Source organism: Columba livia, chromosome Z (genome assembly GCF_036013475.1).
Source record: "Columba livia isolate bColLiv1 breed racing homer chromosome Z, bColLiv1.pat.W.v2, whole genome shotgun sequence".
NCBI classification, from domain to species: domain Eukaryota; kingdom Metazoa; phylum Chordata; class Aves; order Columbiformes; family Columbidae; genus Columba; species Columba livia.
Window position 1 is genome coordinate 11,498,058 of NC_088642.1, and position 141,477 is coordinate 11,639,534.

General features: G+C 52.3%; 2 protein-coding genes and 2 long non-coding RNA genes across 5 annotated transcripts; 1 reads left to right on the forward strand and 3 right to left on the reverse strand.

The window, feature by feature from the left end:
* Positions 1–16,130: 16,130 nt before the first annotated feature.
* PMAIP1 (phorbol-12-myristate-13-acetate-induced protein 1) lies at positions 16,131–19,378 on the forward strand. Its single transcript, XM_005508078.3, has 2 exons — positions 16,131–16,290; positions 16,581–19,378. The coding sequence occupies exons 1-2, from the start codon at positions 16,239–16,241 to the stop codon at positions 16,691–16,693; spliced, it is 165 nt and encodes a 54-aa protein (XP_005508135.1). The 5' UTR covers positions 16,131–16,238; the 3' UTR covers positions 16,694–19,378.
* A 10,547-nt stretch (positions 19,379–29,925) lies between these two features.
* Positions 29,926–36,207, reverse strand: LOC135577351 (uncharacterized). Its single transcript, XR_010469100.1, has 3 exons — positions 35,354–36,207; positions 34,087–34,355; positions 29,926–30,373 (listed from the first exon to the last, which is right to left on the reverse strand). It is a non-coding gene; the product is annotated as an uncharacterized LOC135577351 (long non-coding RNA).
* Positions 36,208–42,079: 5,872 nt separating this feature from the next.
* On the reverse strand, positions 42,080–78,248 carry LOC102084670 (uncharacterized). 2 transcript variants are annotated; one of them, XR_010469202.1, is made up of 5 exons: positions 76,996–78,248; positions 46,187–49,857; positions 45,678–45,810; positions 44,315–44,396; positions 42,080–42,662 (listed from the first exon to the last, which is right to left on the reverse strand). It is a non-coding gene; the product is annotated as an uncharacterized LOC102084670 (long non-coding RNA). The 2 variants fall into 2 exon arrangements; XR_010469203.1 differs by lacking the exon at positions 76,996–78,248 and adding an exon at positions 51,629–52,550.
* LOC135577352 (SUN domain-containing protein 3-like) lies at positions 64,362–67,262 on the reverse strand. Its single transcript, XM_065046631.1, has 4 exons — positions 66,252–67,262; positions 65,979–66,048; positions 65,339–65,439; positions 64,362–64,755 (listed from the first exon to the last, which is right to left on the reverse strand). The coding sequence occupies exons 1-4, from the start codon at positions 66,258–66,260 to the stop codon at positions 64,534–64,536; spliced, it is 402 nt and encodes a 133-aa protein (XP_064902703.1). The 5' UTR covers positions 66,261–67,262; the 3' UTR covers positions 64,362–64,533.
* Positions 78,249–141,477: the final 63,229 nt, after the last annotated feature.

Consider the following 141,477-nt stretch of genomic DNA (forward strand, 5'->3'; position numbering starts at 1 on the left):
TCAGTTTTTCAGCTCCAAATAATTAGAGGCTGTTGTTGCTTCTTTCTTCTCTTGCAGAGATACCTTGCAGAAATAACTTGCAGCTGTTTTCAAACAGCTGATACAAATCTTTGGTCGCCTGTCAAATAGCGTGGTATTGTGCATGCCTCTGAACTGAAGGAATTTATGCTACAAAGTGAATTTCAAACACGTAATATCAAATTATCTACCAGGAAATATTTCTGTGCATGGGTGAGCTGTGTCCAAAAGCCCCACACAGTCACACTGGAACTCATTTCCAGGGTGGGATCCAGCCCCTCAAGTTGTGTTGGCCAGGCTCCAAGAAATGTGCTAAGTTTCTGAAGGAACCTGCTGCTTTCTTGTAACTGCCTTGTAAGCCCTTTCTTCCAGAGCACTTAAATGCTGTTAAGTGCAGCATTGACCCTCAGGCAGGCAAAGAGAATCTCACCTCCAGATGATCATTGCTGGAGAAGGCTGAGGGGGGATCTCATAAATGTTTATAAATATCTCAAGGGTGGGTGTCAAGAGGATGGACCAGACTCTTTTCAGTGGTGCCGAATGACAGAATGAGGGGCAACAGGCACAGACTGAAGCACAGGAGGTTCCATCTGAATATGAGGAGAAAGTTCTCTACTTGGAGGGTGCCAGAGCCCTGGAACAGGCTGCCCAGAGAGACTGTGGAGTCTCCTTCTCTGGAGGCATTCAAACACACCTGGACACATTCCTGTGTGATCTGCTCTGGCAAACCTGTTTTAATAGGTGGGTTGGACTAGATGATCTCCAGAGGTCCCTTCCAACCCCAACCATTCTGTTATTGTGTGATTCTTCAACCAGCCAGCAACGCACTTAGAGAAATCCAGGTAAACGCAAGTGGTCCTTTTAAGCAGCTCATTCAGTCAGAATAACTCCTGTCAGCCACACAGATGAGGGTCTTCTTAATCAGACAATACTGGTCTTTGATGACATTGGATAACAATGATGGAACTGCTCAGCTCACTTTGCCCAAAGGGATGTAGCCTTCTCACCACAACTAGTCAGAGCTGAGCTACAAGGTAAAGAAAAAGCTCAGATATCAATAACCACATTTGAATCCAAAAGATACCTACAATGAGAAAACTTCAAGGTGAGGCCTAAGGTTTTTCACAAAAACATAAATAGAAAAGATTATTGTACTGAGCCTTGGGGAACTTCTAATGTACGTAGTTGCAGAACCGTGACAGAAACATGCTGATGGATTTCAGTGTGCTTTGAAGCAGGGACTTTTTCAGGATTAAGCCTATCATCCAGCAAGTAATGTCTGAAAGGTCTGTCACAGGGTTCAAGAATTTAGATATTTATTTTCTCCCAGACGTGAATGAGTGTTCTTTTTTTGCGGTTTTCAGATCAGTTACTTAGAGTATGGTCTGTAAAATGGAGGTGACTAGATAAATGACCTGTGCAAAGCTAGATAATGGACGGGAATTTGATTTGGCTGACGGCTGCTTCGGCAGATGACTCATTGCTCTGCTGGGTGACTTCTGGGTGGCGGCGACATGCCCGCTCATGCGGACCAATAAATCAACCCTCTGGTGAAATGATGCAATACCTATTTTATAGAAGGTTTCATAGCCTCCCCCTGAATTATCTTCTAAAACGCCTTAATTTTCACAGGATTTTCTGAATATTTGGGCTTTGGCTTCCATTAGTTTTCCTCTCTGCAGAGCAGGTCTGTGTTTCTACTCCAAGAGCACCAGAACAGCTGTTTTGCAGGAATTAGCCTAGGAAAAGCTTTGGAAATGGCTACCTGCGCTGAGCTATGTGCTTCCCCCTCAGGTTTTGCTTTATCAGCTGTAAGAAAATAAGAGATCAAGTTTTGAGGTTCCTGTTACAGCTTCCATGGCCACTTGTCACCAGCACATGGAAATGCCATACTTTCATCCTTCACCACATCCTGTGTTTTCCTCTTCACTCCTTGTCCTTTCCTCCTTCTTCCCAAAGCAGCTTCAATGGCTCTGGAAACTTCAAAACTTGCACTCCCCCCAACTGTCCCCTTCTTCCATTGCATCTTTTGCACCTAAGTCCCCAGCACATCTCCATGGGCAGCATAGAACTGGACATGCAACATGGCATGATCATGGGTTTCTTGGGACTGAACTGAAGAATATCCTCAGTGAGCAGCTGTTCTCCATTTCTTTTGAGAGCTGGAGGGTTGTTTGGGCAGACTATGGTCAAACACAAGAGACTTTGTCTCCCCTCTTCCATTTGGAGACTATATGAAGGTGTCTAGACAATGCCTGTGTTTAGAAACACCACATCTGTCTGTGTAAAGTCTGGGCATCTTCCTCTGCAAATCCACTTGTTTTCTGTCTTTTGTTCCTTCCCCCACCCTTTTTTTTTTTTAAATAAACTCTTTTATGTAAGCATGACTGATCATTATTCTAGCTTTGCTAATACTAGGAAGGAAATGGGTAAAATTAGTTTTACCATGCAGAAGACAAAATGGAGTATTTTAAAGCAGTTTTCAAAGAGCTCTATACTCTCGCAGCACCTTTGCTGCCATGGATCAAACCGTTGAACAGGGTGTGCAAAATCATGAAGGCATCTTCTTCAAACATAAGGTCAAAAATGAACCATGCGCCATTTCAGGTCGTCTTTGAGGAAACCTGAATATCAGGTTTTTCAGGCCACCTCAGTGAGCAATTAAATGAAATGCTGCCAAGAGCTGTCATCTACAGGTTCCGTCATCCCGGGGCACAGTACAAACATTTTTTGCAGCTGTCTGAACAGCTCTACTATGCAAAATGCTGAGGTTTAACAATGTGGTGTACAAATATGTCGTTTTCTTAAAAAAAAAAAAAAGAGAGAGAGAAGGGGGAAAAAGGGAAGAACAGAAGAAATCAAACCAGCCCTCTAGTGAGGTCTGTTGATTGAGACCTCACGTAACTGCAACACAGAGAGTCAGGCACCACTGAGAGTTCATTTTTCACTCTCCTGTGGGTCAGAAACTTTCACCAACACATAGCAGGCAGCAGAAGCCACCACAGAAGGGGCATCTGCTTCTCAGAGCAAGCGGCAGTGGTTGGTACCCCACTCCTCTGGGCGCACACCCACACAGACACAGAGCAGGGGTAGCACATCTTAGTGCATCTTCAGTCCAACACCCATCATCCCTAAAATCAGGATGGGGATTTGAGGGCTCTGCAAGCCAAACTAACGGCAGAGCAGGAGGAGGTGTTGCAAGACAGGCAGGTCCCATGACCATGCTGCTATGGTCATGTGGTGACTCAATGTTGCAGTTCTTCGAGGATACGCAGCAATATTTTAAGTGAAGAGGCTATTATTAAGGGAAGCTGTAGCAATTGATTGATGCAAGTGCTAAATTTGGGTTTGTTAATTTGAGGCAATGGACAGGAAGATGGAGTATCCCAGCCCCTGCTGACACATGCTTGTCCCAGTGACATAAGCCTGGCTCAGTCCCCAGCTCTGGGGGCCTTAGGAAAGAACTTAAGGAAGGGGTACAATTATTTATCTGATGATTAGCTCCTTCCCTAGGTGGTCTCTCCTTCAATCTGTGTCTTCTGCACCCATGGCTTGAAAACCAGCAACAACTTCCATATAGCTTTTGTGCAATAAATACCAAAGGAATAAAGTAAAGATAAAGTATTACCTATTGGGGATTTCCACTCTGCTGAGAGGCTGTGATTATGCTAAACCTCTATGACACGATGGAAAGCAGAAAGGATCAACATTAAACAAAGAGCAACCTTCCAGCACACTATCCAGCAATTTACTAATGAGCGGAGCATCTAACCCCACATAACGAGAACTAGCTACTTCTCCTATGTCTATAGAAGGGAGAGAGGCAATCATATTGATTCCCACAAGGAGTCTTTGGAGATTTTTTGGCTTTGCCCCTTTTTTCCCCCAGTTTTGGCATTTTCAGTCTCTTTGAAAACATTGTTTAATGGTCTTAGCTGAGTGTGGTTTCCCTCACAATCCTGTTAATCACTGCACCTCATCACCTGGAAATAAGTAAATATCTTCACCTCTCTAAAACTTCTAAATTTTATCCTGTTGAAAGGACTCCTTCTCCCTACCCTAACATTGTCAACATCTGCTGTACGCTGGGCTGGTCTACAGCTATAAGCAAGGATTCTTGATAATTCCCTGATAAATAATCAGAGAAGCACTATAAAATGGATTGAGAAGAGGACTCTTTTCCTCTCGTCTATTGCAGAGATTACTGAACTGTGGAAGCATCAATTAAGGCTAAAGCAAAGAGGTGTGAAGATATATATAATTCAATTGTGCTGGCTAGCAGCTGAAGCACATTTTAAACATACAGTTTAAAGTTGTTCCATTTCCTCTGCTTCAATGAATATAAGATCTGTATAGCCCATAATTACATAGACAAGTTTTGATCACTGCTCCCTCTTTGGCATGAAGGTTTTTCTCAGTTTTGTTCTTAAACAGCCTCTCCCATCGCACTGATTTTTCTATACCGATACACATAAAAAGGTAGTCAGACATCCGTGCAGACACAACAGACTTGCCCTGGGTTAATTTCTGTGAATGCGCCTCATCATTCCTGGATTCTTGAAGTTTACTGCTGTTATATAGGTCCCGTGTTTTGCAAATGATTCAAATAAAGAATGAGTCAGCTTGGCAGAGCTCACAGAAAAACAATTAGATGATGATTTACAGCTATGATAATGAGCCTGCAGGTTGGTAACTCCCATGCAGAATTTTGCCACACTGCCAAACAATACTGTCCAAGTCAAAAGAGTTCAGAAGAAAACTTATTCTTGTAGGATTAAATATTTTTAATTATATATTTTTCTATATTATATACAATATGCTTGTGTTATATTAATTCTATTTATTTTTAAATATAGGTAATTATATTTCATATGTTGCTTTCAAATATACCTTCTGAATGAGGGCATCCTCATTCCTGTAGATTGCCAGAAATTGGTAGAATAAAAAAAGAGGAGAATTATTTCATTCCCATCCTGTTTTCTGTAGTCCAACCATCTTCTTTTTCAGGTGTCCCATAACCACCATCACAGGTACGTGTCTGAGCTGACCCAGCCTGGCAGTGCTTAATGTGCTGTGCTGATTCTCCCTCATGCCCAGCGCTTGGGATCAAATACTTTTCAACCCAAGGAAAATGTACCGCTCCTACTGTTCCAGAGAACACAACGGCTTCCTTCCTTCACTCCAATAACTTTCTTGCTGAATACCCCTTGACTCACATTGAGAATTTCCCTCCATCGCATTTGCCCCTGGGTGCGGACATACTCCGACTGTTGGTGGGGATGGAAGAGCTGCCAGATGCATCCAGCTGAAATGACCTCAGCTATTCAGAGAACAAGATCAAGAAAATCTCTCTCTTTGTGGTCGAGCGCACAGCATCACTTCAGCAGCAGGCTGCCTGGAGTGCTCCCTCCAAAACCCTCTGTTCTGCACCATGCCTTAGCAGCCAACTCCTGAGTGGGTAGAGGAGAAGTAAATAGAGGAAAGAAAATGGTAGGTGGAAAATATCTGTATGTACTGCAGCTGCAAGCCTTACAAGTTCTGCTGTCTTATGAAACCTGCCCTTCTCTTTGCTCTATAAACACCACACCATGTCCTGCTCCTGGGAGAAGTCAGAAACTACCAAGGCCTCTGTTATCATGGGAGGTCATAGAACAAGTTCCATTTCCTGGCTGCCAACGGCTTGATTTCTCAATTTTCTTTTTTTTTTTTTTTTTTTTCTTTTTCCTTTTTTTCCCCCCATGCACATAGAAGTTGGGTTTACAGTTTGTTGGAATTTTAAGGTCCTGTTCTGTTGGGAGGCTATTATAAATAAGGGAATAAATGAAATAATCGCATTAGAATAAATAGAGAGAATTTGAGTTAAGGATATTTGCAATCTTTCTCTAGTCCTGGCCAATGAATCCTCCAAATAAACTAAAGAAACATAACTTCTCCTTCATACTGTTGCTTCAGTGTCAGAAGGAGGCTGTGACTTAGAGGTTTTCAGCTTACAGGTCACTTACCCTATATATCTGCGAAAGAATGTGATCTTCCTTTAACCTCTTGTAAACATCAAGTTAAATGTATTATTTTGATGAGTGTTCAAATTACATGTATACGTCATTTTTCCAACTATTTTATTATAAATGATCTATGCAAATGAACAAGTGTAATTTGATCACACATTAATAAAGTTAATAATGAAGCCAATCCAGTATCATGAACCAATAATCCTCATCTCAAGTATCTTACAAGCTAGGATAAATATACTACAACAACAAAATCAAAAAGAAAAACAGTATAGTTACTTTTCACCAAGTATGCTTAAATTCTAATTTTTTTCTTTAACTTAAGGTTGTGGTCAGTTGGTAAGACATAATTTAGAAGGAAGAGACAAACAGTTGTTCAAAACCCAGAAGCATTAAGATTTAAAAAAAAAAGTGAAAGAGGGGAAACCTGGAGACAGGGAAACAAAATTAGAAATAGGCATTGCAAAGAGTACCATTGATAGATACAATGATTACCAGAGTTGTCATTACTAGATTCAGTGCATTGCTTATTGTGTACGCTTTTTTGTTTGGGGGATAAATTCACAAATCAGGATTCTCCGGATTCTCCCTTGTTCAACAGATCATTGACTGACCACCTTATGACTCTGCTTTCCCACATACAGTACCAAGAACTATTTAACTGAGGTTTTTAAAAGCCTGACAAGGTATTCTACTTGTTGTTTTTGCGGGTGCCATCACTTTCCGCTTTTTGGCAATTGCTGAGATACCACCAAACAGAGGTGGTTTTCATAGCCCTGAGCCAAAACTGAAAGTTCACATACTTTATTTCGACTAAGCATCCAAACTTCTGTGGGCGTCCCTGGTTCAAGACTTTTCAGTTTTTAGACTTGACACAATCACTGCTGGATTTATTGCCTAAATGTCTAATTCTGTGAGTCTGTGAACTCCTGGGCTGGAGACCCAGATGCCACCATCGCTAGATATACTGTGACGTCTGCCTGATGTGGCTTCTGCTGGGCAGCAGAAGACTGAAGCTCAGGGGTGCAATGACTGTAGCAACATCCCTGAAGCCAACTGGTCCCACAACCTGCACCCCTGCTTGACTTCCCCGTCTGAGCCATGGGATGCAGGACCTTCATCACCAGCTTGGGGAAGAGGAGGTGGTGGTGGCAACACCTGGCCTCCAGAGAAACTGGAGAACCCCATGAGAGGCAGGCAAGGGAAGGCCTGGGTCTAAAAGAGAAGCAGTCCATGGTGCTCATCCCTTCTCAGCCCAGAGATGTCCAGCACCCACAGCCACCAGTGAGACTCCAGGGGGGAACCCTTCCCACAGGGTCACCAAGGTCGTCCCCATGGCTCATGTGCCATGGGGTGACCAGCATCACCTGAGGGGGTCATATGCCACAGGATCGTAAGAGACATCCCAAAGGGAGAGTCTCATCCCAGAGAGTCACCGTGGTCACCAGAGAAAGTCACATTCCATGGAGATCACAAAGTCAGCCCAATAGGATCACATCCTATGGAGTCACCAGGGACATCCCAGCAGCCACAGGGTCAGCAAGGATGGCTGGGGCAGCAGAGACAGCCATCCAGCCACTCTCCTCCTAGCAGGAGGTGAACCCCTCCAGTGAGGTGCAGACCATCAGCTCCCGAGCTGTCCCTGCATACTCCAGGTGCCACACAGAGGGGGCTGCTAGCTTCCTCCTCTTCCCTGTCATGCTTAGTGGGACCCTATAGTCCTCCTGGCATGGGACATCCTACCCTGCACCTGCTCCCTGGTGCACCTCCTAGGGCACCTGTTCCTCAGGACATCCTGCCAGTTCTGCTGAACACTCAGGAAACACCTTCAGAGCATCTCCCTCTGACACCCCTGCCAGAAGCACTGGGGTCCAGACAGGGAAAGCGCCCATAATACCCTATCAGCAAACTACTGCATAGGCTCTTGGATAATTTGTCAGGGTCCTGTTGATCCTGTGTTGCAAAACTGTCCCCAGCATCCCCCAGAGCCACAGGGAGTGGGCTCCACCACCACTTGTCCCTTCCCCAGCCTTTCCAGAGGTCCTCTGTCACCCTTTCATCACAGCACTCCTGTCAGCTCTTCCTGCCTGCCACCACACTCTGCTGTAACTGCAGACACAGCCTGGTCACACCAGCCAGGCTCCTGCCACCACCTGACAATAAAATTGCCTCGTGTAAAAAACAGCAGCAAAAAACCCAGCATCCTGCTTCTCAGCTTCCTGCATCTTTGCAGAATGAGAGCTCCTTACAGACTGACAGCCAGCTTGCCCCCCGCTCAGCTCCACCTCACCATCCACAGCAGGATGATGAAATAGGGAGGGAGGATGGCATCATGGCCACAAAGCATGATGCAACTCAAGATGCTGTCATGCAAATTTGAGTCTTACTCTTGCCTGTGGGAAGCAGCCCAAAGAGTTCCCCACCATGACCCCCCCTCTGCTTCTTCCATCCTGGGCATCCACACTGCTCTTTTCCTCTCCTGCACGTATGGAGAAGGTGGGGATGGTGACAACCGTGCCGAGGGGCAGGGGGCACACACAGAGCACACGGACCCACAAAGGAGACAGAGAGTGGCTGATACCAGCACATTCCCAGGGCACAGAGGGCCCAGAGAATAAATAGAAACAGGCTGTGAAGTGCAAAAACTGCTTTGTTGTTGTCAAGCACAAAACTCTTTTTCCTGTTTCCCCTATCTACTTCTCTTTTCTGCCCCTTGGAGTCAGCCAGTCATCTGCAGAGAGATCTCTGGTGAGGAAGAACACTGTGCCCTAACCCTCAAAGGGAGACTTCTTATTTCTGTTTGCACTCCTAATGCCAAAGGTCAGCCCAAAAGCTTTCCCTCTCCCACCAGTAACCAACAGCCCACAGTGGCACACCCATGGCTGAAACCGTATATGCTGGGGGAGCAATACCCAGCACATGGCTGTGGATGCATGGGAGAAGGTTGTCCTGATGTTCAGAGCCAACGTGGACATCAAACATGTCCAGCTCTGTGCTGGTTTTGCTTTCCTTGATGTCACCTGAAAACAAAGTGGGATCTCAAATGTGGTGTTTGTTTAGTGAAGTGGGGATTTACGAGCTGCAGTTGGTGGTGCTGTGTGGAGCTGCTCCCCATAGCGAGACACCCCTGAAGAGAAGAAATGGATGGATCCAGTCCTTAGGTTGCCATGGTTATAGACGGAAGCTGAGAGAGGACAGCACTCCTGCCTGCACCTGATCACCCTGTCCCACCACTTCCAGCATGTCCATGATGGAGCTCTGAGCAACCTGACCTAGCTGAAGATGTCCCTGCTCATTGCATTGGGCTAGATGACCTTTGAAGGCCTCTTCCAACCCAAACTGTTCAATGATTCAGTGATTCTCTTCTCTATGAGCTGCTCACACCTATAGAGAAAGCATTGAGAGCACAAAGGGAGCACTTTTTGGCAAGAATAGACAAGCCTCATTCCATTTCTGTGCAAGTTCATTGCCACCGACACATTTCTTCCTGCAGCCCTTCATGCCTAAAGCTCCTGCAGCATATCTGCAGAGCAGCTGTAGGGGACTTTTCATCTCCAGAGAGGCTTTTCGTTTTCTGTCCCATTTAGAACAAACAGCAAAAGTCATGCCCTCCTCCCTCCGTGTGTGTTTCTACGTATGAAAAACAAAACCAAAAATGAAATTATCTCATTTTGGTGAAATCAGGGGCAAAGAGTTAAAGTGAAACTACCTCACAACATGGGATGCTGTCAGCGCTCTCATACCAGCTCTGTTGTCAGTCTAGCGATGAGTCAAATGGTCCAACTGTCTTCACAGTCTGTGACCACCTTGACAGTGGTCATCAAAACACAACTTCAGTCTGCCCTGCTTCTCAGACAGCACAACCTATGTAGGAACCGTTCATACAGAGAGGAAGGGCATACAGCAGGTTTGACACTGCCATGATGCAGCATTGCAGATCCCGACGTGGAAATGGTTCAGCCTTCCCCAGCAATGTTCTGGTGGCTGGAGACTACTGGTATTCAGCAGAGCTCCCCAAAATGGGTCCATCTTGGCAGTGTGTGTGTGCATGTGTGGGGCAGGGGCACAGCCTGCTCCCACATTCCTGCCAGCTCCTGAGGTCTGGGCTGTGATGATCTACTCACATTAAAGTCTCATACTTCCATGCCTTTTTTTTCCTAAACAGGCATTTTGAAATGAAACACAAGTCTTTCTTTTTTTTCCCCTTGTCATGGCAAACACGTGGCCCCAAGATCCCCAATCAAACCCACTTAATTGCTTATTCGTACAAATAACTGGTGACTCAAATTGTAGACTTTCTGATTATGTTGAACATGCCACCTGCGTTTTCCAAATGTATAGTTCTAAACTTTACAGTGAATAAAACATTTAAGCCATAAAAATTCCAAAGGAGAAGATTTCACCAAAGATACTGCAATTCACCTTAGTTCGGTCCTATCTTTCTCTTGTTAATTATGTTTGCCTTTTGCCCTCAATTGCCCAGTTAAAACCTTTTCCACTTTAAATCTCCTTTGTAGGATTTAGTGTCACTGAGTGATTCTTTATCCAATTAGAGATTATTCAAATACGGCACTTCCAAAAGCCAGCTCAGAGAAAATATTGTTCAGAATAGCTTGAAAATCCCCGAAACATGCCAAATAGCTCCTGTCCCAAGTGAAGAGCATTGGAATGGTCCAGGGGAAACACAGCAGCGCTGAGGACTGACTCAGTGCCAGATCAGGAATCTCAGCTCACCATGCCCATGTCCAGCAAAGCCCCTTTGGATTCCTTAATTCTCCCATTAGAGTTCAGTGATTCTCAGCAAGTCACCGATAACGTGCCCTGCAGATTTCTGGCTCAGCTGTGAGGCACCAGCATGCAAGGAAAGCTACGAGTGCCTCACACACGGGATTTCCCTTTTTTTTTCCCTCAACCCAACATCTGCTGCATTGACAAAGTGCAGAGGAGGCACAGGGGAAGGAAAGGAAAAAGAAGGTAGTCAGAGCCTGAAAAAGATCCAGCGGACCAGCAAGCAATGACAAATTCCAGAAACAGGGCACGTTCAAATTCCCAACAAAGATAGCAAGACAGAAAATAACCATAGTGACCATCCCCAGAAGGACTTCTGCAAAAATCCAGCAGTGATGGTGCAGCTGTGCTAACAGTATGCTTGGCGTTTGCAATGACACCTACACACATGGAGGAAAGCTCTTCAGCAAATACTCCACCAGCCTGATAAACAGTGATCAATGCCAATATTTGTTTTACTAATGCCTAATTTTTATGGATAGCAGTTGCAAAGACTGGCCTTTATGAAAATATTGTCATCTTCACAAGTGCTAAAACCAACTTAACTAACTACCTAGCCAACTTTGCCATCTCTTACACCCTTTGTGACTCTGTAGGAAGATTTTTAGTGATTACCAACAGGCTGAATTGGGAAGAGCTTTACAAGAAGTCACCTGCAGTGCCTTTGCTTTCTGTTTTTGTAGAAATTCAGTTCATCTGATAATCTGCCCTGGCTGATTTAAAACTGACTTTATATTCCCTAACAACAACCCATGACCAGGAAAACTCAGTCAACCAAATTTCCTCACAGCTACTCCTTGACTAAAGAGCACGTAGTCGAGATAAACTCACACTTCCAGCTATACCAAGGAGGGGCTCTGCTATACAATCCCATCCTCACGTAAATGTTATTGCTCTTAATAGGAAAACTGCTTTGCCCACTCTGTCTTTGGTGGGCACCAGACCAGACACGTGTCACCTTTCAGAAGCATTTTCCAAGTAATTAATTAATTCCACCTTCTTGGCACACAGTTGATTGCAGAGGCAAAGATAAGTGTTCATCCCCTCCACCAGTGACAAAGCACTGTGATATATGAACAAGCCATGCAAGTTCAACTTTTGCTAAGAAAATCCTGTGTTTAAGCTTTCACTTAACACAAGGTAAGCAGGTGAGAGCGAACAGCATTAGGGAGAGTCTGAGAATTGGTGGTAGGGCTCTTAGGTAATATTTAAACAGCAGATAAGACCTGTGCAATCAGGGATACATCTGAGTAGCAGGCAGACAGGTCTCCTTGGTTTCTTCTCCTGTCTGGTGCTGGATCACACCAGTAACTCAAAGTCAAATTAGCTGGCGTATTTCACTTAACTATTTAAATCTGCATTAATCTCTTCCCTCACCATAGCAGAGATGCTGGCAGCGCAGCAGCAACAGCTGGAGGATGAATCTTTGCTGCAGTTGCCACCAGAAAACAACTAACACAGAACAAAGCTGTTTCCGTGAAAAGTGAGGTTAAGTTTGATGCTTACAAAGGCTTGAGGATTTATGAAGCTTTAGTTGTGATGGTGAGAGAAGTCCCTGGAGAAAATATGCCAGAGAAGAGCAAACAAGGGAGAATGTTTTAAGAAATGTAAAAAGAAAAAAAGAAGCTCGCCAAGGCCATCGTCACCGTCGCTCTGCGGGACCACACCCTGCCGCGCTTTCCCGAAATGACCTTTGGTTCATGCTCCTGACAATAGAGCCAAGTTTCCTGTTCGAGTGCTGGGACCCGCGAGGATCAACAGGAACTGCCGGCTCTGCGGTCTGCAGAAACGGGAAAGCGGGGAGAGAGAAACAGGCATCTGCTCAGTTAACACAGAGCTGTCGACACCAGGCAGCCTTAGGAAGATGAGAAAATGAATGCCAACAGCCAACAGATTTATTTAAGATCTTATAGGGAGGCAGAGAAACAGCTTGAAGCTGATTCAGCACAAATAACTGAGTTCAAAGGGGAAAAAATAAACAGCTAGTTTCCTTTCTCTCTTACTCTTGATTTCGTTTCTGCAACATTCGATTTCCTTTCAGCAAGTCCGCCTGCGGGTGTTACTCACACTGAGAGTCCATCATGTGCTGGCTTTCAATAACATGTTCCTGGTTAGACCACATCACCCAGACACTGGTGAAGCTTGGGACGTGCTATCTCAAGATGATTGCCTCTTCTCAGCTGTGTAATTGTACTAATTTAAAATTATGTTAAGCACAAATAAACTGGAAGAGTGCTCTGGGAGGCTTGTGCTCTTCGAGCTGTTGCTCCGCTTCCCAGCTGTGGCTGTGCCCACCTGGAGACCTGCGGTCCTGCTTGGTGGACTCATGGCAAGAAACAGCTTTTGTGGCTGCTCTGATAGAACAGCTTCCCAGAGGCCTGTGCTTCCCACAGCTACACCACTTTATTTAAGGGAACTGAAACAAAAAACGTCAGAGCTTACTAGGGGCTGGAAACCACAACGGACTTTTTTTTTTGCTCTGCCCATGTTGTGCAATCCTAAAATTGGCAGCGGTCCCACCATGTGCTGCTCCCCCCATAACGAACTGTGATTTGTCACACACCAGCAAGGCACACACACCAGTAAAACCTTGTGGGGAGGTGGGACAGATCCAGAGCTGGCACAAGTCAGCTCCCCTCTAAACAGTGGGGCTTCCTGACTTACACCACTGCACCTGAATACCTGGCTCTGACTGCAGAGATGGGGGAGATCAGTGTTTCAGATACTCGGCCTCACAGGTGGGTATATTAACCCATTTTGTACACTAGAGTCCCACCACCACTTTGAACTAAAACAAAGAAAATAAATGAATGCCTGCGACTCTACTATCACACTGGTTTGTGCACAGCTACCCTTGATAGGAAAGCATCTTCTCTCCCACATATGCCCAAAAGAAGGACCCATTTCTTCTTGTTGCTGCAGAGATACAGGGAGAAGTTGACTTTAAAGATCACCCCCCTTTTTGGTGAGGAGGTGTTGCTAAGCAGGACAGGATCGAGGTTCATTTGCTTCGGGCCTCACTGGAGGAACAGTTGCATAAATAATTTCCCCAAGTATTAGATCCATCTCCAAATTCACAAAGAACAAGCACCAGATCATCCCTGGATTTCTGAAATGAACAAAATAAATGAGCAAAATAACACACATGTACCCAGCAGTGCAAGGGACCCATGTGTCCTCTTCCCTGCACAAAAGTTTATGAGTACTTTCCCTGTAATTTGGGACTGCTGAGCACTGAGAGCACTGGGGGTGTGTGGGGGTCTCAGTAAGAGGCCCAGTCCCTGATGGTGGCATCACGGAATATCTACTGTGATTATGGAACTATCACCAGGCTATGGCGGTGAAATGCAGTCCCGAGCATCACACACTGCAGATCACAGCACCTCCACTGCGACAGGTGACACGTCATGCAGCCTGACACACTCCTCAGCTGTTTATCTGCCTTCCCACCATTGAAAACCCAACAAACTTGTTTTGAAGGAATAGTTTATATTCTAACAGGAATGATGGGGTCAAAGGGTAGCCCTTCCTGAGCAGGGCTGAATTACAAACAGGAGTGCTCAGCTGAAAAAAACCCAAAAACATCTCAAGTCAAGCAAATAAGCCTATGTGTCACACAGGTTGTATACCACAGGACAAGAGATTAAGGCAACACTTTCTCAAAAACATCAGAAGTTTCTCCGTGGCCAACCTAACCTGCTCTGTCACCAGGTCACAACCTGTCAGAGTACACTGTGGGATGTCACCAGAGCCAGTGCCCAGCCACCATCTCAGTGACAGCCAAAAGCTCCATCCAGCTATAGCCTTCACCCAAACATCTCACCCTGAGAAATGCCCTGTCCGTGAGCCAGCACGGCTGCCTCTCCCATATGCCAGCACTCTGCCACCACTCTGTCCACTGTCTTCTGTCAGGCACCAACGGGGCTGAGTTTTCCTACACAAGGTGTGCCATCATTTCCAGGAATATGCAAGGGAGAGGGTTTTTGAGCTGAGCTGGCCAACATTTTCTCTTCTAATAGACTTCCAAGCAATCAGTATTTCTAGACACTTGACTTCAGATGCTCCTGTTCCACGGAAAGGAGATTCTAGACAGCTCCCTGTGTTTCTGTATTACAACATGAGATCTTTTCCTTCTCGAAGCTGTGTTTTGGAGAGCATTTAATGGCTTTTAGCCACAAATCAGTTCTTTGTTATGTCTGGCTTATATGTGCTTGCTTTATGTGAAAATGTTTTCATTTCTGCCTGAAAACAAAATGTGCCACTACACATCAGGTCCGTGAGAGATGGAAGGCAGACAAGTGACCCACATATCACTGGCAGCTCTCCCAGTGCTGTGCAACAATCATGAAGTTACAAGAAGTGAATTTATAATTCCAAATCTTTTTTTTCTTGTGAAAAACATGGTCTAATATCACAGCAAGTACAGGTAAGCGTGTCCCAGCACATGTAAGCCAGTGACACACTGTGCGGGCACTGCGCTGCCACGGGGAGGATTCAGCAGTGGGAGGGAGCCCCAAGTTGTAAAAGGCACATGACACAGGCCAGCCGGGTGCTCTGTGGCTTGTCTGAGGCCAAGGTCAGCATCACCTTGAATACTAACAGCACTGTGTCAAGAGCATCTCTTGACTGACAGCAAGCAGACCCATCCCTCCACGTCTTCTTGCCCACCACAAGTACACCCCATACCTCGCTTTTGCTTGTCCAAGCACACCCCATCCTCCCACCTCCTCTTCCTCAGTACAAGCACAACCCCGCCCATCTCTCCTGGACCACTGCAAGCACAGCCCACCCTCCCATCTCTCCTTGTCTAGTGCAAGCACACCCCACCCTTCACAGAGTCACACAATGGCTGGGGTTGGAAGGGACCTCTGGAGATCATCTAGTCCAGTTCACCTGCTAAAGCAGGTTCACCAGAGCAGATCGCACAGTAGTGCGTACAGGTGGGTGTTTAATGTCTCCAGAGAAGGAGACTCCACAACCTCTCTGGGCAGCCTGTTCCAGTGCTCTGTCACCCTCAAAGTAAAGAAGTTCCTCCTCATATTCTGATGGAACCTCCTATGCTTTTGCTTCTTCTTGCCCAGAAGACACAGTCCCCATCCATCCACCTCTCCTGGCCCACCACACGCCCATCCCACACCCTATCCCTCCATCTCCTCCTATTCCAGCACACCCCATCCCGCCATTCCTTTCTTTCCCGCCGGTGAGGCGCTGTCCCCGGCGCCCACGGCCCTGGACGCGCTCCGGCACGCCGCCGCCTGCCCGCCCGGCTTGGGGGCGGGATTCCCGCCCGGTTTCTCACGTCACAGCGCGGGGAAAACCCCGCCGAGCTGCTGCTCTTAGGGCCTCGCTCCGCCCCGCCCGTTCGCATTTCGTTGCCGCCGCCGGCCCGCGCAGTGTCCCGCTGTACCGTCCACAGACGACGCGATGATGCCCGGGAGAAACCTGCGCAAGTCTGCGCCGCCCGCCGCTCCCGCAGGTACCGGAGGGTGAAGGGAGCGGGGTGAGGGGTCTGCGGGCGGACACGCTTCTCCAGCACCTAGAGCGGGGGCAGCGCCCGCGGCGCCGCGGGATGCGGCTGCGGCCGCCCGTGTGAACGCGGGGAGGGGTATCGCCGGGAGATCGTAGAGAGGGCATGAGTTTAATACTGAGAGGAAAGAAATTAATTGTCAGAAATTTACGATACTGCCAAGATCTCATGGTAATTAGATATAAATGTGGGTGAGTTGGTGGTGCGGGTGGCTGACGGCCGCGCTTGTGCCCTTACAGAGCGGGAGGTGGCGGTGGAGTGTGCCCTGCAGCTCCGCAGGATCGGCGACAAGTGGGACCTGCGGCAGAGGATCCTGAACCTCCTCGCCAAGCTGTTCTTCCCGGAAACGTGAGCTGTTCCTGGACACGGCTGGGCTGAGAAGCAGGGAAGGACCTTGGCTTTGTGGATTTGGAACAAGAGATTTCATTGAGACCACGAGATGAAGAAAGATCTTTGTGTTGTACTTGCTGTGTGTGGCTGCTGAAGAACAGCTGCTGCAACACCGTTTCTTTGAAGAATCTTACAGTAATACTGGCGTATGAATGCCAGGTGGAAAAAAAAGATAGCAATGGGCAGAGCACCTTGCCATGCGATGGGGAGATTTGGGGCAAGATGGAACTTGCCCTTCGGCCTGGTCTGGGAAGACTTCCAGCTGCCCTGTTTCCCCAGCCACCCTCTGGTCCTCATGTGCCACAGCTACACTTCACCGAGGAGCTGGGACCACCTTCCGGAAGAAGCCAAAAAAAGGCAATGTATTGGAACCTGGGATCGTCTATCTTGCCTGACTCCTCTAGTTTTCTAAAGCATGGATTTTGCTGGATATGGATTTGGTGGTGGGATTATTTAATTTGTTAATTAAAGCACTATCTTTATTGAATGGTTATTTGTTATAGGACTAAAACTTAAAATTTTATGAATTAACACAATGTTGCATAGTTCTAGTTTATATTATATATGTATATATTTGCATATACATATTAGATATATAAAAACATAAATGTGTGCACCCTATGTGTATGAAATGAGTACTTCACAGAACTATTAATTGAATGGTGCTTGCTAGACTAAAGTGAAAAAATGTTCAAAACATGACATAAAAATACATTATATTAACTAGAAGAAAGCATAATGTTTTCTGATAATGAAGGAAATCCTTCAGGCAGCACAGAGGGAAGCATACTTTAGTATGTCATTATATAAGACATATATATGAATATATATTAAACAAATACAGATATTGAGGTATGTGTGTTTGGTAGAAGGATTCTTTTGACATCATGAAGAATTTCTCAAGAACAGTACAATACTGCTGTGTCTTTATAATTAATAAAATAGCTCTTCAATAGAAGTAGATCTTAAAGTTGAATCTCAGGTTTTCTTGAGAATGTTATTTATTCAAAGAAAGCAACTACCTCTCTTTGAAGAAATAATATCAATAAAATTGAATGTTACAGTCCAGACAGAAAAGTAGCCTTGGATTTCTGAATGTTTACCAGTGCTTATAAATGAAGGTGCTTCTCTTGCACTTGATTTCTATTCATTTCATGGCACCTTTATTTCAGTTCTGCATGATGAAGCCGCTGTAGCACATCCAGTGGATGGTGATGCATTGTGCCTGTCTCACTGAGGGGTTATTGCCCTTGGCTGGTTTCAGAGGAGCTGAATTAAGCATGTTGACCGCCATGAAGGCAAACAGTAACTTTGCTGGTCAATTCATGTCAGATGCAGCCCTAAACAGTATTTTTTTCTTGAGTGTAAGCTAGCAAGGAAACTGCTGAAGCTGATCTTGTTTTGTAGCTACCTCTCAGGCTGACGGTCAGGGTTTCTTTTGTTAACTGACCTTATATTTAAGTTAATTCGCATTGTATAAGGTTGTATAGTTTCATTTTCTGAATTCTGCATCTGTTCAAATTATGGATACAGGCCAGATGTTTTTCCTGCCTTATTTTTATCTATAATTAATACTTTTGTTATCTCTTCTGCTTCTGGCTTTGCAAAATTGTCGTTACATAGCTCTGGTCACTCTGTCACAGCCAGCTGTGTATGACTGTTACTTGTTGTCACTGATTTCACTAAGCAGAAGCTGACTGACTTTGCCAAGGTTAAGACGTGGAGGTCTTAACCTTGTCACAGTGGCGTTACCGGGAGCTTTGCCGTTGACTTGAGCACAGTTCTCTTCTCCTCTAAGCCAACTAATAACTTTTCAGGGAGAACATGTTTCAAGAATTGTTGGTATTCGTCTTAGTACTACAAAGTAATGTGTTTTGCCAGCATGTACAGAGGTCAGTTTTTCAGGTATTAAAAAGTAAATGCAAAATGTTTCTGTCTGGCTACATACAAGCTCCCACGCTAGCGCCATAGCCAATTTGTCAAAGCTGTTCTTCAAAGACAACCCTCACTTCAACAGAAGGGCTCCCACTGTATGTCTTGGACTTGGTGGAGTCTTGGAGTCTTTATCAAGGACATTAAACAATGATTGTGCCTGTCTGTGACTCTCAGGAAAATTTGGCATTAGTATTCACATTAGTAGCTGAAATGTATTTGAATAAAAGTGTTCTGTTCCATATATGCTGCTATATGTAATAGGTAACAAGGTGTGGGCTTCATAGAGCCTGTCCAGTTCTTTACACTGTAGCACATATTAATGTTATGAAAAAAATGCATTGTTATGGGGATATCTGAGTTAAGTATTAGCATAGTATTTTTCTGTCTAGATCTGCAAAGACTATTTGCTTTCCATGAAATGTTTCTGTGTTTCTCTGAGCTTTGCCAGGAGCGCTAGTCTTCACTGTGATCTCAGGAAAAGGACCTGTATCCAAGCAATCAGTGCCCGTGTATGAGCAAGCACTTGCTGCCATCCTCCCTAAGAGCAGTTTTTGTTACTTCTGCAAAGGATCTGCTATATAGCTGTATCAACATGAGTTTGTTTTTCTCAAGGCTTATTCTGGATACAGGCCAGATGTTTGGCTGTATGCCCTTTGCATGTATGTCTTGAATTCGTGCTGAGATAATAAATACAAAACATTTGCAAGAAAAATGAGTCATTGTTGTTATAACTCAGGGTTTTTTTTTGTGGATACTGAATGTGTGATGGTATTATACAAATTCTTTCAATACTTCCAAGTCAGCAGGCACACACTAGGTCAACAGCAGAGTGCCCGTATGCATGCTTTTACTTTAGGCTTTTATTTTTGCCTTTATGAGGAACAAGACATAACTATACCCTTGAACTTCAAAATTGGAAACTGAGACACCTGTTCTAATATTTTCTAGCAACACAGATATTTTCTATATGTTTTCTATATATTTTCTAGCCACAGAATAGTTGAGGAATGTCAGGAGCTCCATTATCTCTACCAGAAATGTAGCAGCTTTGAGGAAGAGCATCCCTGGGGGTGAACAAAGGATAAACATCAGAATTAAGGGTTTTGTCTAAGATCCAGGCAGAAAGGAATGAATTTCACCGATATCAGATTTTGACTTTCTCCAAAGTTTGAAGCTGGAGTTTTGGAAAAGGGGGAAATTATACTGCTTACCACAAGGGACTAGCAAAGGAATAGCATAGAGCTTATTCTTCCTTCCTGAAGTTGGGATGCAAAGATGTTGTCTGTTTAGAGGAGAGTTGTAGACCCTTACCTGCCACTCCATGCACACCAGCAGGATCTCCCCTGACTCGTCCTGCTGCTTCTCCCCATCTTCATGGGCAGGGAGCACCATGCCTGGGGCACATGTTCCCAATGTAAGGAGAACTAAGAACTTCCTGACCAAATGCTTTGATTTCCAATAAACTGAAAAAAAAAAAGGGAAACCAGTCCCTGTCCTTTCCCAGTTAGCCATAGGCGGAGGCTTGAAACAGCTTTACTTCAAGGGACATCAGTGAAGCACTCCTAAGAAGGCACATCAACCTGGTGCCAAGCGCTACTGCAGGTTCTGCACAGTGCATCTTTGCACAGCCCCACCAGCAAAGAAATTACATTCGTAAGACTCGTCAGATGTGCAAAACCATCCAGACACCCTCACCCACTGCCAACTGGAGCCTGGTCCCTCTACAACCAGGTCACTGCCAGAGCATGATGCTCGTGACCTGTTTGTTCCTCCCTAAAAAGCAGGAAAAAAAAAAATCCAATCACTGGAGCATGGCATCAGTGTCTGAAGGCACCTGACTCACCCACAAGCACCTGATACTAAAAAAAACAACCAAACGCACCTGCTGAAGCAAACTTCTGGAGTTGCCACCCCCATGGCCCACAGGCACCTGCCAGAGCAACAAGTGCAGCCCTGGGTCACGTTTGCCCTGTGCTCACCCAGGCAAAAACCAACCCAGTGCCCTCGGCCAGCTCATGCTCAAAAATCCGAGACTGGATGCACAAGCGGTATTTCCTGAACAAATTGCTAGACAACAGACATCTCCCTCCTTCTCTTTCCCCATGGCAGGGTGTTTTTATTAAGTCATCTGAAAAACAATGTCTCATATGCTCCTCATTATTTTTAGCACGTGATGCTGGAAGGGACTAATTTTATCATTTTCCTCTTGTTGACATGAGAATGTGCAAAGGCGTGATGTGCACCCATAGAGGTGCAAGGAGGCTGGACAGGAAGGGCTGGGGATTTGATGTGTCTGGCAGGGTTTTCCGTGAAGCAGGTGACTGTCTGATGTCAGGGCTGTCAGTGAGCAGTTGTCCCAAAAGCTGTCACAGCTGTAAACAAGGGTCTTTACCCAAGCGCGTCATTTTATTGTCTGGTGTAAGGAACTGACCACACTGAGGCTGGCCTTCCTTCTCACGTATGGTCTCTTTGCAATGCAAATCTCACCTCCAAAAGCGTGGAGGCAGCCGTCATTCCTTTAGCAACAGGAAATATCCCATAAAATGTCAATGACCTCAAACAAAACTGTTCCAGTCGTTTCATCTTACAGGGGCTTTGGCATCATTCCTTCCTCCACAGGAAAGGACAGCGGGAGCACCACTTGGCTCAGCTCCTCCGTGCCACTGCCACCCCTTGAAGGGCTATGGCACCTTTCTGCAAGGGGCAATCCAGCTGCAAACCTCAAAATAAACCGGTGACCTTCAGCAACATTGCATAAGTCCTATGAAGAGGCCTTGAAGCTGCCATCAGGATGCCAGCACCCCTGTGTCACCACTGTGACACTGCTGCAGAGCCCGCCTGGGTGGCTCAGAGCAGGGGACAGCCCTGGGGTGGTGCCCATCACCAGACTTTTCTGCCCTTGGGGTTTTGCCTCCATTATCATGCTTTGCTTAGGTCAGGGTGACACGTTTGCACCTCCTCTCTCAGGGCCAGGATACTAGCCGGGATCACCGACACCTTTGCCACCTGCTTTGTGGCAATAATTAAGGGCAGATTTCTGCTTGCACCTTCCCCTTGGTGCTCCCAAAAAGATTTGACTGAGCTGTGACAACGGCACTAGGACACATCCAAGTTCCTCCCGCCCAGGATCAGGAATTAGGGAGGTAATTTTTGATGACAGGAGCTGGGCCTTCCCCAATGCCTCTGTGGCGTCAGCATCATGTCAAGGAAACTTTCCCTCGGTGGGGAAAAATCCAAGGAGCTACAGCTTCAGGTAATTTGTTTGCTCAGCACAGCACTATCAGACTGATTCAGCTGTATGGCGAGGTGAGGCCAGCACACACGGAACTATCAGTGGAGAAGCAAAAAGGTTCTGGTTTTAGCATTGGCTAACTTCAGAAAATACCATGACTGCTGGAAAACATCCTTCTAGCAACAGCTTTACACACTGTGGGATGAAAGGGGAACTCCTTGTTTTGGGAAAGGATGTCTACTTGCATGAAGTGTTCTTTCTGATGATCATTTGATGAAAGGGTTTCCTATACTTTTTAAGGGAATAAAAGCTTTGTAAAATATTACAATCATAACTAATTTTGAAGTTTTTTAGTTGAGTCAGGTACTTTGAAGAATACAACTACACAGAAAGAGCAAGTCATGGCTGGCTTTTTCCTTAAAGGCAGAGTCTGAAATGGGCTTTTGCCAAGGGCTGGTGGTGACAGTCTTGTTTCAGCAATACTCCTCGATGGGGAGAAATGACCCAACCTTTTACCAGGAGTGGGAATCAGCCCTAGATAACACAGCACCCCTTTCTCCTCAGGCACTTATTGATATGGGGGTGCTGGACACAGGGTGGAGGTGCTGCAAGAGCACTTATATTATACAACCCAAATATTGCATAGGAAAAAATTTCTGGACCAAAGTTTGTGCCTCCCAGCCCAGGACAAGGGAAGGGCGAGGGGCTGTCGGCACAGGAGCAGCGGGTGGCACTGACCACAGTGACAGCTGGCTCTGGGGCTGAGCCTGCGTGGCCCTGGGCACCAGGAAGTGCAGCTCAGGGCCATGGCCTGGGGAGGTTTTGTTTCCCCTTGTCATCGCCGTCACACACTGGCCCAACACGTCACTTCCCTTCATGCACGGGCATTGTGCCCAGACACCGAACACCCTGCTCCTGCCTGGCCGCCGGCTCTGGGGACGGCCCCAGGGGCTCTGCTGCACTCCGTCCCTCTGTGGGGACACAAACAGCAACCATCAGCCTTTGGTCAAATGTGACAAAGGGGCAGTTTTGACACTTTCTCTGAAATATAGGTGAGGGTTTGGAGCCATGAACAGCCACACCACAAACATGTGGACGTAAGTTGCAGTGAGTGATGCTAACAGGAGAGCAGCAAAAGTGTAAAAAACGAGGAATAGACCATAACTTTTCAGGTAGAACAATAAACCTCATTGCAAACAACAAAGTAGGCATCTCTGTCTCATTTAGATCTGAGCTCTGTATGTTAGTGACACAGGAATAAAAAAAGCCGTGCCTGAAGCTGCAAAATTCTCTTGCCTTTTGTGCGAAGTTGGCCATGCCCCAAGGCCTTCAGAAGACGCCAAATCCCTGAAATACGAAAGAGTTATGTAAAACCTAAGTGTAATTTTCTACCACTTCACATATCTTAGTGCATAAATTAAGTTACATGTACTAATATGGATTAAGTCCATTGTGTCTTCTCTCTCTTTTATTCCTCTTCACTTAGCTGCTGTCTGGGGCAATTAATATCTTATTTAAAGATGTTCGAGACTGATCTTACAAGCGCCAGGCTATTCTGAGGCTTGAGCCCTGTTGACCCAGCTGACCCCACGTGTCAGGAGAAGGACAGGAGGAGGATGGATACAGGGGAGTCACTGGAAGAGGGCAGAGGGGCTGCGCTGGCCCAGCACTGAGGACAGCAGGGGAGAGGGAAAAGCAGAGGAGATCTTCATGACTAAAAATGTCTTCTTCCTTTCCCCATATACCTGTGGGGTAGAAGATAGACTCCAAGCCAGGGACAGACACGCTGGAGTGAGCTTGAGGGGGCTGCAGGTACCACCCCACACCTCCCCATCCAGCCCCTTCCCACGCTACTGGTTTTACACCTCACACAATCTCATCTGTGCAATACAGGCTTCAAAACATCCCTCATCGTGGCTGTTTGCAAGGGAGAGGGACCTGGGTAAAAGGGTTCCCAATGCTAAAGCAGGACCAGGGGACCACAAAGTTCTTCCTTTTCCGCTCCAGCCCAGGAAAGGGCCGCAGCGCACGGGCCGGTCGGGAGCTGGCACACCGGCCTGTCCCACAGCGTGATTCAGCAGAACAGCTGGGGCTTTTCCCTCCTCACGTGACTCTCGCTCACTTGCACCCTCATGGTGCAGCACCCAGGGAAGGAAACCAAAAGCAAACACAGCGTCTTTTGGAGCACAACATCGGGGATGAGGGAAACGCCATCCACGCCATCCCCACGGGAGAGCCAACACCTTCCTCCTCTCACAGAAAAGCCCACCTGGCCCTTTTGGGCAGCACCATGCACCAGAGGAAGCCGTGAGGTTTGCAAGGCACAAACAAAGAGACGCAGGCAAGCACCATGCGTGCACAGAGCAGAGGGCAGGACGGCGCTGTGCCACCAGCCAGGAGGGAGTTTCCAGCTGCGGTGCTGCTGCAGGCGCCCAGCCCAGCACTCAAACACGGGCTCGCAGGGTGGATACAAACGCTTAACGCACAAGCTCCTTCCTCCAGCTCAGCCTGACCTGCAGTGACTACAAAGATGCTGAGGGGTCTGGAGCACCATTCCTATGAGGAGAGACTGAGAGAGCTGGGTCTGTTCAGCCTGGAGAAGCTGAGAGGGGATCTTTTCAATGCTTATAAATATCTGAAGGATGGGTGTTAAGAGGATGGGACCAGACTCTTCCCAGCGGTGCCCAGTGATAGGATGAGGGGCAATGGGCACAGACTGAAGAATAGGAAGTTTCACCTGAATATGAGGAGAAAGTTCTTTACTTTGAGGGTGCCAGAGCCCTGGAACAGGCTGCCCAGAGAGGTTGTGGAGTCTCTTTCTCTGGAGACATTCAAAACCCACCTGGACACATTCCTGTGCAATCTGCTCTGGTGAACTTGTTTTAGCAGGTGGGTTGGACTGGATGATCTCCAGAGGTCCCTTCCAACCCCAACCATTGTGTGACTCTGTGACCAGCTGACATGTCCGTGCACTGCCAGGCAGTACGAGATTTTATGATTCTAGGATTTTGGGCGCCTCTGGCATTCCCCATGTCAGAGCAGCTGAGGGTAGACTGGCCAGTCTGTGCTTTCTGGGCTGCCCCATCTTTCTGGGTGGCACAATTCCTCTGAGCTGCCGTGCAGCAGCGCTGAAGCCAGTTATGTCCTTAAAAAGGTGGACTACTTGATGGAAACTTTTCCAGTTTGGAGGTTATGGCATCTACCTCCCAGCCTGAGCTCCACTCTGCCCACAGATGGGTCACCTCCAGCCCAGCCCACACTGCTGGCTCACTGCGGTTTGGAAGGGGAGTTTATCCCCAGGGTAGGTGGACAATGGAAACAAATACCAGTCTAGTACTAGTTGTATATACATGTTACCTAGACACACAACCCGTTCCCTTATAGCCCAGGGGCTGGGCAGGAGGTACAGTTTATAGGCCACAAGCTGCAGTGACTGCTGCTCTTGATGAAAACTCTTTGCCATCCACATTTTGCTTGCAAAGGGACAGGAAAAAACAAAGTGCATCTTCTAAGATATTGAAGCAAGTCCTACAAAACACCTTCTAACACTTTCTAAATGCATTAACTCCCTTCACAGTAAATGACAGTTCTTAGAGGGTGGTATTTTACCAGATATTTAACAGCTCATATGCACATTTGGACAGCATTAACACTTCAGTCTTTGACTGTGCTCTCCAAGACAACCTTGTCCCTGCAATGTCAGTTCCAGCTGTGGACCAGGCAGATCTTGGCATAAGAGAAATAAATATCTAGATGAGTACCAAGGATACCATTTATTTTCAAAATCACTAAAAACCTAAACCAAAACAGTCTATGGCAGTAACAGAGACAGCAAATTGAAAAAATGTACAATCTATTTCATGTTATTGCATTCACCTTTTTTTTTTTTGTAATATACAAGGTATATTAAACAGTTTTCATTAAAAGAAGTTTTATTTACATAAATAAGAGTGTAAATATAAAATATCATATCATAAGTGTATCAGCCTAACATTCAAAATCTAAATACAGTGGGATCCCTCCTTCTCGTATAATCTAGTCTACTGCTTATCAATAGTTCCACATATATATTTATATCCCCTAAATGTAGAACCAGGTAAACATTCCCTTCTGTGAACAGTTCCTTCAGAATTTGACAAGAATTAATATTTGGCAGAATATTAAACAGAGTTAAGTGAGGATCATTACAAAATATGAATCACTCAGCTGTTTATTAATACTTACCTTCCCTCATATTTTCTTTTTTTGTTGCTCCCTCCCTAATTTAGGCTTAAAATCACAGTTTTTAATACAGATGCAAATCCCCAGAGAAGCTGAAAGGAGCTTCCAGATACTAAGAGCTGCAAAATATGCAATGGCAGTATTGCACCAGAGCCCACTCTCATATCCAGGATGCGCACCCTGAGCTGCCCCAGGACTTCAGGTCCCTGGGGAAGAGTTGTGGACCAAGTCTGTAATTTCATCCCGAGTTTTTGCTCTTCCAAGATGCAGCTGCCAGTCTCTGCAGAGTCACTGCTCTCCTAGAGCTTGGCCAACCCTCCAGCATGGCAAAGAATCACCATGGGGACCCTTATGCAAACAGCAAGGCCAAAAATGCTCGTGAACCTACTGAGTAATGATGAACTAATGCAATGCTCTCTGTCATTTTGGTGCAATCAGGCTCTTAGAAAAAGAACATTTACTTTGCCAGGTGCATAACCAAGGGTTCGCTACATCTGTTTGGTCTGTCCATCCTGTTTGCAATAAAGCAGACCCAGACTGCCCAAATCCTGGTGCTTTTGTGGGGAAAGTCACCCCAACAGAGACGTCAGGAAATGCAACTGTAATCGTATCAACACTGGTAGCATCAGTAAAGATGTTTCTTGTGCTTTCACACACACACACACACACACAAAAGAGTATTTTAAGGAACAGAAACAATCAGGGCTAAATATTATTCTTTTTCTTGCTGTAATGTTAGTAGAAAAGTCTATCATTCTATCCATAGTAACTGTCAGACTTAAAACATTAAACCTGCCTTTTAAATTATAGCCACTATTGAATCACACACAAAAATCCCCCCCTTTTTGATGTTATTCAGCCAACACATATCTACGTGCATGTAAAATAAAATACCAAACAGTATTCCATTACTGAAAAATGAAAGCCTTCTAAATCACTCACAATAAACAGCACCCGCAAATAAACATCCGAAAATATTTACCACCTATCATCTTAAAACACCTCAAATTAAGTTTAATTTACAAAATGAAGACTTTACCTTTGAGCTCACACCAGTTTAGAAGCAAGAGAGACATACACCTCCCTGCATTGGAACCTCAAAAATTTCAAACTGCAAGACTGAAAAAAAAGCCATTTCCTAAAACAGAACTGTGACTTAGCACATTAAAGTAGCAAAAACTCATTACTGCAATCATATGCATTATGTGTATACAGGTATGTATTTGCCACACTGCATTAAATTCCACATGCATTTTATGTGTCTGTTATACATGCTATTACAATAAAATTTCATCACTCCTGAAGAAAGTCTTGCCATTTAATTGTCATTGCCAAATGTCTTCTCCCTGTTTTTCAGCAACTATGCAGGGGCAACCTCTTGTATCTTGGCACAGGCTGACAATCTCATTGTGGCCCTGTGACACAAAAAGCTGCATCCTCCTGAAGCCTCTCCCACCATGGAGGTGACCGGAGGCAAGGACCAGTCCCGATGGAGTGGCTGAGCTTTGGGGTCACAGGAGACCCAGCTCCTCTCTCCTTTCACAGCACTGAACCGGAATCATTTTCCACAGGAATCCTGCAGGCAAAGCAGTTGTGGGACTATGTACAGTGTTGCCTTTCCTGTAGCCAAATGCAATGCCCTCTGTCATGCCCTCCCCAGATTCACATGCTAGTATGTCACTGAAAAATAATTAAATTTATTCATTTTCAGGGAAATATTGCACAGCTTTTCTCCTCGCCAGGTCTCGGGTTGCCTCGCAGAACCGAATTTTCCTTCGCACGTCATGAGTTGCAGTCTAATGAAGCTGTCACAGAAATGAACCAAAGCAAGTGCTCCACTAACCTGGAAGCAATCGCTCCAAGCACTGCTGAATAAATGTAAATAAACCGAACTCTAGTATGATCTTGGGGCGGGGCCAAGTGACAAACCCAGACCTTTATGCAACAGCTACTCATTGCCTTGGCTCACTAGAAACACAGGCAGCACTTTAGATCTGGACTGTCTCCAGGCTGAGAGCTCTTCACCCTGGGCATGCTGGCTGCAAGCAGTCTCCAGCCTAATGAGACAAACAACCTGAGCACTCTGGAACAAACAACTTGTTCTCAACTGATAAGGACACTGGCCCCTTTGCTCTTGTATCTCTTTTACGTTGTTTAGCTATCCCTAATGCAGGAAGAGAAGTAAAAGTCTAATCTCCTGCACCCATACACTCTCCTCCCAGTACAACAGACTATAAATAACACTTAGCAGCACGGTCCTCTGCTGATGCTTCTACCATGAGTAGAGGTGAGAAAATCAAAAAGAAACGCTCACGGCACTGCAACCTTGTCAGTTTTGCTATATCTAACACCATGGTTTCTCCCATCTACACAAACAGTTTTCACTTTCACCATCCAGAACGCTCAGCGTCAGCACCTTCCTGACACAGCCAGGTGTACTTGTATCTTACTGTCACGGAGGCCTGACTTTGGACAGTCCTTCCATTTTCATGTAGCTGATGATTTAGGGGCCTATATGATGTCATGCATAGAGTTCATTAGTGTTTGCAGTTGCAGGTTTCGCCTCCTGAATGGTTGGTTTCACCCTGGTGTGATCCTCATTCCAAAGACTGACTGTAACCACCACCCAGTCTCAGCTGGAGCTCTTTCCACCCCATCCATATGTCCCTCAGCAGGAGTGGTCTGGGTTGTCCTTCTTCCTTTTGTCCTGCAAGAGAACGCAAAGATGGGCCTCAGTTCCTTGGAACCGGGATTTTGGAGCTAGAAGTCCAGGACTATCCACCGGACACTAATGTGGTGGGTTTTCCCATTTTCGTCAAGCCCCCCCAAGCATATAAACCTCTAGGTTTTGCTAAAGTCATGGGCATAGTACCAATGGAAGGCAGTTTCAAAACGACAGTGTGGCCCACTTGCGTTTTTACTGGGGGTTCGCCTTTCCTTTGTTTGCTATAGAGTCACTGTCTGTTAGTGTCCTTACAGGTCAAAATGCCCTGATTTGGGGGCTTCCATAGCTCCTCAGTGGTTATTGACAATTTTGCTGCATTTGGCAGGGGATGTTTTTGGAGTGCAGGTTGTTTAAATTGCAGCAGCCCAGGAGTCACCCCGTAACTCTCAAATTAAAAAAAACATGTAAACTTACCTGTTTCGGCAGAGAAATATGTACATAACATAGGGCATTGGCAAGAATTCACCCAGCAGGTTGGGGTGGTCCGAGGTCCCAATCTGCGGCTTTTTCTAGGTTTTTTGACTCATTTCATTCCCCTCACAGGTTGCGAAAGGGTTAATCTTCCGTTTCAACTCGGGGCCGGAAGGGGGTGGGGGGGCAGTTGCCGTCATTCTGTTTGTGTTCTGGGTTTTCCCCTCTAACAGTTCCACCAGCTCTCATATATGATCAGTAGAAACTTGTGCAGCAGCGCTCAGGACACCCCCAAGGCAGCAAGTGCCTGGTGACACAGGCTGCCCTGCTCCCATCCCGCTGAGGTTCCCAGGGTTGGGGGCCTGTCCAGGGAGAGGCTCTTGGCTTGTTTTCTGGACCCTCCTGCTCCCGTCTGTGCTGCTGCACGGGTCCACCCGTCACATTCAGACCCTGATTTTTATCGCTCCAATTTTAATCATAATTAACAACTCAGTCTACACCTTGGTGGGCATGATGCTCTTGCTCACAGACGTCTACCTCATTAATGCCAAGTGCTATCAGCTATGAGTTACATCTAAAATTCAATTCAATTGTGGTGGATGCCGAGTCAGTGCATCAGTTTTAAAAACTGATGCACTGACTCGGCATCCACCACAATTGAAGGATTTTTCAGCTTTGAAATAAATTATGAATGTTTTAGGCATTAAAATTGTGCAAAATTATACTCTTTTGTCATGCATTTTTAATAAAACTGCACTTAGAAGAATAAAGTGAGATTGTTCCAGACAATGAAAAAGGATCAGACCCTAGTAAGTGTTCCGAAGTCTTATTACAGCTAGGTGATACAGTATAGTCTAAATAGCCATCCTTGTCAACAGGATGGCAACCAACAAGTTATACTCCTTCTGCAGATACTTGTCTTAGCAAGTGTCATTAGATGTGATGCTTCCATCACATTGAAGTTCTGCATTTTCTGATTAGTAACTGAACAGGGCCTTCTGGTACATATTTAATAATGTTCCAGGCATCATAATGCACGAGGCCAAGTAATGATTTTCCACTAACAGCAAGAATTTCATCTCCAGTTTCTCTGTTTCCAGATTGCTCTGCAGCACCACCTAGGAGCAAATGGAGAAAAAGTCAGTGTGAAAATTAAAAAAAGCAAACCCACAAAAATTTGCTTTTCACTGTGATGAACAGCAAATAAACTATTTTTTTCAACATTGGCAATTTCAGTACAAGTCACTTATGTTCAGCTCAGCTCTAGCAATCTAACCCGTGCTGTATCTCACAGGAAATGTTATTTTAACCAAGATGAATCCTTGTTCTCAGAAAAAAGGTCTGTCGTTGAAGGAAGCAGAACGAGCGCATGAAATATGCTGTACTTTACCCCTGCAGCTGTAAGAAAACCTGTAAGATAAAGTAAACATACAGGTTGTATGTGGCAAGGATGCATTTTCTCAAACCAAATTTTAACATGGTAACAAGTAGATTTTTCCAAACTGGATAAAAACGATGAACAAACCAAACATGGGTAGCAAAGTTCAGACAAACATGCCAGAGAGAGAAACACCTCTTAGGGAGGGACACACCTTTCACTGTTGAAAGTATGTTTTCTGTGATGATAATTGACAACATCAGTTACCATGGGGAGGGGAGGATAAAAGGATTGTATCTAAGGATAGAAATTAGTGAGCTCAAAAATTAAACATGCCCTTTACCCTCTGAATCACTTTCAAAAGAGGGGAAAACACACACACAGACAAATTGATATGACATTCAGAAAATATCAGCCTTTTTTCCTTGGTGAGAGAATATACCTCTGAAAACTAATCCTGTAAAAATGCTGCAAACCTGCACCTTCAAGTGAGAGCTTCATCTTCTTTAGAAAGTGCTGTATTTTTCATTAAACTGAATCCCAGACTAAGACACAAAAATCACAGCATAATTCTGGGATTGGTTTCCCATCTCTACATGGTTCATTTAACTTTACCTGCCAACAAACAAACCATGCAGGAGTGGCAGTTTTTGAATACGAACACCACATATTCTTGGCAAAAGCCAATACTGATATCTAAGAAAAAAAAGGTAAAACTACCAATTGAGTATAATGCAGGATGGTACTTTGGAACCACACTGATTATCTGCGCTGTACTTCTCTTAGAACAGAGAATCAGATAAAAGGCATGAACTTCTCAAACTGTTACATAAAATATTGCTGCTGTAATTTAATAGCTTACAAGCCCAGGAAGTAACTGCATCATATTTAGTAAATCTGATCCCTCCACAAACTTTTACAAGCAGATGCAACCTGTAGCCATTCCCAGGAGTGGGTTTTTTTATTACCCATTTGGCTAGTAAGTGGCAAAAAACAAAGGTCACAAAACCCAAGTTTGCTACAAAACACATTGAGTCCAAGAATTAAAATGTCTGTACATTGCACAAAAGCAAAATCAGGATAATATCCACTGTGTTTGCATGTTTGTAGTACCTTTAAATATTCTTTATATTCTAAATATTCTTTAAGGGTCTGTCTCCAGCAATGGAAGCTTTTCCACCATCGAGACTGAATCCCAAGCCAGCAGAGGTTTTCAATAATTCAACACAGAAGACATCATTCATATACAGGTTTGGATCTATGACACAATATACACAGCATAGTGTTATACAGTTAACAGAAAATTGCAAGTTGTGTTTGGTTTGGTTTTGCTGCAGTGACAAAGCAATTCAGAGTTCAGTTCATTTTCGGATTAGAACATGTTGTCACCCAGTTTCTCAGAAGTGAATGTGAATTATTGCAGCTGTGAATGGGAAACAGTACAAAACACATTTACACACAGAGACATTTTCATTTTGCCTGTTCAACTAAAACTTGCCAAGGCTTCTTTTTGGTAAAATTAAAGCTTAGCAAACTTAGTAAAGACTTTAAACATCAACAAAATGACTGAAAAATTACAAAAATAGTGAGTGACTAGTATTTCTTTTTCTTTCAGTTGTTCCCACTTGCTTATTCAATGAGCCACGTATTTTTAAAAAGCAGCAATGAATGAAACATTACATTAAACAGATGTATTCCATTCTCTTAAGGAAAAGTCTGTAATCACCACTAGTGTGAGTAATTGTTTCCAGTCTCATATCTATGGAAATAACCATAATTACCTGTAGGTGCATCCTGCCTCCTGTATAGCAGATATTTTTAGTTTTCAATATTGCTGTAGCTGACATAAAGCATGATTTTGCTTCAGAGGAAATAGGTCTACAGTTTTGGAAAACAGGACCTTCTTTACCTCATGTGAATGTAAAAATTATGCAGTCTGAATTATTACAAATTACTGCTACTGTTATCTCAAACAATTTTAAATGTTATCTAAAACATTTGAAGCTGTGGTTTGCCTTCAAGATAGAAATATGTCCTTAATAATGCAATACTGTTGTTAATGAAATAATATTGCCCCCTAGTGCCTGCACCCAGCAGATGTTCTGCATCTGTCAACATGCAGGACGCAGGGAGTTGAGGATAGAAACGCACTCTGAAGTATTACATGTGTTTCATCCATGGGAGCAATCCCAGAAAGACTGATCCATTCATTTACAGAGTGTTTCCTATTTCTTTTAAGCTGTGTTACAAAGCTATACTATAAATCTCGGTGAAAGCATAAAATGGTAAAAACTGCTACAGAAACAAACAACCAGCCCCAACAAACCCGTAATGATTATGGCCAACGGGTCAAAAATGGGTGAGTGGCAGCTCCATGTCCTCATTTTAGAGTAGTCTCAGCTGAGTGCCTGGTATTGCCCTGGCAGGCAGGGGAAGCCACACCACCAAATCTGTCAGCAGCGAGCTGTAACCACTGCCCACTGCCCCCCAGGGACACTGCAGGCCTGAAGCAGGTCATCCACAGCATGCCGACAGGCAATAAAGGGGTTTGTCTCCTAATTCTACAAAAATTTGAGAGATCAGTTTGTAACATCCCAAGTGCAGCCTTCACACTGAAATGCTGTCTTGTTCCCAAACAGGAACTTACCATTTCACTGATAGATTTGCACTTAAATCATTTATTCCTAGTTTCCTGTGGGATGGCTGACTTGGATTTGGCTTAGCTCAATTTACTGTATTATGAAAATATTTTTTTTCTATGTTTTTAGTGGAAATGGTATGAAAACTGCTGTTACAAAGAAGCAAGTTTAGTCCCTATACACAACAAACTGCAGGGTTTGGAGTTTTCTTTGAGGTTGGTTTTATTTACTTGTAAATTTCTTTTTCTTTCTTGCTTTCTTTCTTTCTTGCTTTCTTTCTCTTTCTTTCCCTCTTTCTCTCACTTTCTTGCTTTCTTTCTCTTTCTCTTTCTTTCCCTCTTTCTCTCTCTCTTTCTTTCTTTCTCTCTCTCTTTCTCACTTTATGGCTTTCTTGATTTTTCTTTCTCTCTCTCCTTCCTTCTTTCCTTCCTTCCTTCCCCCCTTCCTCCTCTTTCTTCCTCGCTTTCTTGCTTTCCTGCTTTCTTTCTTGTTTGCTTTCTTTCACCAACTACTGTTATTACTTAAATTGAGTTTATCCTGGATTGGAATATCATGTGGAATCACCAACTTTAGTAGAAATTGGATTAGGCCCTAAATGCCTTCTAAGTTACTGTCTAGTTATGATATTTAAAACAAAACAAAACACAAAACCAAACTGCATTTAGGCTCCAAAGAGAATAAATAAAATTTAAAGGTAATTTCATTTTCTCCCTTCAATCACAAAGACACTTTTAACCTAAAACACATGGAGATTTTTCCTTTATATCTGCCCTGCAAGGGAGTCCTTCCAACTGTCCTTGGACAAAGATCATACCTCTTCCTATTGCCGCGGAAACATCCTTTCCAGACCCCACATATTTTTCGCCAGTAGCTGATATCTCAAGTCTGGAGAAGTTGTTTACTTTCTCTTTTTCCTTCTGGATGACAATGACTGCATATTTGTATAGTCTTGCCTGATGAAGAGTATTCAGCACATTCCCATGGACTGAGCTTGCAAGAGATGCCATTGGTTGACAGAACAAGATCTCCTTGATGAATAGTTCCTTCTTGAGATGCCACTCCCTTTGAAAACACTCCATGGACCTACAAGAAAAAAATCTAACTTAAGGATGCATGAACCTCATGACCACACATGGTGTTCTACAGGCCAAGGAGAGCATGGAGACCCTACCAAAGTTCGCAATCAGTGCCCACTGCCTGGATATCAAGCATACAACATTTGCTCCAATGAAGACCCTCAAGAATTATACTAAGGCCTGTGTGACGGGACAAGAACTGTGGTTAGGGGTGGGAAGCAGAGGAAAAGATGCTATTATTGCATGGCGATTTCTAAGGCAAAGACAACCAAAATTAACTAAAGCATGTAATATCACAAATCACTCATGTTTTCACTGAATTCCTCAAAGGTCTTCAATTAATGTATTTCCAAACAACAGACAGATTAAATCCACATCCATGCTACATCAAACACCAAGAACAACACTGTGGTGGGTGATACCCACTCCTCAAATTCCCATTGTCTGGGACATAAACCCTGTGCTTTTTTCAAACACACACTTGTGAGTGCTGCACAGCACCTGTGCAAAGAAAGGCTCTGACTTACTGCAGCTGTACAAGTATTTAATTGTCCATCTCAATTTGGCTGGTCACATACCATGCAAATAGATGCAAAAGGATGACTTAGTGGCTTGAAATGCATTTTGTTCTACAGAAAAAATACTTTGTTGCACAGAGTTTACTTTCAAGGGCTGGGGATTAAAATCTCCCCTAAAAGGCTGCATGCACTGCAACTGCATGCAGGATTTTATGTACACACAGAGGATTTAGATCTAGCCGATTCTCTCCAGTAACAGACTTTTAAAGACTGAAAACATAATTCACACCCAACTCCAATAATAAAAATTACGCTTCCCACATGCTCTGTGATTTCAGTAGCAGATGGTATGCAGCTGCCTCTGAGAGACAGTGTTTTGTGACTGTGAATTACTTGCAGTGAGTCCTGATAAACAAGCAGTTGATCTATTCAGCATCCTGCTTTAAAGTGAGGTTTGCAAAAAAACTGACTTGCAGCCATCACTTACTGTGACTGATTTCTGTTCTGGATCTGTTCGTCCAGCAACACTGAATCCCAGGCCAGCTTCTTCTTCTTTGTGCAAGACTACAAAGTATGTGTCTTTTTTGCTCTAGCAGAAAAATGGAGGGGGAGGAGGAGAGGAAGAAGAAGAAAAACAACACCAAAGATCAAGAGCAAGTTCCCACACAAACGACAAATCCCCAGTGCCTTCAGGTTATGGCAGGTAAGAAAAACAACTTGAGGAATTAAAAGAGACGTTAAATGCTTTTCTGTTCATGCTACAAATGACTAGCAACTGTACCGAAGAACTCCTGTGACAACAAAGTCTTCTCAGTCTGAGGCTAGAAAGCAAAGTCAATATCAGGACCGTGGAAGGGTATTAAACCTTCAGTAGCCTAATTTTCACAGGCTGTAATCAATTTTGCATTGCTCGACATTTTGCAGTCAAAACTCAACAGTTCCCATACACATTTCTAGAGCAAGCACTTTACTTTCCAGGAAACTACTAACACTTTTCTTATCCCATTTTTCCTTCCTCTTGAAAGGCGGTTGCATCAAACTCTTCTCAGCAGCGCTGGACAACCTTACAAGTAGCACTGACCACAAACTGAAGCTTGGGAAGGTTAGATGGAACAGCAGGACAAACTTTTATTTTGGAGATGAAAGTAAGGAGCTTGTTAGTGATCCAAACAGGTCTAAGTGTGCTATTGTGGAAATGGGAGCATCCAGCAAAGGAAAGGGACTGGTGCAGGTCTGTGCCAGGGCTGAACATGGCTCCAGACAAAGGTGTAAAGCTGATTTCTTCGAAGTGACGGCCTGCTGCCAAAATACAGAATTTGTCATGGCAGAGAAGCAGTCCTGTCCAGCAAGTCTGGTGCTGTCTTCTGAATGGTTATTAGGACAAAACCAGACACTCTCACAGAGACCACAGTTTGTGGTGTAAGTGGGACTATAAACAGGCATCTGGTGGAGTAAGGGGATAGTAACTGTCTGCAGAGCAGTAGAAGTGGGGAGTAAAAAGCAGTTCTCTCAGCTTTTCCCTGGGATCCCATCCAACATCAGTCATTTCCAGAAATTGCCAATACTGAAATTAATAGCCCTTCATTAGAAACCAACCTCCTAATCTATTTAGCATTAAATGATGTATTGAGTTCACTAAACTCAACATTTTAACTCGCGTTTGCCTTTTAATTTCATTTCAAAAGGCACAGAAAACCACAATTATTGTTTTTGATGAAACAACAATCAAATTCTTGGCTTTACTTTGTGCTTTTTTTGCCAAACGGTGGCTCTGGAAGATTTTCTGCATTAGAGTGATCCCTGCAATTCACAGAGCCTGTGTCAGAAACCAGTGTCACCCTGCTCCACGTCACTGATCCATCAGTGCTCAAGGAGAGAGGAGCAGTCAGGGCTGAACATCTCAGTCCACACTCACCTGCACTCAAGTGCGAATAGTTTTATGTTAGGCCAGAAATAATAAAATCAGTTAACTATCTAGGCTAGTCCCTTTCAAGTGCAGTGAGGGTAATGGAAGCATATACATGTCCTTGATCCTTTAGTACTATAGCAACGCTTTTTGTTTAAGAGGTCAGCTTCATTCCAACCCTTGCCATCAAAAGTTAATCTTCTTACACTGGGGAAGGAAAAAAAAACCCATCAGAGGCTCAGATGCTAGAGGGTTGTTCGAGGACCACATGTCCTGGGCCAGTCAGCAACACAGTGTGAACCCTGGCTTTCCATTGCCAAGGTTGTGCATTTCCTTCCTCCCCAGATCTCACTGCTGTCCTCAGCCAGCACCTGCACTATGGGGCACAGAGACCGGGCTGTGGATGCTGATTGCTTTACCTGGCCACAGAGTGGACACACAAGGCCTCCAGTGATCACCTCTGTTAGCCTGTTAGCCAAAGATCATCAGTCATGGAAATTTAAACAATAAAATGCCTGCATATTTATTTTTAATATTAGTAGCACTTACTGAATGTTAGCAGTAAATTCAGCACTGTTTAGAGCAAAAGATGATGACAAACTCTATCCAGGGAAGGTCTCAGCCTGAATCAGGCAGTTCATCTCATTTTTCAGAAATTGCGTAACTATGAAGAACTGTCCTATTGTACATTTAAATCCAGCATTTGGCTAGTGTAAAATTTTCCAGTATACATGCCATACTGGGCTTAAATATGGTTAAGAAACTATGCGAACAAAGAGCGCATTCCAAAAAGCATTCAGGTTTATAAATATTTGAGTTCTCAGACTTTGAAAGGTGGCATGAATAAACAATCTCTCCAAGACCTCATGCAAAATACTTCAATGAACCCTTTATTTCTTTGGCCAGAAGTACAATCCAATCCTATTTTTTTCAGTAAACCCACCAAACCCTCTTGGCTCACCAGCCCCTTGGGACTTGCAAGGTTTAGCTATGCTGTCCCTGGAATGAGATAAAGTGGGGTATTTTGGGGAGGTCCTGTTTCCCCCAGCATGTTTAATGTTTCAAAAAGCAACGTTGGTGAAGAAGACTCAGGAATGCTCTGAATGTAACTCAGCCAGCAGTTGTGCAGAGCAGATGGCAGTTTCCCTTCCAGTGCTGTCATTATTTTATCAGCTTCCATTCTGAATTTAAAAAGATATGGACGTATCCCAAAAACACAAACACTGCAAACAGGGAAGTAATGCTCTGTCAATCATTTCACTTTGGAGGCCTTCTTTAAACACCTAGACAATGAAGCAGGTTGTCTTAATGCAATAACCATTTTCCACAGAGAGAGCGAAAAGGGCACAGGAGTCTCTTACAAACTCTCAGCAGCCGCTTTCTGGTATTGAAAGCCACCAGTTCAGCACTAAACAAAATGAATTCCATTTCCATGACTGCAGCTTCTAGCAAAACATGAGTGCTTCCAGGCACAGAGAGGAGCCGAGCTACTCCTGCACAATGGGGAAAGTGAGTCTGACTCAGATGGTTGGTGGAAAGTTAAAATTTTGATGTGCAGTTATTGGCAAACCCAGGAGTTTCTTAGTTATAATAATGACGCAAATGGAGGCATACTTCTACACTTAAACGATGTCTATTTATTGTGGCTCAAAACTGCTTTTGCGCTAGGCGAACAATACCCTTTCTTACACAAAAGCCATTTAAATTTATTATGGGTTTATAGCAGGCATTCAATAACCAGCATTAGTAAAACCACCATCAGCTGTAACCTACCACAGGACTACCGAAATTATTTGGAAGAGATTTTACCTTCCATTAAGAATACCCTTAAAAATATCACCAATAACCTACTTTTATCTTCTGGACTTTACTTGTATTTTGACTTCTTGGAGCATAGCAGCAACATCATAGTTTGGTATGACTGCTGACAAAACAGACTGCAGTTTTTGCTGGTCCAGGCTTTAGATAAGCGGTTGATCGAAGCTAAAATGAATAGGAAAATGTAAGAGACAGATCAGCCCCCATTCTGTTCCCTTCCTTCTTCTCAATGGTTTTAGCAGCAGACACTAACAAAACCACAGAGACAGCTACATCTGAGGACTGCTGCTGGCAGGACAACAAGCTCATTTGTCACCACAGGCTGTGATAGCAGCCAGCTCTGTGCAGTCTCCCTTCCACAGCAGCTGCTGTGCCACAATGTGGCCAAAACCTGACCAAATCTAGGAAGAAGGAACACAGAAAAGGAGTCTCACCATGCCAGGATAAAGTATTTCATTGATACGACACAGAGTAGCAGTTTTAAACTAATGGAGAGAAGATCCAGCTGGACATAAGGAAGAAAATTTTTTACAATGAGGGTGGTGAAACACTGGCCCAGGATGCCCAGAGAGGTGTTCGATGCCCCATCTGTGGAGTCATTCAAGGCCAGGCTGGATGGGGCTCTGAGGGTAGACCTGGGGCAATGCGGAATTTTGCCTCAGGGGAGGCTTGTGGGATGACGACAAAACTGCGGTTGCAAAGCCGACACCAATCGGATGGACCAGCTGTCTTCTGAGTTCTCATCCAGAGAACTGCCATGGGGAACACTGTCATCTGAGGTGAACCCTGGAGTCCCCAGGCCGCTGTCCCGAGGGCTGCTGGCACATGTCCCTCTTGCACCCACCTCAGCGGGGCCACCGTGGGCAGATGGGGCTGTGCCGCTCTGGGCAGGCGAGCCAAGGGCTCTGCAGGGTGTGATTTCCAGCTCTGTCTTGAAGTAGGAGAATGGCAGCAGCCCTGAGAAGCCCTCTCCACCCAGCTTCTCCAGGTCAGGCATGATGAGTGCCCTCGGCTCCCACAGCTGGTCAAAATTCACCAGGTTTTCAAAGGATTTGATTCTCTCTTTGACGAAGAAGGATGAGGTAGGTTCATGTGGCCAGTTCTGCTCGTAGTGGTAGTAATTCCTCTTGAAGCTCCTCAGCTTATCGGTGACATGGTAGCTAATGTAACCTGCCAAGGGGGACGTTTTATGGACCCTCTGGGTGCTTTTGCGGGCGTATGCCTGCTCCTTCCCTCTCTGGCCATTCAGCAGGTTGAGGTGGACCATCTTTAACATCCCTGTCACTGCCTGGGAGTATTTCTCCTGTGCAGCATCACCCTGGGGTCCTTGCACAGGATGAACTTCTGCAATGTGGCATTCCTCTCTCAAGTGACCAGATAACTGGGCTAGCATTGAGTAGGTTCTTGTTATGGGTTTCGATAAGCCATAGAGACTTCTGTCTCTGGCAGTATCCCCTTTTGAGAAATAACTGCATGGTCCTCATGTCCTCAGTGAGACAAGGCACTTCTGCATTCGCCTCTTCTGTTTTCTCCAGCAACGGCATGTGCAAAAACAATGCTGCTGAGTAAGATGCAAAGGAAGAATAGGAGGAAGAGTATGATGAAGAGGAAAGCTTCACCTCAATGAAAATGCACTGGAACTCCTGCCTTTCCACCTGTTCCTGCTGAACTGAGGGGGACCTCAATGAAGAAGAGCCTCCAACAGATGGTCCTACATTTTGCAGATCTAATTGCTTAAGGTCCTCTGCACTGTAGATGCTCTTGACGGTGTTCAGGCCTGTTCCAGGGTTCTCAGTCCTCCCTTTCACATATTCAGCTTTTTGTATCCCCTGAGGAGATGAAATGACTTTGAACTGACCGTCCAGATCTGAAATCACCCACCTTAGCACCCTTACCCTGACACACCACAGGCTGCATGGGAACTTGCTTTTCTTTTAGCCTTCACTTCACTGCTCACTGTTGGGCTGCCACTGCCAGAGGAGAGGCAGAAATTATCTCCAGAAATAACTAGCAGTGATTTATTTTCAGCTTCACTGAGTTGGGAGGGAGGCAGGCAGGCAGGCAGCTTTTATTATCTTATTCCCCGCTCATAAAAACATTACTTAAAATTCAGATTTAAGAGAGACAGATGTGATTATAAAGGGTCAATATATTTACTGAATAGGTACAGCAGTAAAACAGGTTGTCGGGACAGGGTTGCTGCCGAGTTCACTCTAGATCTGTATGAAATGACTCAGACCTCAGCAAACACTGTCAGGAGAGACATGTTGTGAGCAGGAGCTCTGAACACTTCACACAGGAGAAGGTTTGCTCCCCTCAGCACAGTTGTCAGAAGGAACTTGAAACCCAGTTTGGTGATGAAGAGCTTTGCCTGGCTCACCCGTGCAGATGCAATGGACTCTCTGGTTTTTCTCTGAATCCATGTGGAAAGCTGGGGCAGCAGAAGATCAGACACAGATGATCCAATGGAGTTTTTTTCACTGGTACTTGTAATAGATGGTATGAAAGCAAAACTGCTCTCTCACCTGATGATGCTTTCTGGATCTGCAGGGTTGCGGATGTGGGAACACACTGCATAAGCAAGCAGATTTCCTCGTATGTCATCTTACTGACTGGGATTCTGTTGATGGTGGTAATCTCATCTCCTACAGCCATCTTGCCCATTGATCCCTGATGTAATGACAGATCCAAGGAAATTTTAAATACACCTCAGAAACCCTGCCAAAGGTGCAAAGATTGCAGGGAAGCAACTAACGGCTTATAAGCAACATCCCCTATTTCACATGACTGCAGATCAGAGGTACCACTGCTGTCAGTTTGCCAGCATGTAAAGAAAGAGCAGACTGTGCTTTTGCCAGGAGAGAAATTAATGACCAATCTAAACCAGCAAGGTCAAAAGAGCTGCTGGTTTCTCTGAGGGATCAGTATCAGGATTGAGGACATGGCCCTCTTCGTTTAAATGAACTGGGATGAATCACCCCTAGCTTCTTCAGGACTGGAACATTGCCTATTGTTTTTGCATTTCACATAGGAATTATATTCCCGGTCACAACCTCCCATTGGACCAATGGGATTCTCCTAAATAAACAAATTGGGCAGAGACTGAGTTCTTGAGGTGAAAGCCTGAGTATGTTTCTAAACACTGCACAATAAGTCAGAGAAAAAGGGAGGAACAGAACCCAAATCCCCAGCTCCTGGAGCCCAGTTCAAATCGATACGACATATCCCCTTTTACCCAAGGGCCACTAACTAGATTCAAAACGCTACATCCAGCTCCATACACCAGAGTATCCTCCCTCCTCCTCCTTCACCTTTGCACCTGGGTCAGCAATCCCACATCCAGCAGAAAGCAAGCATCCACACTAGTAGGTGCAGAAGAGAGTGTGTTACTGTTACTGCCACGGTGCTTGGCAAACTTGGCCAACATCTACGGCCTCTTGATACTAGATTTGTATAACACAGGAATATGTGCACATAAAAGAACAAATATTTTTAGCACCAAGATTCATTTATTTTGTCTTTGCCTCTGGTAAAAAGAAAAGCAACAGCAGAACAGTATTCCCTCAAAATGGTAACTACGAATCGGTATCGGTTCGTCTCGGTGGAACTGCCTCTTGACTTTCTTAGTTTTAATCAGACAACAGTGCAATTCTGAATCAGAAACACTTAACAGCAGCTTCAGAACAATATAGGATGAGATGTTTTGCCCAGCAGGGACAAACATCTCCTTTGCACTTATTCGCAACAGATCACTTGCTTAATACTAATACTAATCCCTGCAAAGTGATAGCAAGTCACAATAAAGCAACTCAAATGAGAAAATTACCATTTCTGGTGGTCCACCTGGCCGCAGCCCTGTGACAACAACCTTTAAGGGCATTTGGATATCCAGGGATTTGGATATCCAGGCCAAATGACCCATGCTCATGGCAAAACAAAGCGACTGTTTCACCCGGGCTCAGCCCGGCCCCTTCGGGTGCTTCACACTTGTTGCGGTGAGGGTGGGTCCTTGCAACAGGGTTTGTTGGAGAAGCCAGACCATTTGCTTTTGCCATTCCTGCTCCTCTAGTAGCTAGGGAACAAGGAAAAAAGGAAGATATATTTAATTGCATTTATGGGCGATTTTAATACCATGCCTCCCACTGCAGCAGAGGACACGTGGCTCTGTTTGCAGAGGAAGCTTAACCTCTCCTCACAAAGCAAAAAGCAGGTTTCTCATGTCCTTCCCCTAATTTTCATTAAAAGCAAGTGGGATGGAAGATAGCGCCATGATTTATGGGTAATTCCTGAAATCAGTTCATGGCACATCTGGCTCTATTTTCAGCTTATTCCTAAATTGTGACTACAACCCAAAGAAGAAAGAGAGGCACATTCACATGTGCGTTTTACTTAAAGCAACAGAATTTCTTTCACATCTTGTATAAATCTATGCTCAGGACTGCCCGAATCAATTCACAGGGACTGAGCAATGCTTTCCTGAACAAAGACACAAGCACACAGCAATCATTTTCAAATTAACAAATAATAAAAATAATAAACCTGAGAACACTTGTCATATCCTTCTTAAAAAGAATTGCATCTCTTTTTTTTTTCTTTGCTTCCACGGGCTTTTTGTTGATTTGTGGTGGTTTTTTTTTGCTTATTTGTTTGGTTTTGGCACTTCATAGTCCAGCTGAGGGGTGATGAGCTCTCTCCTTGCTTGGCCTTCACATTAGGACATGGGCTTTTTTGTACAGCTCCTGTTAAACACGGCTTAGTGAGATGCCACAAATTAAAGTTGTGGTCATTATATTCAAACAAGCCCCTCATCTGCCTTCTGAGCTGGAGGGTGCAATTAATCCCATTTATTACCTGACTTGCTGTACTAAAGTGAGATTTAATCAACATCTCACAAGCTCTCTCTCAGATCAGATGAAACATTATGACAGACACATTATGCCAGCCAGGTCCAGCACAGAGCTATGAACAAGAGATGAGCAGGACACGGTCTCCCTCCCCTGCTGGAGCATGCTGGTGACCAGGTGCAACCTCAACAGACAAATTAGCAGCCACTGGCAAGGTCTACTTTAAAAAGCATCTTAGCTGACACAGACCCAAGGGAGATAATTACAAATCTACCGTTTATGTCTAATAATCTCCTTACTAGTCATTCTGCTATTGCCGAGAGTTTGCTTTTACCTGTAAGATCTGAGGAAGTGCTAAGTCTGGAGTTCAAAAACATCAGACAAAGGCCAGATCACAGACTTTGGCATGACCCCAAAGATTAAAACGCAGGTAAAACATGCAGTCCGGTATGCAATATCGGGACTTTTTCAAATGGACACATCAATACTATTTTTTTTCCCCAACTACGCAGATAGTGTACACAGATGGAGGTGATTTCTCCTGTCCTTTCCCTACTGGGACATCGTCCTTTTCATTCATCCTGAAGAGAGGTATCAACTGTGGGATTGTCATATGCAAGGACAGGAGTTGGACTCAATTATCCTTGTGGGTCCCTTCCAACTCAGAACATTGATTCTATGATTCTAACATGAGCTACAGAGCTGATCCATCAGAACGGGATGTTTCTGCTAAAATTTCTGCAGTGGACAGAGCGACTACATGTCCCAAACTGTTCCGCTGGTTTGAGTGCCCTCAAAATATTGATGTCGGGAGCCCAAGAGCATGTCCTTAAGTCCTCCTGCATCTGGAAAAGGACGTTAGGAGGGAACATGCTGCTACCTGTGACATGAGAGGAGCTGGCATCCGTACTGTCTTGGTGGGTAGTACATGTGATTGCTTCATCCATCTCCTGCTCAGAAACCTGAAGTCAAGTGGAAGACAGAGCTCAAACAGGGTAGATGTAACGAAGATAAAAGTCTGGCTACTTATCACTACAAATACATTATTCATTCCAGATATGCTACTGTTTTTAAAGATGCAGTAAAGAAGACCTAGTTGGGAGCTCCTAAGTCTGTTTCTCTGATTCAGATTCCCTCCCTGCCACTCTCCTGCAGAGGCCAGGAGGCAACGCCTGCTCACCTCATGAAGATCACATCAAAGTGCCACATTCTGCAAACAAATAAAACAGCACCAGACTTAAGGAAATAAAATGAAGCAATTGCAGCACAATTCTAACTCAATTAAGTGCTGTGCATCGATTATTGAGAAAATATCACCTTAAAATAGACAAAGACTGCTTTGTACGAGCATACATCAGCAACAGATGTTCTACACTTAACCTACTGGGTGAATACTAGATTTCCCAAGATGTTAGTTGTCTTTTTAATTTCCATTTCTTTTCTCCTTGCTTTTAAAAAGAAAACCTAAATTGGTAATTAGTAATTAATGTTTCTCTGGTTCAAGAATAAATACTGGCTTACAATATTTGCTAGTTTTGTCCTGAATTACTGCCATGCACTTAATTTTTATTACTGGAAAATTCCATATAATTTTATAAGAGGAACAACTCATCTACAGGAGTATATGTTTAAAAATCAAAAGCAAGTTAGTTCTGTCAAAAATAATTTCTATACACATTGCTTTACATGAATTAGAATTCAGCATAAGTAGAGACTAGAAAGTCAAATCTTTATGAAACATGACGATTTGAAAGATACTTAAGCAAACTCAGCAGTTTAAACATAGTTTAAATGCCACAGTCACTCAGAGTAGCAAGAAGAAAGAAAATGTTGTGGTATTTCTCTTGCAAGTACATGAAAACACTGAAGTGAACACAGTCGGCAACCAAATGTACTATGGAGCTTTTGTGCCATAAAATGAGACATTAAACAACTTTAAGAAGGAAGAGGACTTGTGTCATATTTGTGTTGCCACTTGGTCCAAGTACCAAGAAAAGTGGAAACACTTCACACAAGCCGTTCCAGAAAAAATTAGTGGGTGACTAAGTGCAAAGCAGCATGGACAGTCTGGCATTGCTACAACTTACAAAACTGGAAGGCATCATTACAGCCTGGCTTCTTGCACAACGCAGGCCATAGAGAGAAAACCCAGTATCCTTCATTTGCTGCCTTCCTGACAGCAAGGCTCAAATTACAGTGCCAAATGAAAACGACCCAGATACACTAACAGATTTTCTCCTCACCTTTGGGTTAGGATGCCGACTAATGATGAGACTAACAGGACCTGGACCACATTCGCTCAGGATGCCATAGGCTTCACTAAATGCTGCGTGACGCAGACTCACTGAATCTGCCTCCAGGATCTGGTCACCCCGACTGCAGAGAGACACAGAGCCAGTCACTCACATCCGCCTCTCAAAAACGTTTGTGCTTTCAACTGATGGCCAAGCTTTTTCAAGGATGTAAGTGTCTGGGAAAGATCTGACATTCCTATATAGTAGGAACTTTCAAGGGTTTTGGCAGGGATGCCACCATAAAATTATCTTCTTCTCTTATTCCAAAAAATCAAACTGCTCCATCACAGTTTTCCTGGTGAGCAAGGAAACAGAAGGCACTCTACATCCATGTCAAAGCAAGGCGTTTGCTCAGCTTATCTGCACCAGTGCCTACTCCACATGTTAGGCATGGATCACACAGTCCCAACAGGTCTTCAGCACAGTTTCCCCTCCTGAGTGATGCTTGGAGCACCCACCAGCATTTATGCAGGAACACAGGAAGGTGGAAGATTTCCTCCAATGGTTTTTGAAAACGAGGCCTCCAAGAGTGGACCAGCAAAATAAAGGAATAAAGGAAGTGGAAAACTGTTGTGCTTCGGTGACCAGAAGCCAAAGGTCATCTTGTCCAACCACCCTGCAATGAACAGGGACATCTTCAACTGCATCAGGTTACTCAGAGCCCCATCCACCCTGAACTTGAATGTTTCCAGAGGTGGGGCATCTACCACCTCTCTGGGCAACCTGGGCCAGTATTTTATAACCCTCACTGTAAAAAATTTCTTTCTCATGTCTGGCCCGAAGCTCCCCTCTTTTAGTTTAAAACTATTACCCCTTTTCCTATCAATACAGGCCCTGCTAAAAAGTCTGTCCCCATCTTTCTTAAAAGTTCCCTATTAAGTACTGAAAGGCCACAATAAGGTCTCCCTGGAGCCTTCTCTTCTCCATGCTGAACAACCCCAACTCTCTCAGCCTGTCCTCCCAACAGCTGTTCCAGTCCTCTGATCATTTCTGTGGCTCCTCTGGCCCCTCTCCAACAGGTCCATGTCTGTCCTGTACTGAGGGCTCCAGAGCTGGACACAGGACTGCAGGTGGGGTCTCACCAGAGTGGAGCAGAGGGGCAGAATCACCTCCCTCGACCTGCTGACCACGCTCCTTTTGATGCAGCCCAAGATACCATTTGCCTTCTGACTTGTGAGTGCACATTGCCAGCTCATGTCCAATCCTTTATCCACCAGTACCCCCAAGTCCTCCTCGGCAGGGCTTTTCTTAATCTCTTAATCCCCAAGCCTGTGTTGATACCGGGGCTGCCCTGATCCCCGTGCAGGACCTTGCACTTGGCTTTGTTGAACCTCATGAGGTTCACATGGCCCCACTTCTCCAGCTTGTCCAGGTCTCTCTGGATTATCAACTGCAATGCAAACTATAGAAAACACAAGGCTTCTGGCATTCCCCTGCATGGACTCAACAGTTCTTCCCACTGCTCCCTGGGGTGGGTTTTCAGAAATACGGCTTCAGAGCACTGTGGTTCCCACATTAGCTCATCTTCCTGTAGAAGCACCGCTACTCCAAGCAGACAAACATCCCTTGTAGATCTATCTACAGATGAAGAACCAAGGGCACACACTTGGCTCCCAGCCACCAACACGCATGCTCTGTGGAAATGATTTTCAAGTCTCAGGTCTGCATAGAGATTTATTTAAAGAATATTTCAGAAGAAGACATGCATACTTTTAGCATATTTAAGTGACAGCTCCCGTACTAGTGTGGATTGGATTAGGGAAAACGATACACACCTAGGTTAATGCTTGTCTGCTTTCCTTTAGAATTCAGCCAGCTGCTCTCACGCAAATGCAAACACATTATTGAAGGAAGAAAAAGAGGCCTCTATGACCCAGAGAACTGAGTGCTCTGGGATAAGCAATCAACCAGGAATTTTTCTTTGGGTTTAATGCTTAATTTGCAGTGAATTTTTTAACATATCCATGTTCCACAGAGATCAAACATGCTTGTCAATAAATACGCATGCAAACAGGTACTTTTCTGTAGCTGCACCAATTTTGCATAATTATACATATTTATAGATCTATTATTAATATTTGATATCTTAGTAATGACCAGGTGCATTAAATCAGAATGAAAGCCACCCTGCACCAAGTGTGTGACACGAAAATTGCTTCCTCCATATTTTGCAGGTGTAACTTTGGCATTTACCTCTGAAAATGAGTTCTGTTTATCATTATTGTCATTATTGGCTAACTTGAGAGCTGCTGGAAGTCCTGGGTGTGGGAGACAACTCTTAAACACCATCTCTTGCTGCATGTGAGAAAGCAGACACATGCCGAAATCCTCACCTTGCCTTGCCCTTTCATCAGGATGATGTTGGTAATGATGGACAGCTGGGTCAGTCTCCATGGAGATTCCACTCGGGCAGCACTGAAGGAGCGGGTGGATTTCTTCACAATACGGTAGTCCAAACAAACATCAGCAAAGAAGGGAAGTTGCTCTGATTGCTTGGCACAGGCACTGAGATCTCATACCAGCAAAATCGCATGTGTTGGGGAAGAGGGGGAGGCAAATCACAGAATCACAGAATGTTAGGGATTGGAAGGGACCTCAAAAGATCACCTAGACCAGTGAGGTTACACAGGAATGTGTCCAGGCGGGTTTTGAATGTTTCCAGAGAAGGAAACTCCACAACCCCACTGGGCAGCCTGTTCCAGTGTTCTGATACCCTTACTGAGAAGAAGTTTCTTCTCAAATTTAAGTGGAACCTCTCATGTTCCAGTTTTCACCCATTACCCCTTGTCCTATCATTGTTTGTCACCGAGAAGAGCCTGGCTCCATCCTAGTGACACTCACCCGTTACGTATTTATAAACATTAATAAGGTCACCCCTCAGTCTCCTCTTCTCCAAGCTAAAGAGCCCCAGCTCCCCCAGCCTTTCCTCATAAGGGGGATGCTCCACTCCCTTCGTCATCTTTGTTGCCCTGCGCTGGACTCTCTCCAGCAGTTCCCTGTCCTTCTGGAACTGAGGAGCCCAGAACTGGACACAATATTCCAGATGTGGTCTCACCAGGCCAAAGCAGTGGGGAAGGAGAACCTCTCTGACCTACTAACCAACCCCCTTCTAATACACCCCAGGTACCATTGGCCTTCCTGGCCACAAGGGCACAGTGCTGGCTCATGGTCATCCTGCTGTCCACCAGGACCCCCAGGTCCCTTTCCCCTACACTGCTCTCTAATAAGCCATTCCTCAGTTTATACTGGAACCTGGGGTTGTTCCTGCCCAGATGCAAGACTCTACACTTGCCCTTGTTATATTTCATTAAATTTTTCCCTGCCCAACTCTCCTGCCTGTCCAGGTCTCACTGGACAGGAGCACAGTCTTCTGGTGTATCAGCCACTCCTCCCAGTCTGGTGTCATCAACAAATTCACTGACAGTGCACTTACATATATCTTACAGATACATTCAAAAGAATGTTCAGGGGATTAAATACTAGCTCATTACAGTCAAAGTGAATCTTGCCACTGTAATTTTCCTGCATTTCACACAGTACAATCATTTTGTAATGTACCAGTCACAACTTAAATTCAAAAGATTAAGGGTAGGCTCATGATACACTGGAGTCCTTATCTGCTTAAAAAAAAATAAAAGAAAACAAAAAAGACGACACCTAAACATAAAAGCCTACATCATCAAGTCATTAAAATAAAGAGAAGAAAGATTTTTTTTTGAAGACCTCAGATCTCTAGAACTGCAACTCATAAGATCAACCTCCTGGTCACAGCAAGAAGTAACCCCCCCAAACACCATCCTCAAAGTAAAAGGAGTTCTCCATAGGTGGCCAAGCATTCCCATTTCAGTGGCCAGGCCTGATTTCAGTCCCCATGATGTACCTACATGGCCTTGTTTCACTACTCTCAGCTCTACGAGCTCCAGGCAGATCTCTGACTGAGCACAGCAAGGTGCTCAGAGCCAGCCCTGCATTCCACCCACCTCTCTGGCTCCTGCTGACTCCAGCTGCTGGGGCACAGAGTGCTTTCTTCCACCCTGGGAATATTTCACTGCTATTTCATAACTCGATTCGCCGTTTTCCACTGTCAGGTCTTTGTATTCTCCCACAGACTCCAAGCAAGATGTGGCACCTGGGGAAAACCACAGAAACAACAACCCCTAAACATCTCAGAGCTGCTTTATCCTCTCACCAGCATGAAATAATTAACTCCTGCAAATCCCAACCTAAACAGTGCCTTAAAAACACTGCACAGCTCCCAATTGGGCAATCAGAAGGTAGTTTTGATCATCCTCAACTAAAACCTTTTATTGCTGTCACAGGTGTTCTATGATCTTTCAGTGATGCTGAACTCCTCGCTGCTGTTGGCCATGGTTGTAAGGAAAAGGGGAAGATAACTGAGCTGGTAGCTCAGGGACAGAAAAGAAATTCAGCTGTTCTCACCTAATGGCACTTGCCAGTGCACTAAGCTCTCAAGCTTCATTTATTTAAAATTAAAAGACCTGACACTGTAGCAGTATTCATTTCTGGAGGTGTCATGTCACTTTGAGGGAAATTTTTCTGGAATGGAAAAAGGAAAAATGTCCCAATTAAAGGCTGTTTTCTTTCCTTCTGGCAACGAACCTAGCAGTCTTAAATAGGAGAAGAGTGCAGAGTTCACATAAGAAACAGAACTATTTGTCTTGAAGGACATCCTGCAATTAGCCGCAGAGTAGCCCACTCCTCAACCAGGGCTCCTCCAATTCTCATTTTCTCCAAGGTCTCCACAGGACCCTCAGTCACAGCAGTTCCCACACATTCATCCTTCCTATTTCCCCACCACGCAGCCAGGCCATATTCATGCAAGCTGGATTCCACGACATGGTTTTAAGATTAAACTACTGTTAAGATGGAGCTGCCACAAAAGGGGCAGCTCTGCTTTCCCTTAATCTCAGCTGTCCCGTCCTTACTCTGAGGATGGGGCTCACAGCCACGGGCTGAGGTAGACCCACTGCAAATTTGCCCAGGAGGCACACAAACCTGGCACTCCTTTCACTTCCAAACCCTCTTGGCACCTACAACTAACCCTTCCCTGCCACCTCTCCCTCTATACTTCTAGGAGAACAGTTCTATTTCTGTGTTTTCCGCCCATCTCTGAATGCAGCTTCCCTTCCCATGCCTCATCCCACGCCTGGGGACGCTCCAGCCTCACCCGCAGCCCAGGGACATCAGCCCTCACCGGAGCTGCATCCCCAGTGAAGCCAGCAGCACACAGCCACAGGGGCTATGGGAAGAGCAGCTCCCTGGAGCACGCTAAAAATACCTGAGTAAATGAAAATTAAGGTGAACATAGAAGGGAGGGAGACTTGGAGAGCATTAGGGGTGAGAATGTGTTTGTGCTCTGCAGACAGGTTACTGTTAGGACTCGGGGACAAAGCAATAGAAAATTTGGGGAGTATTCACCCTAATGAGTATTTGGTGACAACACGTTGACACATGTCCCCCACCTCAGTGTTAGAGCACAGTGAAACACATAGGGAATGTACATGTTAAGGAAGAGTGAGGGAGAAAAGAAAGAACAAAAAAAAAGAGAAGCTTCCGAGATGTTGCTTCATCTTTCTGTCCACACATTAGTTCAAGTCTTACAGCTTGGATTTTCCTTCCAAATTAAACTAATAAGACCTCCAAAGGAAACTAAACCTATCTCACTTTTAGAAAGCTAAAATAAATATACGACATGAAAATTCTAGTGTTGCTATCTTTTATCAACCCAAGTTTACCTTGGGATCTACTTCTGTATTTCAGTATGCCACATCCAAGAATTAGACTCTGGTTATTTCCTCTGGACTCTTCTGCATAAGGTGGATCTTGAGACTTCTCAGTTTCCACCCCTAAAAAGACTTATTTAAAAAATCAAAACTTACTTATTTGTAAACCAGAGAAGTTGTTGGAATTCCTCTCACTGTTATGAAGGGACAAAAATTCCATTGCACATCATCTTTTTTTTGTTTTTTTTTTTTCCCAGAGCACATTGTTGTATTAAGCCAGCACACACGTCTGTAAGTCATTTTCAGCAATGCCTTTCAACATTATTGCAAATCTTCCCGACCAGCACACCTTCAGCTCAGTACGGCCAAGGATCCCCTGCAGCATACCACACTAATGTCCCCAGAGTGTCTCCCACATGCACAGCACCTCATTCAGGTGCTTCCACATGCATTTTAACAAATGTTTAACGTAGCTCTTGTTGCAGTTTGTTCAGTTCAGCAAGCTTCCAGTGACACAGAATCATAGAATCATTTTGATTGGAAAAGACCTTTAAGATAACAGAGTCCAACCATTAACCCCACAGTGCCAAGTTCACCACTAACCCATGTCCCAAAGAACCTCATCTCCATGTCTGTTAAACCCCTGCAGGGATGGTGACTCCACCACTGTCCTGGGCAGCCTGTTCCAATACTTGACAAAACTTTCTGGGAATAAAGTTTTCCTAATATCCAACCTAAACGTCCCCTGGGGCAACTGGAGGCCGTTTCTCCTCGTCCTGTCACTTGGGAGAAGTCATGGGGCAGCCGTTATCCCGTCACTCCGTGGTGCGACCCCTCGGCTTCATGTCCCCAAGAGGCCTGCGAGAGGGCGGCGGGGCCGGGCCTTGCTCATACCCGTCTGCACCAGGGCCAAGAGCAGATCCTGCGCAGCACGTCTGCAGTGAGCTGGCACAGCTGACGCCAGCTCCGCCAGTCCCCGCACACCCGCTGTCTCACACGGACGCTCCGCCGCAGCCGAGGACGGACAGACCGACCGACCGACCGACCAGCAGCACCGACGCTCAGGCAGGAGCGGCCGCGCCCGTCACCATGGAGACAGGACGCCACCGCGCGGCAGCGCCGAGAGTTCGCAGCGACCAACCGGAGCTCGCCCACTCTCCCTCGCGCCGCCGCCCTTGGCCCCGCCCCTCATCCCCTCAGCGCCTCATCCCCTCAGCGCCTCATCCCCTCATCGCCTCATCCCCTCAGCGCCTCATCCCCTCAGCGCCTCATCCCCAGGGCAGATTTAGCAGCTCCTGGGAAGATGACAAGAGCCACCGAGCTGCTCAGCAGTAGAAATACAACTGTGCACAGGAACTGAACTTCTTCTGCAAGAGAGACAAATGATGGGCACCCCATGAGCTGCTGAATCCACACGCATGGATACACACACACCCCCATGTGCACATGCATATACTCACTGCTTTAAGAGATCTTGAGTAACATATTTGTGCCTTTTTTTCCCGCTTTACAAGAAAGCATTAAAAAAGCCCCTAAAACACCACATCTTTGCCGAGAAATCCATCTCAAAATAAAGCGTTATTTGATTGTTAGTGTCCAGAGCTGAATACTGATGCATAATGGATGAAAACAGGAACCGTGGCAGAAAGCTGGGAAGATTATACAGCTAAGTAGTTAAAAGCCTGGAAATGCTCGACTTAAATTTACGGGGGGAATTGCGACTTCACCACCCTGAGTAAATACGCTGGGACAGGAGGAGTCGGTGTACCTGCCGTGTTTCCAGACATAGGTGACAACACAAGGTGACAACGTAGAGCAGCACGGCCACACACACCCATCGTCCCGCTCCCACACAGCCCGGGACGAGCAGAGCTGCCCACGTGCAAAGACCCCTCAACCCATGTCTGGTGGAGGACCCCAGTGGCTTCCTCCTCCATTTGGTGCTTTCTCTACCAAGCTACACCAGTCACGTTTTCCTAGGTGTGCCAGGACACGCGGGTCCTCAACATGCTCCCCAGGCACCCCCTGATTATTGCACATTTTCAACCCATTACCCACCATGCATCCTCTGCATGATTATTCAGACAGCTCGCGGCAAAAACAACAGAATTTCCAATACAATCGTTTACCAGTTGCACTATGCTTTTCAAGTACTATATAAGCTGCTGGAAGTTAGTTTTATTAAAAAAAAAAACCAAAAAAACAACAACTAACAGAACACCCAAATAACCAAACAATCTCACTGTTAAAATCATTTCTGCTGCTGCTATTCAAGCTTAAAAATGGTAGAAACTTCCACAGAACCTGCTTCCCATCCCCCAGTTCCTCTTCTCTCCAAACCAAGAAAGCCAGAGTTGATCTTTTGCACAGAGTCTAGACTTCATGATTTCATTTCAAAGGGTAAAAACTTCAGCAACATATAAAACTGGCAAATAAAAAGCTGCAACGAAAACTGGTTTTTACTCCTCACCCTTCAACATGAACAGTTACACATAGTTTATACATAGCTTGTACATCCTAGGTAGTTCTTGTTCATTTTTCAAGGCATTGCAGCAGCTACTTCAGAGTCGACTTTAGTGTCAAATGCTTTGCAGCTCACAGCTCCATGAAATCAGATTCATTTGAAGAAGAAAATAATTACAACAGCCTGAAAAAAAAAAAAGAAGTGCCTATGATTTGGCCACCCTAATGAGGGAGTCATTCCAGAAAAGACATGAGAAATTAGGTCCAAAAACACACCAAAGAGATCCAAACCACCAGTGAGTAGGCTACAAGCAAAGCATCACCAGCTCTCCACAAGAGAGTGGGGAATACCCAGAAGACAACAGAAGTGTTTGGAACGAGCCAGCAAACCTGTTACCACTCCTGACCCTCCCTTCACTGCAGAAGCTGCAGCTGTGAGTCTCCTCTTGCCAGCATCTCCCCGACCAGTGTTTGCTGAAGAGAGGAGGCAGCCAGGAACCTCTGACCTCGAGTGGGCCCAAGAGGCTTTAGCGGGCTGGAAACACAGTGTACACCTGCACCAGGACATCCACGGGGACCGTGTCCTCCTCTGGTGAGCTGAGGAGATCTGGCCCCAAACAGGTGGCCAGTTTATGGGCTGTCATCCTGGTGGTGTCACAGTTCCTGCTGGTGTTATGCAGCACGGTGAGCAGGTGCTTGAGGAGGAGGATGTTTGCCTTGGTCAACTTGCAGGCCACCCTGAGGGAAGAGCAACACAAAGAAAATAAAGTAGGTGTCTGGCCAAGAAAATGGCCTTTTTCAGGGAGGCGGTGACTTTGCAGTCAAGTCCTGGGCTCAGGCACTGGTGGCCACAATTACTGCTTCAGCCCTGCCAGCCCCTCCTACTTTCTGGTCTTCTTCAGGGCGTCCATCCGCTGCTGGCAGAGCTCTGCGTGGAGGAGCTGGGAGGGGATCTTGCAGAGGAAGTCCTGCAATGGCAAGGGCTGATTTTGTGGGTCACTGCCTGGAACCAGAGGATGGGGCAGTTCACTCACCCGCCCACCCCCGGCTGAGCTCCTTTGCTAGACCTTCCTGTCCCACTGACCTACTGCACATTCACTGCCCGTGCTGTCCACATGAGCAGGGACATCCCACAGCAGGCACCACCTGCAATTCAGATCACCAAGACAGACATGCTTGACTAGAGTTTCTAAGGATGCCCGTAGCCACGCAGACTCCTCCCACACCAGGGTGGTGAGAGATGGGCTGAGCACATGGGGAAGGGGTGCAGAGAGACTGCAGATACAAGGAAGGACTCTTCCCTGGGGCTTTGGGGCTCTGCAGAGCCCCGGTTCCTGGACATGCTTTGCACCCCAAAGCTACGCTACCCTTCCCCTGCATGCAGGAAGCATCTGGTGACCTCCCAGACCTGCAAAGGTGGGAGGTTTGAAGGCCCCCACTGGTGCTGCAGCACCTCAGCCTCTCACTGAAGCTCACAGCCCGTGTGCCTCTGTGCCTCTGCTGGCAGTGGGCAAATACTCACTGAAAACAGTCTGGGTCATCACAGTGAGGGTGGCAGAGTTGTCACTGTCCGTTAGATGATGGACTCGTGATGGTTCTTTTACCTTGATCTCAGAGCGCAAAATTAAGGCGACCAAAATGCCAAGGGGTTACAATTCAATCAAGCAGTGTTACTTTATTAATTTGCCCCTAAAGAGGCACGCGATAGATGGAGAAAGGAAGAAAAAGAAAAGAATTGGGAAAAAGTAGAAGTAAAGATGAGAAATGAGGGTGCGTTTATCACCAGTCGAGTTCCAAAGGTGTCCCTCTGGTCTCCAGTGCCGCTGAGTCCTGACGGTCCTTCGTCATGGTTTGGGATTCTCTGTTGGGAAGAACTTCAATGGTGTTCATTCTGGAGTCATCTTTTATGCTTCTTTACCCCCTCTTGCTCCCATTGTTTTAGGCCAGTCTCCGCCTTGCTTTCACAACCTAAGCTCATACTGCGCAGGCTCAAAAGATTTACGCTTTCTTTTGCCAACGCTTACATGTCCAGCATTCAGGGGTCCTTTGCTGGTCCATTGGGTGACCTCAGGACCCTTGGTGAGCTTCTGGGCATGCTCCTTTTCGTTGGCCATTGTTTGAGGGAGCAGGTGAGGGACACGTGTAACTGAGGCTGCAGGTGAGAACACATTCTTCTGGACAACAGCTATTGTTCCTGGGTCGAAAAGACCCTCATAACAAAAGCTTTCAGGAGGCTGGGGCTCGTTTGCCTGAAGCAGGAAGCAAAGTCCACACAACAGCCATTGTTAGTAGCAGCCCCCCCAGAATGAGAGAAACAGTGCAACACAATGCTTCTCCCCAGGCCTCTCTCCAAGTCATTGTCCACACGTTCTTTCTTTCAGGCCTTCAGTTCTCTAAGTTATTGATGGTGATGTTCAGGCAAATACTGCTCCATCTTCGGACCGACTCTCACAGAAGTCTGTCTCTACTTTCAGGGTGACCGCTCCTCCTACGTGTTCTGTAGGACCTGATTGGCCCCAGCTGCATATCTGCCCTCCTCCATATTTCCAGCGGCTGGCCTGCTTGCCAGGTCAGTGCCTTGTAGTGTCACTGGAGCCTTTCTCCTCTCCGTCCCTTGTGTTGGGAGTGCCCACTTACTGTTTCAGCCCTGCCAGCCTCTCCTGCCTGCTGGTCTTCTACTGGGCATCCATCCACTGCTGGCAGAGCTCTGCGTGGAGGAGCTGGGAGGGGATCTTGCAGATGAACTCCCGCAATGGCAAGGGCTGCAGGTGAGGCTGTGCCCCCTGCCCCTGGGAGCTCCGACACCATCCCCAGTACTCTGGCTGAGCAGCAGCTCCTGGCTGTGGGCTCCTGGTATGGCAGGTGCCCATCAGCAGCGACAGGGCCGGGAGCTGCCGGGTTCCATGTCATGTTCACCTGCAGGATGATGGCCAGGCTGGCTCTCAAGCTGGACCTCTGCTCTGCTGTCGAGAGCCTCCCTGGGCTCCCGGGAGGCACACTTGCTGGCTGCCAGTAGAAAGACCAGTTGGCCTAGAGCCTCAAACAGATTGCCAGCATTCCAGCAGAGGGCAGCCGCACAGGTGAGGCTGAGGCTGGGCAGGTGTTTGGCTGGGCACAGCTGGGTGAAGTTGCTCCACCAGCTATTCCTTCTGAGGAGCTGCCCACACAGTGGGGACAGATCTCCTCAGCTGGAGAGGTGTTCCTGCATCATACAATGCTGGCTGGAGCATCCTCGCATGATGTGAGCATGGGCTCCCCAGGCTGCACTGCCGGGCAGGGCTTATCCAAGGAGAGCGCTGACCCAGAGCTCCTTCACCGCCTGGCAGCTGCAGAAGGAGAAGAGGAACAGCCTGAGTGCTGCTGCTCCCCAGGCTGCAGGCAGAGGCAGGCACTGGCACAGCCCTGCCCCGTGCGGATGGCCACAGAGGCACAACGAAGACCTGTGGGCAGAACTTGTCCCTGCCGTGGGATGTTGCACTGAGATTCACCAGAAAGTGATGACATAGGAGCTGCAGGACCAGACAAGGACATGCAAGTTGGTGTGCCTGCCTTCCTCCTCCTCTGTGCCATCACCGCCTGCCCCCTTCCCACTGCTCAGCACCCACAGCTGGCCCAGCGCCAGGCAGAACTGCAGGCGCAGGGCGCTGCCACATCTGCAGAGAGGAGCCGCAGGGAGTGACCTGGAGGTGGCCAAGCCCGGTGACTCTGCTCTATTGTCCCGCTGCCACGGGCACAGCCATGGCTGCATCCAGCACCAGGGTGCCAGGGGCTGCTCCTTGGGTGTCCCTGCCCCAGTGGCAGGGCCAGGGCTTGGGAGGAATAGCTGCTGGGGCCTGCCAGTCTTACTGGACTTGCTGATGACCAAAATGGTGCTGAAGAGGAGGAGGTCCCTCTTCCTCGTTGCATGGCCCTGGGTCACCCACTCACGCTGCTGGAGCAGTGGCTCAGGTAATTCCAGTACGGGCATGTGCTGCTGCACGAGCTCAGGGTCGTCCCTGCAGAGCAGATGGCATTGGGCATAAGAAAAGTGGTTGCTCTGGGACTCGGCTGTGCCACGTTGTCCCTGAGGCGCTGGGGGAGCCTACCTGGAGCCACGGCAGCAGTTCACCTAGCCCATCCTGGCAAGGCCAGAAGCTGTCTCGTGTGGGACACGCTGGTATATCCTGATCTATTGCTGAAACAGTGCAAGAAAGGCTGCCAATAGGCTTCCTAGTGCCAGTCTGTGCTGCAGGCCTAGAGCCTGGCTCTCACCCGTGCTGCTTCGTGTTGGCACAGACCTGTTGTGGGGCCAACATTTGGTCAACATAGCAACACATTCTAACTGCACTTCAGCTCCATTGGAAGTTCGGTGCTTCTGTGAAAACTAGACACCAAAGACTTCCTTGAATATAACTGACCTGATGGTTGTTAAGAGTTCGGCTATGTAAGGGTGTAAGAATTAATACTGTAGGGCTATGCTGGAGCTGTAAAGCTAAGCATGGACTGAGCTGACGGGGAAACCAAGCACGTTTTTCTAGCAGGTGTTGGTTCTGGCCTGTTTCTGCAGAAAATGTTGCTTGTAGGACAGGGCAGTGTGAGACACAGTGGTTCTTGGCGCACAGCATGAGTGTGGAAGGCTGAGATATTGTGAATTATTGTCTCAAAGCTGGCTTGCTAAATAACATCCTCAAAGCCTTCTTGTTGTGAAGAAACAGGACAGGGAAATGGTTGGTCCCGCTGCTTGCTTGATTGGAGCTACTGCAAATGCTTTGATACGTGGAGTTAAAGCGGAAAATGCCTGATCACTGTGAACTGCTCAGATTCAAAGAAAGCTTGATGCTTATGTAAGCTCAAGCAAAGCTCTAGCGATATCAGCCACCAACATGTGGGGCCAGGCCTGCCAGGTGCTCAGGTAACACTGCCACAAAACACCAGGTGACGACTTGCGATCGTGTCCATCCACCACCGGGACCAAAACCTGTGACCTGAGACCGGCAGACCTGAGACCTGCAAACTGCCAGCACTACCAGGACCTGGACTCTGATACCAGCACAACCGGAGACCTGAGAACTGCCAGCGCTACCGGGGCCTGAAACCTGAGAGCTGCCGACGGAAGGTGGCGTTTGGATCCCTGGCTATCATTGTCTCTTGCTTCTCTCTTGCTGACCTTCTCGCATACTTGCTTAGTGTTCCTCCTGATTTGTATCACCCCCTTATGCTGTCCCTCTTGTTTCAAGCATAAAAATAAAATAGAGGTTTAGCAGCATCTGACCTTGTTACTGTCTTGGTCTCACTCTGGGGATCATTTTGAAACCTTCCCTAGCCCGAAATCGGATCGGGACCCCACAGGTGGGTAAGTTGATATTAACCTAATAATGTAATAAGGTACCATGTCCTTGGTTAAGGAGTCTACATGCAACGCGTATGAAAAATGTGCTGGTGACTGAATGGTGTCACGACTGTTGCCTGATGTCGCATGTTCAAATAAATATGTGCACAAAGTCTAACAAGCCTCACATGCATGAAGAACATGAGAATAATGGTGCTTATGGGTCAAACAGAGGGTCTCTGGCTTTTCTAGTGCTCTCCTTGCCACTGCCCAGCACTCAGTTGGTCTCTTAATGGGCACATCAACAACCAGCTCAACCTCTGTTGTCTGGACAGCTGATCATGGCATGTGCGAGAGAGAGGCAGCAGGCAAAACCTAGTTCCTCATATTCTTTCTATTGTTTTAATAGAATATCTGACGTCATCTCTAACTTTCTTTTTGTTTGTATTTACATCAGCACTTCATTGGGTCCAGGTTAAACAGTAATTCTCTACCCAACACAGCAAATTTGGGCTGAGCCCTCACTTAATAACCAGCCATTGGTTAAGTTTATTTTGAAAGAGAGCAAACAGTGATAGAATGGGAACCCTCAAAGGAGGACACAGTAGTCTGAGTGCACTAAATCCCTATGGACTGAGGAGGTAAGCTGGAGGAACAAACTCCTTGTCTGTGTTCTGCAAGACCTGAGTGGCCCCAGCTGCATATCTGCCCCCCTCCTGTCTTCAAGCAGCTGGCCTGCTTGCCAGTTCACCGGCTTGCAGTCTTGCAGGAGCCTTTCTCCTCCCCACCTTGGGGAGAAATTAAAGTCTCCTGCAAGCCTGTGTGTCATCCTTCTGCTGCAAGACTATTGCCTGCCCAGGGGAGACCAGTTGGGCAAGAGCCTCAAACCAATTGCCAGGAGTAGAGCAGAGGGCAGTGGCACAGGTGAGGCTGAGGCTGGGCAGGTGTTGGCTGGGCACAGCGGGCTGAAGTCGCTCCACCAGCTCTGCCCTCTGAGGAGATGCCCAAACTTAGGTCATGGGTTGAGTGAGGGGAAAAGGAAACTAGACCCTGATCCTGAGTATCAGGAATCTTATCTCTGAGACCCCCTAGAACAAATGAAGAGAGTCAGCAACTGTTAGGGTTATTAGGATATTGTAGGCCTTGGCTCGAAAGCTATAGTGAGAAGGTAAAGTTTCTATACGAAAAATTAACCCCTAACCAACTTAAGTGGTCTACAGAAGATAATACGAGTTTTGAAGAAGTAAAGAAGGCGTTGACACAGGCCCCTGTGTTGAGCCTCCCTGATTTAGAAAATCCATTTTTTCTTTTTGTGAACATATCAAATTGGACGGCATATGGGGTCCTTACCAAAGATTGGGCAGGGGTTAAGAAACCTGTGGGGTATTGCTCTAAGCTACTGGTCCAGTTAGCAGGGGATGGCCCGCGTGTCTCCAAGCTCTGGTCGCTACGGCACTGTTAATAGAAGAAGTCAGGAGAATTACCTTTAGTGCCACCTTGGCAGTGTATACACCACACAACGTTAGGAGCGTCTTACAGCACAAAGTGGAAAAGTAGTTAACAGATAGCCGTATTTTAAAGTATGAAGCGATATTGATTGACTCCCCCAACTTAGAGCTAAGAGTGACCTCTGCTCAAAGTCCGGCCCAATTCCTCTTTGGAGAACCGTCATAGGAATTGTTAGATAATTGTTTGGAGGCAATTGAGACCCAGACTAAAGTAAGGCCAGACCTGAGAGACACGGGGTTAGGGGAAAGAGATGTCCTGTTCATAGATGGTTCTTCCCAAGTGGTAGAAGGGAAAAGAAAATCAGGATATGAATAGGATATAAAGATTTAGACTCTATAGAGGCGGGTCCCCTAAGCCCATCATGGTCCGCCCAAGCTTGTGAATTCTACGCTCTGTATAGAGCCCAAGAGTTATTAAAAGGAAAAACTGGAACTATATTCAGAAATTCTAAGTATGCCTAGGGGGTGGTCCAGACCTTTGGCAAAATATGGGAAGAGAGTGGCTTAATCAACACCCAGGGAAAAAGTTTAGTACATCAAGAGCTGATAGTGAGAACTTTGAACGCATTAAGAGAATCAAAGAAGGAACCCTCAAAGGAAGACACAATAGTCTGAGTGCACTAAATCCCTATGGACTGAGGAGGTAAGCTGGAGGAACAAACTCCTTGTCTGTGTTCTGCAAGACCTGAGTGGCCCCAGCTGCATATCTGCCCCCCTCCTGTCTTCAAGCAGCTGGCCTGCTTGCCAGTTCAGCAGCTTGCAGTCTTGCAGGAGCCCTTCTCCTCCCCACCTTGGGGAGAAATTAAAGTCTCCTGCAAGCCTGTGTGTCCTCTTTCTGCTGCAAGACTATTGCCTGCCCAGGGGAGACCAGTTGGGCAAGAGCCTCAAACCAATTGCCAGGAGTAGAGCAGAGGGCAGTGGCACAGGTGAGGCTGAGGCTGGGCAGGTGTTGGCTGGGCACAGCGGGCTGAAGTCGCTCCACCAGCTCTGCCCTCTGAGGAGCTGCCCACACTTGGTCAGAAACCTAAGGTGTGCGTGTCGGTGGAGTGGGGACTCCCGGCGCACCCAGCGCTGTTTGTTGCCGCAATTCGCATATTAAACAAACCAGACTCCTGTTTGGCAAATTACCTGAGTCTTGGTCTTTTATCACACACATATGTCTGTGCACAAGAAGCTGTGGCCTGGGCCCTACTGTCTGAGGTGCCAGGTCCCTGTCAGGCTGGAGGACTGAACATGTTGCTATGGTTGCGCTACTGCTGATTGGCTGTTTCACAGCAGCCAATGGCACAGGCTCCTTCTTTCCCGCCACCATGTATCCATTTTCCCCCACAGCGCTGGGTAAATCCCCTGTGTTGGAACTGGCTGCTGTAGGTGCAGACCTGGCAATAACCGGCAGGTTTTCCTGCAGAGGAGGACAGCGGAGAGCCAGAGGAGAGCCCAGAGCACTCTGGCTGGAGGGGAAGAACTGGGATGGGTCCTGCTTCAGGCTGCTGTCCCAGTGACCGGGAGCCTGGCCTGTCCCCATGGGCAGTCTTGCAGGAGCTGCTGAAGCATCAGCCCAGGAGCTGCAGAGGGACAGTGCTCAGTGTGAGTCCCCTGCAGAAACATGTGCTGCTCTGCTGTGGTGGAGCCCCAGGGCTCGTTGTGTGCTCCGAGTGGAGCTCCTGGGCACTGGAATGGCCTGAAAGGAATAGTCTGAGTAGTCATCTGGTAGGCACCAGCTGTCCTTCACCAACAGATAGTTGAGTAGTACTTGGGGCCTCAGCACTACACCTCGTTTTCCCTCCCTGCTGTGGCAAGGACCAATGCCATGCTCCATAGGCTGGGATAGAGACACCTCTCCTTCCATCCCCCTGCATGGTGGATTGGAGAAGTCCCACTTCAGCTGGACTGTAGATCCCAAGTGATGTGCAGATCTGGAGCTGCTGGCCCACATACGTGAATACCTGGGTCCTGTCTGGGTCAACAGGCCATCTTAGGGGCCTGTGATCCATCTCCCATCTCTCCTGGCTACTTCCTGGCGCTGTGAACCACTGATGCCCTGTTCCCTGGCGTGCATGCCACTGCAATGGCCACCCCCACCCATCGCACGTTGTACGGGCCCTCACACGCATATGTCTGTGCACAAGAAGCTGTGGCCTGGGCCCTAGTGTCTGAGGTGCCAGGTCCCTGTCAGGCTGGAGGACTGTGCCTGGGAGGGCACATGGACACAGGGAGCTGAGCCAGGATCCCCCTCCTCAGCAGCTGGGCTCCTCAGGCCTCCTCATGCACCTCAGACACTCTTCATGGGTCCCAGACATGGCTGCACCCCATGAGGGCCCCCACTGGGCCCAGTCCCCAGAGCCAAGGTGTCCCCCGAATGAAACAGCCCAGTGCCTTGAGGATCATCACCCCCAAAAGTTGCCAGGCTCCTAAAACTCCTTCCTGGGGCAAGATGGGGAACAAGGATTTTGCCAAAGGATTTTGTCAGGGAACTGTGGCAAGGAAAGGCTACAGGAGCATCGTCTCCTTTTGCTCAGCTAGGAAACATCCCCATGGCGGAGGGAAGGCGGAAAGCCGGAGGAAGGCCTCAGCCTGCAAAGGGCAGAAGGTGGCAGCTTTGAGAGGGCCTGTGATACAACACTGCTGTGCACCAGACTGACAGCCACATCATCTGCTCTGTTTCTCCATTTGCCTTTTAATTCTCATTGGGGCAAGGCCTCCACCCCTGCCTGGCCGGTGTCATTCGCTTTCACGATCTTCCCATGCACCTGCACTCGATAAATGCAGGTGTATCCAGGTTTTCCCCAGTTGCTCTGTATGACGAGCTTCAGAAACCGAAAGGCTCTGGGGATCCCATTCTGCAAAGAAACCACAGCAAAAAGCAGTGTCACTCCTGGGGTGTAAGGAGTGAGAGCAGGCTCCACACGTCTGCCTGTGCCAGCCCGTCCCCTGCTCCAGGTCCAGCTCCCGCCCTGGCTGAGGCGGCAGCTTCTCCTCCTTCCCTTCTCCCGCCCGGGCGGCAAAGGCCCCTGTGCCCTGCAGAGCAAACTCTGGGCCGCAGGGAGCGTGGTGGGCGGCTCTGGAAATCTGAAGCTCACTGGGGCTGGGGCCTTGCCCTGGGGAAAGTGCTGCTGCCGGGTCAAGGTGCTGGGTGTCCTCCCTGCCACCACCTGCCCGGTGGGTGCAGCCAGGCAGCTATGGGGACCCCGATGGCTGTGGGGCCAATGTGGCCCTTGCTCTGCTTTTGCAGCCCTGCCGTATGCCACTCTCCCTCCCAATCCAGCCAATGCTTCTCTGGCCTGGGGTCAGGCCCCAGCAGGGACCGTCCACACTCCTTGTGCATTGCAACTTTGCTGCCAACCAGTGTTTCTGCCCTGGCCTTTTGCCCACACACGCTCACTGCACCTGCAGAGGGAAGGTCTGCGGCGGGTCTTTCTTCACAGTGTAGGTGAACCTCCCCAGCACAGTTTCCTCCTCGCCTTCCTCATCCAAGCCCTTGGAGATAAAGCACAGGGGAGCAGGTCACACTCCACTCGACCACGAGGAAAGGGTCGTGCCAGACCCAGGCCCGTGATCCGAACCGCATTCCTGCGGCTCCAGCACAGTCTGGCATAGGATGCGGTGGGGATGAGTCTCCTCCTTGTCTCATGCTCAGGGTCCTGGAGGTGCTGGGCCAAAACACACTGAGCAAATCTTAGGGGGGTCACCGCCGCATGTGTCCCTTGCAATGTCCCCTCGGGGAACAGCAGAGCTGGGAGCACAGCAATCTTGGCTAATGTGCACAGAGCTCCAGGTCCCCATTACAGCTTTTCCCCGTGCCCGGTCCCAGCTCCCAGTGCCCGGCAGAGACTTACAGAGACGGTGAAATCTCTGGGGGCACTGCTGACAGTCCCCGGTGGAGAGGCTGCCTTTGAGGTGTGTTGTATGACCACAGCTGTTGGTTGTATTTGTGTGGGCAACCGGATTAGCACCTCACTCCGAGACCCTTGGAACGGCCAGCAGTATCCCGGGGATGTGTCCGGCTGAAAGCAGAGGCCAAGAGCAATGAACATGAGGCCACGATGGGCCCCGCTGGGCTCCTGTGCAGCCAGAAGCACAGTCGGCACTGCGCCCATGGGCTGGGCTTGTGCTCCACACAAGCGGTGCATTGGGAAGCGGGCAGAAGCGCCCATCTGTGTTCCTGGTTCTGAAAAGAGGACAACAGCCAGCCAGTGGGAACCATCCGATACCCTGCACCGGAGTCAGGGCTTTCAGGAAACCTCTCATTCTGGCCAGCAGCTCTGCAGCCTCCCCCACCCTGCACTGCCCCAGTGGGAGAGGGACAGTCAGAGCTGTGGTGGGGAAATGGGGTCGCGAAGGAGAAGCTCCTTCAGCCAGCAGTGACCAGGGATGGTGAGCAGCAAGCTCAGCGCAGCTCAGGCCCCTTGTGAGGGCAACTGCCGTGTTCTAGGGAGCCAAGCCCTGTGTCAGACCTCAGCTGTCATGCACGGGACCACTGGGATTGGCTTTGAGGAACGCCACTGGCCTGAGGGGAGACGCCCCAGGGCTGGCCCCCAACTTTATCAAACGCAAGAGAAGCAGCACTGAGGGTTTTTTCTACTCTACCTGCACAAAGCTATCCAGGCGCGGTGGAGCACACAGGAACCAAAACACACTACAGAACCCTGTGCAGCGGCTGGACGATTTCTGCAGGTCGATGGCAGCCCCTGAAGGCAAAAGAGAGCAGCTGACTGCAAGAAGCCTCAGGTTTGGAGGAGCTGGGTTGCTGCAGGACACTTGTGGGGCTGCCTGCCAGCCCTGCAGTCAGCACCGCATGCTCGGAGGTGCCCCAGGAAAAGGAGGGGATCCCCGTGCCTGCTGATGGTGTTTCTCTCCCAGCAGCACCATGAGAAGGGCTGCGTGTGCTGGGAAGCAGCAAGCCCCACGGGAAGGGCAGCAGACCCAAGGCAAGGCCTCGGTGCCTGGACAGCAAATGATGACCCGTCCGCTCCCTTTTGTTCCCCAGGGAGGCTCAGTGCAAGGGCAGAGGGCAGAAATGCTGTCCAGGGCATGGCCGGGGCTCCAGTGGGCGCTCTGACGGCAGGGCTGGGCTGAGCACGTGGCAGTCGTGCTCTTGGCCCCTGTGGTTTCGTGCCACCTCCCTCTGTCCCAGAGAACAGAGTCTGCAGCACAGCCTGCATTTGGGAGCGCTAAGGACAACGAGCTCAGTGTGATGAGAGCCCTGCCTGCCTGCGCCCATCCGCACCTGGGGTTTTCAGAGCCCAGTCAGACATCCCCGTGTTTGCAGACTTTGCGTCTCTCATTTGCTGAAATTCCTGGGAAAGACAGAAAGGAACAGGGAAATGACCACGTCAGACCTGGCCAGCAGAAGGGGCTTTACAGTGGAGCAGCTCAACCAGCAGCCCCTGGCAAGGGACGGGTGTGTGGGCTGAGCAGGAAAAGACCACACGCTGGCCCAGGAAGGGCCTTGTGTGGAGCCCTGCTCATCCCAGCCCTCCTGCCCAAAGTGCAGGATCACCTTCATCATAGTACTGATCTCTGCAGCCAGACGTGCCGCCTCATCCCTCAGCTCTTGCACCTCTTGGGCTTGTTCCCTCCACAGAGCGAGCGTGTTCCTGCAGTCAGCAGGAAAGCAGATCTTGTCAGAGAGCTGCCTGGCCCAGCCCAGAGGCTCCAGGCCGGGCAGGAGCAGAGACAGAGGTGCTGGAGCCCCCTCTTCTTTCCCCAGTTTGCAAGTGCTTCCTTCCCGCTCCAGGTTTAGCCAAAGGCCCAGGCAGCTGCGAAAGGCATGAGCACTGTGCACTGTGCGAGTGAGCGCAAGAGCGTGGGCTCATCTGCCGGGACCCAGCAAAGCTGCTGCAGGTCAGGAGAGGAGAGGGCTCTTACCGCAGGGACCTCAGCTCGGCTGCAGGCAGCCCCAGCAGCAACTGAAAGAGAAAGGCCCTAATGTGAGTCCCAGAGCTGTCGGGACTTTCCAGAGCCAGCGGCTCTAGGGATGCACGGCAGAAGCTGGTGCTGATTTTGAGGGTCACTGCCAGGAGCCGGAGGATGGGGCAGTCTACTCAACCCCCCCTCTCCCGGCAGAGCTCCTTTGCAAGACTTTCCTGTCCCACTGACCTCTTGCACATTCATTGTCTGTGCTGTCCACAGGAGCAGTGACATCCCACAGCAGGCACCAGCTGCAACCAAGACAGAGATGCTTCACTAGAGTTTCTAAGGATGCCCGTAGCCGTGCAGTCTCCTCCCACACCAGGGTGGTAAGAGACGGGCTGAGCATATGGTGCAGAGAGACTGCCGATCCAAGCAAGGACTCTGCCCTACGCTACCCTTCCCCTGCATGCAGCAAGCATCTGGTGACCTCCCAGACCTGCAAAGGTGGGAGGTTTGAAGGCCCCCACTGGTGCTGCAGCTCCTCAGCCTCTCACTGAAGCTCACAGCCCGTGTGCCTCTGTGCCTCTGCTGGCACTCGGCAAATACTCACTGAAAACAGCTAGGCTCATCACTACAAGGATTGCGGAGTCTGTTTCCATTTTCAGGGTGACCACCTCTTTCCTGAAAAAGCATCCTGGTGTTAGCAGTGCTCAAGGCAGAGTCCTGCAGACAGGGCTTTTCTCTTAGCAGCCAAGGAGCAGCAACTTAGACGGAAGCCAGGGGATGTCCTGGTCAGGAGCAGCTCCAGCCTCCCCGCCGCTTGCCTTGAGCCACCAGCACCCCCCGTCCTCATCCCCATGTCCACACCAGCCACGTGCTGTACTCACAGAATGGAGATGCCTGTGCAGATGCATCTCTGGAGGGAGAGCACGGCGGCTGCCAGCCGGTAAGCAATGCTGAAGACCAACCCTGGGCAAAGAAACCGGAGCAAAGGCTGAGGACCCTTCTTGAGGATGCCTGTCCGGGCACGTGCCAGAGCCCTGCGGGGAGGTGGGCGCTGGTTGTCCCTCCCTGGGGCAGGAGCAGGGCCAGGTGCTGGTTGCACCCTGGGGGTGGAGGACAAAGGGCCGGCAGGATCCCCTGGCAGGCCGGGCACCGGCGGCGTGGCTGGGGAGGGAGGGAGGAAAGGTGGATGATGCTTTGGCCTCTCAGCTTCTACCATCCCGGGGTACCCCGTGGTTTCGACAGTATCCCACAAAGGCATGGATGCGTCAGCTGGCTACCCGTGGTCACGCAGGCCCCAGGCCTCCCTTGGGAAGGGACGCTGCCAGTCCTGCAGGGCTATGTGTGCTGGCTGAACCAGGCACGCTTGGTGTAAACACGGGCTGAAAGGCAGCCGTGAGTTACCTTCATTTTCTCCAGCACTGCATCTGCAGCGTGGTGGCCCTCTGCAGTTGGTGCCCTGGTCCTCCTGGGAGGGGATGCACCTATGGAAGGGAGAAGATGGGGCCAATCTCTGCATCAGCTCTGTGCCACATGAGCCAAGAACCCGGCCAGAAGACAGGCTTTGGGAGGCCTCCCAGGAGACGTCCCTGCCGTGGTGAGACAGGGCAGAAGAAGCAGAAAAAGCAGCAGCAGTGGGGCAGCACAACTGCTTCTCAGTACAACTGCCCCCCAGCCCCCCAGCACCATCCTGCCACTGGGGAGGCCGCTCAAAGGCCTGGAGAACAGCAGGAACTTGTGAGTCTCCTGGTGGGACCCTGCACAGCAGGACCGTGCAGTTTGGCACTGGGGGTAGAGGCGCTTTCAGCTGAGCCTCTTGCCCACTCACCGCGGGATTCTCAGGCTCTGCCCGCAGCCCTTGCCGGCTTCTCCATACTGTCCCCCAAGCCACACATTACGCTCTGGGTGTCCCACCCACCAGCTGATGTCCCCAGGAGGAACAAACTCCTCGTACCTGTTCTGCAGGACCTGAGTGGCCCCAGCTGCACATATGCTGTCCACACTTTGAGCAGCTGGCCTGCTTGCCAGGCCAGTGCTTTGCAGTCTGGCAGGAGCCCTTCTTCTCCCCATCCTGGGGAGAAATTAAGGTCTCCTGCAAGCCTGGGGGTCCTCCTTCTGTTGCAAGGCTATTGCCTGCTCAGGGGAGACCACGGGCGAGAGCCTCAAACCGATTGCCGGGAGCTGAGCGCCTGCCACGGGCACACAGCCAGCAGGACAGGGCGAGCTCCTGACAGGCACGAGCTTGTGGCCCAAAGTGCCGTGGGGCAGGGCAGCCAGCCTGCACTTCACAGGGGCCTGGCCCCGCGCAGTGTGACCTCACAGCTGTGACATCACAGATGGAGCTATGGGGGGCAGAGGGGACAGGGACAGACCCCGCAGCCCGCTTGGTGCTGTGTTTTGCATTGTTGAGCAGACACCGGTGTGTTTTCACTCATGCCGAACAGTGCTTGCAGAGCGCCGAGGCTTCCCCCGTTGTCTGGTTGTCCCCGCGCATGTGCTGCCTTAATCTTCTTCAGCATTTCCTAACACAATTTCCTCAGGCATTCATGCTTTCAGTCCTTCATTTAATGTATTGATAGGCTGCTGTTTTATGGAGATGCCTTTTGGAGAAATGTTTAAGAGGTGGTGCGCAACCCCCAGGAAAGCACAGCTATGATACGAAGCAATGGCTCCCAGAGCTCTACAGCTTCCGTGACACATGGGGGGTGTACTCCATACGCTGTTTTCCATTTCTGTCCTCCTTTATTTCCCTATCATGAGCCTACGAGGTGCAGCAGGGCAAATGGCTGTGACCCTCGCTGCTCCCATACACTGGCAGCGCCAAGGGATCTGAACGCTGAGGAACTGGTGGTGTCAACAGCTGTAGAACACGAGAAGCATGAGTAACGGGAATTCAGTGGGGTATTCAGCCCGTTCCTTGACAGGTCACTCTTTTCCATACCCAGATTCTCCACTGCTTCCAAGGATGCCTGAAACCGAGCTCTGCTCACACATACACGAAGACCTCGGCACCGGCACCAACACCTCTGATGTCCAGTTGTGTCCCCATGGGACCTGCGACAAAACCAGCTTCTGCTCCTGCCTGCTCTGCCCTCGCTGCGGGTGTGCGGCTGCATCAAGATTTCCTGGGGAGGTGGCACCACTGACAAGGCCCTGGGGCTGTGGGGACCCATGGCTGTGCCCCCCAGCAGGCAGGTGCCAGCCACGGTTGGTGCGGGGACAGGGAAAGGCCCCAGGAGAAGGGGGAGAAAGCAGCACCCAGAGACTGTGTCAAAGAGACAGAAGTTTATTTGCTTTTGCTTCCAGTAATGGAAGCTGGAACCCCGCTAGTGCCTCCGGCGCGGCGGCCTCTTGCGGGGCTGGGGAGAGTCCTGGGGGCCGGGGTTCCTCCTCTTTGGGGGGCGCCGGGGCCCCCTGGGCAAGGGGTCCGTGCCCTGGCCGGCAGCGGAGGGGCTGCGGCTGCAGCCCTGGGCAGAGGGTCCTGTAGGCGCCACCTGCCCCGGCTCCTGCTGGGGCTGCTCCTGCTGCGCAGGCCCGGGCGCAGATGGAAGGCAGCTGGGAGCCCTGCGCAGGGCGGCCTCCGACGTGCTGGCTTCATCCTCCACGTCGGAGCCCGCAGGGCTGGTGGGGGCCAGCCTGGGGTCGGGAGTCCCCACGTGGGAGCTGCTGGGGCTGGGGCTGGTTGCGCGGCCGTAGTCCTCCTCCTCGGCCCCGTAGGAGCACAGCAGCCTCCAGGCGTCCTCGCTGCAGCGCTCCACGATGACCTGGATGAGGCCACGCACCAGCGGTGCTGCATTTTCCTGGAGCTGGGGCTCCATGCGCTGGACCAGGGCCTCCTCGTCCAGCCCGTGGCAGCACAGGGCGTACAGGATCATCCTCCGTGTTGCCACCGCCAGCCACCACTGCTCCTCATAGATGGCGTCCAGCTGCAGGCTGAGCCAGGGCAGCACGGGCTCCAGGAGGTGCTGGTGTTGCCGGAAAAGCCCTGCCAGCTCAGAGGCTTGGAGAACAGCAGGAACTTGTGAGTCTCCTGGTGGGAGCCCACACGTCCCTTCCTCTTCAATGGATTCACAGCATTTCCTACATACGTCTATCACTGTTCCCCGCATCCATGTGTTCTTATGTACTTAAGGCACCGCTGTTACAGGAACAGTAAACTTCAGCAATACTGACTGAATTCTCCAGGATGTCTTTTTCTGTCAGGAAAACTGAGCAAGGAGGACAAAAGGCTGCAGAGGACACATCCAAGCACTGTGAGGGACATGGGATGGGACCACTGTGATGTTCCAAGCCAAGATTGTTCCTGCGTGTCTCCAGTGACGCACACATTGCACAGCCCTCGGTTTGTGGAACTTTGCTGCCATAAGGGTGCAGCAGGGACAGACAGGATGAGCTTGTTGCAGATGTGAGATGCTGTTCCTCTGCAGGCTTTTGTGGCTCATCATTCATGCAACAAATCTCAATTTGTTCCTCATCTGACTCCGTTACAGTACAGACTGCGGGGGCACTAGCAGCAGTGAACAGCCCGGAAGGAAGGAAGGAAGGAGGGAAGGAAGGAGGGAAGGAAGGAAGGAGGGAAGGCAGGAAGGAAGGAGGGAAGGAGGGAAGAGGGAAGGAAGGAAGGAGGGAAGGAAGGAAGGAGGGAAGGAAGGAGGGAAGGCAGGCTTTTGCCATTCCTGCTCCTCTAGTAGCTAGGGAACAAGAAAAAAAGGAAGATCTATTTAATTGCATTTATGGGCGATTTTAATACCATGCATCCCACTGCAGCAGAGGACACGTGGCTCTGTTTGCAGAGGAAGCTTAACCTCTCCTCACAAAGCAAAAAGCAGGTTTCTCATGTCCTTCCCCTAATTTTCATTAAAAGCAAGTGGGATGGAAGATAGCGCCACGATTTATGGGTAATTCCTGAAATCAGTTCATGGCACATCTGGCTCTATTTTCAGCTTATTCCTAAATTGTGACTACAACCCAAAGAAGAAAGAGAGGCACATTCACATGTGCGTTTTACTTAAAGCAACAGAATTTCTTTCACGTCTTGTGTAAATCTATGCTCAGGACTGCCCGAATCAATTCACAGGGACTGAGCAATGCTTTCCTGAACAAAGACACAAGCATACAACAATCAGTTTCAAATTAACAACTAATAAACCTGAGAACCCTTCTCATATCCTTCTTAAAAAGAACTGCACCTTATTTTGTAGAATTTTTTTTTTGCTCGCTTTCATGGGCTTTTGGTTTTTGTGGTTTTTTTGTTTGCTTATTTGTTTTTGTTTTTAATATAAAATACTTTTCAGCGTTAAATAATGGATTTCCAGAGAAAAATAAGCTGTAGACAAAGACATTACTTGAGAAGCACAAGGAAGGGAGAACCAATGTAATATCCTTTGGATTTGCGATCAGCTGCATGTCAGTAAGGAAGTGTAAGATTCCTTCAGTGAATTACTGTGGGGAGAAGGACACACATGCCAAATATCTATGTCAAATTTACCATCTGATTGTTCTTACACTGCTATATGTGACATTTTGAAACTGTCTATTTGAGGTTGTTATGAACACTTCCATTTACATGTAATCAAGCAGATGATCATCTGACATGCCAAAAAAACAAACCAAACAACTGCAGTGCTTTCAACCCCGTTTCAACCAAACCAATCAAATAAATCATTTTCACCCAATCAGAGCCGTAATTTGGACAAGGTAGCATGGAAATGGGCATTTATGAGCATTGTTGTAAAGCCCTTCCATTTTCCAGAGTATTGTCTGATCAGCACTGGTTGCAGCACGCAACCAGGCATTTCTTCCCAGGCAGCACTGTAAGCTCTGCTGTAAAACAAACCACCCCATTAGCCAAATGGCCAGACACATCTCCGCCGCTTGCTCAGGTTGCCAGGAGGAAGAGAGCCGTGATCCAACAGAATGTTTCTGTTCTTCTGATGAAGCTGCTCTTCGTCGCTTGAGCTGGTTACAACATCAGAGAAGGGGCGCTGGGTCACGCTGTTGTGCGAGAAGTACTGGGAGAAGTGAGCCTGGTGACCAGGCACTGTCGGTGCTTGCAGCCCCTGTCTGCACACGAGCACCAGGAACCCCACTCCTGTTGCCGTGTCAATAACGGAAGTTTGAAGCTAATTATTAAAACAGAGCACTTTCCAGCATATTGGGAGCCAAACTGTCAAATCTGCATGGCTGAAAATGCTGCACATCTATACATTTTTAGCCAGTATTATGAATGAAAAAGGTTTCCAAACCACACTGCTTTGCAGATGTGGTTCAATATACAAACAAGGGATGAAACTATTGACTTCTGTAATTCCCTTTACACAGGCTCTGCACTGAGAGAGGGAAGGGTTAGTAACTCAGGACGCAGTTGGTATGGCTGCTTTGGCTTTCCCAGGAAAACCAGAGACTTTTCCACTGCAACGGCTACATAGAGAGACCAAGAGCTCAGCCTTCTGCCCTCAGGCTCCTGTCCCTCCTGCTAAATTCATCTCTGTGTCCCGCAAAGCAAAGGTGCCTGTGAGCTGGCAGGAGGTGGGAGCCCGCGGCTTTCTCTGCCATGCTCTGCACATGGCTCCCAAAGGCTACAGCCACACAGACCAGAGGAGCTTGCTGCTGCTCAGGATTCGAATGTGTGGCATGAGGGACCAACTCTTTTATGGAGCCCATGTGACAGGGAAGGAGCATCAAGGTTTGGTTTGGAACACCCTGATCAACTAAGAGCTTCAGCGAAGGCTGAATTTGAAGCACACGCTGTATTTATTACATCTAAATCCTTTTAACCGGCTTGCTGGCTCCAGAAGCACTTCATAGTCCAGCTGAGGGGTGATGAGGTCTCTCCTTGCTTGGCCTTCACATTAGGACATGGGCTTTTTTGTACAGCTCCTGTTAAACACGGCTTAGTGAGATGCCACAAATTAAAGTTGTGGTCCATATATTCAAACAAGCCCCTCATCTGCCTTCTGAGCTGGAGGGTGCATTTAATCCCATTTATTATCTGACTTGCTGTTCTAAAGTGAGATTTAATTAACATCTCACAAGCTCTCTCTCAGATCAGATGAAACATTATGACAGAGACACATTATGCCAGCCAGGTCCAGCACAGAGCAGCAATCACCTTCAGCACAAAATAGCAGCAGTCACCTTAAGCTAAATGCCAAAAATGCTATTTCAAGATTCATTTCTTTTGAACAGTGTGCCAATAGCTTTATGTTATCCTATTACCATTTTAAAAACTGTAACACATTGCTCTCAAATTGACACTAGATCCTACCCTTGAAATCTATATCCAAGAGTAACTGTATTTTTCTCTGTTGTTCCTCAGGAAAAAAGAAAAGCTTAAGAAGGTGACATAAGGTCAGTGCTGTAACGGCAGGAATGTAACTGGAAGGGGGCTGGTGTCGGGCGGCTGCCATGCACATGTACCTTTTTAATTATTCCAGAGACATGCACCACATTGTATTTAAATAAGTCTAGATCAATACATTCCCCAGGGCTCCACCTGTTAGCTCCTGCCCCTGCGCTGCCCTGGCTGGCTGCAGGACTGTCTTGCGAAGCTGATCAGGGGATGGATGAGCACAGCAGAACAAAACTCTCCCCCTCCTGCTGAGCCACTTCCCAGCCAAACCACTTTCTCAATCTGTTCCACACCATATTTCTCCTCTTGTCACCACTGTACATGTATTTTACAGAATAAAGAGGAAAGTCACCGACCAGGTAAACAAAGGAAGTGGAAAACGGTTGTGCTTTGGTGACCAGAAGCCAAAGGTCATCTAGCTCAACCACCCTGCAATGAGCAGGGACACCTTCAACTACATCAGGTTGCTCAGAGCCCCATCCACCCTGAACTTGAATGTTTCCAGAGGTGGGGCATCTACCACCTCTCTGGGCAACCTGGGCCAGTATTTTATAACCCTCATTGTAAAAAATTTCTTTCTTATGTCTGGCCTGAATCTACGATCTTTTAGTTTAAAGCTATTACCCTTTTTCCTGTCACTACAGGCCCTGCTAAAAAGTCTAATCTCATCTTTCTTATAAGTCCCCTGTTAAGTACTGAAAGGCCACAATAAGGTCTCCCTGGAGCCTTCTCTTCTCCATGCTGAACAACCCCAACTCTCTCAGCCTGTCCTCACAGCAGAGCTGTTCCAGCCCTCTGATCATTTCTGTGGCTCCTCTGGCCCCTCTCCAACAGGTCCATGTGTGTCCTGTACTGAGGGCTCCAGAGCTGGACACAGGACTCCAGATGGGGTCTCACCAGAGTGGAGCAGAGGGGCTGAATCATCTCCCTCCACGCTCCCTCACGCTCCTTGTGATGCAGCGCAAGAAGCTGTAGAAGCACCGCTACTCCAAGCAGACAAACATCCCTTGTAGATCTATCTACGGATGAAGAACCAAGGGCACACACTTGGCTCCCAGCCATCAACACGCATGCTCTGTGGAAATGATTTTCAAGTCTCAGGTCTGCATAGAGATTTATTTAAAGAATATTTCAGAAGACATGCATACTTTTAGCATATTTAAGTGACAGCTCCAGTACTAGTGTGGATTGGATTAGGGAAAACGATACACACCTAGGTTAATGCTTGTCTGCTTTCCTTTAGAATTCAGCCAGCTGCTCTCACGCAAATGCAAACACATTATTGAAGGGAGAAAAAGAGGCCTCTATGACCCAGAGAACTGAGTGCTCTGGGATAAGCAATCAACCAGGAATTTTTCTTTGGGTTTAATGCTTAATTTGCAGTGAATTTTTTAACATATCCATGTTCCACAGAGATCAAACATGCTTGTCAATAAATACGCATGCAAACAGGTACTTTTCTGTAGCCGCACCAATTTTGCATAATTATACATATTTATAGATCTATTATTAATATTTGATATCTTAGTAATGACCAGGTGCATTAAATCAGAATGAAAGCCACCCTGCACCAAGTGTGTGACACGAAAATTGCTTCCTCCATATTTTGCAGGTGTAACTTTGGCATTTACCTCTGAAAATGAGTTCTGTTTATCATTATTGTTATTATTGGCTAACTTGAGAGCTGCTGGAAGTCCTGGGTGTGGGAGACAACTCTTAAACACCATCTCTTGCTGCATGTGAGAAAGCAGACACATGCCGAAATCCTCACCTTGCCTTGCCCTTTCACTGGGATGATGTTGGTAATGATGGACGGCTGGGTCAGTCTCCATGGAGATTCCACTCAGGCAGCACTGAAGGAATGGGTGGATTTCTTCACAATACGGTAGTCCTAACAAACATCAGCAAAGAAGGGAAGTTGCTCTGATTGCTTGGCACAGGCACTGAGATCTCATACCAGCAAAATCGCATGTGTTGGGGAAGAGGGGGAGGCAAATCACAGAATTACTGAATGTCATGGATTGGAAGGGACCTCAAAAGATCACCTAGACCAATCCCCCTGCCGGAGCAGGAACACCCGGATGAGGTTACACAGGAAGGTGTCCAGTTTGTTTTTGAATGTCTCATGAGTAGGAGACTCCACAAACTCCATGGGCAGCCTGTTCCAGTGTCTGTTACCCTTACTGAGAAGAAGTTTCTTCTCAAATTTAAGTGGAACCTCTTGTGTTCCAGTTTTCACCAACTACCCCTTGTCCTATCATTTCTTGTCACCGAGAAGAGCCTGGCTCCATTCTCGTGACACTCACCCTTTATATATTTGTAAATATTAATAAGGTCACCCCTCAGTCTCCTCTTCTCCAAACTAAAGAGACCCAGCTCCCTCAGCCTTTCCTCACACGGGAGATGCTCCACTCCCTTCATCATATTCATGGCTCTGCGATGGACTCTCTCCAGCAGTTCCCTGTCCTTCTGGAACTGAGGGGCCCAGAACTGGACACAAAATTCCAGATGTGGTCTCACCGTGGCAGAGCACAGGGGAAGGAGGACCTCTCTGACCTACTAACCACCCCCCTTCTAATACACCCCAGGATGCCATTGGCCTTCCTGGCCACAAGGGCACAGTGCTGGCTCATGGTCATCCTGCTGTCCACCAGGAACCCCAGGTTCCTTTTTCCATACACTGCTCTCTACTAGGTCATCCCCCAACTTATACTGGAGCCTGGGGTTGTTCCTACCCAGATGCAAGACTCTACACTTGCCCTTGCTATATTTCATTAAATTTTTGCCCGCACAACTTTCCAGCCTGTCCAGGTCTTGAAAAGAAAGAACAACGACAAAAAAAACCAACAGAGAAGCTTCCCGAATGTTCCTTCATCTTTCTGTCCACACATTAGTTCAAGTCTTACAGCTTGGATTTTCCTTCCAAATTAAACTAATAAGACTTTAAAAGGAAACTAAACCTATCTCACTTTTAGAAAGCTAAAATAAATATACATCAAAATTCTAGTGTTGCTATCTTTTATCAACCCAAGTTTACCTTGGGATCGACTTCTGTATTTCAGTATGCCACATCCAAGAATTAGACTCTGGTTATTTCCTCTGGACTCTTCTGCATAAGGTGGATCTTGAGACTTCTCAGTTTCCACCCCCTAAAAAGACTTGTTTAAAAAATCAAAACTTACTTATTTGTAAACCAGAGAAGTTGTTGGAATTCCTCTCACTGTTATGAAGGGACAAAAATTCCATTGCACATCATCTTTTTTTTGTTTTGTTTTTTTTTCCCAGAGCACATTGTTGTATTAAGCCAGCACACACGTCTGTAAGTCATTTTCAGCAATGTCTTTCAACATTATTGCAAATCTTCCCGACCAGCACACCTTCAGCTCAGTACGGCCAAGGATCCCCTGCAGCATACCACACTAATGTCCCCAGAGTGTCTCCCACATGCACAGCACCTCATTCAGGTGCTTCCACATGCATTTTAACAAATGTTTAACGTAGCTCTTGTTGCAGTTTGTTCAGTTCAGCAAGCTTCCAGTGACACAGAATCATAGAATCATTTTGATTGGAAAAGACCTTTAAGATAACAGAGTCCAACCATTAACCCCACAGTGCCAAGTTCACCACTAACCCATGTCCCAAAGAACCTCATCTCCATGTCTGTTAAACCCCTGCAGGGATGGTGACTCCACCACTGTCCTGGGCAGCCTGTTCCAATGCTTGACAAAACTTTCTGGGGAGAAAGATTTCCTAATATCCAACCTAAACGTCCCCTGGGGCAACTGGAGGCCGTTCCTCCTCGTCCTGTCACTTGGGAGAAGTCATGGGGCAGCCGTTATCCCGTCACTCCGTGGTGCGACCCCTCGGCTTCATGTCCCCAAGAGGCCTGCGAGAGGGCGGCGGGGCCGGGCCTTGCTCATACCCGTCTGCACCAGGGCCAAGAGCAGATCCTGCGCAGCACGTCTGCAGTGAGCTGGCACAGCTGACGCCAGCTCCGCCAGTCCCCGCACACCCGCTGTCTCACACGGACGCTCCGCCGCAGCCGAGGACGGACAGACCGACCGACCGACCGACCAGCAGCACCGACGCTCAGGCAGGAGCGGCCGCGCCCGTCACCATGGAGACAGGACGCCACCGCGCGGCAGCGCCGAGCGTTCGCAGCGACCAACCGGAGCTCGCCCACTCTCCCTCGCGCCGCCGCCCTTGGCCCCGCCCCTCATCCCCTCAGCGCCTCATCCCCTCAGCGCCTCATCCCCTCAGCGCCTCATCGCCTCAGCCACTAAACCTGTCAGCCCCTCAGTGCAACGTCCCACACCAGGGACAAGTTCTGCCCTACAGGGCTTTGTCCTGCCTCTGTGGCCATCCGCACGGGGCAGGGCTGTGCCAGTGCCTGCCTCTGCCTGCAGCCTGGGGAGCAGCAGCACTCAGGCTGTTCCTCTTCTCCTTCTGCAGCTGCCGGGCAGTGAAGGAGCTCTGGGTCAGCGCTCTCCTTGGATAAGCCCTGCCTGGCAGTGCAGCCTGGGGAGCCCATGCTCACATCGTGTGGGGATGCTCCAGCCAGCGTTGTATGATGCAGGAACACCTCTCTCAGCTGGGGAGATCTGTCCCCACTGTGTGGGCTTCTCCTCAGAGGGCAGAGCTGGTGAAGCGACTTCACCCAGCTGTGTCCAGCCAACACCTGCCCAGCCTCAGCCTCACCTGTGCCGCTGCCCTCCGCTGGAATGCTGGCAATCTGTTTGAGGCTCTAGGCCAACTGGTCTCCCATGGGCAGGCAATAGTCCTGCAGCAGAAAGAGGACACACAAGCTTGCAGGAGACTTTAATTTCTCCCCAAGATGGGGAGGAGAAAGGCTCCTGAAAGACCGCAAGCCGCTGACCTGGCAAGCAGGACAGCCACTCGAAATATGGAGGGCACATGTACAGCTGGGGCCACTCAGGTCCCACAGAACACTTATGAGGAGTGGTCACCCTGAAAATGGAGATGGACTCAGCAATCCTCGTTGTGATGAGCCAGCCTGTTTTCAGTGACTATGCCCACTGCCAGCATGACACGTGGGCTGTGAGCTTCAGTGAGAGGCTGAGGTGCTGCAGCACCAGTGGGGCCCTTCAAACCTCAAGCCTTTGCAGGTCTGGGAGGTCACCAAATGCTTGCTGCATGCAGGGGAAGGGTAGCGTAGCTTTGGGGAACAAAGCATGTCCCAGAACCGGGGCTCTGCAGAGCCCCAAAGCCCCAGGAAAGAGTCCGTCCTTGAATCGGCAGTCTCTCTGCACCCCTTCCCCATGTGCTCAGCCCGTCTCTCACCACCCTGGTGTGGGAGGAGACTGCGTGGCTACGGGCATCCTTAGAAACTCTAGTCAAGCATGTCTGTCTTGGTGATCTGAATGGCAGCTGGTGCCTGCTGTGGGATGTCCCTGCTCATGTGGTCAGCACGGGCAGTGAATGTGCAGTAGGTCAGTGGGACAGGAAAGTCTTGCAAAGGAGCTCAGCCGGGGCTGGGCGGGTGAGTGAACTGCCCCATCCTCTGGTTCCAGGCAGTGACCCACAAAATCAGCACCAGCTTCTGCCGTGCATCCCTAGAGCCGCTGGCTCTGAAAAGTCCCGGCAGCTCTGGGACTCTGATGAGGGCTTTTCCCTTTCAGTTGCTGCTGGGGCTGCCTGCAGCCGAGCTGAGGTCCCTGCGGTAAGAGCCCTCTCCTCTCTCCTGACCTGCAGCAGCTTTGCTGGGTCCCGGCAGATGAGCCCACGCTCTTGCGCTCACTCGCACAGTGCACAGTGCTCGTGCCTTTCGCTGCTGCCTGGGCCTTTGGCTAAACCTGGAGCGGGAAGGAAGCACTTGCAAACTGGGGAAAGAAGAGGGGGTCCAGCACCTCTGTCTCTGCTCCTGCCCGGCCTGGAGCCTCTGGGCTGGGCCAGGCAGCTCTCTGACAAGATCTGCTTTCCTGCTGACTGCAGGAACATGCTCGCTCTGTGGAGGGAACACGGGGCCTTCCTGGTGAACAAAAGAAAGCAGACGGGTTGTTCTTTGCTGTCCACACAGAGAGGCCTTGCCTTGGGTCTGCTGCCCTTCCCGTGGGGCTTGCTGCTTCCCAGCACCCGCAGCCCTTCTCATGGTGCTGCTGGGAGAGAAACACCATCAGCAGGCACGGGGATCCCCTCCTTTTCCTGGGGCACCTCCGGGCAGCCACCAGCACCTCCAAACCTGAGGCTTCTTGTAGTCAGCTTCTTTGTTTTGCCTTCAGGAGCTGTCATTGACCTGCAGAAATCGTCCAGCTGCTGCACAGGGTTCTGTAGTGTGTTTTGGTTCCTGTGTGCTCCACCGCGCCTGGATAGCTTTGTGCAGGTAGAGTAGAAAAAACCCTCAGTGCTGCTTCTCTTGCGTTTGATAAAGTTGGGGGCCAGCCCTGGGGCGTCTCCCCTCAGGCCAGTGGCGTTCCTCAAAGCCAATCCCAGTGGTCCGGTGCATGACAGCTGAGGTCTGACACAGGGCTTGGCTCCCTAGAACACGGCAGTTGCCCTCACAAGGGGCCCGAGCTGCGCTGAGCTTGCTGCTCACCATCCCTGGTCACTGCTGGCTGAAGGAGCTTCTCCTTCGCGACCCCATTTCCCCACCACAGCTCTGACTGTCCCTCTCCCACTGGGGCAGTGCAGGGTGGGGGAGGCTGCAGAGCTGCTGGCCAGAATGAGAGGTTTCCTGAAAGCCCTGACTCCGGTGCAGGGTGTCAGATGGTTCCCACTGGCTGGCTGTTGTCCTCTTTTCAGAACCAGGAACACAGATGGGCACTTCTGCCCGCTTCCCAACGCACTGCTCGTGTGGAGCACAAGCCCAGCCCATGGGCGCAGTGCCGACTGTGCTTCTGGCTGCACAGGAGCCCAGCGGGGCCCATCGTGGCCTCATGTTCATTGCTCTTGCCCTCTGCTTTCAGCCGGACACATCCCCGGGATACTGCTGGCCGTTCCAAGGGTCTCGGAGTGAGGTGCTAATCCGGTTGCCCACACAAATACAACCAACAGCTGTGGTCATACAACACACCTCAAAGGCAGCCTCTCCGCCGGGGACTGTCAGCAGTGCCCCCCGAGATTTCTCCGTCTCTGTAAGTCTCTGCCGGGCACTGGGAGCTGGGACCGGGCACGGGGAAAAGCTGTAATGGGGACCTGGAGCTCTGTGCACATTAGCCAAGATTGCTGTGCTCCCAGCTCTGCTGTTCCCCGAGGGGACATTGCAAGGGACACATGCGGCGGTGACCCCCCTAAGATTTGCTCAGTGTGTTTTGGCCCAGCACCTCCAGGACCCTGAGCATGAGACAAGGAGGAGACTCATCCCCACCGCATCCTGTGCCAGACTGTGCTGGAGCCGCAGGAATGCGGTTCGGATCACGGGCCTGGGTCTGGCACGAGCCTTTTCTTGTGGTCGGGTGGAGTGTGACCTGCTCCCCTGTGCTTTATCTCCAAGGGCTTGGATGAGGAAGGCAAGGAGGAAACTGTGCTGGGGAGGTTCACCTACACTGTGAAGAAAGACCCGCCGCAGACCTTCCCTCTGCAGGTGCAGTGAGCGTGTGTGGGCAAAAGGCCAGGGCAGAAACACTGGTTGGCAGCAAAGTCGCAATGCACAAGGAGTGTGGACGGTCCCTGCTGGGGCAAGGGCCTGACCCCAGGCCAGAGAAGCATTGGCTGGATCGGGAGGGAGAGTGGCATACGGCAGGGCTGCAAAAGCAGAGCAAGGGCCACATTGGCCCCACAGCCATCGGGGTCCCCGGAGCTGCCTGGCTGCACCCACCGGGCAGGTGGTGGCAGGGAGGACACCCAGCACCTTGACCCGGCAGCAGCACTTTCCCCAGGGCAAGGCCCCGGCCCCAGTGAGCTTCAGATTTCCAGAGCTGCCCACCACGCTCCCTGCGGCCCAGAGTTTGCTCTGCAGGGCACAGGGTCCTTTGCCGCCCGGGCGGGAGAAGGGAAGGAGGAGAAGCTGCCGCCTCAGCCAGGGCGGGAGCTGGACCTGGAGCAGGGGACGGGCTGGCACAGGCAGACGTGTGGAGCCTGCTCTCACTCCTTACACCCCAGGAGTGACACTGCTTTTTGCTGTGGTTTCTTTGCAGAATGGGATCCCCAGAGCCTTTCGGTTTCTGAAGCTCGTCATACAGAGCAACTGGGGAAAACCTGGATACACCTGCATTTATCGAGTGCAGGTGCATGGGAAGATGGTGGAAGCGAATGACACCGGCCAGGCAGGGGTGGAGGCCTTGCCCCAATGAGAATTAAAAGGCAAATGGAGAAACAGAGCAGATGATGTGGCTGTTAGTCTGGTGCACAGCAGTGTTGTATCACAGGCCCTCTCAAAGCTGCCACCTTCTGCCCTTTGCAGGCTGAGGCCTTCCTCCGGCTTTCCGCCTTCCCTCCGCCATGGGGATGTTTCCTAGCTGAGCAAAAGGAGACGATGCTCCCGTAGCCTTTCCTTGCCACAGTTCCCTGACAAAATCCTTTGGCACAAGGACTGTTCCCCATCTTGCCATTTTTTTTTATGAGGGGCTGGCGTTTTGTTCAGAGCACCTGCTAATATTCACTTGGCAGCCCGCTGCTGATAAAAACTGTTGCTTGCACTCCCCAGACCATTCTGATGCCCAGGAGCTCCACTCGGAGCACACAACGAGCCCTGGGGCTCCACCACAGCAGAGCAGCACATGTTTCTGCAGGGGACTCACACTGAGCACTGTCCCTCTGCAGCTCCTGGGCTGATGCTTCAGCAGCGCTGCCCATGGGGACAGGCCAGGCTCCCGGTCACTGGGACAGCAGCCTGAAGCAGGACCCATCCCAGTTCTTCCCCTCCAGCCAGAGTGCTCTGGGCTCTCCTCTGGCTCTCCGCTGTCCTCCTCTGCAAGAAAACCTGCCGGTTATTGCCAGGGCACCAGGATTTTTGGCTGTTGCACTTCAAGCCCTTATTCCCCTGCTGCTCATCACGAGAGACACTGCTCCCCTGCCCTGGAACTCCAACACGCAGCCATCTCCCAGCTGAATGCTGCACACACAATCATCTCTGTCACAGGGAGGGAGATCCTGTGGCCATCCGCACGGGGCAGGGCTGTGCCAGTGCCTGCCTCTGCCTGCAGCCTGGGGAGCAGCAGCACTCAGGCTGTTCCTCTTCTCCTTCTGCAGCTGCCGGGCAGTGAAGGAGCTCTGGGTCAGCGCTCTCCTTGGATAAGCCCTGCCTGGCAGTGCAGCCTGGGGAGCCCATGCTCACATCGTGTGGGGATGCTCCAGCCAGCGTTGTATGATGCAGGAACACCTCTCTCAGCTGGGGAGATCTGTCCCCACTGTGTGGGCTTCTCCTCAGAGGGCAGAGCTGGTGAAGCGACTTCACCCAGCTGTGTCCAGCCAACACCTGCCCAGCCTCAGCCTCACCTGTGCCGCTGCCCTCCGCTGGAATGCTGGCAATCTGTTTGAGGCTCTAGGCCAACTGGTCTCCCATGGGCAGGCAATAGTCCTGCAGCAGAAAGAGGACACACAAGCTTGCAGGAGACTTTAATTTCTCCCCAAGATGGGGAGGAGAAAGGCTCCTGAAAGACCGCAAGCCGCTGACCTGGCAAGCAGGACAGCCACTCGAAATATGGAGGGCACATGTACAGCTGGGGCCACTCAGGTCCCACAGAACACTTATGAGGAGTGGTCACCCTGAAAATGGAGATGGACTCAGCAATCCTCGTTGTGATGAGCCAGCCTGTTTTCAGTGACTATGCCCACTGCCAGCATGACACGTGGGCTGTGAGCTTCAGTGAGAGGCTGAGGTGCTGCAGCACCAGTGGGGCCCTTCAAACCTCAAGCCTTTGCAGGTCTGGGAGGTCACCAAATGCTTGCTGCATGCAGGGGAAGGGTAGCGTAGCTTTGGGGAACAAAGCATGTCCCAGAACCGGGGCTCTGCAGAGCCCCAAAGCCCCAGGAAAGAGTCCGTCCTTGTATCTGCAGTCTCTCTGCACCCCTTCCCCATGTGCTCAGCCCATCTCTCACCACCCTGGTGTGGGAGGAGACTGCGTGGCTACGGGCATCCTTAGAAACTCTAGTCAAGCATGTCTGTCTTGGTGATCTGAATGGCAGGTGGTGCCTGCTTTGGGATGTCCCTGCTCATGTGGTCAGCACGGGCAGTGAATGTGCAGTAGGTCAGTGGGACAGGAAAGTCTTGCAAAGGAGCTCAGCCGGGGCTGGGCGGGTGACTGAACTGCCCCATCCTCTGGTTCCAGGCAGGGACCCACAAAATCAGCACCAGCCCTTGCCATTGCAGGACTTCCTCTGCAAGATCCCCTCCCAGCTCCTCCAAGCAGAGCTCTGCCAGCAGCGGATGGACGCCCTGCAGCAGACCAGCAGGCAGGAGAGGCTGGCAGGGCTGAAGCAGTAAGTGGGGACTCTTGACCCCACGGATGGGGAGGAGAAAGGCTCCTGCAAGACCGCAAGGCACTGACCTGGCTAGCAGGCCAGCCGCTGGAAATCAGGAGGAGGGCAGATATGCAGCTGGGGCCACTCAGGTCCCATGGAACACATACGGAGGGTTTGTTCCTCCTGGGGACATCAGCTGGTGGGTGGGACACAGCGCAGCGCATTCCTTGCAGGCTGGTACAGAACAGTGGCCACCACCAGTTGTCCCCTCCAGCAGCAAAGCTGGAACTGACCTCTCAGCTGGTGAGTTTGCAGAAGACAGGGGCAGGACAGCCCCTCTTCCTTCTTCTCGCGGGTGGGCACTTGTGCTGCACTGGGGCTGCTGCTGCCCTTCTCACAGCGCACGTCTGTCCCCATGGCTCTGCAGAGGGAGAGAGCTGAGACCCTGGGGTCCCTTGTTCCTAAATTATGCTTGTCTCATTTGCTTAGCAGTGGGGGGACGGAACTGAGAGGGTCCAGGAATTCTTGCCTGGCACTTCCACTCTGTGGCTCTTTGCTCTGTTCTCCTTGGCAGCAGGTGAGACACGCAGGAGATGGAGGAGGCTGCCCTGGCCATTTGCACAGCAAGGGATGTCGGACGCTGGAGACAGGGCGCCTTTCTTTGGCCAGCACTTGTCAGGTGTCTGCAGCCAGGACAGCATGCCGCCCCAGCCCATTCAGGGAAACACACCTGGCCAGGGGCTCCAAATTCCACTGGCTCCTCCCGAGAGGCGGTCTCCCCATCAGAGAGATCCCAGATGGGTCTTGGAGACAAAGCCGGCTCCTCTTCAGTGCCTGCTGTGGGATCTTGCTGCTCATGTGGACAGCACGGGGAATGAATGTGCAGCAGGTCAGTGGGACAGCAAAGACTTGCAAAGGAGCTCTGTTGGGAGTGATGGGATGAGTAAACTGCCCCTTCCTCTGACTCCAGGCAGTGACCCACAAAATCAGCACCAGCTTCTGCCGTGCATCCCTAGAGCCGCTGGCTCTGAAAAGTCCCGGCAGCTCTGGGACTCTGATGAGGGCTTTTCCCTTTCAGTTGCTGCTGGGGCTGCCTGCAGCCGAGCTGAGGTCCCTGCGGTAAGAGCCCTCTCCTCTCTCCTGACCTGCAGCAGCTTTGCTGGGTCCCGGCAGATGAGCCCACGCTCTTGCGCTCACTCGCACAGTGCACAGTGCTCGTGCCTTTCGCTGCTGCCTGGGCCTTTGGCTAAACCTGGAGCGGGAAGGAAGCACGTGCAAACTGGGGAAAGAAGAGGGGGTCCAGCACCTCTGTCTCTGCTCCTGCCCGGCCTGGAGCCTCTGGGCTGGGCCAGGCAGCTCTCTGACAAGATCTGCTTTCCTGCTGACTGCAGGAACACGCTCGCTCTGTGGAGGAAACACTGACCGTCCTGGTGAACAAAAGAAAGCAGACGGGTTGTTCTTTGCTGTCCACACAGCGAGGCCTTGCCTTGGGTCTGCTGCCCTTCCCGTGGGGCTTGCTGCTTCCCAGCACCCGCAGCCCTTCTCATGGTGCTGCTGGGAGAGAAACACCATCAGCAGGCACGGGGATCCCCTCCTTTTCCTGGGGCACCTCCGGGCATGCGGTGCAGCCTGAAGGGCTGGCAGGCAGCCCCACAAGTGTCCTGCAGCCACCAGCACCTCCAAACCTGAGGCTTCTTGTAGTCAGCTTCTTTGTTTTGCCTTCCGGAGCTGCCATCGACCTGCAGAAATCGTCCAGCCGCTGCACAGGGTTCTGTAGTGTGTTTTGGTTCCTGTGTGCTCCACCGCGCCTGGATAGCTTTGTGCAGGTAGAGTAGAAAAAACCCTCAGTGCTGCTTCTCTTGCGTTTGATAAAGTTGGGGGCCAGCCCTGGGGCGTCTCCCCTCAGGCCAGTGGCGTTCCTCAAAGCCAATCCCAGTGGTCCGGTGCATGACAGCTGAGGTCTGACACAGGGCTTGGCTCCCTAGAACACGGCAGTTGCCCTCACAAGGGGCCCGAGCTGCGCTGAGCTTGCTGCTCACCATCCCTGGTCACTGCTGGCTGAAGGAGCTTCTCCTTCCGGACCCCATTTCCCCACCACAGCTCTGACTGTCCCTCTCCCACTGGGGCAGTGCAGGGTGGGGGAGGCTGCAGAGCTGCTGGCCAGAATGAGAGGTTTCCTGAATGCCCTGACTCCGGTGCAGGGTGTCAGATGGTTCTCACTGGCTGGCTGTTGTCCTCTTTTCAGAACCAGGAGCACAGCCGGGCGCTTCTGCCCGCTTCCCAACGCACCGCTCGTGTGGAGCACAAGCCCAGCCCATGGGCGCAGTGCCGACTGTGCTTCTGGCTGCACAGGAGCCCAGCGGGGCCCATCGTGGCCTCATGTTCATTGCTCTTGGCCTCTGCTTTCAGCCGGACACATCCCCGGGATACTGCTGGCCGTTCCAAGGGTCTCGGAGTGAGGTGCTAATCCGGTTGCCCACACAAATACAACCAACAGCTGTGGTCATACAACACACCTCAAAGGCAGCCTCTCCACCGGGGACTGTCAGCAGTGCCCCCCGAGATTTCTCCGTCTCTGTAAGTCTCTGCCAGGCACTGGGAGCTGGGACCGGGCACGGGGAAAAGCTGTAATGGGGACTTGGTGCTCTGTGCACATTAGCCAAGATTGCTGTGCTCCCAGCTCTGCTGTTCGCTGAGTGGACGTTGCAAGGGACACATGCGGTGGTGACCCCCCTAAGATTTGCTCAGTGTGTTTTGGCCCAGCACCTCCAGGTACCTGAGCATGAGACAAGAAGGAGACTCAGGCCCACCGCATCCTGTGACAGACTGTGCTGGAGCCGCAGGAACGGAGTTCAGATCACTTGCACAAGGAGTGTGGACGGTCCCTGCTGGGGCAAGGGCCTGACCCCAGGCCAGAGAAGCATTGGCTGGATCGGGAGGGAGAGTGGCATACGGCAGGGCTGCAAAAGCAGAGCAAGGGCCACATTGGCCCCACAGCCATCGGGGTCCCCGGAGCTGCCTGGCTGCACCCACCGGGCAGGTGGTGGCAGGGAGGACACCCAGCACCTTGACCCGGCAGCAGCACTTTCCCCGGGGCAAGGCCCCAGCCCCAGTGAGCTTCAGATTTCCAGAGCCGCCCACCACGCTCCCTGCGGCCCAGAGTTTGCTCTGCAGGGCACAGGGTCCTTTGCTGCCCGGGCGGGAGAAGGGAAGGAGGAGAAGCTGCCGCCTCAGCCAGGGCGGGAGCTGGACCTGGAGCAGGGGACGGGCTGGCACAGGCAGACGTGTGGAGCCTGCTCTCACTCCTTACACCCCAGGAGTGACACTGCTTTTTGCTGTGGTTTCTTTGCAGAATGGGATCCCCAGAGCCTTTCGGTTTCTGAAGCTCGTCATACAGAGCAACTGGGGAAAACCTGGATACACCTGCATTTATCGAGTGCAGGTGCATGGGAAGATGGTGGAAGCGAATGACACCGGCCAGGCAGGGGTGGAGGCCTTGCCCCAATGAGAATTAAAAGGCAAATGGAGAAACAGAGCAGATGATGTGGCTGTTAGTCTGGTGCACAGCAGTGTTGTATCACAGGCCCTCTCAAAGCTGCCACCTTCTGCCCTTTGCAGGCTGAGGCCTTCCTCCGGCTTTCCGCCCTCCCTCCGCCATGGGGATGTTTCCTAGCTGAGCAAAAGGAGACGATGCTCCCGTAGCCTTTCCTTGCCACAGTTCCCTGACAAAATCCTTTGGCACAAGGACTGTCCCCCATCTTGCCCCAGGAAGGAGTTTTAGGAGCTTGGCAACTTTTGGGGGTCATGATCCTCAAGGCACTGGGCTGTTTCATTCGGGGGACACCTTGGCTCTGGGGACTGGGCCCAGTGGGGGCCCTCATGGGGTGCAGCCATGTCTGGGACCCATGCAGAGTGTCTGCAGCAGGAGCAGCCCCAGCAGGAGCCGGGGCAAGTGGCGCCTACAGGACCCTCTGCCCAGGGCTGCAGCCACAGCCCCCCCGCTGCCGGCCAGGGCACGGACCCTTTGCCCAGGGGGCCCCGGCGCCCCCCAAAGAGGAGGAACCCTGGCCCCCAGGACTCTCCCCAGCCCCGCAAGAGGCCGCCGCGCCGGAGGCACTAGCGGGGTTCCAGCTTCCGTTAGTGGAAGCAAAAGCAAATAAACTTCTGTCTCCTTGACACAGTCTCTGGGTGCTGCTTTCTCCCCCTTCTCCTGGGGCCTTTCCCTGTCCCCGCGCCAACCGTGGCTGTCACCTGCCTGCTGGGGGGCACGGCCATGGGTCCCCACAGCTGTGAGGTCACACTGCGCGGGGCCAGGCCCCTGTGAAGTGCAGGCTGGCTGCCCTGCCCCACGGCACTTTGGGCCACAAGCTCGTGCCTGTCAGGAGCTCGCCCTGTCCTGCTGGCTGTGTGCCCGTGGCAGGCGCTCAGCTCCCGGCAATCGGTTTGAGGCTCTCGCCCGTGGTCTCCCCTGAGCAGGCAATAGCCTTGCAACAGAAGGAGGACCCCCAGGCTTGCAGGAGACCTTAATTTCTCCCCAGGATGGGGAGAAGAAGGGCTCCTGCCAGACTGCAAAGCACTGGCCTGGCAAGCAGGCCAGCTGCTCAAAGTGTGGACAGCATATGTGCAGCTGGGGCCACTCAGGTCCTGCAGAACAGGTACGAGGAGTTTGTTCCTCCTGGGGACATCAGCTGGTGGGTGGGACACCCAGAGCGTAATGTGTGGCTTGGGGGACAGTATGGAGAAGCCGGCAAGGGCTGCGGGCAGAGCCTGAGAAACCCGCGGTGAGTGGGGAAGAGGCTCAGCTGAAAGCGCCTCTACCCCCAGTGCCAAACTGCACGGTCCTGCTGTGCAGGGTCCCACCAGGAGACTCACAAGTTCCTGCTGTTCTCCAGGCCTTTGAGCGGCCTCCCCAGTGGCAGGATGGTGCTGGGGGGCTGGGGGGCAGTTGTGCTGAGAAGCAGTTGTGCTGCCCCACTGCTGCTGCTTTTTCTGCTTCTTCTGCCCTGTCTCACCACGGCAGGGACGTCTCCTGGGAGGCTTCCCAAAGCCTGTCTTCTGGCCGGGTTCTTGGCTCATATGGCACAGAGCTGATGCAGAGATTGGCGCCATCTTCTCCCTTCCATAGGTGCATCCCCTCCCAGGAGGACCAGGGCACCAACTGCAGAGGGCCACCACGCTGCAGATGCAGTGCTGGAGAAAATGAAGGTAACTCACAGCTGCCTTTCAGCCCGTGTTTACACCAAGCGTGCCTGGTTCAGCCAGCACACATAGCCCTGCAGGACTGGCAGCGTCCCTTCCCAAGGGAGGCCTGGGGCCTGCGTGACCACGGGGAGCCAGCTGACGCATCCATGCCTTTGTGGGATACTGTCGAAACCACGGGGTACCCCAGGATGGTAGAAGCTGAGAGGCCAAAGCATCATCCACCTTTCCTCCCTCCCTCCCCAGCCACGCCGCCGGTGCCCGGCCTGCCAGGGGATCCTGCCGGCCCTTTGTCCTCCACCCCCAGGGTGCAACCAGCACCCATAAGCCTGGCCCTGCTCCTGCCCCAGGGAGGGACAACCAGCGCCCACCTCCCCGCAGGGCTCTGGCACGTGCCCGGACAGGCATCCTCAAGAAGGGTCCTCAGCCTTTGCTCCGGTTTCTTTGCCCAGGGTTGGTCTTCAGCATTGCTTACCGGCTGGCGGCCGCCGTGCTCTCCCTCCAGAGATGCATCTGCACAGGCATCTCCATTCTGTGAGTACAGCACGTGTCTGGTGTGGACATGGGGATGAGGACGGGGGGTGCTGGTGGCTCAGGGCAAGCGGCGGGGAGGCTGGAGCTGCTCCTGACCAGGACGTCCCCTGGCTTCCGTCTAAGTTGCTGCTCCTTGGCTGCTAAGAGAAAAGCCCTCTCTGCAGGACTCTGCCTTGAGCACTGCTAACACCAGGATGCTTTTTCAGGAAAGAGGTGGTCACCCTGAAAATGGAAACAGACTCCGCAATCCTTGTAGTGATGAGCCTAGCTGTTTTCAGTGAGTATTTGCCGAGTGCCAGCAGAGGCACAGAGGCACACGGGCTGTGAGCTTCAGTGAGAGGCTGAGGAGCTGCAGCACCAGTGGGGGCCTTCAAACCTCCCGCCTTTGCAGGTCTGGGAGGTCACCAGATGCTTCCTGCATGCAGGGGAAGGGTAGCGTAGGGCAGAGTCCTTGCTTGGATCGGCAGTCTCTCTGCACCATATGCTCAGCCCGTCTCTTACCACCCTGGTGTGGGAGGAGACTGCACGGCTATGGGCATCCTTAGAAACTCTAGTGAAGCATCTCTGTCTTGGTTGCAGCTGGTGCTTGCTGTGGGATGTCACTGCTCCTGTGGACAGCACAGACAATGAATGTGCAAGAGGTCAGTGGGACAGGAAAGTCTTGCAAAGGAGCTCAGCCGGGGGTGGGGGGGTTGAGTAAACTGCCCCATCCTCCGGCTCCTGGCAGTGACCCTCAAAATCAGCACCAGCTTCTGCCGTGCATCCCTAGAGCCGCTGGCTCTGGAAAGTCCCAACAGCTCTGGGACTCACATTAGGGCCTTTCTCTTTCAGTTGCTGCTGGGGCTGCCTGCAGCCGAGCTGAGGTCCCTGCGGTAAGAGCCCTCTCCTCTCTCCTGACCTGCAGCAGCTTTGCTGGGTCCCGGCAGATGAGCCCACGCTCTTGCGCTCACTCGCACAGTGCACAGTGCTCGTGCCTTTCGCTGCTGCCTGGGCCTTTGGCTAAACCTGGAGCGGGAAGGAAGCACTTGCAAACTGGGGAAAGAAGAGGGGGCTCCAGCACCTCTGTCTCTGCTCCTGCCCGGCCTGGAGCCTCTGGGCTGGGCCAGGCAGCTCTCTGACAAGATCTGCTTTCCTGCTGACTGCAGGAACACGCTCGCTCTGTGGAGGGAACAAGCCCAAGAGGTGCAAGAGCTGAGGGATGAGGCGGCACGGCTGGCTGCAGAGATCAGTACTATGATGAAGGTGATCCTGCACTTTGGGCAGGAGGGCTGGGATGAGCAGGGCTCCACACAAGGCCCTTCCTGGGCCAGCATGTGGTCTTTTCCTGCTCAGCCCACACACCCGGCCCTTGCCAGGGGCTGCTGGTTGAGCTGCTCCACTGTAAAGCCCCTTCTGCTGGCCAGGTCTGACGTGGTCATTTCCCTGTTCCTTTCTGTCTTTCCCAGGAATTTCAGCAAATGAGAGACGCAAAGTCTGCAAACACGGGGATGTCTGACTGGGCTCTGAAAACCCCAGGTGCGGATGGGCGCAGGCAGGCAGGGCTCTCATCACACTGAGCTCGTTGTTCTTAGCGCTCCAAACACAGGCTGTGCTGCAGACTCTGCTCTCTGGGACAGAGGGAGGTGGCACGAAACCACAGGGGCCAAGAGCACGACTGCCACGTGCTCAGCCCAGCCCTGCCGTCAGAGCGCCCACTGGAGCCCCGGCCATGCCCTGGACAGCATTTCTGCCCTCTGCCCTTGCACTGAGCCTCCCTGGGGAACAAAAGAAAGCAGACGGGTCGTCATTTGCTGTCCAGGCACCGAGGCCTTGCCTTGGGTCTGCTGCCCTTCCCGTGGGGCTTGCTGCCTCCCAGCACCCGCAGCCCTTCTCATGGTGCTGCTGGGAGAGAAACACCATCAGGAGGCACGGGGATCCCCTCCTTTTCCTGGGGCACCTCCGGGCACGCAGTGCAGCCTGAAGGGCTGGCAGGCAGCCCCACAAGTGTCCTGCAGCCACCAGCACCTCCAAACCTGAGGCTTCTTGTAGTCAGCTTCTTTGTTTTGCCTTCAGGAGCTGTCATCGACCTGCAGAAATCGTCCAGCCGCTGCACAGGGTTCTGTAGTGTGTTTTGGTTCCTGTGTGCTCCACCGCGCCTGGATAGCTTTGTGCAGGTAGAGTAGAAAAAACCCTCAGTGCTGCTTCTCTTGCGTTTGATAAAGTTGGGGGCCAGCCCTGGGGCGTCTCCCCTCAGGCCAGTGGCGTTCCTCAAAGCCAATCCCAGTGGTCCGGTGCATGACAGCTGAGGTCTGACACAGGGCTTGGCTCCCTAGAACACGGCAGTTGCCCTCACAAGGGGCCCGAGCTGCGCTGAGCTTGCTGCTCACCATCCCTGGTCACTGCTGGCTGAAGGAGCTTCTCCTTCGCGACCCCATTTCCCCACCACAGCTCTGACTGTCCCTCTCCCACTGGGGCAGTGCAGGGTGGGGGAGGCTGCAGAGCTGCTGGCCAGAATGAGAGGTTTCCTGAAAGCCCTGACTCCGGTGCAGGGTGTCAGATGGTTCCCAGTGGCTGGCTGTTGTCCTCTTTTCAGAACCAGGAGCACAGCCGGGCGCTTCTGCCCACTTCCCAACGCACTGCTCGTGTGGAGCACAAGCCCAGCCCATGGGCGCAGTGCCGACTGTGCTTCTGGCTGCACAGGAGCCCAGCGGGGCCCATCGTGGCCTCATGTTCATTGCTCTTGCCCTCTGCTTTCAGCCGGACACATCCCCGGGATACTGCTGGCCGTTCCAAGGGTCTCGGAGTGAGGTGCTAATCCGGTTGCCCACACAAATACAACCAACAGCTGTGGTCATACAACACACCTCAAAGGCAGCCTCTCCACCGGGGACTGTCAGCAGTGCCCCCAGAGATTTCTCCGTCTCTGTAAGTCTCTGCCGGGCACTGGGAGCTGGGACCGGGCACGGGGAAAAGCTGTAATGGGGACCTGGAGCTCTGTGCACATTAGCCAAGATTGCTGTGCTCCCAGCTCTGCTGTTCCCCGAGGGGACATTGCAAGGGACACATGCGGCGGTGACCCCCCTAAGATTTGCTCAGTGTGTTTTGGCCCAGCACCTCCAGGACCCTGAGCATGAGACAAGGAGGAGACTCATCCCCACCGCATCCTGTGCCAGACTGTGCTGGAGCCGCAGGAATGCGGTTCGGATCACGGGCCTGGGTCTGGCACGAGCCTTTTCTTGTGGTCGGGTGGAGTGTGACCTGCTCCCCTGTGCTTTATCTCCAAGGGCTTGGATGAGGAAGGCAAGGAGGAAACTGTGCTGGGGAGGTTCACCTACACTGTGAAGAAAGACCCGCCGCAGACCTTCCCTCTGCAGGTGCAGTGAGCGTGTGTGGGCAAAAGGCCAGGGCAGAAACACTGGTTGGCAGCAAAGTCGCAATGCACAAGGAGTGTGGACGGTCCCTGCTGGGGCAAGGGCCTGACCCCAGGCCAGAGAAGCATTGGCTGGATCGGGAGGGAGAGTGGCATACGGCAGGGCTGCAAAAGCAGAGCAAGGGCCACATTGGCCCCACAGCCATCGGGGTCCCCGGAGCTGCCTGGCTGCACCCACCGGGCAGGTGGTGGCAGGGAGGACACCCAGCACCTTGACCCGGCAGCAGCACTTTCCCCAGGGCAAGGCCCCAGCCCCAGTGAGCTTCAGATTTCCAGAGCTGCCCACCACGCTCCCTGCGGCCCAGAGTTTGCTCTGCAGGGCACAGGGTCCTTTGCCGCCCGGGCGGGAGAAGGGAAGGAGGAGAAGCTGCCGCCTCAGCCAGGGCGGGAGCTGGACCTGGAGCAGGGGACGGGCTGGCACAGGCAGACGTGTGGAGCCTGCTCTCACTCCTTACACCCCAGGAGTGACACTGCTTTTTGCTGTGGTTTCTTTGCAGAATGGGATCCCCAGAGCCTTTCGGTTTCTGAAGCTCGTCATACAGAGCAACTGGGGAAAACCTGGATACACCTGCATTTATCGAGTGCAGGTGCATGGGAAGATGGTGGAAGCGAATGACACCGGCCAGGCAGGGGTGGAGGCCTTGCCCCAATGAGAATTAAAAGGCAAATGGAGAAACAGAGCAGATGATGTGGCTGTTAGTCTGGTGCACAGCAGTGTTGTATCACAGGCCCTCTCAAAGCTGCCACCTTCTGCCCTTTGCAGGCTGAGGCCTTCCTCCGGCTTTCCGCCTTCCCTCCGCCATGGGGATGTTTCCTAGCTGAGCAAAAGGAGACGATGCTCCCGTAGCCTTTCCTTGCCACAGTTCCCTGACAAAATCCTTTGGCACAAGGACTGTTCCCCATCTTGCCATTTTTTTTTATGAGGGGCTGGCGTTTTGTTCAGAGCACCTGCTAATATTCACTTGGCAGCCCGCTGCTGATAAAAACTGTTGCTTGCACTCCCCAGACCATTCTGATGCCCAGGAGCTCCACTCGGAGCACACAACGAGCCCTGGTGCTCCACCACAGCAGAGCAGCACATGTTTCTGCAGGGGACTCACACTGAGCACTGTCCCTCTGCAGCTCCTGGGCTGATGCTTCAGCAGCGCTGCCCATGGGGACAGGCCAGGCTCCCGGTCACTGGGACAGCAGCCTGAAGCAGGACCCATCCCAGTTCTTCCCCTCCAGCCAGAGTGCTCTGGGCTCTCCTCTGGCTCTCCGCTGTCCTCCTCTGCAAGAAAACCTGCCGGTTATTGCCAGGGCACCAGGATTTTTGGCTGTTGCACTTCAAGCCCTTATTCCCCTGCTGCTCATCACGAGAGACACTGCTCCCCTGCCCTGGAACTCCAACACGCAGCCATCTCCCAGCTGAATGCTGCACACACAATCATCTCTGTCACAGGGAGGGAGATCCTGTGGCCATCCGCACGGGGCAGGGCTGTGCCAGTGCCTGCCTCTGCCTGCAGCCTGGGGAGCAGCAGCACTCAGGCTGTTCCTCTTCTCCTTCTGCAGCTGCCGGGCAGTGAAGGAGCTCTGGGTCAGCGCTCTCCTTGGATAAGCCCTGCCTGGCAGTGCAGCCTGGGGAGCCCATGCTCACATCGTGTGGGGATGCTCCAGCCAGCGTTGTATGATGCAGGAACACCTCTCTCAGCTGGGGAGATCTGTCCCCACTGTGTGGGCTTCTCCTCAGAGGGCAGAGCTGGTGAAGCGACTTCACCCAGCTGTGTCCAGCCAACACCTGCCCAGCCTCAGCCTCACCTGTGCCGCTGCCCTCCGCTGGAATGCTGGCAATCTGTTTGAGGCTCTAGGCCAACTGGTCCCCCCTGGGCAGGCAATAGTCCTGCAGCAGAAAGAGGACACACAAGCTTGCAGGAGACTTTAATTTCTCCCCAAGATGGGGAGGAGAAAGGCTCCTGAAAGACCGCAAGCCGCTGACCTGGCAAGCAGGACAGCCACTCGAAATATGGAGGGCACATGTACAGCTGGGGCCACTCAGGTCCCACAGAACACTTATGAGGAGTGGTCACCCTGAAAATGGAGATGGACTCAGCAATCCTCGTTGTGATGAGCCAGGCTGTTTTCAGTGACTATGCCCACTGCCAGCATGACACGTGGGCTGTGAGCTTCAGTGAGAGGCTGAGGTGCTGCAGCACCAGTGGGGCCCTTCAAACCTCAAGCCTTTGCAGGTCTGGGAGGTCACCAGATGCTTGCTGCATGCAGGGGAAGGGTAGCGTAGCTTTGGGGAACAAAGCATGTCCCAGAACCGGGGCTCTGCAGAGCCCCAAAGCCCCAGGAAAGAGTCCGTCCTTGTATCTGCAGTCTCTCTGCACCCCTTCCCCATGTGCTCAGCCCGTCTCTCACCACCCTGGTGTGGGAGGAGACTGCGTGGCTACGGGCATCCTTAGAAACTCTAGTCAAGCATGTCTGTCTTGGTGATCTGAATGGCAGCTGGTGCCTGCTGTGGGATGTCCCTGCTCATGTGGTCAGCACGGGCAGTGAATGTGCAGTAGGTCAGTGGGACAGGAAAGTCTTGCAAAGGAGCTCAGCCGGGGCTGGGCGGGTGAGTGAACTGCCCCATCCTCTGGTTCCAGGCAGTGACCCACAAAATCAGCACCAGCTTCTGCCGTGCATCCCTAGAGCCGCTGGCTCTGAAAAGTCCCGACAGCTCTGGGACTCACATTAGGGCTTTTCCCTTTCAGTTGCTGCTGGGGCTGCCTGCAGCCGAGCTGAGGTCCCTGCGGTAAGAGCCCTCTCCTCTCTCCTGACCTGCAGCAGCTTTGCTGGGTCCCGGCAGATGAGCCCACGCTCTCGCGCTCACTCGCACAGTGCACAGTGCTCGTGCCTTTCGCTGCTGCCTGGGTCTTTGGCTAAACCTGGAGCGGGAAGGAAGCACTTGCAAACTGGGGAAAGAAGAGGGGGCTCCAGCACCTCTGTCTCTGCTCCTGCCCGGCCTGGAGCCTCTGGGCTGGGCCAGGCAGCTCTCTGACAAGATCTGCATTCCTGCTGACTGCAGGAACACGCTCGCTCTGTGGAGGGAACACTGGGCCTTCCTGGTGAACAAAAGGGAGCAGACGGGTCGTCATTTGCTGTCCAGGCACCGAGGCCTTGCCTTGGGTCTGCTGCCCTTCCCGTGGGGCTTGCTGCCTCCCAGCACCCGCAGCCCTTCTCATGGTGCTGCTGGGAGAGAAACACCATCAGCAGGCACGGGGATCCCCTCCTTTTCCTGGGGCACCTCCGGGCATGCGGTGCTGACTGCAGGGCTGGCAGGCAGCCCCACAAGTGTCCTGCAGCCACCAGCACCTCCAAACCTGAGGCTTCTTGTAGTCAGCTTCTTTGTTTTGCCTTCAGGAGCTGTCATTGACCTGCAGAAATCGTCCAGCCGCTGCACAGGGTTCTGTAGTGTGTTTTGGTTCCTCTGTGCTCCACCGCGCCTGGATAGCTTTGTGCAGGTAGAGTAGAAAAAACCCTCAGTGCTGCTTCTCTTGCGTTTGATAAAGTTGGGGGCCAGCCCTGGGGCGTCTCCCCTCAGGCCAGTGGCGTTCCTCAAAGCCAATCCCAGTGGTCCGGTGCATGACAGCTGAGGTCTGACACAGGGCTTGGCTCCCTAGAACACGGCAGTTGCCCTCACAAGGGGCCCGAGCTGCGCTGAGCTTGCTGCTCACCATCCCTGGTCACTGCTGGCTGAAGGAGCTTCTCCTTCGCAACCCCATTTCCCCACCACAGCTCTGACTGTCCCTCTCCCACTGGGGCAGTGCAGGGTGGGGGAGGCTGCAGAGCTGCTGGCCAGAATGAGAGGTTTCCTGAAAGCCCTGACTCCGGTGCAGGGTATCGGATGGTTCCCACTGGCTGGCTGTTGTCCTCTTTTCAGAACCAGGAGCACAGCCGGGCGCTTCTGCCCGCTTCCCAATGCACCGCTCGTGTGGAGCACAAGCCCAGCCCATGGGCGCAGTGCCGACTGTGCTTCTGGCTGCACAGGAGCCCAGCGGGGCCCATGGTGGCCTCATGTTCATTGCTCTTGGCCTCTGCTTTCAGCCGGACACATCCCCGGGATACTGCTGGCCGTTCCAAGGGTCTCGGAGTGAAGTGCTAATCCGGTTGCCCACACAAATACAACCAACAGCTGTGGTCATACAACACACCTCAAAGGCAGCCTCTCCACCGGGGACTGTCAGCAGTGCCCCCCGAGATTTCTCCGTCTCTGTAAGTCTCTGCCGGGCACTGGGAGCTGGGACCGGGCACGGGGAAAAGCTGTAATGGGGACTTGGTGCATCTGCTAAGATTGCTGTGCTCCCAGCTCTGCGGTTCCCTGTGGGGACATTGCAAGGGACATATGTGGCAGTGACCACCCTAAGATTTTCTCAGCATGTGTTGGCCCAGCACCTCCAGGACCCTGAGCATGAGACAAGGAGGAGACTCAGCCCCACCGCATCCTGTGACAGACTGTGCTGGAGCTGCAGGAAAGGAGTTCAGATCACTTGCACAAGGAGTGTGGACGGTCCCTGCTGGGGCAAGGGCCTGACCCCAGGCCAGAGAAGCATTGGCTGGATCGGAAGGGAGAGTGGCATACGGCAGGGCTGCAAAAGCAGAGCAAGGGCCACATTGGCCCCACAGCCATCGGGGTCCCTGGAGCTGTCACCTGCCTGCTGGGGGGCACGGCCATGGGTCCCCACAGCTGTGAGGTCACACTGCGCGGGGCCAGGCCCCTGTGAAGTGCAGGCTGGCTGCCCTGCCCCACGGCACTTTGGGCCACAAGCTCGTGCCTGTCAGGAGCTCGCCCTGTCCTGCTGGCTGTGTGCCCGTGGCAGGCGCTCAGCTCCCGGCAATCGGTTTGAGGCTCTCGCCCGTGGTCTCCCCTGAGCAGGCAATAGCCTTGCAACAGAAGGAGGACCCACAGGCTTGCAGGAGACCTTAATTTCTCCCCAGGATGGGGAGAAGAAGGGCTCCTGCCAGACTGCAAAGCACTGGCCTGGCAAGCAGGCCAGCTGCTCAAAGTATGGAGGGCATATGTGCAGCTGGGGCCACTCAGGTCCTGCAGAACAGGTACGAGGAGTTTGTTCCTCCTGGGGACATCAGCTGGTGGGTGGGACACCCAGAGCGTAATGTGTGGCTTGGGGGACAGTATGGAGAAGCCGGCAAGGGCTGCGGGCAGAGCCTAAGAATCCCGCGGTGAGTGGGCAAGAGGCTCAGCTGAAAGCGCCTCTACCCCCAGTGCCAAACTGCACGGTCCTGCTGTGCAGGGTCCCACCAGGAGACTCACAAGTTCCTGCTGTTCTCCAGGCCTTTGAGCGGCCTCCCCAGTGGCAGGATGGTGCTGGGGGGCTGGGGGGCAGTTGTGCTGAGAAGCGGTTGTGCTGCCCCACTGCTGCTGCTTTTTCTGCTTCTTCTGCCCTGTCTCACCACGGCAGGGACGTCTCCTGGGAGGCTTCCCAAAGCCTGTCTTCTGGCCGGGTTCTTGGCTCATGTGGCACAGAGCTGATGCAGAGATTGGCCCCATCTTCTCCCTTCCATAGGTGCATCCCCTCCCAGGAGGACCAGGGCACCAACTGCAGAGGGCCACCACGCTGCAGATGCAGTGCTGGAGAAAATGAAGGTAACTCACGGCTGCCTTTCAGCCCGTGTTTACACCAAGCGTGCCTGGTTCAGCCAGCACACATAGCCCTGCAGGACTGGCAGCGTCCCTTCCCAAGGGAGGCCTGGGGCCTGCGTGACCACGGGGAGCCAGCTGACCCTTCCATGCCTTTGTGGGATGCTGTGGAAACCACGGGGTACCCCAGGATGGTAGAAGCTGAGAGGCCAAAGCATCATCCACCTTTCCTCCCTCCCTCCCCAGCCACGCCGCCGGTGCCCGGCCTGCCAGGGGATCCTGCCGGCCCTTTGTCCTCCACCCCCAGGGTGCAACCAGCACCTGGCCCTGCTCCTGCCCCAGGGAGGGACAACCAGCGCCCACCTCCCCGCAGGGCTCTGGCACGTGCCCGGACAGGCATCCTCAAGAAGGGTCCTCAGCCTTTGCTCCGGTTTCTTTGCCCAGGGTTGGTCTTCAGCATTGCTTACCGGCTGGCAGCCGCCGTGCTCTCCCTCCAGAGATGCATCTGCACAGGCATCTCCATTCTGTGAGTACAGCACGTGTCTGGTGTGGACATGGGGATGAGGACGGGGGGTGCTGGTGGCTCAGGGCAAGCGGCGGGGAGGCTGGAGCTGCTCCTGACCAGGACATCCCCTGGCTTCCGTCTAAGTTGCTGCTCCTTGGCTGCTAAGAGAAAAGCCCTGTCTGCAGGACTCTGCCTTGAGCACTGCTAACACCAGGATGTTTTTTTCAGGAAAGAGGTGGTCACCCTGAAAATGGAAACAGACTCCGCAATCCTTGTAGTGATGAGCCTAGCTGTTTTCAGTGAGTATTTGCCGAGTGCCAGCAGAGGCACAGAGGCACACGGGCTGTGAGATTCAGTGAGGGGCTGAGGTGCTGCAGCACCAGTGGGGGCCTTCAAACCTCCCGCCTTTGCAGGTCTGGGAGGTCACCAGATGCTTGCTGCATGCAGGGGAAGGGTAGCGTAGGGCAGAGTCCTTGCTTGGATCGGCAGTCTCTCTGCACCATACAACACACCTCAAAGGCAGCCTCTCCACCGGGGACTGTCAGCAGTGCCCCCCGAGATTTCACCGTCTCTGTAAGTCTCTGCCGGGCACTGGGAGCTGGGACCGGGCACGGGGAAAAGCTGTAATGGGTGGTGACCCCCCTAAGATTTGCTCAGTGTGTTTTGGCCCAGCACCTCCAGGACCCTGAGCATGAGACAAGGAGGAGACTCAGCCCCACCACATCCTGTGACAGACTGTGCTGGAGCCGCAGGAAAGCGGTTCGGATCACGGGCCTGGGTCTGGCACGAGCCTTTTCTCGTGGTCGGGTGGAGTGTGACCTGCTCCCCTGTGCTTTATCTCCAAGGGCTTGGATGAGGAAGGCGAGGAGGAAACTGTGCTGGGGAGGTTCACCTACACTGTGAAGAAAGACCCGCCGCAGACCTTCCCTCTGCAGGTGCAGTGAGCGTGTGTGGGCAAAAGGCCAGGGCAGAAACACTGGTTGGCAGCAAAGTCGCAATGCACAAGGAGTGTGGACGGTCCCTGCTGGGGCCTGACCCCAGGCCAGAGAAGCATTGGCTGGATCGGGAGGGAGAGTGGCATACGGCAGGGCTGCAAAAGCAGAGCAAGGGCCACATTGGCCCCACAGCCATCGGGGTCCCCGGAGCTGCCTGGCTGCACCCACCGGGCAGGTGGTGGCAGGGAGGACACCCAGCACCTTGACCCGGCAGCAGCACTTTCCCCGGGGCAAGGCCCCAGCCCCAGTGAGCTTCAGATTTCCAGAGCCGCCCACCACGCTCCCTGCGGCCCAGAGTTTGCTCTGCAGGGCACAGGGTCCTTTGCCGCCCGGGCGGGAGAAGGGAAGGAGGAGAAGCTGCCGCCTCAGCCAGGGCGGGAGCTGGACCTGGAGCAGGGGACGGGCTGGCACAGGCAGACGTGTGGAGTCTGCTCTCACTCCTTACACCCCAGGAGTGACACTGCTTTTTGCTGTGGTTTCTTTGCAGAATGGGATCCCCAGAGCCTTTCGGTTTCTGAAGCTCGTCATACAGAGCAACTGGGGAAAACCGGGATACACCTGCATTTATCGAGTGCAGGTGCATGGGAAGATCGTGGAAGCGAATGACACCGGCCAGGCAGGGGTGGAGGCCTTGCCCCAATGAGAATTAAAAGGCAAATGGAGAAACAGAGCAGATGATGTGGCTGTTAGTCTGGTGCACAGCAGTGTTGTATCACAGGCCCTCTCAAAGCTGCCACCTTCTGCCCTTTGCAGGCTGAGGCCTTCCTCCGGCTTTCCGCCTTCCCTCCGCCATGGGGATGTTTCCTAGCTGAGCAAAAGGAGACGATGCTCCCATAGCCTTTCCTTGCCACAGTTCCCTGACAAAATCCTTTAGCACAAGGACTGTTCCCCATCTTGCCATTTTTTTGTGAGGGGCTGCCCTTTTGTTCAGAGCACCTGCTAATATTCACTTGGCAGCCCACTGCTGATAAAAACTGTTGCTTGCACTCCCCAGGCCATTCCGGTGGCCAGGAGCTCCACTCGGAGCACACAACGAGCCCTGGTGCTCCACCACAGCAGAGCAGCACATGTTTCTGCAGGGGACTCACACTGAGCACTGTCCCTCTGCAGCTCCTGGGCTGATGCTTCAGCAGCGCTGCCCATGGGGACAGGCCAGGCTCCTGGTCACTGGGACAGCAGCCTGAAGCAGGACCCATCCCAGTTCTTCCCCTCCAGCCAGAGTGCTCTGGGCTCTCCTCTGGCTCTCCGCTGTCCTCCTCTGCAAGAAAACCTGCCGGTTATTGCCAGGGCACCAGGATTTTTGGCTGTTGCACTTCAAGCCCTTATTCCCCTGCTGCTCATCACGAGAGACACTGCTCCCCTGCCCTGGAACTCCAACACGCAGCCATCTCCCAGCTGAATGCTGCACACACAATCATCTCTGTCACAGGGAGGGAGATCCTGTGGCCATCCGCACGGGGCAGGGCTGTGCCAGTGCCTGCCTCTGCCTGCAGCCTGGGGAGCAGCAGCACTCAGGCTGTTCCTCTTCTCCTTCTGCAGCTGCCGGGCAGTGAAGGAGCTCTGGGTCAGCGCTCTCCTTGGATAAGCCCTGCCTGGCAGTGCAGCCTGGGGAGCCCATGCTCACATCGTGTGGGGATGCTCCAGCCAGCGTTGTATGATGCAGGAACACCTCTCTCAGCTGGGGAGATCTGTCCCCACTGTGTGGGCTTCTCCTCAGAGGGCAGAGCTGGTGAAGCGACTTCACCCAGCTGTGTCCAGCCAACACCTGCCCAGCCTCAGCCTCACCTGTGCCGCTGCCCTCCACTGGAATGCTGGCAATCTGTTTGAGGCTCTAGGCCAACTGGTCTCCCCTGGGCAGGCAATAGTCCTGCAGCAGAAAGAGGACACACAAGCTTGCAGGAGACTTTAATTTCTCCCCAAGATGGGGAGGAGAAAGGCTCCTGAAAGACCGCAAGCCGCTGACCTGGCAAGCAGAACAGCCACTCGAAATATGGAGGGCACATGTACAGCTGGGGCCACTCAGGTCCCACAGAACACTTATGAGGAGTGGTCACCCTGAAAATGGAGATGGACTCAGCAATCCTCGTTGTGATGAGCCAGGCTGTTTTCAGTGACTATGCCCACTGCCAGCATGACACGTGGGCTGTGAGCTTCAGTGAGAGGCTGAGGTGCTGCAGCACCAGTGGGGCCCTTCAAACCTCAAGCCTTTGCAGGTCTGGGAGGTCACCAGATGCTTGCTGCATGCAGGGGAAGGGTAGCGTAGCTTTGGGGAACAAAGCATGTCCCAGAACCGGGGCTCTGCAGAGCCCCAAAGCCCCAGGAAAGAGTCCGTCCTTGAATCTGCAGTCTCTCTGCACCCCTTCCCCATGTGCTCAGCCCGTCTCTCACCACCCTGGTGTGGGAGGAGACTGCGTGGCTACGGGCATCCTTAGAAACTCTAGTCAAGCATGTCTGTCTTGGTGATCTGAATGGCAGCTGGTGCCTGCTGTGGGATGTCCCTGCTCATGTGGTCAGCATGGGCAATGAATGTGCAGTAGGTCAGTGGGACAGGAAAGTCTTGCAAAGGAGCTCAGCCGGGGCTGGGCGGGTGAGTGAACTGCCCCATCCTCTGGTTCCAGGCAGTGACCCACAAAATCAGCACCAGCTTCTGCCGTGCATCCCTAGAGCCGCTGGCTCTGAAAAGTCCCGGCAGCTCTGGGACTCACATTAGGGCTTTTCCCTTTCAGTTGCTGCTGGGGCTGCCTGCAGCCGAGCTGAGGTCCCTGCGGTAAGAGCCCTCTTCTCTCTCCTGACCTGCAGCAGCTTTGCTGGGTCCCGGCAGATGAGCCCACGCTCTCGCGCTCACTCGCACAGTGCACAGTGCTCGTGCCTTTCGCTGCTGCCTGGGTCTTTGGCTAAACCTGGAGCGGGAAGGAAGCACTTGCAAACTGGGGAAAGAAGAGGGGGCTCCAGCACCTCTGTCTCTGCTCCTGCCCGGCCTGGAGCCTCTGGGCTGGGCCAGGCAGCTCTCTGACAAGATCTGCTTTCCTGCTGACTGCAGGAACACGCTCGCTCTGTGGAGGGAACACTGGGCCTTCCTGGTGAACAAAAGAAAGCAGACGGGTTGTTCTTTGCTGTCCACACAGCGAGGCCTTGCCTTGGGTCTGCTGCCCTTCCCGTGGGGCTTGCTGCTTCCCAGCACCCGCAGCCCTTCTCATGGTGCTGCTGGGAGAGAAACACCATCAGCAGACACGGGGATCCCCTCCTTTTCCTGGGGCACCTCCGGGCATGCGGTGCAGCCTGAAGGGCTGGCAGGCAGCCCCACAAGTGTCCTGCAGCCACCAGCACCTCCAAACCTGAGGCTTCTTGTAGTCAGCTTCTTTGTTTTGCCTTCCGGAGCTGCCATCGACCTGCAGAAATCGTCCAGCCGCTGCACAGGGTTCTGTAGTGTGTTTTGGTTCCTGTGTGCTCCACCGCGCCTGGATAGCTTTGTGCAGGTAGAGTAGAAAAAACCCTCAGTGCTGCTTCTCTTGCGTTTGATAAAGTTGGGGGCCAGCCCTGGGGCGTCTCCCCTCAGGCCAGTGGCGTTCCTCAAAGCCAATCCCAGTGGTCCGGTGCATGACAGCTGAGGTCTGACACAGGGCTTGGCTCCCTAGAACACGGCAGTTGCCCTCACAAGGGGCCCGAGCTGCGCTGAGCTTGCTGCTCACCATCCCTGGTCACTGCTGGCTGAAGGAGCTTCTCCTTCGCGACCCCATTTCCCCACCACAGCTCTGACTGTCCCTCTCCCACTGGGGCAGTGCAGGGTGGGGGAGGCTGCAGAGCTGCTGGCCAGAATGAGAGGTTTCCTGAAAGCCCTGACTCCGGTGCAGGGTGTCAGATGGTTCCCACTGGCTGGGTGTTGTCCTCTTTTCAGAACCAGGAGCACAGCCGGGCGCTTCTGCCCGCTTCCCAATGCACCGCTCGTGTGGAGCACAAGCCCAGCCCATGGGCGCAGTGCCGACTGTGCTTCTGGCTGCACAGGAGCCCAGCGGGGCCCATCGTGGCCTCATGTTCATTGCTCTTGGCCTCTGCATTCAGCCGGACACATCCCCGGGATACTGCTGGCCGTTCCAAGGGTCTCGGAGTGAGGTGCTAATCCGGTTGCCCACACAAATACAACCAACAGCTGTGGTCATACAACACACCTCAAAGGCAGCCTCTCCACCGGGGACTGTCAGCAGTGCCCCCCGAGATTTCTCCGTCTCTGTAAGTCTCTGCCGGGCACTGGGAGCTGGGACCGGGCACGGGGAAAAGCTGTAATGGGGACTTGGTGCTCTGGGCACATTAGTCAAGATTGCTGTGCTCCCAGCTCTGCTGTTCCCCGAGGGGACATTGCAATGGACACATGCGGTGGTGACCCCCCTAAGATTTTCTCAGCGTGTTTTGGCCCAGCACCTCCAGGACCCTGAGCATGAGACAAGGAGGAGACTCAGCCCCACCGCATCCTGTGACAGACTGTGCTGGAGCTGCAGGAACGGAGTGCAGATCACTTGCACAAGGAGTGTGGACGGTCCCTGCTGGGGCAAGGGCCTGACCCCAGGCCAGAGAAGCATTGGCTGGATCGGAAGGGAGAGTGGCATACGGCAGGGCTGCAAAAGCAGAGCAAGGGCCACATTGGCCCCACAGCCATCGGGGTCCCTGGAGCTGCCTGGCTGCACCCACCGGGCAGGTGGTGGCAGGGAGGACACCCAGCACCTTGACCCGGCAGCAGCACTTTCCCCAGGGCAAGGCCCCGGCCCCAGTGAGCTTCAGATTTCCAGAGCCGCCCACCACGCTCCCTGCGGCCCAGAGTTTGCTCTGCAGGGCACAGGGTCCTTTGCCGCCCGGGCGGGAGAAGGGAAGGAGGAGAAGCTGCCGCCTCAGCCAGGGCGGGAGCTGGACCTGGAGCAGGGGACGGGCTGGCACAGGCAGACGTGTGGAGCCTGCTCTCACTCCTTACACCCCAGGAGTGACACTGCTTTTTGCTGTGGTTTCTTTGCAGAATGGGATCCCCAGAGCCTTTCGGTTTCTGAAGCTCGTCATACAGAGCAACTGAGGAAAACCAGGATACACCTGCATTTATCGAGTGCAGGTGCATGGGAAGATCGTGGAAGCGAATGACACCGGCCAGGCAGGGGTGGAGGCCTTGCCCCAATGAGAATTAAAAGGCAAATGGAGAAACAGACCAGATGATGTGGCTGTTAGTCTGGTGCACAGCAGTGTTGTATCACAGGCCCTCTCAAAGCTGCCACCTTCTGCCCTTTGCAGGCTGAGGCCTTCCTCCGGCTTTCCGCCTTCCCTCCACCATGGGGATGTTTCCTAGCTGAGCAAAAGGAGACGATGCTCCCGTAGCCTTTCCTTGCCACAGTTCCCTGACAAAATCCTTTGGCAAAATCCTTGTTCCCCATCTTGCCCCAGGAAGGAGTTTTAGGAGCCTGGCAACTTTTGGGGGTCATGATCCTCAAGGCACTGGGCTGTTTCATTCGGGGGACACCTTGGCTCTGGGGACTGGGCCCAGTGGGGGCCCTCATGGGGTGCAGCCATGTCTGGGACCCATGCAGAGTGTCTGAGGGGCATGAGGAGGCCTGAGGAGCCCAGCTGCTGAGGAGGGGGATCCTGGCTCAGCTCCCTGTGTCCATGTGCCCTCCCAGGCACAGTCCTCCAGCCTGACAGGGACCTGGCACCTCAGACACTAGGGCCCAGGCCACAGCTTCTTGTGCACAGACATATGCGTGTGAGGGCCTGTACAACGTGCGATGGGTGGGGGTGGCCATTGTGGTGGCAAGCACGCCAGGGAACAGGGCATCAGTGGTTCACAGCGCCAGGAAGTAGCCAGGAGAGATGGGAGATGGGCCACAGGCCCCTAGGATGGCCTGTTGACCCAGACAGGACCCAGGTATTCACGTATGTGGGCCAGCAGCTCCAGATCTGCACATCACTTGGATTCAACACTCCAGCTGAAGTGGGACTTCTCCAATCCACCATGCAGGGGGATGGAAGGAGAGGTGTCTCTATCCCAGCCTATGGAGCATGGCATTGGTCCTTGCCACAGCAGGGAGGGAAAATGAGGTGTAGTGCTGAGGCCCAAGCACTACTCAACTATCTGTTGGTGAAGGACAGCTGGTGCCTACCAGATGACTACTCAGACTATTCCTTTCTGGGCAGCTCTGCCAGCACCTTTCCATGGGGCCACTTTGCCACTATCAGGTGCTGTCTTTGTGTGAGGGGCTGCCTTTTTGGTCAGAGCACCTGCTAACATCTGCTTAGCAGCCCACTGCTGATAAAAACTGTTGCTTGCACTCCCCAGGCCATTCCGGTGGCCAGGAGCTCCACTCGGAGCACACAACGAGCCCTGGTGCTCCACCACAGCAGAGCAGCACATGTTTCTGCAGGGGACTCACACTGAGCACTGTCCCTCTGCAGCTCCTGGGCTGATGCTTCAGCAGCGCTGCCCATGGGGACAGGCCAGGCTCCTGGTCACTGGGACAGCAGCTTGAAGCAGGACCCATCCCAGTTCTTCCCCTCCAGCCAGAGTGCTCTGGGCTCTCCTCTGGCTCTCCGCTGTCCTCCTCTGCAAGAAAACCTGCCGGTTATTGCCAGGGCACCAGAATTTTTGGCTGTTGCACTTCAAGCCCTTATTCCCCTGCTGCTCATCACGAGAGACACTGCTCCCCTGCCCTGGAACTCCAACACGCAGCCATCTCCCAGCTGAATGCTGCACACACACATCACAGGGAGGGAGATCCTGTGGCCATCCGCACGGGGCAGGGCTGTGCCAGTGCCTGCCTCTGCCTGCAGCCTGGGGAGCAGCAGCACTCAGGCTGTTCCTCTTCTCCTTCTGCAGCTGCCGGGCAGTGAAGGAGCTCTGGGTCAGCGCTCTCCTTGGATAAGCCCTGCCTGGCAGTGCAGCCTGGGGAGCCCATGCTCACATCGTGTGGGGATGCTCCAGCCAGTGTTGTATGATGCAGGAACACCTCTCTCAGCTGGGGAGATCTGTCCCCACTGTGTGGGCTTCTCCTCAGAGGGCAGAGCTGGTGAAGCGACTTCACCCAGCTGTGTCCAGCCAACACCTGCCCAGCCTCAGCCTCACCTGTGCCGCTGCCCTCCGCTGGAATGCTGGCAATCTGTTTGAGGCTCTAGGCCAACTGGTCCCCCCTGGGCAGGCAATAGTCCTGCAGCAGAAAGAGGACACACAAGCTTGCAGGAGACTTTAATTTCTCCCCAAGATGGGGAGGAGAAAGGCTCCTGAAAGACCGCAAGCCGCTGACCTGGCAAGCAGAACAGCCACTCGAAATATGGAGGGCACATGTACAGCTGGGGCCACTCAGGTCCCACAGAACACTTATGAGGAGTGGTCACCCTGAAAATGGAGATGGACTCAGCAATCCTCGTTGTGATGAGCCAGCCTGTTTTCAGTGACTATGCCCACTGCCAGCATGACACGTGGGCTGTGAGCTTCAGTGAGAGGCTGAGGTGCTGCAGCACCAGTGGGGCCCTTCAAACCTCAAGCCTTTGCAGGTCTGGGAGGTCACCAGATGCTTGCTGCATGCAGGGGAAGGGTAGCGTAGCTTTGGGGAACAAAGCATGTCCCAGAACCGGGGCTCTGCAGAGCCCCAAAGCCTCAGGAAAGAGTCCGTCCTTGTATCTGCAGTCTCTCTGCACCCCTTCCCCATGTGCTCAGCCCGTCTCTCACCACCCTGGTGTGGGAGGAGTCTGCGTGGCTACGGGCATCCTTAGAAACTCTAGTCAAGCATGTCTGTCTTGGTGATCTGAATGGCAGGTGGTGCCTGCTGTGGGATGTCCCTGCTCATGTGGACAGCATGGGGAGTGAATGTGCAGTAGGTCAGTGGGACAGGAAAGTCTTGCAAAGGAGCTCAGCCGGGGGTGGGCGGGTGAGTGAACTGCCCCATCCTCTGGTTCCAGGCAGGGACCCACAAAATCAGGCCCAGCCCTTGCCATTGCAGGACTTCCTCTGCAAGATCCCCTCCCAGCTCCTCCAAGCAGAGCTCTGCCAGCAGCGGATGGACGCCCTGCAGCAGACCAGCAGGCAGGAGAGGCTGGCAGGGCTGAAGCAGTAAGTGGGGACTCTTGACCCCACGGATGGGGAGGAGAAGGGCTCCTGCAAGACCGCAAGGCACTGACCTGGCTAGCAGGCCAGCCGCTGGAAATCAGGAGGAGGGCAGATATGCAGCTGGGGCCACTCAGGTCCCATGGAACACGTACGGAGGGTTTGTTCCTCCTGGGGACATCAGCTGGTGGGTGGGACACAGCGCAGCGCATTCCTTCCAGGCTGGTGCGGAGCAGCGGCCACCACCAGTTGTCCCCTTCAGCAGCAAAGCTGGAATTGACCTCTCAGCTGGTGAGTTTGCAGAAGACAGGGGCAGGACAGCCCCTCTTCCTCCTTCTCGCGGGTGGGCACTTGTGCTGCACTGGGGCTGCTGCTGCCCTTCTCACAGGGCACGTCTGTCCCCGTGGCTCTGCAGAGGGAGAGAGCTGAGACCCTGGGGTCCCTTGTTCCTAAATGATGCTTCTGTTGTTTGCTTAGCAGTGGGGGGACGGAACTGAGAGGGTCCAGGAATTCTTGCCTGGCACTTCCACTCTGTGGCTCTTTGCTCTGTTCTCCTTGGCAGCAGGTGAGACACGCAGGAGGTGGAGGATGCTGCCCTGGCCATTTGCACAGCAAGGGATGTCGGACGCTGGAGACAGGGCGCCTATCTTTGTCCAGCACTTGTCAGGTGTCTGCAGCCAGGACAGCATGCCACCCCAGCCCATTCAGGGAAACACACCTGGCCAGGGGCTCCAAATTCCACTGGCTCCTCCCGAGAGGCGGTCTCCCCATCAGAGAGATCCCAGATGGGTCTTGGAGACAAAGCCGGCTCCTCTTCAGTGCCTGCTGTGGGATCTTGCTGCTCATGTGGACAGCACGGGGAATGAATGTGCAGCAGGTCAGTGGGACAGCAAAGACTTGCAAAGGAGCTCTGTTGGGAGTGATGGGATGAGTAAACTGCCCCTTCCTCTGACTCCAGGCAGTGACCCACAAAATCAGCACCAGCTTCTGCCGTGCATCCCTAGAGCCGCTGGCTCTGAAAAGTCCCGGCAGCTCTGGGACTCACATTAGGGCCTTTCTCTTTCAGTTGCTGCTGGGGCTGCCTGCAGCCGAGCTGAGGTCCCTGCGCTAAGAGCCCTCTCCTCTCTCCTGACCTGCAGCAGCTTTGCTGGGTCCCGGCAGATGAGCCCACGCTCTCGTGCTCACTCGCACAGTGCACAGTGCTCGTGCCTTTCGCTGCTGTCTGGGCCTTTGGCTAAACCTGGAGCGGGAAGGAAGCACTTGCAAACTGGGGAAAGAAGAGGGGGCTCCAGCACCTCTGTCTCTGCTCCTGCCCGGCCTGGAGCCTCTGGGCTGGGCCAGGCAGCTCTCTGACAAGATCTGCTTTCCTGCTGACTGCAGGAACACGCTCGCTCTGTGGAGGAAACACTGACCGTCCTGGTGAACAAAAGGGAGCGGACGGGTTGTTCTTTGCTGTCCAGGCACCGAGGCCTTGCCTTGGGTCTGCTGCCCTTCCCGTGGGGCTTGCTGCCTCCCAGCACCCGCAGCCCTTCTCATGGTGCTGCTGGGAGAGAAACACCATCAGCAGGCACGGGGATCCCCTCCTTTTCCTGGGGCACCTCCGAGCATGCGGTGCTGACTGCAGGGCTGGCAGGCAGCCCCACAAGTGTCCTGTAGCCACCAGCACCTCTAAACCTGAGGCTTCTTGCAGTCAGCTGCTCTCTTTTGCCTTCAGGGGCTGCCATCGACCTGCAGAAATCGTCCAGCTGCTGCACAGGGTTCTGTAGTGTGTTTTGGTTCCTGTGTGCTCCACCGCGCCTGGATAGCTTTGTGCAGGTAGAGTAGAAAAAACCCTCAGTGCTGCTTCTCTTGCGTTTGATAAAGTTGGGGGCCAGCCCTGGGGCGTCTCCCCTCAGGCCAGTGGCGTTCCTCAAAGCCAATCCCAGTGGTCCGGTGCATGACAGCTGAGGTCTGACACAGGGCTTGGCTCCCTAGAACACGGCAGTTGCCCTCACAAGGGGCCCGAGCTGCGCTGAGCTTGCTGCTCACCATCCCTGGTCACTGCTGGCTGAAGGAGCTTCTCCTTCGCGACCCCATTTCCCCACCACAGCTCTGACTGTCCCTCTCCCACTGGGGCAGTGCAGGGTGGGGGAGGCTGCAGAGCTGCTGGCCAGAATGAGAGGTTTCCTGAAAGCCCTGACTCCGGTGCAGGGTATCGGATGGTTCCCACTGGCTGGCTGTTGTCCTCTTTTCAGAACCAGGAACACAGCCGGGCGCTTCTGCCCGCTTCCCAATGCACCGCTCGTGTGGAGCACAAGCCCAGCCCATGGGCCCAGCGGGGCCCATCGTGGCCTCATGTTCATTGCTCTTGGCCTCTGCATTCAGCCGGACACATCCCCGGGATACTGCTGGCCGTTCCAAGGGTCTCGGAGTGAGGTGCTAATCCGGTTGCCCACACAAATACAACCAACAGCTGTGGTCATACAACACACCTCAAAGGCAGCCTCTCCACCGGGGACTGTCAGCAGTGCCCCCCGAGATTTCACCGTCTCTGTAAGTCTCTGCCAGGCACTGGGAGCTGGGACCGGGCACGGGGAAAAGCTGTAATGGGGACCTGGAGCTGTCTGTGCGTTAGCCAAGATTGCTGTGCTCCCAGCTCTGCTGTTCCCTGTGGGGACATTGCAAGGGACATATGTGGCAGTGACCACCCTAAGATTTTCTCAGCATGTTTTGGCCCAGCACCTCCAGGACCCTGAGCATGAGACAAGAAGGAGACTCAGCCCCACCGCATCCTGTGACAGACTGTGCTGGAGCTGCAGGAACGGAGTGCAGATCACTTGCACAAGGAGTGTGGACGGTCCCTGCTGGGGCAAGGGCCTGACCCCAGGCCAGAGAAGCATTGGCTGGATTGGGAGGGAGAGTGGCATACGGCAGGGCTGCAAAAGCAGAACAAGGGGCACATTGGCCCCACAGCCATCGGGGTCCCTGGAGCTGCCTGGCTGCACCCACCGGGCAGGTGGTGGCAGGGAGGACACCCAGCACCTTGACCCGGCAGCAGCACTTTCCCCGGGGCAAGGCCCCAGCCCCAGTGAGCTTCAGATTTCCAGAGCCGCCCACCACGCTCCCTGCGGCCCAGAGTTTGCTCTGCAGGGCACAGGGGCCTTTGCCGCCCGGGCGGGAGAAGGGAAGGAGGAGAAGCTGCCGCCTCAGCCCGGGCGGGAGCTGGACCTGGAGCAGGGGACGGGCTGGCACAGGCAGACGTGTGGAGCCTGCTCTCACTCCTTACACCCCAGGAGTGACACTGCTTTTTGCTGTGGTTTCTTTGCAGAATGGGATCCCCAGAGCCTTTCGGTTTCTGAAGCTCGTCATACAGAGCAACTGGGGAAAACCAGGATACACCTGCATTTATCGAGTGCAGGTGCATGGGAAGATCGTGGAAGCGAATGACACCGGCCAGGCAGGGGTGGAGGCCTTGCCCCAATGAGAACTAAAAGGCAAATGGAGAAACAGAGCAGATGATGTGGCTGTTAGTCTGGTGCACAGCAGTGTTGTATCACAGGCCCTCTCAAAGCTGCCACCTTCTGCCCTTTGCAGGCTGAGGCCTTCCTCCGGCTTTCCGCCTTCCCTCCGCCATGGGGATGTTTCCTAGCTGAGCAAAAGGAGACGATGCTCCCGTAGCCTTTCCTTGCCACAGTTCCCTGACAAAATCCTTTGGCAGAAGGACTATTCCCCATCTTGCCCCAGGAAGGAGTTTTAGGAGCCTGGCAACTTTTGGGGGTCATGATCCTCAAGGCACTGGGCTGTTTCATTCGGGGGACACCTTGGCTCTGGGGACTGGGCCCAGTGGGGGCCCTCATGGGGTGCAGCCATGTCTGGGACCCATGCAGAGTGTCTGAGGGGCATGAGGAGGCCTGAGGAGCCCAGCTGCTGAGGAGGGGGATCCTGGCTCAGCTCCCTGTGTCCATGTGCCCTCCCAGGCACAGTCCTCCAGCCTGACAGGGACCTGGCACCTCAGACACTAGGGCCCAGGCCACAGCTTCTTGTGCACAGACATATGCGTGTGAGTGCCCGTACAACGTGCGATGGGTGGGGGTGGCCATTGCAGTGGCAAGCACGCCAGGGAACAGGGCATCAGTGGTTCACAGCGCCAGGAAGTAGCCAGGAGAGATGAGAGAAGGGTCACAGGCCCCTAAGATGGCCTGTTGATCCAGACAGCTCTTCCAGCACCTTTCCATGGGGCCACTTTGCCACTATCAGGTGCTGTCTTTGTGTGAGGGGCTGCCTTTTTGGTCAGAGCACCTGTTAACATCTGCTTAGCAGCCCGCTGCTGATAAAAACTGTTGCTTGCACTCCCCAGGCCATTCCGGTGGCCAGGAGCTCCACTCGGAGCACACAACGAGCCCTGGTGCTCCACCACAGCAGAGCAGCACATGTTTCTGAAGGGGACTCACACTGAGCACTGTCCCTCTGCAGCTCCTGGGCTGATGCTTCAGCAGGCTGCCCATGGGGACAGGCCAGGCTCCCAGTCACTGGGACAGCAGCCTGAAGCAGGACCCATCCCAGTTCTTCCCCTCCAGCCAGAGTGCTCTGGGCTCTCCTCTGGCTCTCCGCTGTCCTCCTCTGCAGGAAAACCTGCCGGTTATTGCCAGGTCTGCACCTACAGCAGCCAGTTCCAACACAGGGGATTTACCCAGCGCTGTGGGGGAAAATGGATACATGGTGGCGGGAAAGAAGGAGCCTGTGCCATTGGCTGCTGTGAAACAGCCAATCAGCAGTAGCGCAACCATAGCAACATGTTCAGTCCTCCAGCCTGACAGGGACCTGGCACCTCAGACAGTAGGGCCCAGGCCACAGCTTCTTGTGCACAGACATATGTGTGTGATAAAAGACCAAGACTCAGATAATTTGCCAAACAGGAGTCTGGTTTGTTTAATATGCGAATTGCGGCAACAAACAGCGCTGGGTGCGCCGGGAGTCCCCACTCCACCGACACGCACACCTTAGGTTTCTGACCAAGTGTGGGCAGCTCCTCAGAGGGCAGAGCTGGTGGAGCGACTTCAGCCCGCTGTGCCCAGCCAACACCTGCCCAGCCTCAGCCTCACCTGTGCCACTGCCCTCTGCTCTACTCCTGGCAATTGCTTTGAGGCTCTTGCCCAACTGGTCTCCCCTGGGCAGGCAATAGTCTTGCAGCAGAAAGAGGACACACAGGCTTGCAGGAGACTTTAATTTCTCCCCAAGGTGGGGAGGAGAAAGGCTCCTGCAAGACTGCAAGCCGCTGACCTGGCAAGCAGGCCAGCTGCTGGAAATCTGGAGGAGGGCAGATATGCAGCTGGGGCCACTCAGGTCTTGCAGAACACAGACAAGGAGTTTGTTCCTCCAGCTTACCTCCTCAGTCCATAGGGATTTAGTGCACTCAGACTATTGTGTCTTCCTTTGAGGGTTCCTTCTTTGGTTCTCTTAATGCGTTCAAAGTTCTCACTATCAGCTCTTGATGTACTAAACTTTTTCCCTGGGTGTTGATTAAGCCACTCTCTTCCCATATTTTGCCAAAGGTCTGGACCACCCCCTAGGCATACTTAGAATTTCTGAATATAGTTCCAGTTTTTCCTTTTAATAACTCTAGGGCTCTATACAGAGCGTAGAATTCACAAGCTTGGGCGGACCATGATGGGCTTAGGGGACCCGCCTCTATAGAATCTAAATCTTTATATCCTATTCATATCCTGATTTTCTTTTCCCTTCTACCACTTGGGAAGAACCATCTATGAACAGGACATCTCTTTCCCCTAACCCCGTGTCTCTCAGGTCTGGCCTTACTTTAGTCTGGGTCTCAATTGCCTCCAAACAATTATCTAACAATTCCTATGACGGTTCTCCAAAGAGGAATTGGGCCGGACTTTGAGCAGAGGTCACTCTTAGCTCTAAGTCGGGGGAGTCAATCAATATCGCTTCATACTTTAAAATACGGCTATCTGTTAACTACTTTTCCACTTTGTGCTGTAAGACGCTCCTAACGTTGTGTGGTGTATACACTGCCAAGGTGGCACTAAAGGTAATTCTCCTGACTTCTTCTATTAACAGTGCCGTAGCGACCAGAGCTTGGAGACACGCGGGCCATCCCCTGCTAACTGGACCAGTAGCTTAGAGCAATACCCCACAGGTTTCTTAACCCCTGCCCAATCTTTGGTAAGGACCCCATATGCCGTCCAATTTGATATGTTCACAAAAAGAAAAAATGGATTTTCTGAATCAGGGAGGCTCAACACAGGGGCCTGTGTCAACGCCTTCTTTACTTCTTCAAAACTCGTATTATCTTCTGTAGACCACTTAAGTTGGTTAGGGGTTAATTTTTCATATAGAAACTTTACCTTCTCACTATAGCTTTCGAGCCAAGGCCTACAATATCCTAATAACCCTAACAGTTGCTGACTCTCTTCATTTGTTCTAGGGGGTCTCAGAGATAAGATTCCTGATACTCAGGATCAGGGTCTAGTTTCCTTTTCTCCTCACTCAACCCATGACCTAAGTGTGGGCAGCTCCTCAGAGGGCAGAGCTGGTGGAGCGACTTCAGCCCGCTGTGCCCAGCCAACACCTGCCCAGCCTCAGCCTCACCTGTGCCGCTGCCCTCTGCTCTACTCCTGGCAATTGGTTTGAGGCTCTTGCCCAACTGGTCTCCCCTGGGCAGGCAATAGTCTTGCAGCAGAAGGATGACACACAGGCTTGCAGGAGACTTTAATTTCTCCCCAAGGTGGGGAGGAGAAAGGCTCCTGCAAGACTGCAAGCCGCTGACCTGGCAAGCAGGCCAGCTGCTTGAAGACTGGAGGGGGGCAGATATGCAGCTGGGGCCACTCAGGTCTTGCAGAACACAGACAAGGAGTTTGTTCCTCCAGCTTACCTCCTCAGTCCATAGGGATTTAGTGCACTCAGACTACTGTGTCCTCCTTTGAGGGTTCCCATTCTATCACTGTTTGCTCTCTTTCAAAATAAACTTAACCAATGGCTGGTTATTAAATGAGGGCTCAGCCCAAATTTGCTGTGTTGGGTAGAGAATTACTGTTTAACCTGGACCCAATGAAGTGCTGATGTAAATATAAACAAAAAGAAAGGTAGAGATGACGTCAGATATTCTATTAAAACAATAGAAAGAATATGAGGAACTAGGTTTTGCCTGCTGCCTCTCTCTCGCACCTGCCGTGATCAGCTGTCCAGACAACAGAGGTTGAGCTGGTTGTTGATGTGCCCATTAAGAGACCAACTGAGTGCTGGGCAGTGGCAAGGAGAGCACTAGAAAAGCCAGAGACCCTCTGTTTGACCCATAAGCACCATTATTCTCATGTTCTTCATGCATGTGAGGCTTGTTAGACTTTGTGCACATATTTATTGGAACATGCGACATCAGGCAACAGTCGTGACACCATTCAGTCACCAGCACATTTTTCATACGCGTTGCATGTAGACTCCTTAACCAAGGACATGGTACCTTATTACATTATTAGGTTAATATCAACTTACCCACCTGTGGGGTCCCGATCCGATTTCGGGCTAGGGAAGGTTTCAAAATGATCCCCAGAGTGAGACCAAGACAGTAACAAGGTCAGATGCTGCTAAACCTCTATTTTATTTTTATGCTTGAAACGAGAGGGACAGCATAAGGGGGTGATACAAATCAGGAGGAACACTAAGCAAGTATGCGAGAAGGTCAGCAAGAGAGAAGCAAGAGACAATGATAGCCAGGGATCCAAACGCCGCCTTCCGTCGGCAGCTCTCAGGTTTCAGGCCCCGGTAGCGCTGGCAGTTCTCAGGTCTCCGGTTGTGCTGGTATCAGAGTCCAGGTCCTGGTAGTTCTGGCAGTCTGCAGGTCTCAGGTCTGCCGGCCTCAGGTCACAGGTTTTGGTCCCGGTGGTGGATGGACACGATCGCAAGTCGTCACTTGGTGTTTTGTGGCAGTGTTACCTGAGCACCTGGCAGGCCTGGCCCCACATGTTGGTGGCTGATATCGCTAGAGCTTTGCTTGAGCTTACATAAGCATCAAGCTTTCTTTGAATCTGAGCAGTTCACAGTGATCAGGCATTTTCCGCTTTAACTCCACGTATCAAAGCATTTGCAGTAGCTCCAATCAAGCAAGCAGCAGGACCAAACATTTCCCTGTCCTGTTTCTTCACAACAAGAAGGCTTTGAGGATGTTATTTAGCAAGCCAGCTTTGAGACAATAATTCACAACATCTCAGCCTTCCACACTCATGCTGTGCGCCAAGAACCACTGTGTCTCACACTGCCCTGTCCTACAAGCAACATTTTCTGCAGAAACAGGCCAGAACCAACACCTGCTAGAAAAACGTGCTTGGTTTCCCGGTCAGCTCAGTCCATGCTTAGCTTTACAGCTCCAGCATAGCCCTACAGTATTAATTCTTACACCCTTACATAGCCGAACACTTAACAACCATCAGGTCAGTTATATTCAAGGAAGTCTTTGGTGTCTAGTTTTCACAGAAGCACCGAACTTCCAATGGAGCTGAAGTGCAGTTAGAATGTGTTGCTGTGTTGACCAGATGTTGGCCCCACAACAGGTCTGTGCCAACACGAAGCAGCACGGGTGAGAGCCAGGCTCTAGGCCTGCAGCACAGACTGGCACTAGGAAGCCTATTGGCAGCCTTTCTTGCACTGTTTCAGCAATAGATCAGGATATACCAGCGTGTCCCACACGAGACAGCTTCTGGCCTTGCCAGGATGGGCTAGGTGAACTGCTGCCGTGGCTCCAGGTAGGCTCCCCCAGCGCCTCAGGGACAACGTGGCACGGCTGAGTCCCAGAGCAACCACTTTTCTTATGCCCAATGCCATCTGCTCTGCAGGGGCGACCCTGAGCTCGTGCAGCAGCACATGCCCGTACTGGAATTACCTGAGCCACTGCTCCAGCAGCGTGAGTGGGTGACCCAGGGCCATGCAACGAGGAAGAGGGACCTCCTCCTCTTCAGCACCATTTTGGTCATCAGCAAGTCCAGTAAGACTGGCAGGCCCCAGCAGCCATTCCTCCCAAGCCCTGGCCCTGCCACTGGGGCAGGGACACCCAAGGAGCAGCCCCTGGCACCCTGGTGCTGGATGCAGCCATGGCTGTGCCCGTGGCAGCGGGACAATAGAGCAGAGTCGCCGGGCTTGGCCACCTCCAGGTCACTCCCTGCGGCTCCTCTCTGCAGATGTGGCAGCGCCCTGCGCCTGCAGTTCTGCCTGGGGCTGGGCCAGCGGTGGGTGCTGAGCAGTGGGAAGGGGGCAGGCGGTGATGGCACAGAGGAGGAGGAAGGCAGGCACACCAACTTGCATGTCCTTGTCTGGTCCTGCAGCTCCTATGTCATCACTTTCTGGTGAATCTCAGTGCAACATCCCACGGCAGGGACAAGTTCTGCCCACAGGTCTTCGTTGTGCCTCTGTGGCCATCCGCACGGGGCAGGGCTGTGCCAGTGCCTGCCTCTGCCTGCAGCCTGGGGAGCAGCAGCGCTCAGGCTGTTCCTCTTCTCCTTCTGCAGCTGCCAGGCGGTGAAGAAGCTCTGGGTCAGCGCTCTCCTTGGATAAGCCCTGCCCAGCAGTGCAGCCTGGGGAGCCCATGCTCACATCATGCGAGGATGCTCCAGCCAGCGTTGTATGATGCAGGAACACCTCTCCAGCTGAGGAGATCTGTCCCCACTGTGTGGGCAGCTCCTCAGAAGGAATAGCTGGTGGAGCAACTTCACCCAGCTGTGCCCAGCCAAACACCTGCCCAGCCTCAGCCTCACCTGTGCGGCTGCCCTCTGCTCGACTCCTGGCAATCTGTTTGAGGCTCTAGGCCAACTGGTCTTTCTACTGGCAGCCAGCAAGTGTGCCTCCCGGGAGCCCAGGGAGGCTCTCGACAGCAGAGCAGAGGTCCAGCTTGAGAGCCAGCCTGGCCATCATCCTGCAGGTGAACATGACATGGAACCCGGCAGCTCCCGGCCCTGTCGCTGCTGATGGGCACCTGCCGTACCAGGAGCCCACAGCCAGGAGCTGCTGCTCAGCCAGAGTACTGGGGATGGTGTCGGAGCTCCCAGGGGCAGGGGGCACAGCCTCACCTGCAGCCCTTGCCATTGCGGGAGCTCATCTGCAAGATCCCCTCCCAGCTCCTCCACGCAGAGCTCTGCCAGCAGTGGATGGATGCCCAGTAGAAGACCAGCAGGCAGGAGAGGCTGGCAGGGCTGAAACAGTAAGTGGGCACTCCCAACACAAGGGATGGGGAGGAGAAAGGCTCCAGTGAGACTGCAAGGCACTGACCTGGCAAGCAGGCCAGCCGCTGGAAATCTGGAGGAGGGCAGATATGCAGCTGGGGCCAATCAGGTCCTACAGAACACGTACAAGGAGCGGTCACCCTGAAAATAGAGACAGACTTCTGTGAGAGTCAGTCCGAAGATGGAGCAGTATTTGCCTGAACATCACCATCAATAACTTAGAGAACTGAAGGCCTGAAAGAAAGAACGTGTGGACAATGACTTGGAGAGAGGCCCGGGGAGAAGCATTGTGTTGCACTGTTTCTCTGATTCTGGGGGGGCTGCTACTAACAATGGCTGTTGTGTGGACTTTGCTTCCTGCTTCAGGCAAACGAGCCCCAGCCTCCTGAAAGCTTTTGTTATGAGGGTCTTTTCGACCCAGGAACAATAGCTGTTGTCCAGAAGAATGTGTTCTCACCTGCAGCCTCAAACAATGGCCAACGAAAAGGAGCATGCCCAGAAGCTCACCAAGGGTCCTGAGGTCACCCAATGGACCAGCAAAGGACCCCTGAATGCTGGACATGTAAGCGTTGGCAAAAGAAAGCGTAAATCTTTTGAGCCTGCGCAGTATGAGCTTAGGTTGCGAAAGCAAGGCGGAGACTGGCCTAAAACAATGGGAGCAAGAGGGGGTAAAGAAGCATAAAAGATGACTCCAGAATGAACACCATTGAAGTTCTTCCCAACAGAGAATCCCAAACCATGACGAAGGACCGTCAGGACTCAGCGGCACTGGAGACCAGAGGGACACCTTTGGAACTCGACTGGTGATAAACGCACCCTCATTTCTCATCTTTACTTCTACTTTTTCCCCAATACTTTTCTTTTTCTTCCTTTCTCCATCTATCGCGTGCCTCTTTAGGGGCAAATTAATAAAGTAACACTGCTTAATTGAATTGTAACCCCTTGGCATTTTGGTCGCCTTAATTTTGCGCTCTGAGATCAAGGTAAAAGAACCATCACGACTCCATCATCTAATGGACCGTGACAACTCCGCCACCCTCATTGTGATGACCCAGACTGTTTTCAGTGAGTATTTGCCCACTGCCAGCAGAGGCACAGAGGCACACGGGCTGTGAGCTTCAGTGAGAGGCTGAGGTGCTGCAGCACCAGTGGGGGCCTTCAAACCTCCCACCTTTGCAGGTCTGGGAGGTCACCAGATGCTTCCTGCATGCAGGGGAAGGGTAGCGTAGCTTTGGGGTGCAAAGCATGTCCAGGAACCAGGGCTCTGCAGAGCCCCAAAGCCCCAGGGAAGAGTCCTTCCTTGGATCTGCAGTCTCTCTGCACCCCTTCCCCATGTGCTCAGCCCATCTCTCACCACCCTGGTGTGGGAGGAGACTGCGTGGCTACGGGCATCCTTAGAAACTCTAGTCAAGCATGTCTGTCTTGGTGATCTGAATGGCAGCTGGTGCCTGCTGTGGGATGTCCCTGCTCATGTGGTCAGCACAGGCAGTGAATGTGCAGTAGGTCAGTGGGACAGGAAAGTCTTGCAAAGGAGCTCTGCCGGGGCTGGGCGGGTGAGTGAACTGCCCCATCCTCTGGTTCCAGGCAGTGACCCACAAAATCAGCACCAGCCCTTGCCATTGCAGAACTTCCTCTGCAAGATCCCCTCCCAGCTCCTCCAAGCAGAGCTCTGCCAGCAGCGGATGGACGCCCTGCAGCAGACCAGCAGGCAGGAGAAGCTGGCAGGGCTGAAGCAGTAAGTGGGGACTCCCAGCCCCAGGGATGGGGAGGAGAAAGGCTCCTGCAAGGCGCTGACCTGGCAATCAGGCCAGCCGCTGGAAATCAGGAGGAGGGCAGATATGCAGATGGGGCCACTCAGGTCCTACGGAACAGGTACAAGGAGTTTGTTCCTCCTGGGGACATCAGCTGGTGCGTGGGACACAGCGCAGCGCATTCCTTCCAGGCTGGTGTGGAGCAGCGGCCACCACCAGTTGTCCCCTCCAGCAGCAAAGCTGGAATTGACCTCTCAGCTGGTGAGTTTGCAGAAGACAGGGGCAGGACAGCCCCTCTTCCTTCTTCTCGCGGGTGGGCACTTGTGCTGCACTGGGGCTGCTGCTGCCCTTCTCACAGGGCACGTCTGTCCCCGTGGCTCTGCAGAGGGAGAGAGCTGAGACCCTGGGGTCCCTTGTTCCTAAATGATGCTTCTGTTGTTTGCTTAGCAGTGGGGGGACAGAACTGAGAGGGTCCAGGAATTCTTGCCTGGCACTTCCACTCTGTGGCTCTCTGCTCTGTTCTCCTTGGCAGCAGGTGAGACACGCAGGAGGTGGAGGAGGCTGCCCTGGCCATTTGCACAGCAAGGGATGTCGGACGCTGGAGACAGGGCGCCTTTCTTTGGCCAGCACTTGTCAGGTGTCTGCAGCCAGGACAGCATGCCGCCCCAGCCCATCCAGTTAAACACATCGGGCCAGGGGGTCCAAATTCCACTGGCTCCTCCCGAGAGGCGGTCTCCCCATCAGAGAGATCCCAGATGGGTCTTGGAGACAAAGCCGGCTCCTCTTCAGTGCCTGCTGTGGGATCTTGCAGGTCATGTGGACAGCACGGGGAATGAATGTGCAGCAGGTCAGTGGGACATCATAGTCTTGCAAAGGAGCTCTGCCAGAGTCGGGGGCTTGAGTAAACTGCCCCATTCTCTGACTCCAGGCAGTGACCCACAAAATCAGCACCAGCCCTTGCCATTGCAGGACTTCCTCTGCAAGATCCCCTCCCAGCTCCTCCACACAGAGCTCTGCCAGCAGTGGATGGACGCCCTGAAGAAGACCAGAAAGTAGGAGGGGCTGGCAGGGCTGAAGCAGTAATTGTGGCCACCAGTGCCTGAGCCCAGGACTTGACTGCAAAGTCACCGCCTGCCTGAAAAAGGCCATTTTCTTGGCCAGACACCTACTTTATTTCCTTTGTGTTGCTCTTCCCTCAGGGTGGCCAGCAAGTTGACCAAGGCAAACATCCTCCTCCTCAAGCACCTGCTCACCGTGCTGCATAACACCAGCAGGAACTCTGACACCACCAGCATGACAGCCCATAAACTGGCCACCTGTTTGGGGCCAGATCTCCTCAGCTCACCAGAGGAGGACACGGTCCCCGTGGATGTCCTGGTGCAGGTGTACACTGTGTTTCCAGCCCGCTAAAGCCTCTTGGGCCCACTCAAGGTCAGAGGTTCCTGGCTGCCTCCTCTCTTCAGCAAACACTGGTCGGGGAGATGCTGGCAAGAGGAGACTCACAGCTGCAGCTTCTGCAGTGAAGCGAGGGTCAGGAGTGTTAACAGGTTTGCTGGCTCATTCCAAACACTTCTGTTATCTTCTGGGTATTCCCCCCTCTCTTGTGGAGAGCTGGTGATGCTTTGGTTGTAGTCTACTCACTGGTGGTTTGGATCTCTTTGGTGGGTTTTTGGACCTAATTTCTCATGTCTTTTCTGGAATGACTCCCTCATTAGGGTGGCCAAATCATAGGCACTTCTTTTTTTTTTTTCAGGCTGTTGTAATTATTTTCTTCTTCAAATGAATCTGATTTCATGGAGCTGTGAGCTGCAAAGCATTTGACACTGAAGTCGACTCTGAAGTAGCTGCTGCAATGCCTTGAAAAATGAACAAGAACTACCTAGGATGTACAAGCTATGTATAAACTATGTGTAACTGTTCATGTTGAAGGGTGAGGAGTAAAAACCAGTTTTCGTTGCAGCTTTTTATTTGCCAGTTTTATATGTTGCTGAAGTTTTTACCCTTTGAAATGAAATCATGAAGTCTAGACTCTGTGCAAAAGATCAACTCTGGCTTTCTTGGTTTGGAGAGAAGAGGAACTGGGGGATGGGAAGCAGGTTCTGTGGAAGTTTCTACCATTTTTAAGCTTGAATAGCAGCAGCAGAAATGATTTTAACAGTGAGATTGTTTGGTTATTTGGGTGTTCTGTTAGTTGTTGTTTTCTGTTTTTTTGGTTTTTTTTTAATAAAACTAACTTCCAGCAGCTTATATAGTACTTGAAAAGCATAATGCAACTGGTAAACGATTGTATGGGAAATTCTGTTGTTTTTGCCGCGAGCTGTCTGAATAATCATGCAGAGGATGCATGGTGGGTAATGGGGTGAAAATGTGCAATAATCAGGGGGTGCCTGGGGAGCATGTTGAGGACCCGCGTGTCCTGGCACACCTAGGAAAACGTGACTGGTGTAGCTTGGTAGAGAAAGCACCAAATGGGGGAGGAAGCCACCGGGGTCCTCCACCAGACATGGGTTGAGGGGTCTTTGCACGTGGGCAGCTCTGCTCGTCCCGGGCTGTGTGGGAGCGGGACGATGGGTGTGTGTGGCCGTGCTGCTCTACGTTGTCACCTTGTGTTGTCACCTGTGTCTGGAAACACGGCAGGTACACCGACTCCTCCTGTCCCAGCGTATTTACTCAGGGTGGTGAAGTCGCAATTCCCCCCGTAAATTTAAGTTGAGCATTTCCAGGCTTTTAACTACTTAGCTGTATAATCTTCCCAGCTTTCTGCCACGGTTCCTGTTTTCATCCATTATGCATCAGCATTCAGCTGTGTGCGGGTGTGCGGGGACTGGCGGAGCTGGCGTCAGCTGTGCCAGCTCACTGCAGACGTGCTGCGCAGGATCTGCTCTTGGCCCTGGTGCAGACGGGTATGAGCAAGGCCCGGCCCCGCCGCCCTCTCGCAGGCCTCTTGGGGACATGAAGCCGAGGGGTCGCACCACGGAGTGACGGGATAACGGCTGCCCCATGACTTCTCCCAAGTGACAGGACAAGGAGAAACGGCCTCCAGTTGCCCCAGGGGACATTTAGGTTGGATATTAGGAAAACTTTATTCCCAGGAAGGGTTGTCAAGCATTGCAACAGGCTGCCCAGGACAGTGGTGGAGTCACCATCCCTGCAGGGGTTTAACAGACATGGAGATGAGGTTCTTTGGGACATGGGTTAGTGGTGAACTTGGCACTGTGGGGTTACTGTTTGGACTCTATGATCTTAAAGTCTTTTCCAATCTAAATGAGATTAGACTTTTTAGCAGGGCCTGTAGTGACAGGAAAAAGGGTAATAGCTTTAAACTAAAAGAGGGTAGATTCAGGACAGACATAAGAAAGAAATTTTTTACAATGAGGGTTATAAAATACTGGCCCAGGTTGCCCAGAGAGGTGGTAGATGCCCCACCTCTGGAAACATTCAAGTTCAGGCTGGACGGGGCTCTGAGCAACCTGATGTAGTTGAAGGTGTCCCTGCCCATTGCAGGGTGGTTGAGCTAGATGACCTTTGGCTTCTGGTCACCAAAGCACAACCGTTTTCCACTTCCTTTGTTCACCTGGTCGGTGACTTTCCTCTTTATTCTGTAAAATACATGTACAGTGGTGACAAGAGGAGAAATATGGTGTGGAACAGACTGAGAAAGTGGTTTGGCTGGGAAGTGGCTCAGCAGGAGGGGGAGAGTTTTGTTCTGCTGTGCTCATCCATCCCCTGATCAGCTTCGCAAGGCAGTCCTGCAGCCAGCCAGGGCAGCGCAGGGGCAGGAGCTAACAGGTGGAGCCCTGGGGAATGTATTGATCTAGACTTAAATACAATGTGGTACATGTCTCTGGAATAATTAAAAAGGTACATGTGCATGGCAGCCGCCCGACACCAGCCCCCTTCCAGTTACATTCCTGCCGTTACAGCACTGACCTTATGTCACCTTCTTAAGCTTTTCTTTTTTCCTGAGGAACAACAGAGAAAACTACAGTTACTCTTGGATATAGATTTCAAGGGTAGGATCTAGTGTCAATTTGAGAGCAATGTGTTACAGTTTTTAAAATGGTAATAGGATAACATAAAGCCCTTGGCACACTGTTTAAAAGAAATGAATCTTGAAATAGCATTTTTGGCATTTAGCTTAAGGTGACTGCTGCTATTTTGTGCTGAAGGTGATTGCTGCTCTGTGCTGGACCTGACTGGCATAATGTGTCTCTGTCATAATGTTTCATCTGATCTGAGAGAGAGCTTGTGAGATGTTAATTAAATCTCACTTTAGAACAGCAAGTCAGATAATAAATGGGATTAAATGCACCCTCCAGCTCAGAAGGCAGATGAGGAGCTTGTTTGAATATAATGACCACAACTTTAATTTGTGGCATCTCACTAAGCCGTGTTTAACAGGAGCTGTACAAAAAAGCCCATGTCCTAATGTGAAGGCCAAGCAAGGAGAGACCTCATCACCCCTCAGCTGGACTATGAAGTGCTTCTGGAGCCAGCAGCTGGTTAAAAGGATTTAGATGTAATAAATACAGCGTGTGCTTCACATTCAGCCTTCACTGAAGCTCTTAGTTGATCAGGGTGTTCCAAACCAAACCTTGATGCTCCTTCCCTGTCACATGGGCTCCATAAAAGAGTTGGTCCCTCATGCCACACATTCGAATCATGAGCAGCAGCAAGCTCCTCTGGTCTGTGTGGCTGTAGCCTTTGGGAGCCATGTGCAGAGCATGGCAGAGAAAGCCGCGGGCTCCCACCTCCTGCCAGCTCACAGGCACCTTTGCTTTGTGGGACACAGAGATTAATTTAGCGGGAGGGACAGGAGCCTGAGGGCAGAAGGCTGAGCTCTTGGTCTCTCTATGTAGCCGTTGCAGTGGAAAAGTCTCTGGTTTTCCTGGGAAAGCCAAAGCAGCCATACCAACTGCGTCCTGAGTTACTAACCCTTCCCTCTCTCAGTGCAGAGCCTGTGTAAAGGGAATTACAGAAGTCAATAGTTTCATCCCTTGTTTGTATATTGAACCACATCTGCAAAGCAGTGTGGTTTGGAAAACTTTTTCATTCATAATACTGGCTAAAAATGTATTGATCTACAGCATTTTCAGCCATGCAGATTTGACAGTTTGGCTCCCAATATGCTGAAAAGTGCTCTGTTTTAATAATTAGCTTCAAACTTCCGTTATTGACACGGCAACAGGAGTGGGGTTCCTGGTGCTCGTGTGCAGACAGGGGCTGCAAGCACCGACAGTGCCTGGTCACCAGGCTCACTTCTCCCAGTACTTCTCGCACAACAGCGTGACCCAGCGCCCCTTCTCTGATGCTGTAACCAGCTCAAGCGACGAAGAGCAGCTTCATCAGAAGAACAGAAGCATTCTGTTGGATCACGGCTCTCTTCCTCCTGGCAACCTGAGCAAGCGGCGGAGATGTGTCTGGCCATTTGGCTAATGGGGTGGTTTGTTTTACAGCAGAGCTTACAGTGCTGCCTGGGAAGAAATGCCTGGTTGCGTGCTGCAAGCCAGTGCTGATCAGAAAATACTCTGGAAAATGGAAGGGCTTTACAACAATGCTCATAAATGCCCATTTCCATGCTACCTTGTCCAAATTACGGCTCTGATTGGGTGAAAATGATTTATTTGATTGGTTTGGTTGAAACGGGGTTGACAGCACTGCAGTTGTTTGGTTTGTTTTTTTGGCATGTCAGATGATCATCTGCTTGATTACATGTAAATGAAAGTGTTCCTAACAACCTCAAATAGACAGTTTCAAAATGTCACATAAAGCAGTGTAAGAACAATCAAATGGTAAATTTGACATAGATATTTGGCATGTGTGTCCTTCTCCCCACAGTAATTCACTGAAGGAATCTTACACTTCCTTACTGACATGCAGCTGATCGCAAATCCAAAGGATATTACATTGGTTCTCCCTTCCTTGTGCTTCTCAAGTAATGTCTTTGTCTACAGCTTATTTTTCTCTGGAAATCCATTATTTAACGCTGAAAAGTATTTTATATTAAAAACAAAAACAAATAAGCAAACAAAAAATCCACAAAAACCAAAAGCCCATGAAAGCGAGCAAAAAAAAAATTCTACAAAATAAGTTGCAATTCTTTTTAAGAAGGATATGAGAAGGGTTCTCAGGTTTATTAGTTGTCAATTTGAAACTGATCGTTGTGTGCTTGTGTCTTTGTTCAGGAAAGCATTGCTCAGTCCCTGTGAATTGATTCGGGCAGTCCTGAGCACAGAATTACACAAGATGTGAAAGAAATTTTGTTTTGAGTAAAACGCACATGTGAATGTGCCTCTCTTTCTTCTTTGGGTTGTAGTCACAATTTAGGAATAAGCTGAAAATAGAGCCAGATGTGCCATGAACTGATTTCAGGAATTACCCATAAATCGTGGCGCTATCTTCCATCCCACTTGCTTTTAATGAAAATTAGGGGAAGGACATGAAAAACCTGCTTTTTGCTTTGTGAGGAGAGGTTAAGCTTCCTCTGCAAACAGAGCCACGTGTCCTCTGCTGCAGTGGGATGCATGGTGTTAAAATCGCCCATAAATGCAATTAAATATATCTTCCTTTTTTTCTTGTTCCCTAGCTACTAGAGGAGCAGGAATGGCAAAAGCCTGCCTTCCCTCCTTCCTTCCCTCCTTCCTTCCCTCCTTCCTTCCCTCCTTCCTTCCCTCCTTCCTTCCCTCCTTCCTTCCCTCCTTCCCTCCTTCCTTCCTTCCTTCCCTCTTCCTTCCTTCCCTCCTTCCTTCCCTCCTTCCCTCCTTCCTTCCTTCCTTCCCTCTTTCTTCCTTCCTTCCTTCCTTCTTTCCTTCCTTCCTTCCTTCCGGGCTGTTCACTGCTGCTAGTGCCCCCGCAGTCTGTACTGTAACGGAGTCAGATGAGGAACAAACTGAGATTTGTTGCATGAATGATGAGCCACAAAAGCCTGCAGAGGAACAGCATCTCACATCTGCAACAAGCTCATCCTGTCTGTCCCTGCTGCACCCTTATGGCAGCAAAGTTCCACAAACCGAGGGCTGTGCAATGTGTGCGTCACTGGAGACACGCAGGAACAATCTTGGCTTGGAACATCACAGTGGTCCCATCCCATGTCCCTCACAGTGCTTGGATGTGTCCTCTGCAGCCTTTTGTCCTCCTTGCTCAGTTTTCCTGACAGAAAAAGACATCCTGGAGAACTCAGTCAGTATTGCTGAAGTTTACTGTTCCTGTAACAGCGGTGCCTTAAGTACATAAGAACACATGGATGCGGGGAACAGTGATAGACGTATGTAGGAAATGCTGTGAATCCATTGAAGAGGAAGGGAGGTGCGGGCTCCCACCAGGAGACTCACAAGTTCCTGCTGTTCTCCAAGCCTCTGAGCTGGCAGGGCTTTTCCGGCAACACCAGCACCTCCTGGAGCCCGTGCTGCCCTGGCTCAGCCTGCAGCTGGACGCCATCTATGAGGAGCAGTGGTGGCTGGCGGTGGCAACACAGAGGATGATCCTGTACGCCCTGTGCTGCCACGGGCTGGACGAGGAGGCCCTGGTCCAGCGCATGGAGCCCCAGCTCCAGGAAAATGCAGCACCGCTGGTGCGTGGCCTCATCCAGGTCATCGTGGAGCGCTGCAGCGAGGACGCCTGGAGGCTGCTGTGCTCCTACGGGGCCGAGGAGGAGGACTACGGCCGCGCAACCAGCCCCAGCCCCAGCAGCTCCCACGTGGGGACTCCCGACCCCAGGCTGGCCCCCACCAGCCCTGCGGGCTCCGACGTGGAGGATGAAGCCAGCACGTCGGAGGCCGCCCTGCGCAGGGCTCCCAGCTGCCTTCCATCTGCGCCCGGGCCTGCGCAGCAGGAGCAGCCCCAGCAGGAGCCGGGGCAGGTGGCGCCTACAGGACCCTCTGCCCAGGGCTGCAGCCGCAGCCCCTCCGCTGCCGGCCAGGGCACGGACCCCTTGCCCAGGGGGCCCCGGCGCCCCCCAAAGAGGAGGAACCCCGGCCCCCAGGACTCTCCCCAGCCCCGCAAGAGGCCGCCGCGCCGGAGGCACTAGCGGGGTTCCAGCTTCCGTTAGTGGAAGCAAAAGCAAATAAACTTCTGTCTCCTTGACACAGTCTCTGGGTGCTGCTTTCTCCCCCTTCTCCTGGGGCCTTTCCCTGTCCCCGCGCCAACCGTGGCTGTCACCTGCCTGCTGGGGGGCACGGCCATGGGTCCCCACAGCTGTGAGGTCACACTGCGCGGGGCCAGGCCCCTGTGAAGTGCAGGCTGGCTGCCCTGCCCCACAGCACTTTGGGCCACAAGCTCGTGCCTGTCAGGAGCTCGCCCTGTCCTGCTGGCTGTGTGCCCGTGGCAGGCGCTCAGCTCCCGGCAATCGGTTTGAGGCTCTCGCCCGTGGTCTCCCCTGAGCAGGCAATAGCCTTGCAACAGAAGGAGGACCCACAGGCTTGCAGGAGACCTTAATTTCTCCCCAGGATGGGGAGAAGAAGGGCTCCTGCCAGACTGCAAAGCACTGGCCTGGCAAGCAGGCCAGCCGCTCAAAGTATGGAGAGCATATGTGCAGCTGGGGCCACTCAGGTCCTGCAGAACAGGTACGAGGAGTTTGTTCCTCCTGGGGACATCAGCTGGTGGGTGGGACACCCAGAGCGTAATGTGTGGCTTGGGGGACAGTATGGAGAAGCCGGCAAGGGCTGCGGGCAGAGCCTGAGAATCCCGCGGTGAGTGGGCAAGAGGCTCAGCTGAAAGCGCCTCTACCCCCAGTGCCAAACTGCACGGTCCTGCTGTGCAGGGTCCCACCAGGAGACTCACAAGTTCCTGCTGTTCTCCAGGCCTTTGAGCGGCCTCCCCAGTGGCAGGATGGTGCTGGGGGGCTGGGGTGCAGTTGTGCTGAGAAGCAGTTGTGCTGCCCCACTGCTGCTGCTTTTTCTGCTTCTTCTGCCCTGTCTCACCACGGCAGGGACGTCTCCTGGGAGGCTTCCCAAAGCCTGTCTTCTGGCCGGGTTCTTGGCTCATGTGGCACAGAGCTGATGCAGAGATTGGCCCCATCTTCTCCCTTCCATAGGTGCATCCCCTCCCAGGAGGACCAGGGCACCAACTGCAGAGGGCCACCACGCTGCAGATGCAGTGCTGGAGAAAATGAAGGTAACTCACAGCTGCCTTTCAGCCCGTGTTTACACCAAGCGTGCCTGGTTCAGCCAGCACACATAGCCCTGCAGGACTGGCAGCGTAGCTTCCCAAGGGAGGCCTGGGGCCTGCGTGACCACGGGGAGCCAGCTGACGCATCCATGCCTTTGTGGGATGCTGTGGAAACCACGGGGTACCCCAGGATGGTAGAAGCTGAGAGGCCAAAGCATCATCCACCTTTCCTCCCTCCCTCCCCAGCCACGCCGCCGGTGCCCGGCCTGCCAGGGGATCCTGCCGGCCCTTTGTCCTCCACCCCCAGGGTGCAACCAGCACCCATAAGCCTGGCCCTGCTCCTGCCCCAGGGAGGGACAACCAGCGCCCACCTCCCCGCAGGGCTCTGGCACGTGCCCGGACAGGCATCCTCAAGAAGGGTCCTCAGCCTTTGCTCCGGTTTCTTTGCCCAGGGTTGGTCTTCAGCATTGCTTACCGGCTGGCAGCCGCCGTGCTCTCCCTCCAGAGATGCATCTGCACAGGCATCTCCATTCTGTGAGTACAGCACGTGTCTGGTGTGGACATGGGGATGAGGACGGGGGGTGCTGGTGGCTCAGGGCAAGCGGCGGGGAGGCTGGAGCTGCTCCTGACCAGGACGTCCCCTGGCTTCCGTCTAAGTTGCTGCTCCTTGGCTGTTAAGAGAAAAGCCCTGTCTGCAGGACTCTGCCTTGAGCACTGCTAACACCAGGATGCTTTTTCAGGAAAGAGGTGGTCACCCTGAAAATGGAAACAGACTCCGCAATCCTTGTAGTGATGAGCCTAGCTGTTTTCAGTGAGTATTTGCCGAGTGCCAGCAGAGGCACAGAGGCACACGGGCTGTGAGCTTCAGTGAGAGGCTGAGGAGCTGCAGCACCAGTGGGGGCCTTCAAACCTCCCACCTTTGCAGGTCTGGGAGGTCACCAGATGCTTCCTGCATGCAGGGGAAGGGTAGCGTAGGGCAGAGTCCTTGCTTGGATCGGCAGTCTCTCTGCACCATACAACACACCTCAAAGGCAGCCTCTCCACCGGGGACTGTCAGCAGTGCCCCCCGAGATTTCACCGTCTCTGTAAGTCTCTGCCGGGCACTGGGAGCTGGGACCGGGCACGGGGAAAAGCTGTAATGGGTGGTGACCCCCCTAAGATTTGCTCAGTGTGTTTTGGCCCAGCACCTCCAGGACCCTGAGCATGAGACAAGGAGGAGACTCATCCCCACCGCATCCTGTGCCAGACTGTGCTGGAGCCGCAGGAAAGCGGTTCGGATCACGGGCCTGGGTCTGGCACGAGCCTTTTCTTGTGGTCGGGTGGAGTGTGACCTGCTCCCCTGTGCTTTATCTCCAAGGGCTTGGATGAGGAAGGCGAGGAGGAAACTGTGCTGGGGAGGTTCACCTACACTGTGAAGAAAGACCCGCCGCAGACCTTCCCTCTGCAGGTGCAGTGAGCGTGTGTGGGCAAAAGGCCAGGGCAGAAACACTGGTTGGCAGCAAAGTCGCAATGCACAAGGAGTGTGGACGGTCCCTGCTGGGGCCAGGGCCTGACCCCAGGCCAGAGAAGCATTGGCTGGATCGGGAGGGAGAGTGGCATACGGCAGGGCTGCAAAAGCAGAACAAGGGCCACATTGGCCCCACAGCCATCGGGGTCCCCGGAGCTGCCTGGCTGCACCCACCGGGCAGGTGGTGGCAGGGAGGACACCCAGCACCTTGACCCGGCAGCAGCACTTTCCCCAGGGCAAGGCCCCGGCCCCAGTGAGCTTCAGATTTCCAGAGCCGCCCACCACGCTCCCTGCGGCCCAGAGTTTGCTCTGCAGGGCACAGGGTCCTTTGCCGCCCGGGCGGGAGAAGGGAAGGAGGAGAAGCTGCCGCCTCAGCCAGGGCGGGAGCTGGACCTGGAGCAGGGGACGGGCTGGCACAGGCAGACGTGTGGAGCCTGCTCTCACTCCTTACACCCCAGGAGTGACACTGCTTTTTGCTGTGGTTTCTTTGCAGAATGGGATCCCCAGAGCCTTTCGGTTTCTGAAGCTCGTCATACAGAGCAACTGGGGAAAACCGGGATACACCTGCATTTATCGAGTGCAGGTGCATGGGAAGATCGTGGAAGCGAATGACACCGGCCAGGCAGGGGTGGAGGCCTTGCCCCAATGAGAATTAAAAGGCAAATGGAGAAACAGAGCAGATGATGTGGCTGTTAGTCTGGTGCACAGCAGTGTTGTATCACAGGCCCTCTCAAAGCTGCCACCTTCTGCCCTTTGCAGGCTGAGGCCTTCCTCCGGCTTTCCGCCTTCCCTCCGCCATGGGGATGTTTCCTAGCTGAGCAAAAGGAGACGATGCTCCCATAGCCTTTCCTTGCCACAATTCCCTGACAAAATCCTTTAGCACAAGGACTGTCCCCCATCTTGCCATTTTTTTGTGAGGGGCTGCCCTTTTGGTCAGAGCACCTGCTAATATTCACTTGGCAGCCCACTGCCGATAAAAACTGTTGCTTGCACTCCCCAGGCCATTCCGGTGGCCAGGAGCTCCACTCGGAGCACACAACGAGCCCTGGTGCTCCACCACAGCAGAGCAGCACATGTTTCTGCAGGGGACTCACACTGAGCACTGTCCCTCTGCAGCTCCTGGGCTGATGCTTCAGCAGCGCTGCCCATGGGGACAGGCCAGGCTCCTGGTCACTGGGACAGCAGCCTGAAGCAGGACCCATCCCAGTTCTTCCCCTCCAGCCAGAGTGCTCTGGGCTCTCCTCTGGCTCTCCGCTGTCCTCCTCTGCAAGAAAACCTGCCGGTTATTGCCAGGGCACCAGGATTTTTGGCTGTTGCACTTCAAGCCCTTATTCCCCTGCTGCTCATCACGAGAGACACTGCTCCCCTGCCCTGGAACTCCAACACGCAGCCATCTCCCAGCTGAATGCTGCACACACAATCATCTCTGTCACAGGGAGGGAGATCCTGTGGCCATCCGCACGGGGCAGGGCTGTGCCAGTGCCTGCCTCTGCCTGCAGCCTGGGGAGCAGCAGCACTCAGGCTGTTCCTCTTCTCCTTCTGCAGCTGCCGGGCAGTGAAGGAGCTCTGGGTCAGCGCTCTCCTTGGATAAGCCCTGCCTGGCAGTGCAGCCTGGGGAGCCCATGCTCACATCGTGTGGGGATGCTCCAGCCAGCGTTGTATGATGCAGGAACACCTCTCTCAGCTGGGGAGATCTGTCCCCACTGTGTGGGCTTCTCCTCAGAGGGCAGAGCTGGTGAAGCGACTTCACCCAGCTGTGTCCAGCCAACACCTGCCCAGCCTCAGCCTCACCTGTGCCGCTGCCCTCCGCTGGAATGCTGGCAATCTGTTTGAGGCTCTAGGCCAACTGGTCCCCCCTGGGCAGGCAATAGTCCTGCAGCAGAAAGAGGACACACAAGCTTGCAGGAGACTTTAATTTCTCCCCAAGATGGGGAGGAGAAAGGCTCCTGAAAGACCGCAAGCCGCTGACCTGGCAAGCAGGACAGCCACTCAAAATATGGAGGGCACATGTACAGCTGGGGCCACTCAGGTCCCACAGAACACTTATGAGGAGTGGTCACCCTGAAAATGGAGATGGACTCAGAAATCCTCGTTGTGATGAGCCAGCCTGTTTTCAGTGACTATGCCCACTGCCAGCATGACACGTGGGCTGTGAGCTTCAGTGAGAGGCTGAGGTGCTGCAGCACCAGTGGGGCCCTTCAAACCTCAAGCCTTTGCAGGTCTGGGAGGTCACCAAATGCTTGCTGCATGCAGGGGAAGGGTAGCGTAGCTTTGGGGAACAAAGCATGTCCCAGAACCGGGGCTCTGCAGAGCCCCAAAGCCCCAGGAAAGAGTCCGTCCTTGTATCTGCAGTCTCTCTGCACCCCTTCCCCATGTGCTCAGCCCGTCTCTCACCACCCTGGTGTGGGAGGAGACTGCGTGGCTACGGGCATCCTTAGAAACTCTAGTCAAGCATGTCTGTCTTGGTGATCTGAATGGCAGCTGGTGCCTGCTGTGGGATGTCCCTGCTCATGTGGTCAGCACGGGCAGTGAATGTGCAGTAGGTCAGTGGGACAGGAAAGTCTTGCAAAGGAGCTCAGCCGGGGGTGGGCGGGTGAGTGAACTGCCCCATCCTCTGGTTCCAGGCAGGGACCCACAAAATCAGCACCAGCCCTTGCCATTGCAGGACTTCCTCTGCAAGATCCCCTCCCAGCTCCTCCAAGCAGAGCTCTGCCAGCAGCGGATGGATGCCCTGCAGCAGACCAGCAGGCAGGAGAGGCTGGCAGGGCTGAAACAGTAAGTGGGGACTCTCGACCCCACGGATGGGGAGGAGAAAGGCTCCTGCAAGACCGCAAGGCACTGACCTGGCTAGCAGGCCAGCCGCTGGAAATCAGGAGGAGGGCAGATATGCAGCTGGGGCCACTCAGGTCCCATGGAACACGTACGGAGGGTTTGTTCCTCCTGGGGACATCAGCTGGTGGGTGGGACACAGCGCAGCGCATTCCTTGCAGGCTGGTACAGAACAGTGGCCACCACCAGTTGTCCCCTCCAGCAGCAAAGCTGGAGTTGACCTCTCAGCTGGTGAGTTTGCAGAAGACAGGGGCAGGACAGCCCCTCTTCCTTCTTCTCGCGGGTGGGCACTTGTGCTGCACTGGGGCTGCTGCTGCCCTTCTCACAGGGCACGTCTGTCCCCGTGGCTCTGCAGAGGGAGAGAGCTGAGACCCTGGGGTCCCTTGTTCCTAAATTATGCTTGTCTCATTTGCTTAGCAGTGGGGGGACGGAACTGAGAGGGTCCAGGAATTCTTGCCTGGCACTTCCACTCTGTGGCTCTTTGCTCTGTTCTCCTTGGCAGCAGGTGAGACACGCAGGAGATGGAGGAAGCTGCCCTGGCCATTTGCACAGCAAGGGATGTCGGACGCTGGAGACAGGGGGCCTTTCTTTGGCCAGCCCCTGTCAGATGTCTGCAGCCAGGACAGCATGCCGCCCCAGCCCATCCAGTTAAACACATCTGGCCAGGGGCTCCAAATTCCACTGGCTCCTCCCGAAAGGTGAGGAGAGATCCCAGATGGGTCTTGGAGACAAAGCCGGCTCCTCTTCAGTGCCTGCTGTGGGATCTTGCTGCTCATGTGGACAGCAGAGGCAATGAATGTGCAGCAGGTCAGTGGGACAGCAAAGTCTTGCAAAGGAGCTCTGTTGGGAGTGATGGGATGAGTAAACTGCCCCTTCCTCTGACTCCAGGCAGTGACCCACAAAATCAGCACCAGCTTCTGCCGTGCATCCCTAGAGCCGCTGGCTCTGGAAAGTCCCGGCAGCTCTGGGACTCACATTAGGGCCTTTCTCTTTCAGTTGCTGCTGGGGCTGCCTGCAGCCGAGCTGAGGTCCCTGCGGTAAGAGCCCTCTCCTCTCTCCTGACCTGCAGCAGCTTTGCTGGGTACCAGCAGATGAGTCCACGCTGTTTGCACTCACTTTCACAGCGCCCAGGGCTCGTGCCTTTCGCTGCTGCCTGGGTCTTTGGCTAAACCTGGAGCGGGAAGGAAGCACTTGCAAACTGGGGAAAGAAGAGGGGGCTCCAGCACCTCTGTCTCTGCTCCTGCCCGGCCTGGAGCCTCTGGGCTGGGCCAGGCAGCTCTCTGACAAGATCTGCTTTCCTGCTGACTGCAGGAACACGCTCGCTCTGTGGAGGGAACACTGGGCCTTCCTGGTGAACAAAAGAAAGCAGACGGGTTGTTCTTTGCTGTCCACACAGAGAGGCCTTGCCTTGGGTCTGCTGCCCTTCCCGTGGGGCTTGCTGCCTCCCAGCACCCGCAGCCCTTCTCATGGTGCTGCTGGGAGAGAAACACCATCAGCAGGCACGGGGATCCCCTCCTGTTCCTGGGGCACCTCCGGGCATGCAGTGCAGCCTGAAGGGCTGGCAGGCAGCCCCACAAGTGTCCTGCAGCCACCAGCACCTCCAAACCTGAGGCTTCTTGTAGTCAGCTTCTTTGTTTTGCCTTCAGGGGCTGCCATCGACCTGCAGAAATCGTCCAGCCGCTGCACAGGGTTCTGTAGTGTGTTTTGGTTCCTGTGTGCTCCACCGCGCCTGGATAGCTTTGTGCAGGTAGAGTAGAAAAAACCCTCAGTGCTGCTTCTCTTGCGTTTGATAAAGCTGGGGGCCAGCCCTGGGGCGTCTCCCCTCAGGCCAGTGGCGTTCCTCAAAGCCAATCCCAGTGGTCCGGTGCATGACAGCTGAGGTCTGACACAGGGCTTGGCTCCCTAGAACACGGCAGTTGCCCTCACAAGGGGCCCGAGCTGCGCTGAGCTTGCTGCTCACCATCCCTGGTCACTGCTGGCTGAAGGAGCTTCTCCTTCGCGACCCCATTTCCCCACCACAGCTCTGACTGTCCCTCTCCCACTGGGGCAGTGCAGGGTGGGGGAGGCTGCAGAGCTGCTGGCCAAAATGAGAGGTTTCCTGAAAGCCCTGACTCCGGTGCAGGGTATCAGATGGTTCCCACTGGCTGGCTGTTGTCCTCTTTTCAGATCCAGGAGCACAGCCGGGCGCTTCTGCCCGCTTCCCAATGCACCGCTCGTGTGGAGCACAAGCCCAGCCCATGGGCGCAGTGCCGACTGTGCTTCTGGCTGCACAGGAGCCCAGCGGGGCCCATCGTGGCCTCATGTTCATTGCTCTTGGCCTCTGCTTTCAGCCGGACACATCCCCGGGATACTGCTGGCCGTTCCAAGGGTCTCGGAGTGAGGTGCTAATCCGGTTGCCCACACAAATACAACCAACAGCTGTGGTCATACAACACACCTCAAAGGCAGCCTCTCCACCGGGGACTGTCAGCAGTGGCCCCCGAGATTTCACCGTCTCTGTAAGTCTCTGCCGGGCACTGGGAGCTGGGACCGGGCACGGGGAAAAGCTGTAATGGGGACTTGGTGCATCTACTAAGATTGCTGTGCTGCCAGCTCTGCTGTTCGCTGTGGGGACATTGCAAGGGACATATGTGGCAGTGACCACCCTAAGATTTTCTCAGCATGTTTTGGCCCAGCACCTCCAGGACCCTGAGCATGAGACAAGAAGGAGACTCATCCCCACCGCATCCTGTGCCAGACTGTGCTGGAGCTGCAGGAAAGGAGTTCAGATCACTTGCACAAGGAGTGTGGACGGTCCCTGCTGGGGCAAGGGCCTGACCCCAGGCCAGAGAAGCATTGGCTGGATCGGGAGGGAGAGTGGCATACGGCAGGGCTGCAAAAGCAGAACAAGGGCCACATTGGCCCCACAGCCATCGGGGTCCCCAGAGCTGCCTGGCTGCACCCACCGGGCAGGTGGTGGCAGGGAGGACACCCAGCACCTTGACCCGGCAGCAGCACTTTCCCCAGGGCAAGGCCCCAGCCCCAGTGAGCTTCAGATTTCCAGAGCCGCCCACCACGCTCCCTGCGGCCCAGAGTTTGCTCTGCAGGGCACAGGGTCCTTTGCCGCCCGGGCGGGAGAAGGGAAGGAGGAGAAGCTGCCGCCTCAGCCAGGGCGGGAGCTGGACCTGGAGCAGGGGACGGGCTGGCACAGGCAGACGTGTGGAGCCTGCTCTCACTCCTTACACCCCAGGAGTGACACTGCTTTTTGCTGTGGTTTCTTTGCAGAATGGGATCCCCAGAGCCTTTCGGTTTCTGAAGCTCGTCATACAGAGCAACTGGGGAAAACCTGGATACACCTGCATTTATCGAGTGCAGGTGCATGGGAAGATCGTGAAAGCGAATGACACCGGCCAGGCAGGGGTGGAGGCCTTGCCCCAATGAGAATTAAAAGGCAAATGGAGAAACAGAGCAGATGATGTGGCTGTTAGTCTGGTGCACAGCAGTGTTGTATCACAGGCCCTCTCAAAGCTGCCACCTTCTGCCCTTTGCAGGCTGAGGCCTTCCTCCGGCTTTCCGCCTTCCCTCCACCATGGGGATGTTTCCTAGCTGAGCAAAAGGAGACGATGCTCCTGTAGCCTTTCCTTGCCACAGTTCCCTGACAAAATCCTTTGGCACAAGGACTGTTCCCCATCTTGCCCGAGGAAGGAATTTTAGGAGCTTGGCAACTTTTGGGGGTGATGATCCTCAAGGCACTGGGCTGTTTCATTCGGGGGACACCTTGGCTCTGGGGACTGGGCCCAGTGGGGGCCCTCATGGGGTGCAGCCATGTCTGGGACCCATGCAGAGTGTCTGCAGCAGGAGCAGCCCAAGCAGGAGCCGGGGCAGGTGGCGCCTACAGGACCCTCTGCCCAGGGCTGCAGCCGCAGCCCCTCCGCTGCCGGCCAGGGCACGGAGCCCTTGCCCAGGGGGCCCCGGCGCCCCCCAAAGAGTAGGAACCCCGGCCCCCAGGACTCTCCCCAGCCCCGCAAGAGGCCGCCGCGCCGGAGGCACTAGCGGGGTTCCAGCTTCCGTTAGTGGAAGCAAAAGCAAATAAACTTCTGTCTCCTTGACACAGTCTCTGGGTGCTGCTTTCTCCCCCTTCTCCTGGGGCCTTTCCCTGTCCCCGCGCCAACCGTGGCTGTCACCTGCCTGCTGGGGGGCACGGCCATGGGTCCCCACAGCTGTGAGGTCACACTGCGCGGGGCCAGGCCCCTGTGAAGTGCAGGCTGGCTGCCCTGCCCCACGGCACTTTGGGCCACAACCTCGTGCCTGTCAGGAGCTCGCCCTGTCCTGCTGGCTGTGTGCCCGTGGCAGGCGCTCAGCTCCCGGCAATCGGTTTGAGGCTCTCGCCCGTGGTCTCCCCTGAGCAGGCAATAGCCTTGCAACAGAAGGAGGACCCACAGGCTTGCAGGAGACCTTAATTTCTCCCCAGGATGGGGAGAAGAAGGGCTCCTGCCAGACTGCAAAGCACTGGCCTGGCAAGCAGGCCAGCTGCTCAAAGTATGGAGGGCATATGTGCAGCTGGGGCCACTCAGGTCCTGCAGAACAGGTACGAGGAGTTTGTTCCTCCTGGGGACATCAGCTGGTGGGTGGGACACCCAGAGCGTAATGTGTGGCTTGGGGGACAGTATGGAGAAGCCGGCAAGGGCTGCGGGCAGAGCCTGAGAATCCCGCGGTGAGTGGGCAAGAGGCTCAGCTGAAAGCGCCTCTACCCCCAGTGCCAAACTGCACGGTCCTGCTGTGCAGGGTCCCACCAGGAGACTCACAAGTTCCTGCTGTTCTCCAGGCCTTTGAGCGGCCTCCCCAGTGGCAGGATGGTGCTGGGGGGCTGGGGGGCAGTTGTGCTGAGAAGCGGTTGTGCTGCACCACTGCTGCTGCTTTTTCTGCTTCTTCTGCCCTGTCTCACCACGGCAGGGACGTCTCCTGGGAGGCTTCCCAAAGCCTGTCTTCTGGCCGGGTTCTTGGCTCATGTGGCACAGAGCTGATGCAGAGATTGGCCCCATCTTCTCCCTTCCATAGGTGCATCCCCTCCCAGGAGGACCAGGGCACCAACTGCAGAGGGCCACCACGCTGCAGATGCAGTGCTGGAGAAAATGAAGGTAACTCACGGCTGCCTTTCAGCCCGTGTTTACACCAAGCGTGCCTGGTTCAGCCAGCACACATAGCCCTGCAGGACTGGCAGCGTCCCTTCCCAAGGGAGGCCTGGGGCCTGCGTGACCACGGGGAGCCAGCTGACCCTTCCATGCCTTTGTGGGATGCTGTGGAAACCACGGGGTACCCCGGGATGGTAGAAGCTGAGAGGCCAAAGCATCATCCACCTTTCCTCCCTCCCTCCCCAGCCACGCCGCCGGTGCCCGGCCTGCCAGGGGATCCTGCCGGCCCTTTGTCCTCCACCCCCAGGGTGCAACCAGCACCCATAAGCCTGGCCCTGCTCCTGCCCCAGGGAGGGACAACCAGCGCCCACCTCCCCGCAGGGCTCTGGCACGTGCCCGGACAGGCATCCTCAAGAAGGGTCCTCAGCCTTTGCTCCGGTTTCTTTGCCCAGGGTTGGTCTTCAGCATTGCTTACCGGCTGGCAGCCGCCGTGCTCTCCCTCCAGAGATGCATCTGCACAGGCATCTCCATTCTGTGAGTACAGCACGTGGCTGGTGTGGACATGGGGATGAGGACGGGGGGTGCTGGTGGCTCAGGGCAAGCGGCGGGGAGGCTGGAGCTGCTCCTGACCAGGACGTCCCCTGGCTTCCGTCTAAGTTGCTGCTCCTTGGCTGTTAAGAGAAAAGCCCTCTCTGCAGGACTCTGCCTTGAGCACTGCTAACACCAGGATGCTTTTTCAGGAAAGAGGTGGTCACCCTGAAAATGGAAACAGACTCCGCAATCCTTGTAGTGATGAGCCTAGCTGTTTTCAGTGAGTATTTGCCGAGTGCCAGCAGAGGCACAGAGGCACACGGGCTGTGAGATTCAGTGAGAGGCTGAGGAGCTGCAGCACCAGTGGGGGCCTTCAAACCTCCCACCTTTGCAGGTCTGGGAGGTCACCAGATGCTTCCTGCATGCAGGGGAAGGGTAGCGTAGGGCAGAGTCCTTGCTTGGATCGGCAGTCTCTCTGCACCATACAACACACCTCAAAGGCAGCCTCTCCACCGGGGACTGTCAGCAGTGCCCCCCGAGATTTCACCGTCTCTGTAAGTCTCTGCCGGGCACTGGGAGCTGGGACCGGGCACGGGGAAAAGCTGTAATGGGTGGTGACCCCCCTAAGATTTGCTCAGTGTGTTTTGGCCCAGCACCTCCAGGACCCTGAGCATGAGACAAGGAGGAGACTCATCCCCACCGCATCCTGTGCCAGACTGTGCTGGAGCCGCAGGAAAGCGGTTCGGATCACGGGCCTGGGTCTGGCACGAGCCTTTTCTTGTGGTCGGGTGGAGTGTGACCTGCTCCCCTGTGCTTTATCTCCAAGGGCTTGGATGAGGAAGGCGAGGAGGAAACTGTGCTGGGGAGGTTCACCTACACTGTGAAGAAAGACCCGCCGCAGACCTTCCCTCTGCAGGTGCAGTGAGCGTGTGTGGGCAAAAGGCCAGGGCAGAAACACTGGTTGGCAGCAAAGTCGCAATGCACAAGGAGTGTGGACGGTCCCTGCTGGGGCCAGGGCCTGACCCCAGGCCAGAGAAGCATTGGCTGGATCGGGAGGGAGAGTGGCATACGGCAGGGCTGCAAAAGCAGAGCAAGGGCCACATTGGCCCCACAGCCATCGGGGTCCCCGGAGCTGCCTGGCTGCACCCACCGGGCAGGTGGTGGCAGGGAGGACACCCAGCACCTTGACCCGGCAGCAGCACTTTCCCCAGGGCAAGGCCCCGGCCCCAGTGAGCTTCAGATTTCCAGAGCCGCCCACCACGCTCCCTGCGGCCCAGAGTTTGCTCTGCAGGGCACAGGGGCCTTTGCCGCCCGGGCGGGAGAAGGGAAGGAGGAGAAGCTGCCGCCTCAGCCAGGGCGGGAGCTGGACCTGGAGCAGGGGACGGGCTGGCACAGGCAGACGTGTGGAGCCTGCTCTCACTCCTTACACCCCAGGAGTGACACTGCTTTTTGCTGTGGTTTCTTTGCAGAATGGGATCCCCAGAGCCTTTCGGTTTCTGAAGCTCGTCATACAGAGCAACTGGGGAAAACCGGGATACACCTGCATTTATCGAGTGCAGGTGCATGGGAAGATCGTGAAAGCGAATGACACCGGCCAGGCAGGGGTGGAGGCCTTGCCCCAATGAGAATTAAAAGGCAAATGGAGAAACAGAGCAGATGATGTGGCTGTTAGTCTGGTGCACAGCAGTGTTGTATCACAGGCCCTCTCAAAGCTGCCACCTTCTGCCCTTTGCAGGCTGAGGCCTTCCTCCGGCTTTCCGCCTTCCCTCCGCCATGGGGATGTTT

Bases quoted from the DNA above. Each gene is read 5' to 3' on its own strand.
- PMAIP1 (XM_005508078.3), top strand. From the start codon at position 16,239: ATGATGCCCGGGAGAAACCTGCGCAAGTCTGCGCCGCCCGCCGCTCCC. The intron at 16,291-16,580 runs GTACCGGAGGGT...GTGCCCTTACAG, and splicing joins GCCGCCCGCCGCTCCCGCAG to AGCGGGAGGTGGCGGTGGAG.
- LOC135577352 (XM_065046631.1), bottom strand. The intron at 65,440-65,978 runs GTGCGGATGGGC...TTTTGCCTTCAG, and splicing joins CTGGGCTCTGAAAACCCCAG to GGGCTGCCATCGACCTGCAG. The intron at 64,756-65,338 runs GTAGAGTAGAAA...CTCTGCTTTCAG, and splicing joins GCCTGGATAGCTTTGTGCAG to CCGGACACATCCCCGGGATA.